This window comes from Natrix helvetica, assembly GCF_964273705.1.
Source record: "Natrix helvetica genome assembly, chromosome: 4".
NCBI classification, from domain to species: Eukaryota; Metazoa; Chordata; class Lepidosauria; order Squamata; family Natricidae; genus Natrix; species Natrix helvetica.
This window is the reverse complement of record NC_138550.1, coordinates 132,927,568-133,068,116: the sequence shown is the minus strand read 5'-3', so window position 1 is coordinate 133,068,116 and position 140,549 is coordinate 132,927,568. Positions and strand designations below refer to the sequence as shown.

Here is a 140,549-nt window from a genome sequence, read left to right as displayed (position 1 = left end):
ATTGAAATAGACACCTGTATATCAATTCTGTGAAGTTGTATTACACTACAGCATGGAATTTCAATATAAGCTTTATCCAGAGAAGAAAAAATATTGTATATTAGGTATAAGTAGCATTATCTTGACAACAATATCAACATGATTTGCCATTGGCTTTTTTTTTACTTTTCATCTTATGTCAAGGATTTCCTGAAGATCTCTGTTCCAGTAAGGTGCTTTTACAAGATTCACCATGTTTGCTAATGCTGCTACCTGTTGTGCTGAAGAAGCTAGTCTTCTTACTTATTATAAGACTTAAGTTGGTTATGAGGCTGCTTTAACAGTGGAAGATGTTAGATACAGAGTCTATTGACTCATAATTATGTATCTTTCTCCCTCCCCAATTGTGTTGACATACCTTCTTCTATTATAATGCAAAGTGTTTGTTCATGCTAGAGAGGCTCCAATGCAATGCTCATAAAAGAGACTTTTGTCAGTCAATTCAGTTACAACAAATCTAGAATCATCCTCTTGGGTACTCCATAGTGTGCTTTCTCTGATTGTGTGATGTGCTGGGGGTTTGTATGGGATTGAGGGGAGCTACTCATTTAGCTATCTATTTATTGTGAAATGGTACTCCTTCATCCACCATTGAACCTTGGCAACATGCCTGAAAATGTACGTTGCTGCTGCTAAGTCCTGCGTGAGGGGACCCATTGCATTTGTTTTCACTGTACCAAGGGCTCTGTGAAGACAGAAATGAAGTGGAACACAGCACATGCTAAGTTTTCAAAACTTTCAGGGAAGCCAATTTCATCAGTGCTTGATAAATCTAAATCCTTTTTGCTGCCACTACTATATTCTACAATGACATTTGTTTGGCTTTGTCTTCCACATGCTTAAAGCTGTTATTACATTGCAGCAATAATCACTGCTACATCACCCAGCTAGGCAACCAGCAGGAGCACAGATTCTGTGGTTTTGTTTCAGCTGATTATAATTGCAATTAGAAATAAATGCTGCTCAATAAATGTAGTTAATGGGTGGATAAATAAGAATGTTAATCCATATGCTCTCTGTCTTAAGATAGTGTGAAAAATATGTAAGTTCAATTACTGAAAATCCAATGAATTGCAGTTGTACAATCTTGTGTCTTCAAAGATAAGTAGCTGTTTGGAATTCTAATTCCAATTAATTATTTTCTGCACAATTATTCATCTTTGGAAGGAGAGAGAAGCAAAATCCCCAAAACTTTCTATTGATATTCAGAGGAAATGAAAAAGATTAGCCAGCTAAGAACTTTTCACAAATGTTGTGTTATGCCATTCATAAAGAAGTGTATTTAATTTAGCTTTTTCTAAGCTAGTATCCTCCAGATGTATTGGCTATGAGCATTTATAATCTTCAAACAGAGTAGATGCTGATCAGATTGTGAGTGTTGAAGTCCAACATATATATTAGATGGACAACTGTCTTGATTTACAAATCAGAAATCTCTGGCTTCAATATGAGAGAATCTATGATGATCTATGAATTTGTGGGAGGTTCATAGGCCTTCCTAATGCCACACTTTTACATTAGTATGTAAAAATGTAATTTAAAAATCGTGACTAATATTAAAACAATCCAGTGCTCCTCAATACAGAGGTTACGTGAAGTGACTTATGTGCCTGCTTATTCTACTGCCCAGATATTAAGTATTTTCACACATCTGGATTCAACAACTGACAGAGAAACCCTTTATGGAATGGTTATCTATCTATTATTTTCATATTATACATTTATCATGTATAAAAAAACATATCTTTATTTCTATTTATTTCTTGCTAACATGCAATGGTGCATGGTACACCTAAGCCTCATATTACAACAGGTTGGGAATTAGGTTGGCTGAGAGATCATCTCAAAGGTGCCTGAGTGGGTCCTTGCCCCATTCTAACCCGTGTTGCTTAGGAAGGAGTTCTTAATATTTCATACTTTTTGCGAGATGCTGCGAGGCTCTTCTTTTGTCGACCTGGGCAGGGGGCTTAACTGTGAAGGCCAGACTAATAAGCCTCTCAGTTGGAAAAGCAATGGGGAAACCAGTGGGGTTTCACGACGTCAGGGAAATTGCGTGGATCTGCAACCTGGTAAGTCATTCGAAGGCCATCCGACTCGCCTGTCGCGAAGTGGCGGCTGGATCTCGGAGGACGGAGCGCGAACGAAGACGGGGACGCACCCGTTGCGGCTTTGCGAGAGGCAGTCCCGCTCTCGCGCGCACCAGGCTCGATTCCCCGCAGGCGAGAGAGAGCCTGCCAGAAAGGGCAGAGGGCGACGCGAAACCCGGGGGGGGGGGGAGGCGTCAGCAAAAGCCGAGCGCTGGTGGGCGCGCTCCCCAAACCTTATAAAAGCCCGGGGCTTCCCCACGCCCGTCCTGGATTAGATCTGCAACGGAAGAGCGGCGGCGCCCTGTCTCCCTCATCGGAGCCCCCAGGAGATCAAGTAAGTTCTTTCTGAGGCAACTTTTTAATACTCTCGCAGGGCTCCCACGCGCTCTTTGGGTAGATAACACGAATTTGGTCGCCCCCTAATTCAATAAAACACTTCCTTGCGCCGCATTTGTGCGATCTTGCCGACAAGCTTACGATAGGTCGTGCCTTTGAGGAGTTAAAAGATCCTCAAAGCAGTTTGAATTGTTCATTTTCCTGAACTTTTATTTCCGAGTAACTAGCGTTTATTCGCTCGTATCCTGCTAGTCCTCTTTGAATTGTTTCTATTTCAATATCTGTAGAAGAAAAGACTGCGCAAGCAAGGCAATCTTAGAGAACAGGTTTTAAGCGTTGCGATACTCCCCGGTGCAAACGACAATCCAAACTATTTTAAAGGATTTATTTAGCCTCTGTAATCCGAAACGAGGAGCGCTAATATGAGTTTCGGTTTACTCTGATGATTTACTACAAGTACAGTAGGTTTAAATGCGTCCGATGACCGTTATTGTATGGTTATAAGTGTGCCTGTAAATACGTATAATCTTAATTTTAAAAAAAATACATCCAGAAATTCTAAGTGAAATAGGACTGCGAATAAAGTAGTGTGAACTTAGATACTGTATCAAATCGGTGGAATTCCCCACTCTGGTCTGACGTTTTGAATTAAGATGCCAATGTTATAGGGGCTATTTAGTCTGATTGTTCATGTGTTAAACATGTACAGTATGTGGATATAAGCCCCAGAAATATTTTCCATCTATGTGCAATTCAGATAAATATGTAGAATAGTGTTCTACATCAAAAGCTTTCTTTCCTAGTATATGAATGAATACTAAATAAATAAATCCATAAACTGTATAAATGGATTCTAAATATCCAACAAATTCATTGACCTGCACAAATGCAGCTTTAATTGACAAACTCCATTAATTGTATTACTTATATTCAATCTTTTGCACTACAACAGCTCAATTATAACATGATTTTAATTTGTAGTTTTAATAAGCTAAATGTTAAATACAAAAACTTTAAATCCAAACTATTGAGTAATTATGCTAATAAATATTTTAAAACAAAAAAGAATTGGATACATTTGAAAAACCTATTAGGCCTTTACAAAAGGCATAACTGTAGGGCAACCATTTATGTTAACTCAAGAAAAATCTACCAGTGTTATGTTTAATATAATTTATTATTCAACAATCCATTTTAAATTTAGAAACTTGAAACTGAAATTGAGGCAGTTCTCAAGCCGACCAGGAAAAACCTCTTAGAGCGCAGTTATTTCCAATCCTCTTTTTACTCCTTTGTGTGTCATCTCCTCCATTGCTTGATTTCAGAAAACTAGTCTCAGTTGAATGGAAAAGTCTGTAACTGAGAAAAATCATTTTATTAAAGTTAAATAAAGTAGTTGGGCAGCACACAAATTTAATTTGTTTTTAACAATTGCTTGCTAGTTTTGCTAATAAAAACCACTGTTGAAAACTGTAGAGATAGATTATAATTTATAAGGCACAGTCAGGTGAATACAGTCCTCAATAAATAAAAGATTTACTGAATGCAAACACAAGTTAGATTCAATGTACTTTATGGTTTGCAGGCTGCGAAAGCACTCTTTTTTAAAAGAATTCCAAATGATATTCCATTCTATTTAATCTTTATCTTTTAAAGTCAACATGTATCAGTACCAAAGAGGAAAGCAGTTCAATAGATAAATTCACAATTGAGGCTTATATTCTTGCATATTTATTTGTTTATTTTAGTGTGGTAGAAGCATTTAAGCTTAAATAATCATTCAAATAAATGGATGGGGTTGGATCTCTTTAGTATTTACGTGTAGAACTATCAGAAAATCCCAGTTTGTAGTTTGGAGACTATTGAGAAGTAAAAAGAAATGCATAAAATATCTAAAAATCCAGGAAGAAAAATCACTTCCACATTACTATAAAGAAATGTACTTTCTATATTTATAAAGTAATTGGGAGCTGTGCTCAGTGTGACTTCTTACTTTTATCTGAACGCTTTATTAACATTTCAACACTAATCGTTTCTGCTAGATACTAAGTCAAATTCACTGGGATTCACTTCTGAAAGATAATAAATGTTGGTGCCAAATATATTTCAAGTTAAGATGCTTAAAATATGTCCTAATACAGTGTTTAAATGTGCTCATTATTTTCTGAGAATGCATTAGAATTGTGAATCCGTTGTTAGAACTATGTGCTGATGATTTTTCAGCTGAATTCTCCTATCTTAAAAATAAAACTGCAAGGTTAGTAGTTGTTGGCAAAGGTACTACATTAAGAGAATATATTGCAGTGTACTGAAAATTGTAACAGAAAGTTCTTAAAAATCAGATAGCAATACAGTTCTAAAAAAGAAAATGTGGTTGTGACAATTCAGGGTATAAGCTGGGAATTTGCATCATGTCGGTTGCAGGTTTGGTCTTATCAATGGACTATAAAAATGCACCCGAGAACATCAAGGTCAATGTTCCAAGCTCAAATGCCTCTCTGCCACCCTCCACATCTGGTGCTAACTCCTTAGGACAACAGACTGGGGCAATTTTGGGGAGACCTGCAGCAGCCAATGCTGCCCGAGAGCGTAGCCGAGTGCAGACCCTACGACATGCTTTCTTGGAGCTACAGAGAACTCTGCCCTCTGTGCCACCTGACACTAAGCTCTCCAAGTTGGATGTATTGCTTCTAGCCACCACCTACATTGCCCATCTCACCCGCAGCCTGCAGGATGAAGAAGAATTGCCTGGCAAGGGCTTGGGAACCCTGAGAGGGGATGGCTACCTACACCCTGTTAAGGTAAGCAAGGCAAAACAATTAATTTTTTTTGCTAGAAGGTCCAATCATAGCATTGTTTGAAAACCTTTCCATTGTGCAGAAATCTTCAGGCAAAACGGCATACTAATATACAAGTACACTAGACTCTACAAGAAAGCTTTAGCATTACAGAATCAGCAGAATCAATTAGAACCAAGTGAACCACAATTCATTGATGTGATTCCATGTGACACTTCAGATAGATACAGCATTAAACCTCTGTGTACCATAATCATTATGCCCAACACCAGGGACTAGGTTTTAATGGATGCCCATTTATTACAAAGCAATTTATGCCTTATGACAGTGGCTTGTAAACTGTTTGATCCAGATATCCCTTTTCCTGGTCTCAAATAATGTCATTATTTCCACCAAAAATAGATTCTGCTGTTTTACACAAGCACTTTAACAGTGGCAATTCCAAACTGAATACTCAATTCACAAACATGTTTTTGCAAATTGCCCCATTTTCCCCAAGATATGCCCAAATATATCCCATTGGAGAGTAATTATCCCAATGTAAAATCCACTGCCTTATGAACCATCTTAGTTCATATTGCAAGTTCCAACTATACAAAATGACTTACCCTTGCTACTAGCTCTTTAATAAGTAATTTATTTAATAAATTACACTTAGCTTAATTCAAGAAATTACTACTTAAAGACCTAGTAATCAAGACTTACCTTACACCAAACTAAATGGACCTTGATGTAAGTAGTCCTTTCATTATTTGTTTCCAAAACTAACATTATCTAATAGTGATCGTGAATGAGCCTGTATACACTTTTAAAAATAGTTTTATTGAAATGTAGATCAATGCTGGGCTTGATATATAATTAGTTATGCATTTGTCCTCTAGCAAAAAATAATTATATTTTGAATTATTTTTAAAAAATCATTCTGGCTATAACATAGGAAGGAGTACATACAGCACAAATGATAATGTAGAGCAGAAAGTAAAGCATATTCTTAAAATAATTGAAACAGCATTGACATCTCAGGAACATCTTCAATTCAAGGTCAAGAAACCATGTGATGCCCATGACCAACAGACATGCCATAAACATGGTCCAATTGATTCTGCATTACAGTATATTTATCTAGTGAAGGTTTCTGAATTGTTTGTAGGTTCCCCCGCACATGCTTGCTAGTCATTTAGGAGGCAGCGCTCATCTCCGTTTCAAAGCCGAAGAGCCAGCGCTGTCCAAAGACGTCTCTGTGGTCATGTGGCCAGCATTACTAAACAGCAAAGGCACACAGAGCACTGTTACCTTCCCACCAAAGTGGTCCCTATTTTTCTACTTGCATTTTTTACGTGCTTTCGAACTGCTAGGTTGGCAGAAGCTGGGACAAGTAACAGGAGCTCACTCCATTGCGCAGCGCTAGGGATTCGAACCACTGAACTGCTGACCTTCTGATCGACAAGCTCAGCATCTTAGCCACTGAGCCACCGCATCCCTGTGTAGGATTACACAAGTCCCATTAAACTTTGCATTTTTTTCTCAATATAAAATCTATGTATTTACTAATCTCATATTGGATGTGGTGTACTTTTATGAAAACATTTATATTTTTAAGAAAATATATCTGGTGTGAAAACACATATGGATGAAAACATCCCTGATATTTTTTTCTTCAAGCAGAGTATATCAGCAATAATATCTAATGTATAAGTATAAGTATAATCTTCATTGTCATTGTACTTAAATACAACGAAATTGGTTTTAACCTCACTGGTGCAAAATTATAACAGAAATGAAAAAAGAAAGAAAAAGAAAAAAACTAGCGTGTGCATGGAGTGATTGTGGTTGTATTTAAAAGTCTCACAGGCCAAGGATAAAAACTATCTTTAAACCTGTTTGTTTGGCTGGCTATACTTTGATGTCTTCTGCCTGATGGTAGACATGCAAAGAGACACTGACCAGGGTGCGAATCATCTCTGAGTATCTTCCTTACTCTGCTAAAGCAGTGAGAGCTGGTGATACCATCCAGTGGTGTCAGAGGGCAACCAATGGTTTCTTGTGCCAAATTGATCACTCTCTGTACTGCCTTCCTACCTGCAGCTGTTAAACCAGCATACCATACTGTAATACAATATGTGAGGACACTTTCTATGGTGGACCGATAGAAAGAGGTCATCAGTCGTTGTTCCACCTGATTTTTTCACGACTCTAAGGAAATGAAGTCTCTGTTGGGCCTTTCCAATCACTGTTACATTGTCTGTGCATGTTTTAATGTATGAGAGTACAGTGTCAGTGAATTCTTGCAGCTCCAAATATTCAAATATACTCCACTCGGTAGTCTCAAAGCAGTCCTGCAATTGGCAGAGTGCTCCCTCTGGCCAGATTTTGACAGTTTTCAAGACTAGTCGTATCCTTTTCCTAAGGGGGATATACTTTGGGCACAATAGCAGAGAGATGTGGTCAGACATACCCAGATGGGAGAGGGGGATTGCTCTATATGCCTGTCTTAAGTTTGAGTACATATGGTCTAGAATATTCTGGTGGTACACTGCACATACTGCACAAACTTAGGGAGAACAGACTTTAGACTGGCTTGATTAAAATCCCCAGCCACGATAAAAGCGCCCTCAGGGTAAGTTTGCTGCTGCCTCTCGATGGCGTCATGTAATTTAGAGAGCGCTGCGCTTACATTTGTATCAGGTGGAATATAGACAGCAGTGATAACTATAACAGAAATCTCTCTAGGTAAATAAAATGGCTGACAAATGACTGTTAAGAATTCCACATCTGCAGAACAGTGAGTATAAGCAACTCTACTGTTAGTACACCAGTTATTATGTGTGTAAATACAAAGTCCTCCACCTTTTGCTTTTACCAGAGTTGCTGTTTCTGTCAAAGCGGTGTGTGGTGCGGTTAGTTAGCTCCACTGACGCATCTGGTACAAGTGGATGAAGCCAGGTCTTTGTGATGATCATCACACAGCAGTCACGAATGAGCTTATTCACTGCCATCCATAGCTCTAGTTCATCAGTTTTGTGGACAAAGGATCTAAAATTGGTTAGAAAAATGCTTGGTAATGCTGGTCTGTGAGGCTGCTTCCGTAACCGAACTAGCAAACCAGCTCTGCATCCCCGCTTCTGCTTTCGCTCTCTTCACTGCCTCCTAAGCCCAACAACGATCCATGGAGAGCCTGGCAGTCTTACTATGTCACTCGGTATATTATGAGACTGCTGGAAGTAGCTGGTAATATCTAGTCGACTAGAAGATCCAATCTTTCATAACTCCCTGCAGGTATAGACTAGTTTTTGCCTAACTCTACTGTGGTACCAGGAGCTCAAAGCCGCAGCGTCTAAGCATGCCGCCATATAGGACAGTAGTTTATGATGATTTAAACCTAATGTAATAAATGTGCTGGCCTATATTTTTTACCTTCTGCCACCAGTTTGCAAATCCTTTTTAGAGGTAAGCTGTCAGTACTTGTAGACATACGGCACAACAAAATTAAATAGGCATCAGAGCTCAATCTAAAGGTATCTAATGAGGTAGCAAGATCTTCTTCCTTATCCATACCAATCTATATAGTTCTCCCTCTCATGATGTCAGTCTTGCAAGGTGATCCAGACAGAAGAAACACACCCAGATGAAGTAGCTGAATTATTATTGTAAAGTTTCATTAACAGATCTCGTAAGTCTGAAAGTATATTTTCCCCCATTGTTTTTACAGCCCCAAAAACCTAGGGACTATCCCTTTTGAGTTTGTCACACCCACATTTTTGCTGCAAGCTCATCTACTAATTATCCAGCTGTTCCCCTGGCTATGTTTTTTTTCTGTCTCCCATGGGCATACCCTTATACCATTACACATGCTTTCTATTTGCATTGGTTCAATGCAAACAGCAGATTATAAAGGATGGGATAATTTATAGTCCGATAACTGATAAACATATTCTTAAATGAACTGGCTTAATTCATGAAATTGCTAATAAAACTGCTGGTTTCCTGCATTTGTGCAAGCAATACTAATCTATCTTGCATCTTCATCTTCTAGAAATGGCCAATGAGATCACGCCTATACATTGGAGCATCAGGACAATTTTTGAATGCCTCAGCGCAAGCAGGAAATGTAAATCAAGGAGAAACCTCAACAAATTCTCAAATTTAATCCTTTTTTTCTTAAATGCTATTGTATTTATTATTCCAGATATATTTAAATAAGGTCTTCCAATATCTATGATATTTCTTCCAATTGACCCGCATCCTTAGATGGTAGACTTGAAATTCAGCATGTTAGTTCAGATTGCTTTCTTCATAGCCAGGGACAACGTGTTCATCTCGGTTGTGCATTATAATTTATTTGTTTCTTACATAGCTATTATTTCTCAAGAGGCAAAGTATATTTTTCATTGTGTGAATGGTGCTACTATTGAAATCCATAAGATACCAGCTCATGTGTCATCTTGTTTATGAGAACATATCTTTTCTTTGTGAAGAAATGGCTGAATGTAATATAGTGGATCATTTACAGGCATTTTGCTTCCTTTGTTGATAATTAATGAAATGTGGATTGTTTTATCCAAATATTGAAGAAATTAAATAAAATAACCAAATACTGTGGTAGATTTTTAAGCTAATGTTTAAAAGCTGAGCCGCACAGTCACCTTGAACTGTGGGATGGGCGGAAATAAATTTGATAAATAAATAAAATAAATAACGCATCCAAGCTTTGGGGACTTTTAACTGAGAAGAGCTCTGCACAACTATTTCAAGTATTCCAATGATCCATGTTATATACTCAGATATATATCTATTCATAATTTGCCATATGTGTCACAGAATTGTGATAGATGACATAAGGCAATAATCTTCTCACACAGGTTGTCCTCAACATTTGTCATGCTCAAAGGTAAGCAAGTTAGAAATCAAAACTGCAATTGTGTTCAATAGCTATTGAGATGTCAGTTCAAGCCCTCAATATTAAGGTAGCTGGTGTTTTGAAGAATTAATCCAAGAAATAACATTGCAAAACTGGATGTATGAACTTTAGACATTAAATTCTGTTGATGTTATAGTGTACCTCAATCAAAAAAATGTTGCTTTGAAGAATAAGTTACAGCTTTCATACATTCTTAAAAATATGTTCAAAATTCTTTTTACAACGTATTGTTACAAACTGTACATCTATTAATTTTTCATAATATTTGATCATTTTATCTATACTGTGTATGTATAATCACTTTTCAATTTACAATTCCTACATCTAATGAAACTAATCCTGAGAAATGTATGCCCCATCTTTCTATCAGTTTGTAGAGTGCCTGAAGATTCTTTGCTCTTGCTATTGCAGCTCTCCCACTGGAAATATTACTTACATGCTGTTTTGTTAACTAGCTAAAGCAGAAACAAAAGTTATCCCAAAACACAAGTGTGGCATAAAAATAATGTACGCAGATTTGTAGATTAAATATGGCTATTAAACCTGTAGTATAATTTGCTATTGGTTGTGTTTATCTGTACCTTGAAAGTACCAATTATTTTGGGAAAGAGCTTACTTCTGCTTCAACATATACATACTCTTTAACAAATGATGCTCACTGCAGAATGTGAAGCTTGCATATTTGGTTAATTTGATTTAATATTGCATGTAAGCAACAATGATTACAAGTACAGACACTTCTTATTGTATAAATAAATTATTTGCAAAATTATGACTGAAATAATGTTCATTGTTATGTACTTTTTAAAACTACCTTGAATTATTATTTTTAATGCAAATATTTCCAGGGAAGCCAAGAAAATCAGATTAAAAGGTTTTTAAGAAATTGTACATCTTTTAGTAAAGTTGGGATTTTGAGTACATTATCATTATGGATCCATTATGGCAATCTATTTTTTATCTTTAGTATTAAAAACTCACATCTTCATTGTTGAGGAAAAGCTTTATCTGAAATGCTATTATTTGGATGCAATGATGACAATTATGTAGCATCATGTTGTCGATTTTTGTTTTGGCATTTCTTTAAAAATATTCTTAGCTCATGTATGTGTTTGTAGGTGCTGTTCACCATTCCTAATATTAGCACTTCCTGAGAGTTGCTTCCCTCTTTTTCTTATCATACACAGACACACTCTCACATGCTATTAGTTCACACGGAATAATTGCACATTGTCTTAGGTTATTAGAGTAAATATTTTTTTACAGGGAATTCTTCATAATTTTTTTAGCAATATTTGATATATATGTTAAGCCGTACTGAATTACGTTGACTTTTTCAATATATTATACATATATGTATATGCACACAAAAATAAAAGAAATATAGCAAGGTGGAAAAAGGGCTGTGTATTACATACAATCACAGGTTATAATAATAATAATAATAATATATTTATTTCTTAGCCGCACCCTCTCCCGAAGGACTAGGGGCGGCGTACAATGAAACATATGAAATAAATATGTGGACAAAACAAACATATAACAGAGACATATACCGAGACACACACAAGGAGGAGGTCGGCTGATAAATAAAAACAATTAAAATACAGTATTTAAAAACCCCTAGATAATTAAATATAATTAAAATACCCAGTTAAAAACCCATCAGGAGCGATATGGTTAGATCAAAGTTGAGCCAGGCCAGCTGCTTGGAATAGGTGGGTCTTAAGCTTAATACGAAAGGAGCGGAGGTCAGAGGTATTCCTAATATCCGGAGGGAGGTCATTCCACAGGGCTGGGCCCGCCACAGAGAAGGCTCTACTCCTAGGCGCCGCCCCGCGACACTGTCTAGTGGACGGCACCTGGAGGAGGCCCTCTCTGTGCGAGCGAATTGGTCGCAGGGATGTATGGGGCAGAATACGATCCCGCAAGTAACTAGGTCCTGAGCCATGGAGCGCTTTAAAGATAGTTATCAAAACCTTGAAACGCACCCGATAGACCACAGGAAGCCAGTGCAGCTCGCGCAGGAACGGTGTCACATGGGAGTACCTAGTACTCCCCATAATTACCCGCGCGGCTGCGTTCTGGACCAACTGTAGCCTCCGGGTGCATAAAATATCATCTCTAAGTCAAATGTTATACTAAAACTCAACATTGGAGAATCTCATTTTTTAAAAGTAAGAATTTATTTGATGTTTCAAAGTAATAAAGCATGGAATAGTTGTATAACTATTAAATCCTATTACAGTTTTTCAAATCTACAATAAAATAGTATTATCTGTTACTGAAAATCAGTTAAATTTTGAGAATAATTTTAACTGCTGCTCAGAATAATTTTTTACCTCCCCCACTTCTCTAATCCAGCATTTTTCCTTAGATTCAGTGGGATCCAGAAATATTACCTTTGGAATTGTTTTCCTCCAAATAGAGGACCATGTTTTTTCACTGGCATCTTCCAGGTTCCTTTCACTAATTTTTGTTTTCTTGGTTGTGGCAATACATAATTGACATAGCCGGTCTTCATGGCACTTGTTCTCTTAAAATCTCAGATGTATTCATTGGCTAATAAATGTTGAGGATCTTTCATTCAGTGTGATAGAATCACTGTCTAACAAAATTTTATATCACATATGATTTTTTTCTTCAGGAATACTCTAGTCAACTATGTATTCAGTGTTTTTTTTTAACCAGGTGACTTTAAGCAAAAGAAAGAAAACTGGTTAAAAACAGTAGTGCTGTAGTTTTATTTGAATTTCTAGCATTGTGACAGCATAATACAAAAGAGAATAAACATTACCTTACTGCTGTTCTATAATTCAAGAAACAATCCTAATTTTCAGAGGGACCTATTGTCTAACTAGCCAGATGCTCGCAATTTTGCCTTGAATGTGTTTAAAGGTTGACCACTGAATTCTAAAACAGCTTTATTTTCTGTTCCTAATATAGCTGTCCCAACTAAACTCTACTAAACAGAAGATTCCTGTAATACAGCTAAAAAGAATTATTTTTACAGTCCTTGTGAAAAGTTCTCTTTTAGCAATAATTTATTCTTTAGTTGTTCCAACAATTAACTTTGATTCCGCCAAAATATGTATAAACAGTTCATAATTAAGTTACATTGTGATTTGTTGGCATGTATGCAGATAAAAAAATACTTCATATTTTTACAATACTTTTTTATCTGAAAAATAGTAATCTTAATATCATTTTCTTTCCATTTTATTTCCCCCACCCCCTTTTATCTAGGTTATTATTTTTAAATAATTCAGGTGGCAAACATAACTAATGCTACTTCCTTCTTCTATTTCCCCCATAATTATATCCCAATGAGGTGAGTTGGACTCAAAGTGAATGACCAGCCCAAAGTCATCCCACTGGCTTTCATGCCTAAGGCAGAACCAGAGCTCATACTCTTCTGATTTCTAATCTTAACTACTATACTAAATTGGCACTCTGTGCTAAATGCTATGCATTCTAAGACGACACAAATATTTTCCCCAAAATATGCAGTGTGATATAATGGTTTGAGACTGCTATGTTATTTCTTCAAATTTAAATGTAATCTAAAATATGTTGTACACATATAAACAAAGTCCATTCCAGAAGAGCAATAATCTGAACAATTTAACACTTATGAAAAACGAATGGCGGATAGGAAACAATATCAGGCATTAGTGTTTTAAGGTTATGCAGTACTTAACAATGAATGGAAACAATTGATAGAGGACACATGGATCCTGGAAGTAATCCTATAGCAGGAACACTAACATAAACATCCTGATGAATAAGAAAGGGAAGATCTATACTGGTGTACCTTTACCATTAACATACAAAAGAAAATGAATAGGAGGAGCACAGTGTTGAAAGAAAATTCTATCTGGTTCAGGTCCAAGCTGGGAGAAAGATGCTAGAAATAAAATGGAGGCTGGAGGCTGATTGGAAAGAAAGCTCCATTTATTGATGAACAGAACCACCAGGGTTTATGGTTCTGGTGCAACTGACCAATTGTTTTGATGAGTACATGGATTTTTATAAGTTTCAGAGATACTGCTAGGGGGGGTTGTGCAATGTCTGAAATACCCTCATGAGATTGTGCAATGTAGGAAACTCTGTCTTCTGCTAAATGGTAGTGGGTTAATCATATTATGTCCTGAAGGATCATATCCTGTTCTTAACCCCATCACCCTGAAGCTGAAGGTCTTTTGTTTTGAAGAAAAGCTGGTCCAGTCTTAATGGACACAAAATATCTGCTGGGGGGGGGTGCTATTAAGAAAGATTTGAGTCTGCTTTCTGTTTTTAAGATCATGTTTCCCCATTTATCCCTTTGGGGAAATATAATATTCTGCTTTTTTAATATTTCCCAAAATATTTCATTTTTCTAGGACGGGGGAGATGCCTTCCTACAATTATACAGGCAAATGTGATACCCACATTTGTCTCCCACAGTAGTAGGATTCAAAATTTTTAATACCGGTTCTGTGGGCTTGGCTTGGTGGACGTGGCATGGCTTGGTAGGTATGGCTTGGTGGGCGTAGCAGGGGAAGGATACTGTAAAATCTCCATTCCTTCTCCACTCCAGCTGGGACTCGGGAGGCAGAGAATAGATGGGGGCGGGGCCAGTCAGATGTGGTATTTAACTGTTCTCCGAACTACTCAAAATTTCCACCATCGGATCTCCAGAACTGGTCAGAACCTGCTGAATACCACCTCTAGCCTCCCACCTCACAAAGATCTCAACTTTACAACTCCTCAGCTTCTCTTCCTAGCTGCTGAAGCACTTTTCAAATTCACAACAGAAATGGAAATATTCTTATTTCCCTCTTCAGGGTAATTTTAAATCATATCCTGCTTCTGAATGTCCTTGAGACCACAATGATATCAAATAAACCTGTGAAATTATAGGGCCTTTCCACATAGCATAAACATGTCCTGGCAGTATCTTTATTTTCACTATTCCCAGTCCATGAGTGAAAAGGCGTAAGCATCTATCAATCAAATCTTATTGTAGTGAAAGACCAGCATAAGGAGGGCAAGATAGTGTTAAAATAGTATTTCTCTTTATTCACTCACCATCTAAGTAACTACAAGATATTAACCTTTGTCACCCATTATCCTTGAGAGAGAAAAAGCAGCCAATAATAATTGAAAGTAGAGGCAGTGGCAGGCTAGATATTGGCAATTGGGACAGAAAATTTCATGTTGACACAAGTGTCCTTGACTTACAACCATTTGTTTAGTGACCATTCAAAGTTCCAATGGCACTGAAAAAAGTGTCTTCTAACCATTTTTCACACTTAAAACAATTGAACAATTCTCATGATAACCTGATCAAGATTTGGGCACTTGACAACTGGCCTATATTTATGATGGCTGCAGTGTCCCAAGGTCATGTGACAAGCAGAATCAATGGAGAAGCCAGATTCACTTAACAACTGTGTTACTAAACAACTGTAGTGATTCACTGAACAGCTGTGGCAAGAAAGGTGGTAAATGGAGCAAAACTCACTTAACAATTGTCTTGCTTAGCAACAAAAATAGCAATAGCAACAGCACTTAGATTTATATACCGTTTCACAGTGCTTTACAGCCCTCTCTAAGCGGTTTACAGAGTCAGCTTATTGCCCCCAACCAAATGTTGGGCTCAAGTTGTGATGGTCAAGAACTACCTCTAGTCGTCCGTCCCCCCCATTTCATTAAAGAGTGGACAGCAGTGGCAAAAAGCTAACTAGATCAACTGGCCCAATTCATCCATTGCTAGCATGGGTCAAGTCAGTAATATTACATGAGCCTGACTCTAAATGTTTGCCCTTGAGAAAGGTATTTGCCAAGGCCCTGTTTGCCCTTGAGAAAGTATTTGCCAAGGTCCTGTTGCTGTTTTTTTTCCTGTTGTAGGAACGTAGCACCCACACCTCTCCTAGAAGAATGAAATATCCTAGGAAATATTGAAAAGGCAGAATATATTTCCCTGGATAAGAAATGGAGAAACATGTTTTTAGGCAGGAAACAGACTCGCTCTTAATCACCTTTCTCAATGGGCCCTAATAGGGCCCTGAGCTAGTTTACTCTGCATAACAATGATAGGATTCGCTTTCTACAGAAACCCACCACATGGCATCTGGGAACCCAACTTAGACTAAAAACACAGCCTAGAGCAGGGGTGTCCAAACTTGGGAACTTTAAGACTTGTGGACTTCAACTCCCAGAATTCCCCAGCCAGGCTGGCTGGGGAATTCTGGGAGTTGAAGTCCACAAGTCTTAAAGTTCCCAAGTTTGGACACCCCTGGCCTAGAGAGTTGCCCCTGCATGGCCCCATGGGAGTTTGACAACCAATCAGAATACATTTCTTACACAGGAACAGGAAACAGAGGTGGGGCTGAACAGAGAGTATAAAGGCAGGAACGTTCAGCCTCTCGCTTTCTCTTCTTCTTCACCCAACAACTGGAAGCGTGTGATTGATTACCTTTTCCCCCAGGATCTCAAGCCATGTGGTCCTGTCCACCATTAAACCATCTTTCCAAGCAGCCTCCATGTTTCCAGTGTCTTTTCCCCCACTTGGGGCTAAACCCAGGACATTTCTTCCAACGCTGTTGTTTTTAAATATTTTTTCCTCGGTTTTGTAAACTGGAGTAGGCGGCTATAAAGATTAATCCAGTAAAGTAATAAGGCGCGGTTCCGAGATGTCTGTCTGCCTTCCTAGCATCGGCTACCAGCTCCTGGAGTTCCAGCTTGCTACCTTTACGAGCCCAAACTCGGCCAGGTATGGAACTACATTTTCCACAATGCATCGCGAGCCTGTATATTTTTTTAGCGCAGATCCTACCGCGAGAGGTAGTTCATGCCGTTTTCACGAAGGGAAACTGAGAAACGAGTGGTTGGCTTGTTCGTTAAAAGTAGTTTAAAAGAAATATCCGAAAGTATCCCATTTCATTTGGGTTTGTAAACGGATCCTGACCGGCATTAAACTAAGGTGCTACATGGACCTACCAAGTAGATAAAGGGGGGGGGGAGGGAAGTCGGCCCACCCAGGCCCGAGTGCAACCCCCGAGTCACGTGGGCCTCAAAAGGACCGTTGTGGCTCGTCGCGAGACTTGGCGTGTTGCTTCGCCTCGTGGCGAAGGAGCCGCGCGCGCGCGCGCTTCGTTTAGAGTCGGCTGCGGTTGAGCGCGCTCGGAGATGACCGGGTGGGCCTCGCATTGCCTCCGGTTTGGCAGGTTCGACCCCGGAATCGCTGGGCTCCTCCGTTCTTCTGACCCGAGACATGTAATGAAGTGAAGATAGGGTACGACGACCTTCTAGCGGACGGCACCGAGGGCTTCAGGTAGATATTGGGCAGAAGCTCGATCGCTTCGGATTTTCCTCAAACGGTTGCTACGCCAGGAAAGAGATTCTTTGGAACCTCTCGGTCCGATGTGGGTGGTCGAACGGGGGGAAAAAAAGACGATAGCGCCCTCAAGAAACCACAGCACTCCTCCTTGTTCTTAAAAATAGACCGAGTTTTGCGCCATTTTGTTCATTTCGGCGGGGAGGCTAGTCAGACACCAACTCCCGCTTTTTATGTGTTGGCATGGCACTGAATTAGTTTGTTCGCCAAGAATTATTGATCATTTTAATAATTTGCCCCTAAAATCACTAGGCTCCCCCGGGGAGACGCCTAATATGAATAGAGGAGTTTAAACTTTAATCGTTTTTGCATTATGTACTTCTATCATTACTGGCCTGCAGAATCTCAGAACTTCTTTTATGGAGTTTACAATATCAGCTCCTTACTGGACTAGTAACTAATTTGCTGAATTGTACATTCTGTCCAATAACATGGAACCGGGAAGATTGGATTTGCTGAGCTGAATCTGCTTTGTTGTGATGTGCTACTGGGATTGAATGGAAAAATGATTGGGGGTGAAGCAACTGTTCCTTAAATAAAAATTTACCCTTCGAGGTTGGTGCAGTGACTATTGGGTTAGTAGCTATTAAATCTAACACTTTATGGGACTACAGATCAGTTTCTCATGTCAAACAGTGATAATAAATTCAAGGAGAATAGATGTGATAATTTAATTATAACTTCAAAAGAATCTAAAAAAATCTAATCTTAAATGATTATTCAAAAACACTTAAAAGTCAAATTTATTTAATCAAACAAAATTTGAAACAGACTGACTTTGGCAGTACTGGAATCTGCAAAATACTACTGCATTATGCTGGATTACATTTTTACATTTGCCACACTGAAGAAATTAATAGTGCATTTTCTAGTATAGTGCTACTGTAAATTGCAAACTAGTGCAATTATTTTATGCTGATGAAGAATGTTGAAGAACTTCCAGAATTTATTGACTATATTATACTACAGAGGCTGGAATGAGAGACTTTTGGGAGAAAGAAGGGGAAAAATAAGAACTGCAGTACTGAATATGAAAGGAAAACTTAGAATTAAACTTACATGAAAGAATGACAATATCAAACATGGCGGCAACATTGAAAATTTCAAGCTTTTTTTGTCTAGAACCAGTATATCTTGTTTAACAAACAGATACTACTTCTAAATTTAGTGAAGTTGTTAGTATTCAATATATTTACATGGTTCTACTCAGCTAATTAAATAGAAAGAAGAAGTGTTGTGTGTGCTCACTACCTTGAATTATTTGCAAAATATAAAGACAGGAAAGTTCTTAAATACTACCCTGGTTTGCTTCAAAGCCTCCAAATGTCACAAGATGGAGCTGTTGTGCAAAAGTGGTACAGGTTATCTAGCAATAATATATGATGCCATAATGTATTGTACTTAAGGTAAATGATGTTCTTAGGTTAGTGTACATAGGAAAATGGGTGTGTAGAAGTAGAATGCTTATTTGAAAAAGAATAAATTCACATTCAGATTTTTATCTGCAGTGGCATAACATACTACATAATTATACATAAGTAATCTTGATATTACAGAAGCAGTAAAATAGTTTGATGGAGCAACATCTCTAGTGCTATAAGTCAGATAAAGAGTTCTGAACTACCTCACATTTTAGCAGAGAAACGTATTGATAGTAATTTTCTATCATGTAATTAAGAAGATATTTCCCTGTAATTGATTTTGATTGTGAAGTACAAGTTGAGCTTGTCATAAATCTATATATAATACAAATGGTAACCAAATTCTTGGCTGTGCTATTATGTCAAATGAGAAACTACTGAAAAATACAGAATTAAAAGTAAACCTGAAAACTCACACTATGAGTGTGAAGCAATAAAAAAACTTTCTTCTTGTGGTAAATTATGGAACATAGTAACTTGAAAGCAATTTGTTAGACAAAAGGATATTTTGAAATATATCTCTGCAAAAAGATATTTATATTTTTTTAAAAAAAATACTATTTTAGGCATATTTCTTACAGTCCTTATAATTACTTCTAGTGCATAACTTGGTTTCTCCAAACTAAAATTAATAAAAACTAGAAAGAATTTATAGATTCTTCAGAAGAATTGATTTGGAATTCACAGGAATATTTTCATCGTTAAAACTGCGATATCTTTCAGGTTTATTGTATAAGACTGCTTTCCAAGCTTTCTGCATGTTGCATTTCTGTGTGATGAATCATTTCCATTGAAAGATTTACATAAGTAATGCAAGAAAGAGTCTTGTGATGACAATACAAACAGCTGCACCACTATTGATAATTAAGAAGCAGAAAGTACATTTTAATTATTATTGAAATGAACATTCACTAGGAAACAAGCTTGGTGGTAGCTTTAAAGTTGACTGATTTCAAGATAGCCTGTGGCTATTGTTTTCCATCTGCTTAATGCAGGGAAATACTATAAAATAGAGCTTCCCTTTTAGAAGCTTAAAATAGCTGTAACACTTCTTGTTTTGTTGCTATCCTCTTTTAAAATCATATTCATTAGTTCTTCCTTGGAATTTATTTTGTTTCTTGACCAAGACCTGCTATCATGCTATGAAGTTGATTATGTGCTATCAAGTCATTTTCAACTACTACTGACCACATAGATTTTCTCTATGACAATCTGTCTCTAACTTGTTCTTTCAAATCTGCCAATGGTGCATTCATTCCCATTGTAATACTTATGCATCTTGCTGCTGGTTGTCCTCTTCTCTTCTGCTAGGTCTTCTCATAATATTTCTGCAGAAAGATAATTTGAGCTTGGTCATTTGTGTCGAGTGAGAACTGTGGGTTGATTTGCTCAATGATAGATCAGATTATTTTCTTGGGTGTCCACGGTATCTGTCTGTCTATCATACTATATAGATAGGGATCATTCATAGTTCCATTGTAACTTGTTACAATGGCACTCACATCCTTATGTCTATGACCTTTGCAGGTGTGTAAAACAAAGTAGTAAGTAGAAAGATCATAAGCAGTCACTGTTTTGTTTAGTGACAGCTTTGCTTAATGACCAAGTTAGTCTTAATTGTGATCACTAAATGAGGACTAACCTTACTTGAACTTTAATGTGTTGTGTTTATGTTGAGCTTTCTAAAAAAAATTAATTTGGACAATAGTGCTTTTTGCTGATTTGCAGGCAGAAAAATGGCAGGAGTTTATCTTTATAAATGTAACAAAACATTTCCAATATTTCATTTCCCCAAAACAAAAAATAAAGTGTGCATGAGATATTGTGTATGTATTGTAAAGTACAGCAGAGTTTCATAAAATTCATAATATATGATCAACATATTAAAATAATGCCTACAGATTAAAAAGTCCTTTTCAAAAAAGTGCCCATTATAATACATGGGACCCAGGGTTTTTTGGTTGGACATAAAATACATTAAAAGTTTTACAACCCTTGGAGCAGACAATAAATTTCATTTTTGAAGCATGTGTATGTGTGATAAGTATTTTCATGCATCTGTCTTTTAGTTGTATATAAAATTTCTAATTCCTGGTTCCATTTGTGTATATTTTCTAGAATTTGGTGGCTTTTAATTAAGGTTTTCAAGAAACTAGGGGAAATATACTTCTAGTATTGATTATTTTGAGTTATTTCCACCTTGCCAAGCTGTCTGAATAATGATGAATTGTGCAAGTAGTGATCATTACTGCAGTTGATGTCTTCATAAATCAGTAACATCAGCTAAGATGTCCCTGTTCTAATGATTAATTGCTTCTTTGTCAGTGCAGGGATTAGCTAGAGAGTCATCTTTGAGCCATGACTTCTGCCCTCTTCACTCTGTAACAGTAAATTTAAGCCTAGGAATACCATTTTATTGAGACTTTGATGGGTTTTTGTGGGGGGAGTGTTCCTAGCTCTCAGCCTGAACCAAGTCTATAGGGAATACGTTTTACTAGTTAAGATAGCTGGTTGCAAAGCGTGGAAATTGTAATCTTTAATCTTAATTTCATTCTTATTAAACAAGAGTAACTATAAGAAGATTCATTCATTAGAATAGTGCATGAATAAAATAGTTTAACTCTTCCTTCGTAGTTTCCCCATAGGTTTTGGAACAGCAACAGCCCAAATCAGTCCATTGTAGAATAAAGGCCTTTTCAGAATTTTATAACTACTTCAACATACTGCAAGTTATTTTCAATTATTATTTTTGCAACTGAGATATTTCATTTGCCAGCACTTCTTTGGGCATTTTGGGTGTTTTAAAGTCATGGGGCATTCAGGTGTTGTTGCCCAGTTGTAGTAAGTTCCTTGTACAGTGTAGCCAGCTCATTACTATTTCAGAGACACTAGCTGTAGCTGCTTCATCAAATCATATATTCCTGTCCATTGGCCAATCCCTTTTTATCATACTGATATCTTAAACATATTTTACACATTTACCATTCTAGGTTTCTCTTTGTAACTATCAACCTTTGTACTTTTTGTATTTATGAATAAAATATAATTCTGTTGTATCAAAGCATATGTGCATAGGAAGTACAATGATCTATTTTATTTCAGTGGTAATAGTAGTTGATACCATGGGTACAGATTAACTCCCTTATGAAATGGCAACAGGAATAGTAAATTTAGAGAGTAATGTTAATGTATTTTGTTGAGGAAAAAAAGATTAAAAGTACATTCAATGAGATGATCCAGTGTTTTAGCTATGCTTTGTTTTTGTTTTTTAAGGATAGTGTAGAATGAGATCTCCTACATACTTGCATATCAAGCAATTATAAGGAATAAAATACTTTTATTCATAAATATATTTCATTCATAAATGCAAAATTTTAAAATTCCTAAGTGCTTCCATTTTGTTTAAAAATAGTATTACACTTAAATATTGCCAACTGTTTGATTTCTTTCTTTCTTTCTTTTTTTTTTTGGAGCAATCAGTAAACTTCACAGGATCCATATTAAATGGTAAGTATTCTTATTATATAAAGAAAATAAGAATTGCGATTTGGATTAATAAATGCATTTGGAAAGTTGAATACATATTTCTAGAAGATTAAAGTTACATGAATGCTTGTTTGTTTTATTTTTTCTCTTTTGAAATGAATAAAAATATTTGCAAATAGGTACTAAAATGGAAAATATTTTAATACATGTTTTATTAATGGGATAAATATTTTATCACTGGCACAATGATGATTTTCTTTAGCCGTTTACCCATCTGAATGTGTGATGTGTATTTGCAATTCTGAGGTGCCAGTAAAGCTTTAATTATACCATGTAAAGTATTTGCTTAGAACATTTAAATACTGTATATTAAAATGTCTTTCCGAAATGATTTAATTGGCATATTTCCCCAAGTAGTCCTGAACTGCTGTTCAGAATTTGAGAATTCTATATTTAAAAACAATTTATCAATTTGAAATGATTGAAAATTTCACATGAATTTAAGAATTTGGGTGGGTATTTTTTGTAAAAAAAATGCAAATCTGATTAAAAGTTAAATTGAATGAACTATTTAGATGAATGGAGTTATTCTTGAATGTTAAATGATGGTCGTCAAAATGATCAAAATTATGTATTCAAAATATTTTTATTATAAAATTGAACTTAAATATGTTTTTTGATTTTAGTGTAATGAAAATATCCGTGTCATTTATTATTTTACTGAAAATTCTAAAGATTTGCTAATTGGAAAATAGTTTTATCTAATTTGAAAACAAAAATGACAACTTTGAATGAAACATTTTTACTTAATGTATTACCTTAATATAACATTTGCTGCTGTTTAATATGCTGCTATTCAATGTGATATACTAATCTCCCTATTTCTTTGCAGGATATGACAAGACAAATGGAAGAGTGATCGTTTTCCAATATGAAATAAATTTTAAACAAATACTTTGGTTTGATGTTGATGTAATTCTAAATTAAATATATATATAGGATAATTAACACTTCAGCATTTTCCTAAGAACATTTTTCATCATATTTTTTTCTCAGATTTCTGGAAAATAACTTTTTTCAGTTAGCTTGTTTTCTTGTTTCTGCATGAAGATTGGGCGAGGAAAGCAGATGCCATGATAGATAACATGTTTATATAGACTGTTTTCCTACATCTTTGTAAAATCCAATCTCACAACCATGGTTGACTTTTGTATATGTATATCTGTTTTTAATGTTATTATAAGCCTTAGTGAGCACTGAATCAAATTGAAGTCTTTACTAATGAACTGTCATTTATTTATACTATGTGGGAGATTACCAGCCTGTATATTTTTGAATTCCATTAAATTTCATTTCTTGTTTTATATTTTAGAATGTGATTCTGATTTTGGGGGGGCGAGAGTAAAATCCTATATGAAGAATTTGAATACAATTTCAGTTACAGAAAATTTAATGAGATAATTAAAACAAATGTATCTATTTTCCTATGCTTGTTATAACATTCAAAATAAGAAAAATCTAATAAGATATAAGGAAAACGCTACTACTGTACGGCAAGAATATAATGTTAGCTTTAGCTGAAATGCAAGACTTTTTTTTTTTTTTAAAAAAAGATTAGATTTGAAACATATCAGGGGTGTCAAACTCAAGGCCCGAGAGCCAGATCCACCCTGCAGGGTGCTTAGATCTGGCCTGCGGGGCCATCCTGAAAAAAGTGAGGGACTGGCCTGCAGTGCCTCTGCCGGTGAAAACGGTGCTCGGGAGGGCCGCATGTTGGCAGAAGGTTGCAGGAGGAGAGCCTGTTTTCTCTGGCAAAGTGCTTGGGCCACCACAGACGATCCTGACACGAGTGACATTCAACTGGCCATGCCCGCCTCTTAAGGTCAAACACAATCCTGATGCGGCCCTCAATGAAATCAAGTTTGACACCCTTGCATTACAGCATTAATTGAGTCATTACAGCATTGATGTCTTCTATAGCATAGCTTGTAAGGGCAACGGTAGGCTAGATTAATGAATTAATTTTTCTGAGAATTTGATCCAATATTGTGTATGGTTAAATCTCACTGCTGAGAACATGTGTCACAGGCCCATATGTAGCAATGAACTGTTTCAATTGTTGGTAGCACTCCATCAAATAAATATCCCTTTGATTCAGGGAGTTCTCAGAATTGAGTTCAAATGGAAAAAGTGCATTAGGAGCCACGCAAAATACAGAAGCACCTGTGTAAAGAAAATGAATTAATCTTTAAATTAATTAAAATTTTAAAATCACAAGTTTGTCTAAGAATTTGTTTTTGAGCATAAATTTGCAAAAGCAAATTATAAATTTGTTATTTGAAAAGTTGCTAGGTATCTATGAAATATAATAGCAAAATAAACCTTTTGGAAAAATGCCTTTTTCACTTATCTTTAAAATTACTTACACCCTAACATCAATCTCTCTATGTAATAAACAAACTGCTAATAAGGTCCAAGCTATCTGATTTGCAACTGTTGCTTGGAAGAGAGGAAACCAGGGAGAGAACAGTGGTGACATTCCCTCTTTGGTTTTGGATTATCCCTCAGGGAATGTTTCATCAGAAAAAAGGTTCCAAATCATGCCTTAAAGAAACCTTATTTAAAAAGCTGTAATATGGATTACATAGTACTTGGAAATGGAAATTTATTATAACCACTGCATAAATGTTATCTTAATGCTTGATGGTTCAAATTTTTGCATTTGCTCCATTTCCTATGTCATTAATTTTGAAAGTGATTACTTATATAAGCTATATTTAAGAATAATATAAACTTATTTACTTTCTTCCTCAAGAATAGGAGCTCAATAGCTATTCAGGTGCTGATGTATTACAGGTTTCATAAAGTTGAACCAGAAAGATTGTTAATAGTTCAGCAATAGCAGAACAGACTTAATTTTCCAAACCAACCCCCCCCCCAAAGAACTCCACACATAACAAGCTGTGTTGAATCAATTCTGAAAATTGAAACATGCTACAGAAAGGCAAATAGTAAAATATTTCCTACCATTACTTTTCAATAACATTATTTCATCTATTGATAAGAGGAAAGAGAACAGAAATCTCATGAGAAGCATTGCATGCTATTCAGCCTTGTGTGTTCAACTATGTGTGTGAAGTCTCCTGTTAAGGATGTAATGTGATCTTACTTGGACTTATGAGCAATTGCTTGGCTTAATTTTTTTACCATATTTTAAAGTAAGAGATGATTCAAATAATAACACTGCAATTAAAACATCTTGTTCGAGTACTTTTGTCCTTAGACTCAGCTTAGCATGCGCTTTAGACAGTGAAATCCTACAAACAAAAATAAATCTTTTAAATCCATTGTACATTTCAGATTACTAATTTTCTCATTGAAAATCTTGCTTTTATGATTCCAATATAATATACATGTATAGCCTCTATTTCATTCAACCATACCCACACATACATACAACCAATTGCTGAACAAATAAACTGATAAAAGGATTAATATGTCTGTCTTACGGCCTTTTATGGTAACCTTGATCCTATTAGAAAACTGAATAGGAAAAATCCAGGGGTCTACACTGATCACTAGCAGAACTTTTTGCGGTGAAAATGAGTCATTTGCTTGGACTTAACCTGGAATCTGAACAGCTACTAGGGATAAACAGCTAACAGTGCTATTGAGAAGACATTGAATATGTGGATCAAAGTGGAAAACGTCCTTTGACTAGTGCATGGGACAACACACTTTTACAAACTAGACACACCTTTGATGTACCGTATTTTTCGGAGTATAAGACGCACCTTTTTTCCTCAAAGGCTGAAAATCTGGATGTGTCTTATACACTGAATATAGCATTTTTTGCCTCCTGAAGCACCACCCCCTTCACAAAAATGGCCGTGCATACCCTTATGGAGGCTTTCAGAGAGCTGGGGTCTGGGGAGGGCAGAAATGAGCCAAAAACGGACCCGTTTCACCAAAAACATTTTGGCCCCCCACACCTCCAAGGAGCACTCTGCCCCCCCTCCAAGGTTATTCATGCCTTTTTTTTTATAACAAATAGGCCCGTTTTTGCAAAAAACGGGCCGCTTTTGGGAGGTTTGCAGAGTGGAAAATCTTTTTCCTTTCGGAAAGTTCTTTAACTGATAGATGAGAATTACATTGATCAAGTGCTGTGCCAGCAGAAACAAAGTCTTAGGTGCTGCAGATTGTCAGTGATTTCCTTCTCCAGCACATGGAAAAATACACCTGGAAACATCTACCTACCTACCTACTCTCCCCCTACCTACCTACTGTATTTCTCTATATTTCTCTCTCTCTCTAACCCTACCTACCAACCTATCTACTCTCTCTCTCCCTACCTATCTCTATTTCTCTATCTCTCTCTAACCCTACCTACCAACCTATCTACACTCTTTCTTTCTCCCTACCTATCTCTATTTCTCTATCATTTTATCTACCTACTAACTACTCTCTCTCTTCCTACCTACCTACTGTATTTCTCTCTTTCTCTCCCTCTCTATCCTTCTATACCTACCTTTTTTTTAAAAAAATTGCTTCTTCAAAACCTTGGTGCGTCTTATACTCCGAAAAGTACAGTATGTTCTAAGCAACAATGCTTTGATGTTTGGACTAATATCTGGATAGAGAAAGCATAAAGATTTCTATGCAGTCTGAATCACATTTATGGATACATGTTTGAATGAGATCAAGAATTGCTAATTAGTGCATCTCTCCATTTCATCTATTAGTCCAACTTAAAGCCCAAATGGGCAGTATTTAATTAGCGGGTGTCAATTTACAACTTACAAGATTTTTAGTGAAATTGCTGAGAGATTAGGTCCATTCATGAGCTGTGTTCTGACTCTTCGACTTGCTAGATAGTAGCCATGAATTAACCTTTCTGATTCTGGACATAATTCTACATGCAAATTCTTTGAAACAGCAAAAAACTGAAATGACAGTATAAATTATGTTTATAAAAAAAACACCAATATAGTTAATGTATATTAATAATTAAAAATTAATATTTTAATAAAATGTTTTAATTAAAAGATTGTTTCTTTTTTGTTACAATTTCTAATAACTACTTACTTCCTCATAATCTTGGGTTTGGAACTGTTGGGTGATAGAATAAATCTCTTCTGAATTAATAGATTTTTTAAAAATGAAATTTGTAACAGGAAATGGAGACTGACAACATGATGCTTCATTGCAGTATATCAAAAGTCCAAATGCATCTATAAGAGTAGCTGAAATCGAGCTTAAGTCCTAATTTTAAAAATAATTTAGAATAAAATGTTAACATTTTAAAAATATTTAAAAGTAAAGATTCTAAAAATGCAAGATTCAATGTTTTTCAGAAAGGAACATTCAGAATACAATACAATACAATAGCAGAGTTGGAAGGGACCTTGGAGGTCTTCTAGTCCAACTCCCTGCCTAGGCAGGAAACCCTATACCGTTTCAGACAAATGGCTATCCAACATCTTCTTAAAGGCTTCCGGTGTTGGGGCATTCACAACTTCTGGAGGCAAGCTGTTCCACTGATTAATTGTTCTAACTGTCAGGAAATTTCTCCTCAGTTCTAAGTTGCTTCTCTCCTTGATTAGTTTCCACCCATTGCTTTTTGTTCTAACCTCAGGTGCCTTGGAAAATAGTTTGACTCCCTCTTCTTGATGCTCATATTTTCTATGGCAGTAATTTCTTGAATATTATTTATGCTGTTATACTATGATTTTTATTCAATTTGTTGATGGTATTTGGGTGATATCAGGTTATAGAATAATGAAAATATGTTTCTTGACCGGGAAAATTAACACCTTTTAAAAAAATGCATGCTAACTTGGCATTTTATCTATAGTGCCTTTCTAAAAGGTATTACTTCCTTATCAATATTGTACAATTACTGTTTTAAATATAGACTCACCAACTGGCCAATTACAGTATTATCCAGTTGTATATGCTTTTTTGAAGATGAATCCACATCAATAAATGACCAGAAACTTGTTTGAATTGGAAAAATAACTTGCTGATCAGTGGTTTCTCCATATTTCTTTCCTGGAATGAATTTAGTAATTGTCCTGCTCTCTAGTACTAATCAAAACAGCCACAAGAAAAATACTACTTAAAATTTGATGATTTATATAACTTACTTTATCGTATGATATTAATTGCATATTTCCCAATTTTAGAAATGTTATTTCTATAATGCTCCTCTCTCAAAAGTATCACCCAAAAGGTTTACATGGATTGGATCCAGTCTGTCTCTTGATGAATAGAAAAATTCATTCTATTTATTAAACAAACCAGCATTGAATGGAGGGCTTCTGTTAAAGAAAGTGGGTATTTCCCATTCTGTTTCAGATAATTCAACATATATTATGGGGATTATTTTGGTAGTGAAAATAGCAATCTCTACAAATGAAAATCATTTTAGCCCAGGACTGCTGGAACTGCCCAGAATCTAGAGAAAACATGATTAGTTTAGGCTCCCTTTTGAACTATTGTAGTTTTATATGTAGTTTTATGAATCAGGCAATGGACATTTCTCTCTTACACCAATGTATTTCATCTTGCAATAATCTCAAGTTAGAATATAGCACAGTACAAAAATAACAATATGCAATTCCTGCAAGAAATCTCAAGGTCAATTGTTGATTTTAAAATAAAAATAATGTGAAAGAACTCTGCCTCATACACTGGAGATCTTGTCAGCCAGACATGCAGAAGCAATTTTAAGTGCTATCGTAATCCAACAGGAAAACCGATACGGTCTCAAGTCTGAAATCTCACAAAAACCACCAAATTGTGAGATGTTTTGCATGTTTTATATGGGGCATTGCCAGTATTGCTTCCAGGATACACATAGATCCTAGTACCATGATGGTGAACTTATAGCACGTGTGCCACAGATGACATGCAGAGCCGCCGGCGCCCCAGCCCAGTTATACTGCGCATGTGCCTCCCGACGGCCAGGTGGTCTTTCAGTCTCTGTCTATTTGTGGGGGGCGGAGTGCATGCAGGGGATGTGCATATGCAGGGTACTTACATTGGATTTTGGGGGCCCTCATGCCTCATTTTGGCTTCCAGGTTGGTGCAGGAGGCCTTGCAGGTCCAAAATGTGGGGGCGGGGTGCATGCACAGGGGTGGGGCGCACGCAGGGGGGCAGGGTGCACTGGGGGTCACACGCATTGCATTGTGGGTGCACGCACGCTTTCGGCACGCAACAACAAAAAGGTTAGCCATCACTGTCCTAGTATTTAAAGAAGTCAGATTGAAAAATTGGTATAAATCAGATTGCCCTATTTTTAGGAGTGCTGCAAGGAGGCATTCTTAGCTCTATGAAGACTTATGTGTATTCTTGCAACTGTCATCCAGAATTTAGTGGAATGAACGTACAGCATTATATTCCTAAGAAATTTTACATACAGCTTTGTAATAGAAAAATATTGATTGCACGGTACTAAAATTGACCGGTATAGAAATATGTAGTGATTAAAAGAATTTCTCTGAGATTTCAAAGCTGTAAAGCAATCTAGCAGAAATATTTAAAGTTACCTTTGGTCTTACAAATACTTGCTAATTGCTGTACCTGCTTGTAATTGTTCAAGTTTCTCTTTCTTATATGAAGTCAGCTCTCCAATGAAGCATATTCCATTTTTAGCCATTAAAGCACTACCAGCCTGAATAATAGCACTTCCGGTCCCATGTTTATCTTTTGATACAGTTGGAAAAACTTCACCAGATGGAAAATGTCGAATGCCTCGAGGCACAAGACATATACTATAATTCATAATTCTAGATGATTAAGGAAAATAGATAATTCACTAATGAATTTGCAGTATTTTAGATAAATAAATGTAAAGATATAATTCAACATGGCATTGAATTTCAGTTGAATCTATATATGCAGAAAAGGAGGTTATATGTATATTTCAGATTACATCAGTTATTGATACAATAAAACAGGTTGCTAAATTAAATGTGTGTGTGAGAGAGAGAGAGAGAGTGAGCTTTCCTACTGGGGAAAGCTAATAATAACATCTCCATAAGAAAAAGAATAATTACCTCTCCAGTATAAGAGAATCATTTGTTATTACCAGAAGATCTAAGTAGTCTGCTGTTCTGTCATCTCCATCAATAGTCTGTACTAAGCTCAACATTATGGACAATTTCAGAATATTGTAAATGCCAGATGGTAGAACCTTTGAAGCAAAGCTATCAGCCAGAAGTGCTGTAAATTTCCAGCATGAATTTGAAGTCAAAGAAAGCAGGTACTTAAATTTTTCACTGATACAAGAAGGCCCTGATACAAAACAAAAGCAAGATAGATACTTCTACAAGTCTACAAGGATGAAATTCGGTGGTTGGTAAAGATAAGATAAGTGAAACTGCTGCTACCAGAACACAACTCTGGATTCAATTCATTGTATGTACATCAGGAAACAATATAAACAAATAGCACTAAACGAATACCAGGTTCCAAAATTTAGTTCAAAAGGGAGATAAATTCTTGAATTCTAGAAAGAAAAGAAATGAAAAGAATTCTAGCAGCCATGCTTTGCATGCTTGCTTCACATTGTTATTCTTTCTCGGGAACTTTTGGCTCCTGAGCTCACCAGGGATTACTCTCCCTGCCTCTCTTATAAAGAATGAATGTGCTGAAAATTAAAAGACATTTTTTTCACAGCAAATATATTAAATAAAGCAGTGATTCTCAAATATTTTAGCTTTAGTACCAGTCTTAAAAATGTTTATAAACCCCAAATAGGTGGGTTATATGTATGAGTATTTACTGTATTAGAAATTAAAACAGACATTTTAAAATATTTATATATTTGTCTCCCTGAAAGGGATCCAGGGACCTTCAGACGTCCCTAGATCACATTCTGAGAACTGCTGAAGAAGAAAATTGGGATGAAAAGAAAGAGATGCATTTCAGTTGCCTATTATTGGAACAAATATATTTTATTGTCTATTTTCATTAGCCTCTTGTCCTACCTGTAGAATTAGAAGGATATACACTGTTAGCTTCAAGACAAATTGTGGCTTGTAAGCAGCTTTGCATACAGATAGGAATTCCTATAACTTTATATTGATTTCCCATTTTCATTTCATTAGATAATTCATCTGGGAAAAATACAAATAAGCAGGTGAGGATTTTCTATTGGGCAGAATAATTATATGACTCATATTCATATCCCTTCAACAACGTAAAGCTATCTTAAGAATCACTTTTTAAAATATTTTTATATTATTTCCAAAGTTAAAATATAAATTCAACAGGAAAAAAGAAAAACAACTACCAAAGCAACAATTGAGACAAAAAAGGGTTCAAAAAAGCAACATACACATATATTGTTCCCCCTTAGTTGAATTCTGATAGATATATTTCAAGAATAATAATACAAATATTACAAATCCATAGTGTCTTAATGAGGGTGGCAATGATGAATTCAGGCCAGGAATCTAGTGAGTTCTTTTTGACCATTTCTTGAACACTCACCCTTCCATCTGGTCATTAGGTACTGACCTATATAGCATTTTGGCTTGAGTAATGCGACACTAGACATGTGACTTTCATCATTTTTTAAATTTGTTTTGAATGGGAATATTGATACCTTGGAATACTAACAATTATTGTAATACTGGTAACATCTACGTTTTTTTTTTTTAAAAATGACTGTCAATCTCCTGGCTTCTCACCAAGCATAGATTTCTACATTCAGTTTGGCTTGTGCTGCAGAATTCCTATAACTTGTATATAATAGTCCTATCAACTGGATTTTAATGTTTGCCCTAGGACAACTGATCTCCATAGCTGATTTCTTCCATTGTTCTATAATACTAATGCAACCCTCATACCTTTCCAACTGACAAATTCAGTTTGTGTGTGATTTAAACCCAACACTGTTGGCCTGCCAGCAGATAGTCCCATTCCCCCACCCTCCAGAAAAATCTGCCGTACAGGTGTGTTCTGCAGAAGCTAATTATACATTTGCTCTTGCACCCCAAGATACTGCCTATATGTTGCTAGTCTCCTAGCCCTGCTCTGTTACATGTTACAAAAAGTAATTGGTGACCAGGATCGGAAAGAAAGCACAAGAGTACATCAGTTACTGTCCTGAGATTTTTCTGCAGGAACTCTGCAACCAGAACACATACATTGCTAAAGCACAATAAAATTCAGTTGAAGGGCAGTACAATTAACGTTAACTTTTCTGCCAATTCAACAGCAGAAACAATACACAATAACAGCCATGAGAAAGTACTCTAGGTCAGGGTAATTGAGATTCATACCTCAATATTTACCACTCAAACTTGGGGGCTTATACAAGCTAGGGTGGAGAGGATACTGCTGCAGGAATTAAAGTAGCTGTCTTTATTTAATTGAAATCTTGGGTTTTATTTTTATTACTTCTTCATTAATGTCTTGTACAAAAATTAAATTTAAAATAATCACATCATAACATTTATATTTTATTTCCAAGACAAATACACTAAGTAGAATGTCTTTCCCCCTTCTAATCAAATCCTTGTTGAATATTTTCAAAAGTAAAACATGTAATTATGCCTCACTTCTCATTCATACATCAATTTTAAAGTATGTAATTATAATTGATGGAAGAAGTATCTTTCCCAGTAATTTAACAAATAACATTGTTGAAAATATTGAAACCAAATGCTGAAAAGAAGTTCCTGGATTTAAATTCAGATTTCTGACCTGTGAATTGTACCCTATCATGAAAATGTGAAGAATTCTGGAAAACAGTAAGGATAGTCTAAAAGACTTTTCTGAAAGGGAATGATGCCGAGATGCTGTAGTCTTTCCATCATAACAGCAGAATTTCATAGGGATGTGTCAGTTCGTCCAAGGAAGGAGTTGACTGGGTGGGAAGTGTAGGAGCTGGGAAATTCTTAGGAACATAAGTATAGCACAGATGGATAGAAAAAAAGAGGATAATCTTTGGGTGTTTATATGCTTGTAAAATATTTGGAAATATAATGTTCCCGTTATGTATATCTGTATCTACTGGCTATTTTGGGAAGGCTTTGCTGTGAAAAACAGTACAAACGCTTAAAGCCAACAGTCTTACCTCTTAGAAACACTGTAAATGATTGAAATCTGAAATGTGTTTTACTTCCAGAAAATCCCTGAAACACACTAACTGCTTTAGCGTCAATCATTTCAACCATTTGTTTATCTTAAAAAGAAATATGTATATATATAAAACATGCAAATACACAATTTTTGTTTCAGATAAATCTATTTGTTGAATTGGTCCCCAAAAATCGATTTATTTATTTTTAAATCCACTTGTATCTATTTTACTGATGTACACACACTTTGCCATTCATGTACTTTTCTAAACCTAGTTCACATCTGTGTGTTCTCCTATTTCCAGTGACGTGCAGTCAGGTGAGGCAAGTGAGGCACAGCCTCACCGCTCTCATCATGAAAAGAAAAAAAAATGTAAATGGAAAAAGCTGAGCTAGTTGCTGCCTCACCATGGATGACTCTGCTTAACTGTTAAAAAAAGCCTCTAAAAAGCGCCCTCTATTATGAGGCAGGAGAACTGCGTGCCTCACCTAGTCTGACTTTTTAGGCGTTTTATGATCGCTATGTGTGGAACATGTTTCTTGTGCTGAGCGATCATAAAACGCCTAAAATTCAGACTAGGTGAGGCACGCAATTCTCCTGCCTCATAGTAGAGGGCGCTCATTTGGGCGGGGTTTTTTCAGAGGACTGGCGGCAAGAGCAGAGTTGAAGTCCTCTCTGAAGCAGCTGGAAAAGGTACGTGTGGGTTGGACGGAGGGGGAGAAATTCAAACTTCATCCTCCTGGTGCTGTGCGGGGCTTTGGGCAAAGGCTGGAGGGAAGGACCCTGGCTCGCTTGTGCTCTCCCTCCCCAAGTGTAGTTTGATTGCAGGCAGAGCCATGTTGTGGGGCTGGGGGAAGGTATGTGTGCTACAGCATGGCTCTTTGCCTGACTTCCTGCCTCCTCCTGTGGTCTCCTCGCTGGTGCTCTCCCTCCCCAAGTGTAGTTTGATTGCAGGCAGAGCCACGTTGCGGGGCTGGGGGAAGGTGTGTGTGCTACAGCATGGCTCTTTGCCTGGCTTCCTGCCTCCTCCTGTGGTCTCGCTGGTGCTCTCCCTCCCCAAGTGTAGTGATTTCCTCCCCAGACCCCCATTCATTTCTCCCTCACACACACACAGCTGGATAAAACTATATAGAATCCAGCCCAGCTTCACTGATTACAAGTTGGAAAAGGCAACGTGGCTCCGCCTGCAATCAAACTACACTTGGGGAGGGAGAGCACAAGCAAACACTGAGGAGCCCACAGGAGGAGGCAGGAAGCCAGGCAAAGAGCCATGCTGTAGCACACACACTTTCCCCCAGCCTCTGTCTTTTGGAAAGCTCGGATTGGCTCCCCTCCGGCTTCTCTGCCTCTCCTCTCACCCCAGCCTGCCAACAGGAGGTGAGTGGTGGGCTTTATTACATTCCAGGCATTTCCCACCCAGACAGCAGGCTGCATTTGCAGTGGTAGAGGTGTTTGGGGAAGGCAGCAGGGGAATGGGGGGGATGGCAGAGGAGCTGCTTTCAAGCCACTGGAAAAGATATCCAATCCAACTTTTGTGTGTGTGCGTGTTTGTTTGAGAGTGAGTGAGAGAGGGAAAGGGGTAGGATAGTCCAATCCAACTTCTGTGTGTGTGTGTGTGTGTGTGTGTTTGAGAGAGGGGGAGGAAGGGAGAGAGGGAGGAAGGAAGGGAAGGGAGAAGAAAAAGAAAAAGAAAGAAGGAGCAAGAGAAAAACAAATGCTGTTACTTTAAATCGGAACTGAGCATGCCTGGCTGTGGAATTCTGGGAGTTGAAGTCCACAAGTCTAAAAATATTTGAAACCCACCACTGTGTCAGTGCCTCACCAGACATAAACCTCACCGCACGTCACTGCCTATTTCTCTATGTTGTCCAGTAGCCACCCCCCTTATATACCGGTGGTATGGATCCCTTTAAATTGTATCACGTTGAATTAATAACAGAACTATTTAGTTTTTACCACCAAGTACTCGATATTTCTTGTCTTCTTTCAGAGGTGACATACATAAGTTGCATACAAAATCATTTCTTAGTGTTGCAGATTCTGTGGCTCCAGCAGTATGTACTCTTATATACTGAAACCCTAGAATCATACAAAAGAGTGAATTCAATTTTCTAAAAATTCAGAAGCAGATAATATTTTTCTTTGTTTTTTTATCAGAAAACTGCTCAAAATCTATGCACTTTAAAAGGATATTTCCATATCATACTGAAAACATGACATTCCTTTTACATCCATTATAATCCTAGCCAGATAGTTCCCTATTGTAGTATCTTTATATGGTTGCCTCAGTTGGCCACAATCTGTATTTTATGTCCACCAAAGTTAATTCGTAGAAACAGGAAGCACTTTATCATTTTAAACTTTATATGTGGAATTCACTGCTGATAATTATAAATACACCTAACCCAGTATAATGAATTTTATTGTGAGTCATATACTAAATGATATGCTCAATAAATTGGTAGAGGAATCAATCTGTGACATTCTGGACATTGCTGAACTATAACGACCAGCATCCCTAGGAAACATGGCCAAAGTGAAGTATCCTGGGAAGTGTAGTTCAACACCACCTGAATGCTATTGCCTACTTTGCCTGAAGTTTTACTGAGACATGGTGGAGCAGTGGTTAGAGTGCAGTACTGCAGGCTACTTCTGCTGCCTGCCAGCTGCCTGCAATTTGGCAGTTCAAATCTCACCAGGTTCAAGGTTGACTCAGCCTTCCATCCTTCCAAGGTGGGTAAAATGAGTACCCAAATTGTTGGGGGCAATATGCTGACTGTAAACCATTTAGAGAGGGCTGTAAAGCTCTGTAAAGTGGTATATAAGCCTAAATGCTATTGCTATATGGGTAAATGCATATACAAGAAATGCAAATTGAGATACCCAATTACTTTCATTGCCAACACTCTATCCCATTCCTTGTCACTCCCTTCCCAGTCATTCAGAAATTATTTATAAAGGTGTATATACCTGTTTTATATAAACATAAAGGTGATTGATCCCCATGAGAAATTACGACAGCGTAAATTGGACAACAGGCACTCCTCCAACTTTAATCCAATCAAAATTAGAAAGCATTTTTTTCAACTTTCAAAACTTGTTTCAAAGGAGAGTTGTAACTACACAATTATTCATTGAACTCTACACTGTAGGTCAATGCAGTAGAAAGACAAGCATGTTTTGATGTCATACTTAAACATTTTTCCAAAATTGCATTTAGCTTTTTAAAACATCTTGGTTCTGATTGTTTGATATAAGAAATCATTCTGAGCGTTAAAATTTGTAACAGTTCAACTTATTTGGAATCTGTTCTATATAAGGGGAATCGTGTTTGGATGAATATTGAAGAAAAAGAACGTTGGTCTTACCTGAACGTTTTTTTCGGGAGAGTGGAGGGAGGGGTCACTGAAGGGTTATTACAGCCTGATTGGTCCATTTGACTGAGAGAAAACTTCTTAGCCTTCGGCTTCTCCCGTTGGCTCCCAGTTTCCGCGATGTCAAGGTCAGCGTCTGCATGATGTAAGAAGACAAGGGAAAGCCGCCCCGGGCCACCCGATCCTACCCCTCCCAGACCCTGTCTTATCTAACTAGGGAGGGAGAGTGACCCCTCCCTCCACTCTCCCGAAAAAAACGTTCAGGTAAGACCAACGTTCTTTTTCCAGTAGAGTGGAGGGAGGGGTCACTGAAGGGACATACCCACGCTACGTCCCAGGGAGGGGAGACTGGGTCCCAGGGGGAGGATCGGCCACCACCCGCTGGAGAACCCTCCGCCCAAAGGATGCCTCGGCCGAGGCATAAGTGTCCAGGCGGTAGTGTCTTATAAAAGGAATAGGGGAGGCCCAGGTGGCCGCGCGACAGATGTCCTCAAAGGGCGCCCTAGTGGCCCAGGCCGCTGAGGAGGCCGCACTACGAGTGGAGTGAGCCGTAATCCCCGAGGGGGGGGATTTTCCAGAGGCTCCGTAGGCCTCCACGATGGCCAACCTAATCCACCTCCCAATGGTTGAAGACGAGACCTTTTTACCTAGGGAACTCGGATGAAACGAGACAAACAGCGCCTCGGTCCTACGAATGCCCTCCGTCCGTTTCAGATAAATACGGAGGGCCCTGCGTACATCCAACTGATGCCACGCCTGTTCTCTCTCCCTTGTAGGATTGGGGCAAAAATTAGGTAGTACAATTTCCTGTGCCCTATGAAAAGGAGTGTTAACCTTCGGGATGAACGAAGGATCCAAACGCAAGACCACCCTGTCCTGGTGAATCATGCAAAGGTCGTTTCGAACAGAAAGGGCCCCCAACTCAGAAATACGCCTGGCCGATGTAATGGCCACCAAAAAAACTACTTTCAGTGAGAGGAGACGCATGTGGACCGACCTGAGAGGCTCAAAGGGAGATCCTGTCAGCGCCTTCAGGACGATGGTAAGGTCCCATGTAGGGAACCTATGGACAGGAGGCGGGCGGATGTTGGCCGCCCCTTTAAGGAACCTCTTCACCAATGGAGAGCGAGAGAGGGTAGAGGAGCCCTCTCCTCCCAAAATAGTGGATAGGGCCGCTACCTGCCGCCTGAGTGTATTATGGGACAACTCGTCCTCTAGACCTTTTTGGAGAAACTCCAGAACGTCAGGAACCGTGGCCCTAGCTGGATCGACCCCCCTGGGGCTACACCACTTCGCGAAGGCCGACCAGGTGGCGTTATAGATTCTAACTGTGGACGGCCTCCTAGCTGCCTCTAAGGTGGCTATGACCCCTGACGACAACTTCCTCCCTTTCAACAATCCCCTTTCAAGAGCCACGCGGTCAGATGTAGCCACTGCGGCTCTGGGTGAACTAAGACCCCCTGACGTAAGACTACCTCTTCTGGTGGGATCCTCCAGGGTTCTACGACCGAGAGCTGGACCAGGTCCGCAAACCATGGTCTCCTCGGCCAATATGGAGCTAACAGGATGACGGAAGCCCTCTCTGTGACTACCTTCCGAATGGTTCTGGGAATGAGGGGAAGGGGAGGGAAGGCGTAAAGGAGACCCGGAGGCCACCGGGTTCTGAGAGCATCCGCCCCTTCTGCTGCTGGAGTCTTGAATCTGGTGAAAAATCTCGGCAGTTGTGCGTTGCCGGGGGAGGCAAACAGGTCTACAAGGGGGTTGCCGAATCTGAGGCAAATCTTCCGGAACAACTCTGGGTCCAGCTGCCACTCGCCGTTGTCCAGAGTCGCCCGGCTCAACCAGTCTGCCTGGTGGTTGGACTCCCCCGAAATATGTTCCGCCATAATAGAGGCCAAGTGTCTCTCCGCCCATAGGCATAATGTCTGCGCCTCCCGCCACAGGGCTCGTGAGTGAGTCCCCCCTTGACGGTTGACATGAGCCTTCGTCGCTACATTGTCCGTAAGCAGGAGGACGTGTCGCCCCTGCAGTTGGCGGTGGAAAGTCCGGAGGGCCAGTCTCGCGGCCTTGAGTTCGAGCCAATTTATATTGTGTCTGAGGTCCGAGGCAGTCCAACGTCCCTGGGCCATGTCGGACCCCATCACGGCCCCCCAGCCGTAAAGGCTCGCGTCCGTCGTGACTTGTACTCTCTCCGGCTCCCAAATAGAGGCCCCCTGTCGCAATGCTGGGGACAACCACCACTTGAGCGAGCGTCTCACTTCCGGAGTTAACCGAAGCGGTCGTAGAGAGTTGCTCAACATTCTCCTTTGGGCTGGTATTAAGGCCCACTGAAGGGGACGCAGATGCAGACGGGCCCAGGGGACTATCCCTATGCAGGATACCATCTTCCCCAGGAGGCGTGATAAGGTCAGGGTGGAAACGGACCTTTTTGTCCTGATCGACGTGATCAACTGAGTCAGACTGGCCAAGCGGTCTGGGGACAGGCGAACCCACCCTGACTCGGAATCTATCACTGTCCCTAGATGCAGGATCTGTCTGGATGGGGATAGGTGACTCTTGGGGAAATTCACGGAGAAACCTAGTGTCTGGAGCCATTGGATGGTCAGCTGGAGGTCTGCCCTGGCTCTGGGGAGGGACCCTGCCTGCACCAGGACGTCGTCCAGGTAACACTGGAGTCTGACTGGGATGGATCTCAGGTATGCGGCCAGGGCCGCCAGGACCTTGGTGAACGTCCGAGGGGCCGAGGCCAGGCCGAATGGTAGGGCCCGGTACTGATAGTGTCTGCGTTTGTGGGAAAACCTCAGGAATTGACGGTGAGACTGGAGGATGGGGATGTGTAGATAGGCCTCCGTCAGATCTACCGAGGCCATGAAATCCCCCTTTCGAATGCCCTGCAAGATTGACTTTAGGGAGGCCATCTTGAAGCGCCTGTAAACTAGATACTGATTCAGGCGCTTCAGGTCTAAAATCGCCCTCCAACCCCCCGAGGTCTTCGGGACTACAAAGAGATTTGAATAGTAGCCCCGTCCCCTCTCCGGCTCCGGAACGACCTCCACCGCTCTGATTTCCAGAAGGTGTGAGACGGCGAGGTCCATAAGATGACGACGTTCCGGATCCCGGGACGGGGAGAACGTTCTGAAGCGTCTCGGAGGGTAGGAGAGGAACTCCAGTCTTAGGCCGTGGCGAATGGTCGCTCGGACCCACCCGTCTGATGTGATCTGGTCCCACTTGTCCGCGTACTGCGCCAGGCGGCCGCCTATGGGATGACTCGGATTTGAGTCATTTCCCTCTGCAGAAGGGACGGCCGCCCCCCCCCGCGAAAGGGCCGCTTGGACTGGGACTGGTATCTGGAGCGATCCTGAAAACTTTGCCTGTTGTATGGCCTATCCTGTCTGTACTGCTGAAAACGGGGCTCCTGCTCCCTGTCATAAGATCTGAAGGAAGGCCTGCGATACGGGTGACTGCGTGTTTCGGCCTTCTTGGTGGAGGTGGGCATCACCTTTTTCTTGTCTTTATTCTCCACCAAGATTGGGTCTAGGGCAGACCCAAACAGATTGGGACCCGCGAATGGGGCAGCTATTAAATCCCATTTGGCTTTATTATCGATCTGCCAATTTCTAAGCCAAAGGAGTCGGCGAGCGGCCACGGAAGTAGCTAAGGCGCTGGAGCCGAACCGCATCGCATCCAGGGTTGCGTCGGCCGAATACTGGCAGGCCGCCATAATTTTAGTTAAATCCTGGTGGATGCGATCATCCTGGATCGGGATACGATCCTGGAGCTGGCGGAGCCACATAACGGTCGTGCGATTAAAATACGAGGCGGCGGCCGCCGCCCGCATTGCCCATGCGGAAGCCTTATAATTTTTCCGCAGGGTGAGCTCCGCCCTTTTATCCTCCGGCTTAAGCTTATCTGCGGCATCCCCCGAGACCACTGGGGAGGACGAGACCAGGGCAGCTATCGGTTGATCTATGGCCGGAAGTTGGATGGCCTGAAGGAAGGCCTTCTCCATGTTATAAGCCCGCCTGTCATTGCTGCCAGGGGGGGAAAAATTTGAAGGCCTAGCCCACTGACTGGTGGCTACCTCCAGGAACAGCGGAGGAGCAGGGATCTCTTCTTTATTGGTGGCCGTGTTAGAGAACATCACCATATCCGGATCCCTGGGCGGGGGCACTGTGGGGTCCCCTGTGCCCACCTTAGTGGTCCTCCTGGCCTTCTTCAGTAGGGGCTTAAACATGGCCTGGATGAATAAGTTGGAGGAGGTGGGCTGATCAGTGGCTGCATCCTCTTCCTCAGAGAAACCCCAGTCGTCCTGACGACGGGCCTCTTCTCTGGAGGAGACCTCGCTCATGAGGGAAGGAGAAGAGGTTCTGGACCTGGTCCTACTGAAAGGAGTAATCTTACAATGCCGGGAAGGCCTGTCCCTTTGAGCTATTCCCTTGGAAATGGCTGCAGAGATTAATCTTTTAAGATTCTCAGGGAGGTGTTCTAGATCCTCCTCGTCCCAGTCAGAATCATAGTCCTGGGAACTATGATCCCTGTGAGGCCTCCTACCCCGTGAGGGACCTGCAGAGGGGCCTTCCAATGGGTCATCTCTATCCAAGCCCCCTGTCCCAGGGGAAGTTGGGGGAGGGGGTGAAGCCCCCCGTCCTTCACTCCTAACTGATCTGGCTGAAGAGGAAGATGGAGAAGAAGGGCTGAATCCCCTGTTGACAGAGGGGGAATGACAAGGGGCCTCCGACCTGGGGGATCTAGATCTAGGTCTGGGATCCCTGGCCCTCCTCTTCTCTGCCCTCTCAATGGCCTTTTCAATGGCTCTGGAACGCCTAAGCTCGTCCCTTTGCCTAGCCCTGGATGGTCTATCCTCGGCGGTAGGCCTAGAAGATCGAGGCCTAGCTGGGGCTGTGGGGCCTGACTCCCCTTCTGGGGCCTGGGCGGTTGCGGTTTGAGCGGCTTCAGAACGCGCTGCCATCGCCCCACTCACGTGCACGGATGAAGACTGTTAAGAAGACAAAGTCCTTGTAGTCTCTGAGCCCGGCGCTGGGTTGGAGCAGCTCAGCTTGGGCCTGTGATGCCCCTTCGTTAAGGCCTATTTGTGTCAGGGCCTGCCATGTGTCCAAAATGGCCGCCGGCTTGAATTGCGGCCGTTTGTCTTCAGGCGGCCGCTAAAATGGCGCGCGCGCCGCCGCTTGCCTCCCCGGCCGTTCAGACGGCCAAACGACCCCACAATCGTAGCGCAGCTCTAAATTTCTTGCCGCCGGTCTTCACGCCCGGCAAAGGCCGCTGGCGCTCCGGTCTGTGCTCGCGCCGCCGCCGAGAGCACCGCCGACTCGGGAGAGGTGACGCGGCCGAGTTAGGGGCTTGCCGGTCTTCACGCGCGGCAAAAAGGGCCGCCGGCGCTGCGGCTTGAAGCAATGGGTCGTCGGGGGAGGAGTTGGGAGCTGTAAACCCCCCGGCACGCCCGAGACTCCAGGAATCAGCCGGGGGAAGAAAAAGCCCAGAACGGAAATTAGGTATGCGAGGAGAAAGTTTTACTCGGCTCTCCCTGCTGATCTGGGACAGAGGAAAATGTCCCACTGGGCACAGCTCCTTCTACTCTATGCTTTTTTTAAATTTGAAATATCCAATTGTCTAAAGAACTGTCCAATATAGTACTCACAATCACTGGGAACCAAAACTATAGTCTGAAGGACCTTCTTGACTGAGAGGAAACTGGGAGCCAACGGGAGAAGCCGAAGGCTAAGAAGTTTTCTCTCAGTCAAATGGACCAATCAGGCTGTAATAACCCTTCAGTGACCCCTCCCTCCACTCTACTGGAAAATAATTATTTTCTGCTTCCTCTTTCTTTCTATTATATGCTGTAGGAAAATAATCTTGACTAACATCTGAATCCACGTGGGAATTGAAATATAATATCCAAAACAAAGTTATAGACTTTAAAGTTGGGCTTCAAAATGAAAGAATTTGAGTTCAAGCTTACTAGCATACCTTCAGAAAACTGACATGTCTCTTCAGAACAAACAAATTTTGCTCCCTGTGTATACTTCGTTATGATACTCATTGCAATCACTATTCCCTCTGCCACATAAAACCTCTGAGTAGTATAATCAAATGGAAATTTGCAAAGACTGAGAACGTAACACGGCAAGGAAGGTAAATGTGTTAATTTCAGGACTATATTCATCTAAAAGAGAATTAAAAATGATTGGGCTAATTATAAATAGGACAGACATTTAAATATTGTCATTATTAAAAATTATATAATAATATTATAAAATGTATAATATGGAGTATATGTATTAAATGAGTATAAAGTCTGCTTCCTCCAAAATTAATCAGAAACATAGACACAGAAAGATTACACCCACAAAACACAAGAGACATTTAACAGGACATTTGCAAATAGGAAAAACGGTGTGTTTTAAAATATTAATTGATCAAACCACTCTACTTCCAAAGGTTAACTGAATATACAGTTTACCCACAAGTTTAAAAATCAAACTATCCTGTATATTTTTAAATGCCAACTTTTTTTAATGCAAGCACAATTTTTTTCAATAATACAAGATGAATCCCATGTCATCTACCACAGTATATCATCTAGTTAACTATTTTAGTTGACTTGGGTACATTATATAAATAAAAGTTCTTTAAAATGTAGGTTATTTGTATAAACTTTAAAACTTTCTACAGATCAATTTAGTTCCACATCTTTTTTTGGTAATTTTATTTCTGAGATATAAACAAATACACCTGCAGGCAAAATATCCACTTACTTACAGTGTTTCAGTAGTGATCATAGACTGGGAACATGTCTGTGACTGATGATGATGACACATAGAAAGCTACTTTTGCTATTAATGTTAAAAGTTATTACACAACAAGAACTATCTGTGTGAATGAAAGTTTGTAGGCATATGGATATATTCTCTATTTTTTTCTATTTATCTAATGTTACCATAAATAAATTTACACTAAATGCATTTTGCCTTAAGAATTATATTTCAGAAAAAACATTACACCAGAGAGAAAAAATAAATAGGAGGGTAGAAAGCTAAGTAATTAAAACAACAACAAATCTTTGTCACATGCTAGTATAATGTAATTAAAATACAAATTATTGCCACTATTTTAGAAAAAATAGGATTGAAATAATGGTGAAAACTCACCTGAGCTTCCGTCTCTATTTGTTGAATTAATGACAATGTTTTAGCTGCAGTAAAACATACCTGTAATTCAAAACTCAGTTCAATTTATGAGGAAATTATAGTTCAGAATACTCATAGAATATTTGATCAAAATGTAAAAGATTCCTTACTGACTTAAAAATCTGGGTACCCTTCACAGGTTGATGCAAAATATAATTTCCAAGAGTAGCATCCAACTCAGTAATATCAGATGGGTTTACCAATATAAGAAACCGGAAAACAGCACAAGCTTGGCTAGATTCTACAAGGCCAGATATGAATAAATGTTAACATTTTCTATTTATTGTTTTTAGATAAATAATTCTGATTGCTTAATAATAATTTTAGGTAAATACCATTACAATATAATTTGCAGTCATTAAAAAATTTCTGAAGACCACCACTCTTGTCAAGGTAAATTAAAGCAGCTTCTTTCATTTTCAGTAGATCCAACTTCATTTACACCAATCTTGTTTTTCTACCCAATCCTTAGATTGCAAGTGTATGTTGCTCTGAAGAATAAAAAATATATAATTGTGGGATAGTTAAAGGAGCAATAAAAAGGAAATTAGCAAACTGTATTAGAATAATAAAACACTACCTCTTGCTATACTAAAGAAAATTGGAGTACTGAAAAGCTAAATGTCATATATAATATTTCCAATACAGCTAAATAATAATGGTGATGAAACCATCTTCATTACTTATGAAGTTTCTAATTTCAAATGGAGTATGTATGGAATTCAATTTTCTCATCAAAACTGATTCTAAAGCACTTTTCCTCTTTCAAATATGAAGCATTGCACTATACTAATACATACTGTATCTAATGATCTGTCTTGAAAATGTCCTTTAGCTTAGATGATGGTTTTGAGTTCCGATACTTGGTTGACATTTTCTTAAATAATAAACCAATAATGGGTCCAAATCACTTGGTCAACTCTTCCCCTTTTACCCAGAAATATCATTTACAGATGCTTGAACAAACATATTATTTCCACATTAAGCTTCAGAACAGGAGAATAACTTCACCAACTACATGTCTGTCATCCTTAGTACATACATTTTCTATCCCAAATGCCAATTTCAATTAGTTATTCAGATGCTAGAATTAATAAGGGCTCAGCAATTTTTAGCAATTTTAATTATCACAATGTAGATGCTTTCCCAGCGCTGTAATCTTTCTTCAACCTTTCTTCCCCCTTTTTCACCTATTGCTTCTTGTCCTACCCTCAAGTACTTTGGAGAATAGCATGACTCTGTCTCCCCCCCCCCCCCCGCCGCCATTCCCTTCATCTCTCTTGGACCATGGATTATGGGTCACTGTTGTTCAAACTGTAACTCTTTAATTAATAAACTTTCCGTATCTTCTCTTAAAAGTTTATGTCCGTTTCTCCTCCTTGGGCCTTCTTTCCGCTTCCCTCTTCTCCTTCATGTATCTCTGCCACTGGCAAGGCTGCTTCATTCATCTTTCATTCGGTAAGAGGAGATCTTCCTCTCTCCCTCAAAAGCACCAAAGCCCAACACCAGATTTCTAATTTGCTGTGCTGATAATCCCATTGCCAGTCTCACAGTGCTGTACAGCAACCTTCTGCTCGACAAGATTTTCAGCTTTTGACAAATTCAGCCATAAGATTTACCTCAGATCACTTAATTCAGGGTTTCTCAACCTTAGATGTGTGGACTTCAGTTTACCGGCTGGGGAATTCTGGGAGTTGAAGTCCACGCAGCTTAAAGTGGCTGAGGCTAAGAAACACTGAGTTTATTCATGAGACATTCATGGACGTTAATTAGCTACTGTTGCATTAATGCCACATTATAAGCAAACCTAGAGAAAAAAGCAAATACTCCTAATGGCACATAGCCCACTCATAGTAAAATGTTTAACAATTATCAGTTTGTTATGGTAGTTCAACTGGCCTTTTATCTATTCACAGCTATTGTTTCTGAAGCATTATCATGTGTTCAATATATCTTTAATACAAGATTTTAGAAAAGTAGTGAATTACAAAGTAGGGGGGGGAGGGCTAGGCATCGTTAGCATACAGGCAGTCTCTAATCCCAAAGCCCCTAATTAATTCACTCAATAGATTAGTATAGAAATTAAACAAGATTGGCAAAATTGATACGTTTGGGACACCATAGCTTGGTAAAAGTTTGCTGAAGTCACATTCTCACGCCAATTCCAGAATATGGAATAGGATCACTGAAGAATACTGCATCATACTCCAACTCTAGTACAGACGTCCTTTCAGCAGAATACTATTATTGATGGTGGGAGCATACTGATGGCACCCAACTCACAACTTTACTAAATGGCTACATAGATTGTAGTGATTCAGGAAGATCAACAAAGTTATACTCACATGGTACAAGTTGGATGATCAAGGCAATTACCAAACCAGCCCAGTAATACATTTGGAATTGATCCACATAATCTATATTCTCCAAAATTTCATGAACCTGACTAGCTACTTCATTGGATATGTGGTTTGTGTGAGAAAACTGGATCTTGTATGAGAAACATAACTGATTAAAATGAGCTTACTGGACTCTTTTTAAGTTAGGACTAAAATTAAGAATGCTATGGTGAAGATAAAATTAGGCTTTGGGTTGGATATTTTGATTATGTTTATCCCATACATCACAGGTAGTCTTCAACTTATAACAGTTAATTAAGTGACCATTCAAAGTTACAACACTGAAAAAAGTGACTTATGACTGTTTTTCACACTTACAACTGTTGTGGTATGCCCATGGTTACATGTTTAAAATTCAGACACTTGGCAAATTGACTCATATTTATGACGGTCACAGTGTCTCAGGGTCATGTGATCACCTTTTGTGACCTTCTGATAAGCAAAGTCAAGGGGGAAGCCAGATTCACTTAACAACTGTGTTAATAACTTAATGACTGCAGTGACACACTTACCTGTGGCAAGAAAGGTCATAAAATGGGGCAAAACTCACTTAACACGTTTCTCACTTAACAGCAGAAATTTTGAGCTGAATTGTGGTCGTACATCAAGGACTTCCTGTATTTTGTTTGCTACATTCAGATTATTAATCGGTGTAACAATAGAGAGTATATACATCTTGTTAAACATCTTCACAGGTTACCTTTTTTTTAGCATTATTCAAATCAGATTTCCTGAAATAACACATCCTTCTTTTTATTATCTTAAATATATATTTAATTTGTATTTTTAAGATATGATTACTTGCATTTTCTTAGTCAATATTAATTCCATTTATTAGTGAGAAAAATAAACAGTAACAATATTACAATTTATATTGACTGTCTCAAATACCTTCGTCTTTTTACTTTGAATGGGACAACTAAACCAAAGAAAAACTTATTTATATTTTAAAGTGAAAATAATTTGTAAAGCAAAGATTTGATTTATATTCAACCAGAGGCTATTAAAGCCAAGAAAAAAGTATTCACTATTCAAATTTCACAAAGACACGGTTTTGAAGCTAATTCCCTCACCCTCAAATCAATAATTACACTGGGATAAATGTGCATGCATGTCCAAAAAGGAACAAGTTATACGTTAGTACATTATTTGGGAGGAAATTATACAAGTGTTTGACAAATAAAAAGAAACTGAAATTAAAATACAGATAAGAAGGAAATAGTATTTTAATATAATCAAATTGTAATGTATTAGCTTTCAACATGGAAGGAGATTCACTTCTGAAAATGGCTGTACAGTGATGCTTACATTTTTATTTCTTGGGGAGAAAGACCCTTAGCTTCTTCTACAAGAAGAAGAGAAATGGTCATTGAGAGATGTGTTGTCAACAAATATTAAATGATAATTTGCTCCACCATTATTAAACTTAGAAAATACATTCCTGTGATTGGTAACTGGAATGAATCAAATACTTAAGTGAAGTGATAAATGACTTCATTTATATGCCCATCATGATTTACAGTGGCACAAGTTTACATTAAACCAAGTGATATTGTATACATTATATCTTCTAGTTAGTAAACTAGTATAATTATTGCCAGTTAAGTAAACAAATGGTAGTTAAGCTTATTTTTTAAACATAAGTTTACCAAAATAATTGCATAGCTGTATTTCAAGCATAGAAATTCAATATATTACAAAGCCCATTAAATGGGTGTGCTGATCATAAAGATAGTTGATATAGATAGGTTAATGTAAACTGAATGAAAAACAGCTATTATCTGTTTAAAAAGTTTCAAGGTTAGGAACTTTAACTTAAATGCATTTTTAAAAATATTTTTGTGCAGCATGTTTAACAGTTTAAAAATGGAATTCAAAATGCCCATTATCCTCATAATACAGCAGAAAAAGTTTGTTCTTCAGCAGATCAAATTAGGCACTTGTAGCATATATTTCAGAAACTGTTTATAATCATATAATTTCATGACTCCTCTAGAGATAGTTTCCAATGTTCCAATCTTCAGCTTAATGAAATGAGTCTTCAGAAGGTGGTGCATAAGAAAATCCAATGAATGCATCATCTGCTTCCAGTACACTAGCATTTACAACATTATAATCAGAAGAAATGCAAATGGAGCAGGGTACCATCTCTTCCGTAAATGTTGCATCAAAATTCCTGATGTCATCTGGACCAAACTAGAAAATAAAGCTTATGTAAAATATTGCAAGGAAGAGGCCTATATTTCCATATATTATCAATTTAAAGTGATTTAAAAAAAATTTTCATCGAAATAGTTTAGCATATACAGACACTATAGTCCAGCAATGGCGAACCTTTTTTGGCTCGCATGCCATAAGCGGGGGGAGCGCAGGGGGGTCATGCATGTGTGCCGCACCCATAATAAAATGTGCGACACCACCAGCACGCATGCGCGCATGGCAGGAGAACCCCCCCCATTTTTTGCATGCTTTTTTTGCCCTCCCCAGGCTCCAGAGGCTTTATAGGAGCCTGGGAAGGACGAAAACAGTCTCTCCCCCACCCGGAGGCCCTCTGGAGGCTTCAGGAGCTTCCCTGAAGCCTCCGAAGCACAAAAACCGGCCCTATGGGCAAACCGGAAGTTCCGGGATTTATTTAATTGGGTTTTAAGGGTTTTATAGGCTTTTAACGTATTATATTTATTATTCGATTACAGTCTCCTTCACCAGTATTAATTTAATTGTTTATGTATGTATTTTATAATGTATTTTAGTGACTGTACACCGCCCCGAGTCCTCTCCGGGAGAGGGGGCGGTCTATAAGTGTGAATAAAAAAAAAAAAAAAAAAAACTTCCGGTTTTGCTCGTAGGGCCGGTTTAAGCCCTCTGGAGCCTTCAGAGGCCTTCCCCGAAGGCTTCCCCGAAGGCTCCAGAGGACTAAAAACAACCCTACGAGCAAACCAGAAGTGACTTCTGGTTTGCCGGTTGGGTCGTTTTTCGTCCTCCAGAGTTTTCAGGAAAGCCTCTGGAAGGTCTTGAAGGCTCTGAAGGGCTTAAACTGGCCCTACGAGCAAACCGGAAGTCCATTCCTGAACTTCCAGTTTGCCCGTAGGGCCAGTTTTGTACCCTCCGGAGGCTTCAGGAATGCTCCTGAAGCCTCCATAGGGCCTCCGGGGGGGGGGGCTGTTTTCCCCCTTCCCAGGCCTCTGGAGCCTGGGGAGGGTGAAAAATGGCTTTAAAAAAGGCTGAATTCAGCTGGCCAGCGTGCCCCCTGTGGCATGCGTGCCATAGGCTCGCCATCCCAGCTATAGTCTATCTTGTTAAGCAGTGAATCCTCCACTTGTACAATGGGATTTCCAGTTATTTCCTCTGAAGGCAGTGGAGAAAGGAAACAAGAATTCATTCATTCTGATTCTATTAATAAATGGTTGTATCTGGATACAGTCCAATATGCACAACATACTACTGTAGATAGACACTTGTTTGTTTCTAGAGATTATGCAACAATCAAGGAATAATTCCTTGAGATTATGCAAAATAATATCAGTTTTTACTCATCCCCTCCTTTCCTGATTTTTTTCCTTCATCCTAGCTATGATGACTTAATGAATAAGGAGTAGGAATTGGACCTACCACATTAGGATTAAATGGTGGTGGAATCTTTTTTTGTAAGAGGTCATTCCAATTGACAGATTCAAAGAACGGATGCCTTTGAATTTCAACCTGAAATACAAAATGGAGGTTAATATAAGATATATAATTTGTCTTAAATGTGTCAGAAAACTGGTGTCAGCCACAAAAAGTTAACAAATATTCCTGTTCTGATTAAAGTCAGGTTCCAAAAGATTATGGATCTTGTGCTGAATTTCCTATGTATGATATTAAACATTTGGGTGACGGTGTATTAACACATAACAGTGTTAATTTTTGAAGTTATAGGGACAGAATCATGTATCCTTAAAATAAACTGTGCTTCTAATACTCTGTAAATGTAAATTGTCCTGAGGTGCTATTCATTACCAACAATGCCAGAGTACAAAAAGCAAGGCTATGATGGACATAATTGTCTTACAATAACTTGCTTTAATACTTTCTCATGTAACTTTCTGTTCACTGTATAATTTCAATTTTAGAAATAGTTTATTCTTATAACAGATAAATTTAGAAAAGAAGAAAAATAAGCAATTTGCAAGCAGAATCAGAAGAAAAATTAAATGGCCCAGATATTTTTTAGAGTCGCTGACTGTTTAAACAAAGATATACTGAAGTGTTTTAAAAATGAAACATAAAAGCTAAATGTCAGGTTTCTGATAAACCAAACTTCAAGGGAAGAGAGTGTAGTGATGAGTTATTATGAGACCCTTAAAGTAATCAGAAGTACTCCTCCACTGGTAAATAGAGGTGAATGCTTATATGTGCATGAATATCAGGACAGAAGAACAAAGCTAGAGATGCTGCTAACCCCACTGCTGCCCACCAGAGAATGTCCAAAGCTCTTGGATCTCATGTCTGATGGTCTGGTGGGGAGGTTGCCTAGGCTTTTGTTGTCAGGTAACTTCAGTTTGCATATCATAGGTGTTGTTTGTATGGTTATCAGGAGCCCATGGCTTCCATTGCACTATGAGTATGGGGAGGTGATAGTTACTTCTTGAGAAAGGGAGAGATACTGCTTGCCTTGAAGAAGGCAGGAGTCTGAGTTTGTGAATTTTAAGTGGGCAGTATTCTGAAGAATGTCAGTGCTTCCATCAGTTCCATGCCCTTCCTGGTTGGTCATGGTTCCCAGGAGGTTAAACAATGGTTAATTTATCTTTAAGTGAGAGGATCATACTGTGTGCACAAAGGAAGTACTGAGTATATACAGCATATGAAATTCAGTACTATAAAAGCTCTGTATCTATAGGAAACACAATTATAATGAAGATGGGCAACATTCTATAAATTGTTTAATTGTTAAAAACCCACATAAACATTTTTATTTGGCAACACCTCATGTTGTTTAACTCTTGATTCAAAGAAAATTAATTATGCTTAAATCCCATCCAAAGCAATGAAAATTGGGTTAATCTTCAGAGTCACCTTGTAGTGATATTGATGGCAAATACATTTAATAAATAAATATATTCTGTATGCTGGAATGAAATGCAGTACCCAAATTTGATTATTTAAAATTTTCAGATCACCTATAATATTTATAAAAAGGAACAAATATTTGCATTTCACATAGTAACAAATCAATTTTTAAAATGTTTTTTATTTACTACTTGATTTAAAATCAGGTATTTTACATACAAAGTCTTCTTTAGATCCTAGTCTGTTCTGTCTTTCCTTCTCCAAGAGTTCTTCCAGAATAGACCAAGCTGTAAGACTGACACCTGGCCTTAAATGGAGAGGTTTATGAAGAATGTTTTCATACATCTCAGCAACATCACGACAGTAAAAGGGCGGCTAGAGAGATTGCAGGGAAAGATAACAGAACAAAGCTAAGTATACTTGTCCAAGAAATGTAAGGAGAGATATTGCAACGATCACCCATGCTTCAGAATATTCACCCTAAAAGTTCAAAAAGAACCATTGGGAAGAGCAACATACTGCTAAATAAGTGCATATCATAAAGACATGAAAGATGATTTGTTTTAGGACTTGAACCATCATTTTACAATTTGTTTGGTACTCATGCAACAGAACAGTTTCTAAACTGCCACAAGAGCCTCTTAGTACCTAGGATTAAATAAACAAGGGGTCATTTAAATTAAATACTTAATTTTTCTATCTGATTTAGAAGCTATTATGGTTTCAAATTACCAGACCTTGAAGATAATGTAATCTAAAAATTTATGAAAATAAATATTGTTGATGGGTATTAAGGTGTAAAAATAGGTCCACTGTATAAGATTTACCACAATGAAGCATATTCTCGGGTAATTGTGTTTTAAAGAAAGCAACCCCACTCAGAGTGATCTGAAATAGAAAAACCACCAAGGACTGGTAAGAAATATTGATTCTCTGGACCACAGGAAGAAAATAACTTCGTTCTAATTGGCAATAGCAATTATTTTTCTGGCACATTATCTCAGATCAAAATCCTGTTGCATTTTTTGTCCAATATATTTAAACAAAAATGGATTGTGATATGATGAATAATATTCTCACTCAAAATTATTGTATATGCTTTATTGATATAAGAAAAATATTTTATAACAGAGACAGGAAGCAAAGTCTGGTGATAGGAAAAAACTTTGGAATTTTTTTCCTAAAAACCAAAAAATGTACATTTTAATATCATTACTGCAGAAACCAAAAAGGATCTCTGCTATTCTATTATCAATGAGGAATGAAAGGATAAGTGAAAAGATGTTAGAAATGTCCTAGATACTGTCAGCTTTTTCTAAATGATTCCATTCACTTTAGGAGCAAATACTATCATTGCTATTTCAGTTGTTTATTCTTTTATGCTTGGTGACATAATCTGTTCCACTACAGCCAGGAAATTGAGAACATCAGAAGCAAATGACTAAAGCACAAGACTTGGCTGGGAATAAAGTAGCCTATTCACATATATGCATTGTGGATGTTACTGTGTTTTTAATATTTTTATTTCAAAAATTAAAAGTTAATTAAAGTTAAGTTCATTTTGAACTTAATTCTACAAGATCAGAATAAGTGATTCAGGTAGGCAGTTTGAAAAAATGAATTACCTACCAGACCATACAGCATTTCATACAAAACAGCTCCAAGACACCACCAGTCTACAGTGTTATCATAGGGTTGCTTTCGGATTACCTCTGGAGCCAGGTACTGTAAGGGAAAAATAGCTCCAACCAATCACTAAGAGGCACAAATTCTTTTGGTATGAATGATGCTAAGCATAGTCTATGGCCTTCCACTCTCAACTATTTAACAGAGATCAACATCAATTTCATATATGTATGAATGTATGTAATCACAAAACACAACAGATGTCTTGAAGCTTATTTTGCTTTTATGATTTTATGGTTTGAAGTTTTATTACTGCTGTTAGTCTCTCAGAGTTGTGTTTTCAGATGGGCAGTCATACAAATATTTTAAATAAATAAATACATGTAAAACCAAAATTTCTAACGCTTGCAATGAGTCGGCTACCCACTGTAGCCCAAAGCTTGGGGGAAATGATCCACTCATATGGCATGATGGAGTGCCATACAAATCTAAGGAGAAATTATGTTGGGAACTTTCTTATGATATTGATAATTAGATAATACTGCTGCAATTCATTCGGTGCAACTATTAGCTAATTTGGTTACTATCTTCCATATCTTTCTTAGGCAGCTAATCTAGCATCCCCTTGGTCATCAAGACTTCGCAAATAGTTGTTACATCTATTTTATTAATATGTTATATATGTCTAAGATACTATTTGTTAGTTCTACCAATGAAAGTTCCAAATGGACTGTATTTTGAGAAAGAGAGGAGAGAGAGAGTGCACAAGTAAATTAACTCACCTCTGGAGTTCCACAAAATGTTGCAGTTGTATCTGAAGTAGCAATTCCTTCTTTACAGAGTCCAAAATCTGTTAAGACAACATGCCCCTGCATTGAAAATTGAAAATCTACTGTCAAACAATGAAAATTTTTAGTGATTGTATTATTTAAAATTTCTTGGATAATAGAAAGAAATATTTACAGCCTACCAATGAATCTAGAAGAATATTTTCTGGCTTCAGATCCCTGGGCATAAATGAGAAAGAAGGACATTCATTGTAAGTAAAATCTCTAGCAAGAATCATGCCCTTGTGTAACTATTAATAAGAAATAAACCAACAAATTATAACATGAAAAACTAAATATATATTAATAGAAAATGACTGCATTTATTTCATTTTCCCTTTTAGTCAGAGTCATTACCTGTATACAATTTTTAAGGAGTGCAAGTAGCCCAGTGCACTGGCTATTTCAGCAGCATAAAATTTGGCTCTGTGTTCAGGAAAGGTGCGCTCTTTTTGTAAGTGAAAGAAGAGCTGTAAATATGAATGGAGCAAGTTAAGAGAAAACAGCATTATTCTTAGTAATGAGATTAACATATTCTGCAGTTGTCTATCAGCAGCTATCAAAACAGTGAAAAAGCATTGTGCATAATTATTCACATCCTTCCTTTAATCATTTCCTTACTTTTTCACATATGTAGCCTTGGCAAGCTACAGCTGCAATTGCTAAATAAACTACTACACTGGTTTAGTTTACACATAACCACAACCAGCAATCATGATTTTGAAGATTTTGGCTTCACATTATTTGTGAATGCTACCCATGTTTCACTAACTTTTGGTTAATATAAATCATGAATATAGTAATTTTTACACTAAATATTCCATATACACATAAATAATGCAATAAAGCAGCATAGCAGCAAATGAATGGGAATCAATTTATGTTGAGCCACTACAATTAGTTACTGCAATTTCTCTTAAACTGCAGGCCAAAACTGATGACATTTGACTACTATATATAGACTGAAAAGTATTCCTACCTCTCCTCCATTAACAAAATCCAGAACAAAGTACAGCTTCTCTGTGGTTTGGAATGAATAATGCAGTCCAACTAAGAATGGATGTTTCACATTTTTCAAGAGCACACTGCGTTCAGCCATGATATGTTTTTGCTATGAGGAAATGAAGGGTCAATAAGTAAGTAGGAATAATTTTGTAATTGGAAGGAAAAACAAAATCTCTTCCCTTTTACCTCTTTCCTGTTTAGGACAATTTTCTTCTGCAACACTTTAACAGCATAGAACTTTCCATCCCATTTTCGTTTTGCAAGAAGAACCTAAAGAAGAATTTTCATAGAAAGTCTGTTCCGCCCTGTTGAAGAATTCAAGTAAATTTTCCCCCAATTCTTACAAGTAGCAGCTTTATAGAAATAATGCAGTGATGTTGGATTCTAATTTTTAAAAATCACCCTTGAGATTCCAGGAATTGAAACCGGGGTCTTTGATAGTGAAGGCATGCAGTTATAAGTTTTCTTTTCATATCATCAACAAAAAAATATATCCCACCAATAGAATAAAAAAAATGGAGTGGTATGAGCAAAGAGTGTATAACAATAAAAGGAACCTACCTTACCAAAGCTGCCCTTTCCAATAACTTTCAGGAAGTCAAAGTCTGTTGGTTTAGCACTGGAGTGGTTTCAGGATAAACAGGTAATCAAAATGATAAAAGGTAGCTATTTAGTAGCTGAATGGCAGTCATACCACATTTTCTTCCTATCTTCCCAGATTTCTTCCCTTCCTCCTAATAACTATTCTTTCAGTGTTCGCTGTGCTCTCCATCATAGTTCAAATTTAACAATCACATATCTGCGGTATTTCAGTCTTCTAGAGCACAAATTATTCTACATAGTATTTCCTATGTTATGCATGTGCATTCTCATTATCTTCCACACAACTGTTTCTTTTATTGACTTTCTACAAATTCATCCTTTTCCCTTTTTTTATTTGTACTTAATAACTTGCAAGACAATATTCTCTTAGTTCTAAATTACAACTATTTCTTCCTAAACCTGCTCCTAATTGATATTACATGAAGGGTGCTCTTTACTCCCAGACCCCCTTTAACAAAGTAACGGCTAATTTATATTTAACTAAAACCTACTGAGGATTTCCAGATGGCCCCAAGTTGATGTTCTGTGACGTAGAATTTAGCTGTTTAAAAATAAAAATATAAATTAAACTCAAATCAAGTTTATAGATAATTCATTAGTTAGAAAAAAGTATAATCATAATATTTCAGATTGCATTGTAGTATACTCAAATTAAGTATTTTTGGGAAAGAAGTCTTTCTTGTAACCTTGTGTTTAAAAGGACAAAGGTTAATTACTGTAATCCCTATCACTACAGAGACATTCCTGACACCCGTGAGTATAAATTGCTTTTTTAAAAAAAGTGTTTCTCAGGCAGTTTTCTATGTTTAGGAGCAAAGTCTACGTTCCCCACATATTTCTGTGTGCTGCCCAAAAGAAAATCCACCTTGTTTTCATAAACAGTTTTGAGATTGAAAAAGGAAACTTAGTGATTAAAAACTAAACTTTGAAAAAATATTTAAAAGGGACTGCACTGAACTCTGTGTATCCTTTTAGACATGTTCTTACTATATCTACAGTTTTGTTGGGATCAAACTTTCCAGACCTTTAAAAAGATTTTAAAGGTACAACTGATAGGTTAATGTTTCTAGATATTTAAGAAATTTATTTTACAGATTAATTTTTGCCATTTTGCTATCAAATTTTATCAGTAGACTTCTCCAGGACTTTTGAGGTGGGAAAAAAATGGCAAGGATGAATATGACCCATAGACTGTCAACCCTACCATAGAACGATAGAACAAATGCTTGGGTCAGAAGCTGACTGTCTATACACTTTTCACCCTACTCCCTAATCCATTCCCGGAACACCATAAATCCTGCTGAACTAAAATACCAGTGGAAACAGTTCTATACAGAGAGAAGATGTGCATTATTAAAATTTGGCCTGAGTGGATCTGGTCCAGAAGGAAAATAGAAACTCTTCTGCTTTGTGAACAGATGTGGTAGAGACCAAGTGACCTAGGGGTAAACTTGAAAAATATAGCTGCTACCCAACATGCCTACGTTACTATGAACAACTTCAATTTGTAAAATGACAATTGCATTTGGTGAATATGAAGAGTATTTTTCTATGTTTTGTGCAATTATAACATTCTACAGTTGGAATAAATGAATTTATTTGATTAATGGGTATAAGTCAATATGGTTGTGTTATATTTATTATTAAATAAACTATTGTTCACCTCAAATGAATAACAAATAAATGTTGAGAACAAACTGCTTATGAAGTATATTTACTAATGTAAAACTACAGCAACTAATTTACAGAGCACATATTATAAGTAGAATCAGTATTGTCTACAAGTAAAAACTCCATTTATGACATGACAAAATCACATTACCAAAGAAAATTAACATTCCTCTACCAACCCATCAGATTACAGTTATCTGATTGTTAGCAGGGTAACCACAGAACATGTCTGACATGTTAAATCTTCTAATAGGACAACAGTATAAATCTGTGAATGACATATAAACATGAAAAAGATCAAATGTGGCAAGACACCTTAATTATGTTCAAAATCTGATGTGGATTAAAGCTGAGGTGGATTTGGGCTCGTTTCCTAGAGACATGTTGTATCTTACAGGTTGAATGCAAAGTTTTATTGATTATTAGACTGCAGAAGTCTCTGACCATGGCTAAGTCAACACTCAACGCAGCTTGCTTGAGCACTGCAGCATGAAGTAGGTGGTAGTGTTGACACGAACTTTATGTCAACACATTGATGGTAGTGATTAGTATTAGTTAATGCTGCTCTAATTGCCAGAAATACTATAGGAATAGTGGCTGTTCTTACATAGTTTCTTTTATTACAAAGTATTGTAGATGTTCATGTAATTTCACTGATGAAAGTGCAAATATTCCAAAACCTATGCTTACTGACATAAAGATTGGCATCTTCGCTGGAATAGAGGAAGAGTGATTAGGTATATATTAAAATAGTTTAGGAATACAGATTAAAGGTCTCCAAACCTTAAATAATATGAAATAATAACATTGTGAGGCTACTATATTTGAGAAAAGAAGTAGGCAATGCTTTATATTCTAGTGAAGTATACATCAAGAAAGACATTGGAAAAGGCCAATAGGGTTGAGGAAATAAAATAACTTCTGTAATTTAAACACAAGAGTGCAAAAAACTAGTTACCTTTTGACTGTTTCTTTCATCCTCATCTTCAGATGGATCATATTGGTGCTTTGGATTGTCCATCTGAAGAAATGATCTTACATCTGGACTAGGAAAGATAATTTAACTGATTATATAATGCTTCCCCCCGATATCAGAACCACTACCAACCTCCGCTCCTTCCGACAGAAACTCAAGACCCACCTGTTCCAATCAGCTGGCCTAGCCGATTTATAGACCCATTTTTAACCTCCTGGCAAACATTCTATTCTGGGGTAGTTTTTTAGGGGTAGTTTTAATGTATATTTACTTTTAATTTTAATTATTACTGTACAGTTTATATGTTACCTCCTCCATCTATATTTATCTATATTTATGTATTTATATTGTTGTTTTAATATGACTGTACACTGCCCCGAGTCCCTTCTGGGAGAGGGCGCGGTATATAAATTAAATAAAAGTAAAAGTAAAGTAAAGCTTCATTATATATTTTCATTGTGAATAACATATACAACAAAACAAAAAAGAAATTATGATCATGACTTAGCTGAAAACTGAAATCAAACAGGAAATTAGGTAAATTACATCAGAGCTAATTAAGTTGAAGCTTCCATTTCCATTGATACAATATATATTAATTAGATCACTTGTGAACACCACCAGGAAGAAGCAATTTCCAAAATACTTTTGATAGTTGCCATTTTTAACTTTTAATTTGTTAAATTTTGTATTAATAACATTAGAAATCACTACCACAATTATATATCACTGAATGAAGCCTCAGAAATTTGATCTGTTAAAAATAGTTTCAAAGGAATTAACAATCCAAACATTTTCCAAAAAAAAGTCACAATTTAATAAGTCATAGCAAACCAACAATGAAACTGCCAACCTCTTTACCACTGGTTATGTATTCCAGAGAAGACACAACCATGGGACAAGTAGAACCTGAATCTGAACTACTCTTCCTTACCTTGTGGACAGGAATCACCCACCGCAGGAGTCCCCAACCCTCGGGACTGTAGTGTGTAGCTCAACTTTCTATCTAATTATAACTGCCAAACTTATTAGGCCTCATTGAGTCACCTAGTCCGCTAGTCCTCAACTTATGACCCCAATTGAGTCCACAATTTTGGGTGTTGTTGTGAAAGTTGTAAAGCAGGTCATTCAATGACCAGACCCAATTTTATGACTTTTCTTGTGGCAATCATTAAGTGAATGAGGTGTTGTAAAGTGAACATGACAGTAGTTAAGTGAAAGCCTCAGTCATTAAATAAACCCATTATTTGCAATGGGACGATTTTTGAAAATCAAAGTAAATGCCAAATTCCAGCAAAAACATTGTAAATCATGGACATGTGATTGTGGGATGCTGCAAAAGGCTATAATGTGGGCCAGCTGTCAAACACCCAAAATGCAACAGTGTGACATGGGAGCTCCGGACATCGCAATTTTGAATCTGGGTCATAAATAGCTTTTGAGGCAGGGGGACCATTTTAATTTTGAATGATTGCTAATCAACTGGTCATTGCAAATGATTGCTAAGTGACTGGTTATAAGTTATGGAAGAATTATTCAGAAGAAATTATTTTAATCAGTCATACATTCCTTTAATCAGAAAAAACTCAAACTTTACCTCTGTGTGAATCAAAGCATAGGATCAGGCTACCAATTATGAAAGGCTTAAGTAATGATTTTAGCAACAATTCTGCAGTGGTATAAAAACATATCAAACACCACATCTGAGAACTCTAACCTTGACCTGCCAAAAGCATGCCTTGGTGATCACTTTCCATGTCATTTTGTGCAGCATCTGGTAATCAAAAGTTATAGACATTCTCTTACTACAATACAAGTAGTCCATGACTTACGATCACAATTGGGACCAGAATTTTATTGTTAAGCAAATCAGTTGTTAAGTGAGTTGGGCCCAATTTTACAACCTTTTTGGTCATGTTTGTTACACAAATCATTACAGTTAAGTGAATCATATGGTTATTAAGCAAATCCAGGTTCCTCCAATGACTTTGCTTGTTGAAAGCTGGCTTGGAATGTCATGAATGGCGATCACATGAGGCCAGGATGCTGCAACCATTGTAAATACATGCCAGTTGCCTAGCACCTAAATGTTGATCATGTGACCATGAGGACACTAAGATGGTTTTAAGTGTGAGTACAGGTTGTCATTTTTTTCACTGCTATTGTAACTTTGAATGATTGCTAAATGAATGGTTGTAAGTTGAAAACTACCTGTATATCACTTAGAAGGTACATATGGATTGTAGTTGCAAGTATATCGTTTACCATATAATTTTATTCTCTTGAGGGTAAAACAAAGTTTCACTTACTGACTGCAAAGCTCAGACTGTCGGACTAAATTCTGAATGAATTCATTCAATCCTGCTCTTCTTTGTTTAATAAAATCTGAAAAACCAATTAGAAAAGATCAGATATTAGAATGCCTGTTTCAAAATTTAAATATACTCATTTCTTAGATTGCCTCATTAAAAAATAATAAAAAACTTGTTGCTCTTGTATTTGTAATCAGGGCTGCTCTCCAGCATCCCATAAATACTAGTGGACAGGTAAAACAGATTAGATAATAAATAGACCTTTTATTTTTAAAGTCTTATTTTCTACCAGAATAACAGAAGAATCCAACCCCTTATTCAAGCAGGAAACTTTATATCATTTCAGACAAATGGTTGTCCAATCTCTTCTTAAAAACATCCTGTGTTGGAGTACCCATAACTTCTGGAGGCAAGTCATTCCACTGATTAATTGTTCTAATTGTCAGGAGATTTCTCCTTAGTTCTAAATTCCAAATCTTTTAAACTATAGATTTAATGCTGCAGTAACTTTAAGGAGGAGGATATGGTGAAATGGATACTATTGAATAGATACTTGAATTTTTTAAAAAAATCTATCATTCCTATACAACTCTTGTTATTTGAGAATATGATGAATACACACATATTTTGATTAATATTAGCAGAGTGATACATTGTCCTGTATAGAAAATCAGAGATGGAAAAGCAACTGAAGTAAGCATGGCTAGTAGGAAAACTTAAGATGGCAAGGCATCTCAAATCAGAAACAGAAATTAGTTATTCTGTTAAGCTCAGTACTAAGTTACTCTTGGAGAAACTGACAATAATAGAAACAATAAAATATAAAAGCTGCTTTGAAACTCAGATATTTTACCCAGGCTACGTAGAATGCAGTGAAAGAAGTTCTATATAATCAGAGATAAACTGGAATTCTTTTCTATGAAAAAATATACAAATACTTTAAACTTCCTTATGTAATATTTCCTAGTTTTAGCTAACATTTTCTTATAACTGAGCTAATGTTTAATATGATTGGTAAATACTGGTAAGTCTATTACATCATTTGGATGGTACAAAACAAGTATTCACATTCAGTCTGTTTATATTTGCATGTTATGATGACAAATGGGTAAAAAAGAAAGATTTTAATTACAGAGGACAAACACTCCAAAACTAGCATGTGCAACATATAATTCATAAGAATTTAAAATATATAATATATATGTACAATACAATACAATAGTAGAGTTGGAAGGGACCTTGGAGGTCTTCTAGTCCAACCCCCTGCCTAGGCAGGAAACCCTATACCGTTTCAGGCAAATGGCTATCCAACATCTTCTTAAAGACTTCCAGTGTTGGGGCATTCACAACTTCTGGAGGCAAGCTGTTCCACTGATTAATTGTTCTAACTGTCAGGAAGTTTCTCCTCAGTTCTAAGTTGCTTCTCTCCTTGATTAGTTTCCACCCATTGCTTCTTGTTCTACCCTCAGGTGCCTTGGAAAATAGTTTGACTCCCTCTTCTTTGTGGCAACCCCTGAGATATTGGAAGACTGCTATCATGTCTCCCCTAGTCCTTCTTTTTCTTAAGCTAAACATACCCAGTTCCTGCAACCGTTCCTCATATGTTTTAGTCTCCATCATTGGCCATCGGGGGCATTCAACTTGCCCCCGTGGAGCGGGCGCGCAATTTGGGCGTCCTCCTGGATGCCCGGCTGTCCATGGATGACCATGTGACAGCCGTGGCAAGGGGGGCGTTCCACCAGGTTCGCCTGGTGCGCCAATTGCGCCCCCTACTGGACCGGGACGCCTTACGCACAGTCACTCATGCGCTGGTGACGTCTCGCTTGGACTACTGTAACGCTCTCTACATGGGGCTTCCCTTGAAATGCACCCGGAGGCTACAGTTGGTCCAGAACGCAGCCGCGCGGGTAATTATGGGGAGTACTAGGTACTCCCATGTGACACCATTCCTGCGCGAGCTGCACTGGCTTCCTGTGGTCTATCGGGTGCGTTTCAAGGTTTTGATAACAATCTTTAAAGCGCTCCATGGCTTAGGACCTAGTTACTTGCGGGATCGTATTCTGCCCCATACATCCCTGCGACCAATCCACTCGCACAGAGAGGGCCTCCTCCAGGTGCCGTCCACCAGACAGTGTCGAGGGGCGGCGCCTAGGAGTAGAGCCTTCTCTGTGGCGGGCCCAGCCCTGTGGAATGACCTCCCCCCGGATATTAGGAATACCTCTGACCTCCGCTCCTTTCGTGTAAAGCTCAAGACCCACCTTTTTCAAGTTGCTGGCCTGGCTCAACTTTGATCCAACTATATCGCTCCTGATGGGTTTTTTATTTGGGGTATTTTAATTGCATTCAATTTATTTAGGGGTTTTTAAACATTGTGTTTTTACTTGTTTTTATCTATCAGTTCACCTCCTCCTTGTATATGTCGTATATATGTCTTGGTATATGTTTTGTTATATGTATGTCGATATATTTATTTCCTATGTTTTGTTGTACGCCGCCCCGAGTCCTTCGGGAGAGGGTGCGGCTAAGAAATAAATATTTATTTATTTATTATTATTATTATTATTCCAGTCCCCTAATCATCTTTGTTGCTCTTCTCTGCACTCTTACTAGAGTCTCCACATCTTTTTTACATCGTGGCAACCAGAACTGAATGCAGTATTCCAAGTGTGGCCTCACCAAGGCATTATAAAGCGGCATCAACACTCCACGTGATCTTGATTCTATCCCTCTGTTTATGCAGCCTAGGACTGCATTGGCTTTTTTGGCAGCTGCTGCACACTGCTGGCTCATATTTAAATGGTTGTCCACTAGGACTCCAAGATCCCTTTCACAGTTACTACTACTGAGCAAGGTACCACCTATACTGTAAGTTAATTAATGTACTAGCACTGACAGGTGTAGACTTTTTCCAATGACTGCTAATAGAATGGCATGTAATGCAATGCAATGCAATACAGTAAATACAATACAATACAGGTATTAGCACACCTTCTGGTCTCAATTGTGGTTGTAAACGGAGGATTACCATACAGATAGTCTTCACCTTACAACCACAATTGAGACCACAAGTCTGTTGTTAAGCAAGGGGACTGTTAAGTGAGTCACACCCAATTTTATGAACTTTTTTGCCATGGTTGTTAAGTGAATTATTGTAATTAAGTGAATCATGTGTTCATTAAGTAAATCTGGCTCCCCCATTGATTTTGTTTATTGGGAGCCAACTGGGAAGGTTACAAATGATGATCCCATGATCCCAGGATGCTGCAACAATCCTAAATGCATGCCGGTTGCCAAGTAGTAACAGTACAGTACAGTACAATACAATACAATACAATACAATACAGCACAATGCAATATCAGTTTGGACTACGGATTAAGGCAGGGGTGTCCAAACTTGGGAACTTTAAGACTTGTGGACTTCAACTCTCAGAATTCCCCAGCCAGCATGTCCACAAGTCTTAAAGTTCCCAAGTTTGGACACCCCTGGATTAAGGCATCAGACTAAAAAGTGGGAGAATATGACCTGCTTTAGCAGACTATCTATATTCAGATTCATTCATTTAAAGACCGAATTATTCCCAAGTTTGATTACACTAATAAAACCAATCACAATTTATCATTCACAGGGTACAACTCAGTCTGTCTGTTAATTCCTTAGCCATAAATCCAGCTGGGTGACTTTGGGCCAATCACTCTCTCTCAGCCCAACTCACCTCACAGGGGTGTTTTTGTTGTGGGGAAAATAGAAGCAGGAAGGTGTCTTTGCCATCTTGAGTTATTTATAAAAATTATAAAAGTGTGATATTGATAAATTTTAAAAATGCAATATGTCTGTCAGCAACAAGGTATGTTGTATATTAAAAAAACCCAATATTATCAAATTCTGCACATCAGATTCAAACAAATAAAAAATCCATCAAAAATAAATCAAAAACTCTTATTTATATGACAGTGAAAAATGTTCAAATACAAATGTTCTGGATGATGACAGAACTACTTTAATGGAGAATTTATATCCATATTTATCAGAATTACACAACTTTGCAATTGATTAAAATATATCCTAATTGACCATAAACAGAATTTAATGTACTAAGCATCATCCATTGTTTTCAGAAGTCTGATGCTTACTGCACTTGTGTTTGCAGAGTCCCATGCCTTGATTTGAACCTGTTTTCACAATCCCTTTTGTCTGATCATACTGGCTACAACAAAATGGAGTTGGAATTGTAAACATTTGGACAGAATTAGATTGCCTACTGTTGATTCAGATGATAAATCACATTATTGTACATTTATATCCACATACTCTTTTATGTGAATGTTTACATACTGTTATATATGGGGGGGGGCGACTTCAAAAATACTTAATTCAAGTTGAACTTATTGATGCAGAAATAGTTTAAAGATAAAAATGAGATCTAAATGAGATCTGCTTACCAGGATCAAAATTATCTCCAAATATTCTCTTAGCAGGAATTCTCAAATTCATTGTAGGAAATTGTTTCCTTAGCTGAAATACATAAGTCATGTGATATAATTTAACATCAGAAACCAGTTCAATTCTCAATCATAATGTACCAACAATATAGCAGAAGGAATTGGTTCAGAGGAATTTCCCAAACTAATTTGAGCACAACTTCCCTACTTACTGTATTATACAGCTTGTCAAACTCAGCATATCGCCTGAAGACAAACCATTCATTAGTGCCAACTGAGACCAAGACTTTGTAGACCTGTTGATACAAACAATTTTTAATGAAAAGTTTTATTAAAATGTATGGGATTATTACATATCTATCCCATTTGCTTAATTACTTTTTAATATTTCATCAAAAGACAATGTTATAATATGGGTCTGCTGAACACATTCATTTTTTTCTTTTAAATGGATTTATAGACATGCTTGATGAAAGAAACTGAGGTCTGTGCAGGAACCCATCAATTTATAAAATCTAGGAAAAACAGTTCCTATAAATTAGTCAACTGAGAGCAAATTTCATACAGGTTTGGAATTAAGTGAGCAGGGTTTTTCCCCCCAAACAACTGCATTAAGAAACATTACTAACAATCTAGATTAAGCAATGATTAATAAAATGTGGAATCCTTGGTGCTCTGTGTGTTTGATTGTTCACAGATGTTTCATTAATTAACAAGGTATCAGCAATGCTTGTAAGTGCAGGATTTGCTCACTGTTTATATATAGTAGCTTGCTCTGTCAGTGCTTGCTCTGTCAGTGGTAAAGATATTTTATTTATCTTTAACCCACCTTTATTATTTTTATAAATAATTCAAGGTTGCAAACATATATAATATTCCTTCTTCCTATTTTTCCCACAACAACAACAACCCTATGAGGTGGGTTGAGCTGCAAGAGAGTGACTGACCCAAAGTCAGCCAGTTGGCTTTCTTGACTAAGGGAGGACTAAAAGTCACAATCTCCTAGTTTCTAGCCTGGTGCTTTCACCACTAGATCAAATGATACAACTGGCACTCAGACAAATCAGCCATCAACAGGCACATAGAGATAAAACAACACTTACACATAATTCAAAAGACACAAAAAATATTAAAAAGGAAACAAAAAGACCAGCAATCAATTCCCAGATAAACAGAGATTAACACCTGAATAAACAAACAAACAAGCAAACAGTAAACAAAGAGAAAATTATACCTCCACCAATACTAGCAGGGCAAACTACTATATATATCAAAAGGGAGCAAACCGCATATTCACTAGTATTGATGTTACCTAATAGGGTAATAAAACAATTGCAAACCAACAAGCAGGCTCAGAGAGCAACAAGGACTCCACAGATCAACCCTAAGCTACAGATATTCTTTTCTACTGGAGTTAATAAACTGGAAGATATCAGAATGCTTCCTTTAATAACCACAGTACAGTTTCATATTTAAAGACAGTAGGAATCATGTCCTTTTCTTATTCAGGCTTTTACTACTTTCTCATATGCAGAATCTTCTCCTTTTCTCTTACTCGTTTTTTGCAGGAGTAGCATTTAAGCAAAATTTGAATTGTGCTAGTGTTAATAGCAATAGCACTTAGACTTATAAACCATTTTACAATACTTTACAGCCTTCTCTAAGTGGTTTACAGAGTCAGCATATTGCCCCCAACAATTTGGGTCCTCATTTTACCCACCTCGGAAGGATAGAAGACTGAGTCAACCTTGAGCCTGGCGAGATTTGAACTGCCAAATTGCAGGCAGCTGGTAGTCAGCAGAAGTAGCCTGTGGTACTGCACTCTAACCACTGTGCCACCGTGGCTCAATAATAATAGGCCTATAAGATCTTAAAGGATATTTAAGGTTTGATCTGAATCTAATTCTATCTATAGAACTGTGCTTGTGTTTATAGCAAACTGCATTACTGACATCATACCCTTTAAGAGCTGGGCCCAATATCTAATCACCTTCATGCATGCTAATAGTTTCTCCTGTTGCTGTACAAGTTTTTGTGGGTTTTTTCCCCCAGAGCAGGGAATATTGATGAATGTAATATTCCTTTGCTATAAGTTACACTATTTATGATGGGATCTGAATTTTGCTCCAGGTTCTTCTCAAGAAAATGATTTAGCCTAGCCTACTTTGTTGATAGTATCCTTTATTCATCTCCTTCCAATTGTAAATATTTGCAGGGAGGCAAAAAAAGACATGTAGCTTAATTAAAGAAAGATAAATAGGGCAAGGGGAAAAATACAATCTCTTCCAAGCAAAATCACAACAACTGCTTATCCCAATTACCTTAAAATTGTAATACTAAGAAAATTATCTGATTTACCCTAAAATCAGATATTTTGGCTATCTTAATATTTTTTTATTTCAGACAGATAAGAGCTGCAGTAAACAGAAAAGCAATATGCTATTGCCATCATGCTCCTTCACCAAGCTATTCAGTTAAATACAGTGATAACAAGTGAGCATTATGTTGTCATGTTTACAACCTAAAATATTTACAAATTCTCTCAACAGACATTATCAAACTAATTTGTTCTATAAATGAAATTAAAAGAAAAGCCAATGCCAAAATTACACACACAAAAACAGAAACCAGACAAGTTATTGAAATGGGGTAGGGAAGGAAGAACAGGAAACAATGAAAGGAACAGAAGCATAAAATACCAAGATTAACAAAGAAGGGAAAGAGTCTAATGTAATGTATTTGTATTTAAAGGAATTTTTAAAAGAATCTGTATTTATTTCTGATTTTTAAATAAAGTCAATGCAGTAAATTTGATATGAAGGATAGAATATCAAAATGTTTAAAGCCAATATAAATATATGACAATATTTTTATGCTGAATTTGTTTATGTACACTACATCATGCCGTATACATAATCACGAAGTCCTTATATGGCTCTGGATTATTCTAAATATTAATTGATTTTACTGGACTCTAGTTTATAGATATGGGAAGGCATAAAAGTGAATCTGAAGTTCTCAAGTTCATAAACTTTTCTGTTTGGCATGTCCACGTGGAAACAAATCTAAATGACCTGGTTTAAAAAAAAATTACAATTTTTATTGAAAGTTTTAATTACAATAGTAAAAGCAACTACAAACTAACCTCAGAGAGAGAAGAAATAAAAAGAATAAAAAGTGCAAAGGAAGAAAAAAAAGATAAAGAAATAGGAAACAAATATATAGAAAAGTTATTTTTGATCTGCATGACAGTTATAAACTAACTTAATAGCTCTTTACTCCCTATAAAGTTGCAAACGAATATATCTACTCATAATCCCCTATCTAGATACAGATCCATAAAATATCAACTTTTCAGTCGTAGTTTAAGCAAAAAGTCTTTAAAGGGTTAACAGAATTTTATAGATACGTCTTATTTTAACATTGGTCAAACAAACCAACTTTATATTCCTTCCTTTTATGTCTGGCAATCTTAATCTTTAATTCATTCAAATGTTGTCCTCGGATTTGATCTCACTTCAAAAATTTATTTTCCCATTTCAAAGGCCTTTTCAAGGCTTTAGCAATCCTCATGTGTAAATCCAATAATAAATTATTACAGATAGTCCTTGACTTACAACCATTGGTTTAATGACCAAAATTACAACAGCAAAAAAGTGATTTACAACCAGTCACATTTAACAGCACATAACATTGTCACAGCATCCCCATGGACAAGGAATCAAATTCAGATTCTTGGCAACCACCATGTATTACAATGGTTTCAGTATCCTGGGATTATGTGACTACCATTTGCAATTTTTTCAGCCCGCTTCCAACAAGAAAAGTCAATGGGGGAAACCGGATTTGATTAACAAGCACATTTCATTTAACAACTGCAGTGGTTAACTTAACAACTGCAGCAAAAAAGATTGTAAAATTGGGCAAAACTCATTTAACTGCCTTTCTTAGGAATACAATTCTGGTTTCAACTGTGGTCATAAGTCAAAGACTACCTGTATCAACATGATTCTCTTGATTTATCATTTTTATTTTTACTTTAATTTTCAAAAGTTTAGCCAACGTCTTTTATATATCCAGAAGAAAGTCTTTATCCAAGTCATTCTCTTGGCTCGTCATTTATGTTTTCACTTTAGCTTCCTTCTCTGTATTATAAACCACACATTTTTATTATCCAGTATTTCTGGTTTTAATATTTCTGCATCTGGTCAAATTTGTTTCACATCTCTTATTAATATCTTTTGGACATAGTCTAACTATAGAAATAGATTTTGTATTGAGAACTGAATGTAAAGATAAAATCATAATAGACAAATAACTTGAAAAAAATGGGAACTTTAATGCTATATATGCTGACAGCAGCAGGAATGCTGTACTCAATAGAAAGATACTTTAATTTCCACATGGATGACTGGCTGCAAAAGCAGAGATGGCTAAATTGACTGCTTTAATTAAAGAAAAGAGTACAAATAACTTTGTTTTTATTTGGAAACCACTTCTGGAATTGGTGCTTGAGATGGAAAAAAAATGAAACTTAGATTTTGGGTTTTACTAACTAGATGTATTGTTACAGAAATGGTTAGTGTATATTACTATGTAAAAGTAAAAAGTTGAGTTGTATGTCATTATCTTATTCTACCTTGCTAAAAAAAAAGTTGGAAGTCAACCCTTTCCTTTTTTGTCTCTCCTTTTACCCTACACTTTCCCTCTTTCCTTTTTCATCCCTTACTTTCCCATTTTATTATTTTCATTTTTTCTTTGTATTATTTTGATAAACTAAGAAAAATTTGAAGTGTCATACTGTAATTATTTCTAAATCATCACCATTATCATTAGGGGAGGTAGCTGGCACAATTCACAGTACTCCCTTTCCTATTCTGTACAGTTGTGGTTGGTCACAAGATAATTAAATGTTGGACAGCGCCTTGGAGTCAGGAGGTGGGTTTCTTGCTAGTGAGAATGTAGCTGGATCCCCAAGCTACATGGAGCTTCAGAAATGCAGGCTAAAACCAAACCTTGCAATATATGCTGCATCACAGTTGACTCAGAAGTGAATAGTCTCAGCTGCCTAATGGAGAACAGCATAGGAATATATAGCTGGTTTGGAATTGAACCCTGGGACAAATGGTTAAATTAAGAATCTGTGCTCTCATTTGTGTAGCACTGAAGTCTTCTCAAACTGAGCAAGGAAGAGAATATGAAATTGACTTTACAATGAAGCACTTTCTGTTTCTACACTTACAGTAAATCTTTTTTTCTTCACTCTGTGTTCATCAGAGCTGGGGATGCTAACACTTGGGCAGCTTTCCTTCAGATCCATTTTATGTTGCTTTCGAGCAAAAGCTCAAGACCATCACACCAGGACGTAGAAAGTATCATCAGCATTGACTTAAAACACATAGTCGTTCTTGTGTAAACTTAGGTTCCATCATGAAAACCTTAAATAAAATGAAATGTTAGAAAGGAGCAACAAGAACTGATGTGGTTCATAAAATTTGACTCCCCCTTTTAAAAATTCACTCCCAGCCCACATTTCTACAAAGTGAATATGGAACAAGAGTATGCGGTTTTTTTTTTTAAAAAAGGGCTTGGAGATTATGCATGCAGACACAAGAAGCATATTTTTAATATTTGAATATACATTCTATAGAAGACATGTAGAACTCTGAAATATTTCTGTCACTACATGTATGTAAACTGCAATATGAAATAATTATGCATTTTATTTGCTCTACTAGCTCCTGACAAATCTCACAAACCCTATTGAAAGAATAACATATGGTCACATGTTGTCACATCATAGCAAGTAACAGAATAATGAAGGTGGATTTTTATGATTGAGGTTCAAGCAATAAATAAATATAATCTCACTAACATAATTCCAAAATGATAAATGTAGAATTATATTTATGTTATTTCTTCTCTTATCCGTTCTTTCCCACATAGCCCAATATCTTTAATTTAGGAAAAGGTTACTAAGACTATTTGCATATTTCCAATGTAAATAGGACAAGATGTGATAAGTACCACCTTGCAGTGATATCACTGCATAAACTTTTATATAATTATGCTGGGACATAGAGTGGGCTTTGCATAATGATGTCACTGTGCATCCTCAGATGCTGTGAAAACACATCTTGTTCCTTATTCTGCTGGCAAAAAAAATTGCCAACCAACCAAGCTGAGTTGTTTTCTACCATGAATGAAAGGAGATTGGCTGCAGCCTGCTACTACTATAAGCCTATACTTTTTTGCGGTATTCTTAAGATAGTAATTCAAAATAATAGTTGGATTTGTGTGTAACACTATACCATTAACATGGTTTATAAACCACCATGACTGGGCTTGGCCAACACAATGGCCCCAAACAAACCACACTATGGTTTACTATAACATGTGAACGAGAACATTCTTTTCAGAATAGTTAATTTCTGCCTAATATAAAATATGATATGTTGCCTTAAAACAGCCTGGGATTTTCCTTTGAAAAGCTCGATACTAATTAATTCTCTTCTTATCAATAATCCCCAATACATAGACTCTTAATGTATGCACAGATCAAAAGAAAACATGGCAAATGTAAAAAGACTGCTACAGCTTTAAGCTGCTAATTTAAAATATGTAGCTTGCTGAGGGTATACTAATGAACATAAAACGTAAAACTTGGCTGCTGAATTACAATATTTATGCAACCTGGCTTGTGACTGTCTGTGACTCAGAGTTAGATCTGCTCAGAGGCTTTCAAATGCGCCCAGAAGCTTAGATTTTGGAGATTATGTTCAAACAAGTTGGAACAAATAAATAAATAACCTCATTTATAAGATTTATAGGGTCTTTGTTTTATCCCAGGAGTAAATTTATTTTTGACCAACACAAGCTATTGTTCTAAATACAAGTAATAATCCTCCTGCATTTAAAATTTAAGCATCAAATGATAAGTATCAAATAATGGCCAAAGAAATACATTTGATGATTCTGGCAGATTAAAAAGACAAAAAAGAAAAATAAACAGTCTAGGGAAAGAAAATGATATTAAGAAATTCATTTCTTTATGCAGCCAAACTTCCAACTTGCAAAGAGCAAAACCAACCAAATAATTCAAAAAGAAATTACTTCTAATCTATAAAGAATAGGCATACAGTCTGGTATGTAATTATAACATTCTCATACATAAAATACACTGACAGCTACAGCAAAAAAGAAGTTTCAGTTTGCCCAGCCTTGAATGTAAAAAAAATGGAACTTGGCACAAACAACATGGAACAATTCAATTCCAGGATTACATAGGTTGAAATCACATACAATTATATACCTATGCATTTATTTGTATGTATGCTATTAATATATAAAGCAAAAGAGAGAAAAAGTATTTAAACCCATGTGCTATTTTCTTCCCATGTTACAGGACAGACGTGATTTAAACAGGTGCTCCATCACTTAATCCCAATATTTAAATAGATGCCTAGACTGTTTTCTCTTATAAATATTTCAAATATAAGCTATCAAGTTAAATCATGAATCTGTCCTGCAAATAATAATATGCCTTGCCTAGGCACCCTGGTTGGACAGAAATAGACACATGGAAATAAACATACAAGATCCAAATAAAAACATTCAATGCTTTAAAATGATCCACAAAAGACTTTCTCATGTCCCTAGTAAAAAGCTTCTTGAAAGTAGGTGCATCTTTAGGAAGTTTATTCTGCACATGAAAGCAATTAAAATAAAATACTTAAGAGAGGGTCCAGTTCTTGCAATTTGGATCAACAGATGAAGCCAGGCAGAATAATATAGACTGCCAAAAGCGGTCTCTATTGTGTGTAATAATTGCTTTCCCAGCTTCATGTTAATATATTTGTTATGTTAAGGATGAGGCAAATTTTACTTGTGTTTCCCACCTCATTGAACTCTATAGATTTATATCATTCTTTCCAAACAAAACTACTTCAAGATTTCAGAGCCAGTTGGGGAATAGCCTAAATACTTATGAAACATGAAATATAAATAAATAAACTTAAATGATCTCACTGACCATCTTACAATGCTCCAACAATTTCTTTTCAAATAGATTTTACTGCAAATGTAGTGTTATATCAGCACCAGCACCTGCTTTTTGGTTTCCAAGGATAACAATACATTTGGAAACAAGATTAGAAAGAGTTGTTCAGGAGAGGTAGCTGTTGCAACGAGCAGCTTTCTTCCACTCTTAGGAATACAAGCACACCACTGTTTTCACCCACACGTAGAATAATTCTGGGATTCATAGTCATGCTAGCCTAAACTTTGGACTGAAGACAGGCTTTGTTTTCAAATACAGTGGTATTTGGCAATAAATGAAGGCATGGGCATGAAATATCCTAGTCATCTAACATGACACCATCCCCCAAACGATTGAAAATAAGGGCATTTCTTTCTCAATACAAGCTCACCTATAATTGAAATGTAATATAAACTTTGGTTCAAGTTTTTTTTTCTTTGCTGCTTCTGGCAAGAAATGAGGAAGTGTTATGTATACACATGTGTCTTCAAACATACGTACGGTATATGTCTGTAGTGTAAGTGTATGGGAAAGAGAATAGCTGAAATTTGCAGATAAGAATTCAGTTTATAAGTGTGATATGTTGTTTACAGGCAACTAGCTTGAATTAATCACTCTCCCTTTCTCCCAACTTTCCTAGTGGCAGGTGAACTTTCTGAAAAAGTTTTAATATGGCAAGGTGGAGAAAAATGGCTTTGGACCAGATTTTTGTCTGTCCATCTATATTTTTCCTGGTGATTACTTGTTAAATTTAAGGTTATCTTCCTTTTGGGGAAAGAAAGCACCATAACCACCACATGGAATTTAAACCTAAGACTGTTGTATAAAACATTTCAGTCTTGATGCGTCTCAGAATAGAACTATCATTCTAATTATTGACGCTCAGTTTCTTTGTCATTCATTCCTGTGGAGTCCTTTAAGATCTGCTTCAGCTATGGAGATACAAAGCAGCAACATCAAGTCACCTTCAGATACCAAGCATTACAAATTGGTATCTCTGTGGGGATTTGTTTTATCTTGACTTCCTGGTGTGACTCAGCAGTCTAATCCATTCAATGAATTCCAATGATTTGAATCAAACTCCTACTTTATAAATGAATTTGGGTTTCAAAATCAGCAACACCAGTAGCACACATTAAGGTGACTGTAAATTAACTTACTGAATGTTATTACATATTTTTCAACTGCATGAAGAATTCTGAGAACAAGACAAAAGCTTGCCTCCAGAGTTGTTCTCAGTTCCTGACATGTTTGGGACACTGCCTCCAAAACAATTATCTGAACAAAATAATAATAATAATAATAATATTGAATTTATTAGCCGCTCCCTTTCCAGGCAGGACTCGGGGCGGCGTACACTAGAGACATAGAGACATAAAGAAATAAAGGTACAAGAACAGAAAAAACATTGCAACACACGTGAGACAAATTCTTCAGTTGTATGATATGGTCACTAAAAGATTTCTTTGGTTAGTTCTTCATGTACTAAAAATCTTTCTGTTTGCATGTAATAATACTAAGTCACAATTTCCTTTTATAATGCAAGACTGCTTAGTGCTATTTTTCAAGGGTCTTTTGTCTAACTCCTGTCACTTCTTTGTTTTCAATGCTGTTTCACTTCCCAGAAATGTCACAACCACCCTTTAAAAAGAAGCAAAATGTTGCAATTATCTCTGGCCATATCATAAATTGAGCAAGACTGTAGAAAATCTGAACTCTTACTGTATTTATTCCACTCCTATATGTAAGTTCTCTTTTAGAGCTCAAACCTGACAATAAATAAGCTTCACCATATTTAGTAGAATTTCAAAGTCAGCATTCAAAATACTTATAATCCATTTTATGATTAGTCCTAGAATCAAAATAACTTTACTAGTAAATAATTTTAGGTTAGTAATTACTTCACAGATTTTTTAAAGAGAGAATGAACCCACAAGCAATAAAACTGCAAAACATTTAATACTTTAAAAATTCAGTACTAATGGCAATAATCTCCACTTTACAATTTAATTGTAAATACCCATATCCAATCTTTTGTATCTTATTTCATTACATCTTGATAAACTATACAGAAAAGTACAGTGACTGTTTTATGATAAAGTTGAATCCCAGCTCAAATAACCATTAACAATGAATGTTTTTACTAGCAAAACACAATTGATCACATTAAGATATCAGCTTAGATTTCTTTAGGTTCTAGGAGTCATGTAATATTATATAACAGAATAGTAACTTCAATATAACAGGAGAGATTAAGATTTCTCAATTTATTTCAAAGTCTACTTCTATTTTATATGTGGTGAATGTTTCCCAGTCATCTTTTATTTAAAAAAAAGAATGAAATGTAGTTTTTGACTTTCTGAAATATTTGGTTCTAAGAACTGTGTTACTACTGTGTTACTACTGTATTTTCCCCAAAAATACAACATGTCCTGAAACTAAAGCCTTGCACATTTTTCAGGTGGGCAAAAATATAAGCTACCGCCCTGAAAATAAGCCCCCTGGACAACCCCCCCTCCGGTGAGGCAGAGCACCACTCACTGACCTAGCGGTATCTCGAGGGCGCCAAGCCGTGGGAGCTGGGGGGGGCAGAAGAAAGGCATTCACGTTACTTGGCATCTTAGTGATACCACTAGGTTGGGGAGTGGCATTCTGCCTGGCTGGAGGGGGGAGTTGCCGGGCGGTTGTTCCCTTGTGAGCGGGCTCCCGAAGAGCCGGGCACAGCCTCAGGGGCGAAGCAGCCATGACTTGACCATGCTCATGAGCAGCCACCCAGCAAAACCCTTCTCCAGCTGGGCAGAGCACCATTCACTGACCTAGGAAGTATCCCTAAGGCGCCAAGCTATGTGGTGCTATTCTCGCCTCCAGCTTCCGCGGCTTGGCACATTCGGGATACCCCCTAGGTCAGTGCATGGAGCTGTAAATGGCTGGAGAGGGGGGTTGCGCGAGCGCCTGCTCTACCCCCACCTCTAATGCCTCCCAGCCTGACCATGCCCTGGGCCAGCTGTCCTTGCAGCCACCACCAAGCTTTGAGCAAAACTTCTTGTCCGGCTGCCCATAACCATAGAAAACACTCCTAGAGCGGCCGCTGCTGGAAGAATCTGAAGCCGAGTTCCGGAGTTTGGAAGGCACCCGCCGGCACGCGATTTATTGAGTTTTTGACCCCCGGTAGATTTTGTGGCTCCCAGTTTTTTCTTTTCTATGGGAAACGGAGTGTTTAAGGTTGCTAACTCCTGCACGAGTTTTACTAATCTTTAAAAAATCACAGGCAGACATGCCCCTTTCCCATTTTATTTTCTATAACAACAAAACATATTTTGTACTTCCCAGAAAATCACTAGTCAGTTACATGTTGTCCTTTGGAAGGTAATAGGAGGTAAAGACTTTGTTTACTCCTAGGGGAACTGAAAGATTGCCTCATCCTCCAAGAATGGAGCAGAAATAATTCACTACATAATAACCTCTTGAGGTAACTTCATTCTCCTACAGCCCACTCCTGTGCACAGTGAGTTGCATCCTAGATTACTCAGATGTAGCTACTGCTGACTCTGTAGACTTGAACATTTATGGAATATATATAATACATATGACTGAATTGACAAAAGTCATGTACATCATTTGTGCAGAGCGCCAGAATCATGAATTAAGTCACATTTAAGTATTTGGGTAGTAAAGGAAAGAACATGGTAAATTTGTTGGAGGACACTGTAAAAAAACATCTCTAGAATAATACCATATTTATACAATCACATGCCAATATTAGGCATTTAAAAGTGCATTTAAATTTTTAAATTTAAAAATCAATGAAAGACAAATGAAAAGTGTGATTGTATGAACATACTGTTGTACGAGAGGTGCATTTTTACATGGTATTGTTTTAGAGTTCTATTTTAAATAGTCAGTTTGGTATAGCAGTTAAGGCACCATGATAAAAACTGGTAGACTATGAGTTCTAATCCTGCAGTAGGCACGAAGTCAGCCGGATGACTTTGGGCCAGTCATTCTTTCTCAACCTTAAAAAATAAACAATGGCAAACTACTTCTAAAATCTTGCCAAGAAAACTGCAAAGATAAATCCAAGCTGTTACCAGGAGTCAACAATTATTTGAAGGTGCACCCACACAAAATCACCTAAAATTAATCTCCAATTTTATTACTGCATGAAATTGAAGGACATATATTTTTCCCTTTCCTTTAACAATCCTTTTTTTCTAGAAGTTATACTGAGAATATTCTCATTATCATATTAGCATTTTTATGTATTATTTTTAGTTTTACTTGGTGGGAGAATATGATCAACTAAAAATCTACCATGTTTCACTGCATTTCTGTTTTCTACTTAACAAGGCTCACATGTCCTTTGTTACCTATACTTTTTAGCACAGATTGAGGTAATTTTTTAGCACAGATTGAGGTAATTTTTGAATTGCATATTGTTCAGAAAGAGAAAAAAACCCCATAAATGACTATCAATACTATGTGCAACCTAAGAGCATCGCAACATGTCGTAGTTTATTAAAAATATCTATGTGTTTACATATTGTTCATAATTCCATATAGGTTTATTCAAAAGTAAAATCTATAGCTTTCTGTAATGGTTAGTTCCCTCACTAACCATTTAGTGAGATTTAAGACACAGGTATTATATGTAGGCATCCAGCTGCAAGCTTTTCTGTTACCAGTGAAGAGGTTTGCTTCCCTGCCACATCAAAGAAAGTCTCAGTCCTAAATTGGTCCTAAATGAGAAATACTTCAGTTGCTGAAATTCTTTTATTTCCTGTCTCCCATTCTTTCTGCCTCTTTCTCCAGTCTAGTAGGAAATGCATGTTCCGGCACCATTCTATCAAACAATGCCATCTTCTTGGAGCCCTGCCTTCTCTGTGGTTGTGCCTATCCCTTGAAACACCATCCCTCCAGAGATCTGATCTGTTAGCCTTTTGTAAGGCTTTGTAGATTTGGTTTTGTCTTGGGACAGGTTATTAGGCAGACTGCTGGTAACGCAGCTTGCTTTGGAGACTTTTATTTTAACTAGAGCATCATGGGTTACATGTTGTTATAGTTTCATTCTTCCTATGTCACCCAATTCTTTTCATCTCAATTCATCCTGTAAAGGAGGATTTTGTGACAATGTTGCTTGAAAATAATTACTTACAATCTGAAGAAGCTGCTAAAGAGCTGATACCATTATGGGTCTTATTGCAAATTTCTCTTGGACAGTCTTAGAGCTACACTATACAGATGGTCCAATGTCATAATATCTCATTCAGTGACTGTTTGAACTTCTAAGGCCCTGAATTAAGTGTTACTGAAGAAGCCAGATTTATTTAATAACCATGTTACTAACTTAACAATTGCAGTGGTACGTCTAAAAACGGTGGCATGAAAGATCATAAAGTGAGGCAAAATTAACTTAACTGTCTTGATTAGCAACAGAAATTTTGGTTCAATTGTGATAATCAGTCAAGATACCCATAATGTTGCATTTTACTACTATGTCACTTAGCAACAGCAATTCTAGTCACAATTGCTATTGTGATCTGTAAATTCATCGTTTATTGCTATATCATTGACTCCTTTTTTTACACTTGCCTTTTTTATTTGATGAAAAGCTATAAAAAATGTGAAGGCTTGTTCATTACTCATTACAGCTTTGTTTTTTTAACTACATTCCATTATCTTCATTTATTAGTTATAGTGTATTTCCGATTACACTTAACCTTTTTAGACAATGAAATTCTGGAGAAATTGTGGATTGGCTAATTTCCCTTAGTGAAACTCATCTGTTCCTCTCCCTCCCAATTACTGGACATAGTTTTTCTCTTCCCATTCCCTGCAATGGTCCAACCCATTAGACATTTTCCTGAGGTATCACTACAGTAGTTCAATGTGCAACAGAGTGATGGTATCTTGGCAACTTTACACCCTTTCCCCACAATAGCAATTGTTTAGATATTTAGGATAAAAGATACAATGAATTAAAAATGGATCATGGTGGGGCATTGATTGGATACCAGTTTTTGTAGAATTTGATTGGTCAGCTATGGATTTCTCAGCATTTTAAACCTGACAGCAATGATATTGACTGAGTTACTTTCACTGTTTTTGAAGGACTGGAGAGTGATAAAATTAGCATTAAACTGTTCTTAAAAGCTGTAATTATATTTTAATCTACAGCTGCCACATCTTCAACATTAATTCAAAAAGAGCTCAGCAGAAATATAAACATTTTGCTTCTGAATACTTTAGCTCAATATGACAAACACAGTCAGTAAGAAATAGGAGATACTTTATTATGTCTCTAAAAAAAGAAAAACCCAAAATTACTGACATCTAATTTAAGACCTGCATAAAACAGTACTCCAACAGAATGTTTCCTATGGATTCCCAATTACAAAACTCTTTTAAAAATATGTTTTAAGAAACTTCTCTCTGTATCTGCTACTTTACTACCTGCATAATTATCACTGGAAATATTTCAGAAAATCTATTATAAAAAAATAAAACAAAATCACCAGTAGCTTCTGCACTATTGATTTTAATGCATCACATTATGTAAATAGACCATCTCAAAAATCAAAATATGCCCATGAATAATTTTAAACACACAAGAAGTTCAAAACTTATAATCAGTAATATAATCTTGTATTTATACTTCAGAGGAAAGTTGGCTTCTTTTAGAATTCTCTTTCTTAATCCCATATATTAATTTGTTTCTAAGAACTGTCAAAAAAGAACCTATATAAAAAGGGTAGATCTCCCTCAAGCATAATTTTATCTGGCAATTAATCAAAAAGCATAAATGTGGAAATAGATTTACAAAATAATTTTCAATACACTTTTCTGTACTGCACTGTACAGTCAAAGTATGTACTGTATATTGTTTTTCTTACCTAAACCAAATTTCTTTATGCTTTATTACAATAGTGTAATATTGACAAAGACAAATATGTTTCCTTCGGCTACAAATATCCCAGTTAAAGTCTGTCAGACTTGTTATGACAGATCTTCTCTTTTTTTTCTTACCTTGGCAACTTTTCAAAATCCATTTTGTAATATCCTTTTTTTTTTAGAAATAGTTCTTTATACAGAGCCCCAGCTGAAAGAAAAGAAGGGATAAGAAAAATAAACACTAGGGAAATGTAGGGTCGAATATATACTTAAGTGGGTTTTTAGGTTCAGTAAAGAATCAAACACCTCGCATCACTAACTGCTGAGACTTGTTTAGCAGTAAAAAAAAAAAAGAATCACTCGGCATTTACACAGAGTTCTGCTTCAACCAACGGGATTACCTTACCGGCGTGCGGGAAATGTTGAACAACTCAAAGCGAAAATTAAAACAACTCGGTCCTGAGTGAACGGGATTCTTTTTACTTGCTTCCTCAAAAGCAAGCAAACGGGGGTGGGGGGGTTGCGAGACCTGCATGTAACTCAGTTGCGACCTAACTTCTTTCCTCTTTCCCAGCCCAAAGGCGGGCTTGGCTTACCGCAAGAGACTTGTAGCTTTTTCAAGCTGACATCGCTCTCGCTTCCTTCTTCCGATTTTTTTTAATTTTATTTTACTGCGCGCGACTGGCCGCTTGGAGCTGTTTCTCTACTGACGCGGTTAAGGGCGCGCCTCAAATACAAACCACCCGATGCGAGTCCGGCTGCTTCTCGGCTTCCCGACCTCAGGCACGGACGTTCCTTCCCCCACACGCGGTCGTCAGATAACCGCCGTAACCCGGGGCGCCGTCCCTTAGCTAGTTTGCAGGAGAGACGCGCCCAATCGCTCCCTAGCCCCGTGCCTGCGCAGGGTGGAGCCTTGCTTTCTCCACCCTTTGGAGTAGTGGGGGGGCGGGAGGGGGTTGGTTCTGACCAGCCGCCGCTCTCCGGCCCGAAGCTTTCGCGGTTTCTGGTCAGCGCGGGACAAAAAAAAAAAAAAACCAGCAAAATCCTGCCCTGCTTACGAAACTCTCTCTCCTTGCACCGGACCGGGAGGCTGCTGCTGCTGCTGCTGCTGCTGCTGCTGTGGCGGCTCCTTCTCCGGCTGCTGTGGGAACAACAGCCAGAGACGCCATGAGGTTTCTTTCTCCCAGCTTTACAAGAGCTGCGCCAGGGTCACTCGAGGACGCGTTCCAACGTTGGATTCATGTGACTTTGACACGAACTCGGCAGGACCTCTCGCCCCCTGGCGGATACCTGCCATTTTAAGCAAAAGCAGAAACTGCTGCGAAGTAGTTCAGGTTCAGTGTCTGGGAAATTGGTATCATCTTTTTGTAAAAAAAAAAAATCTGTGTGTTTTTAGTAGGGTAGGCACCGTCAAGGACCGTCCCGTGGGCAAAATGCAGTAAGTCCCTCATCCCTCGTAGAATAGCTTCATACAGTATCAGCAATGACTGTCAAAATCGCAAGAGCCCCGGAAGACATTTTTAAAAATGACAAGAAGAGAATTCACTATCTTACATTTTTTATCATTTATAAATATCTAATCCGTTTACATATATTTTAAGGCAGTTTGCATTAAATAGCACCAGAAAAACACTTGACAATTTAAATTATCCAGATGGATCATTTAAAAACAAAATTGCAAGCAACAAATAAAGGCACTTATTCATTTGTTTTATTACCATTGAACTGAGATCAACTCCTGTTGGCAAATGGTCACCATTTTGATCCGTCTTTAATAATAGCTAGTACCTCTTCCAAGGACAACACATAAATCTCTGATCCATATGATCCAATTTAACTATTGTCTTTCCCTTGTGTTTTCCTCAACCTTGCCAGCATTTTTTTTTGTAGTCCATCATCTGCTGGCATCGTATATCCAAAATACAGTATGTGGGTTTTGCTTGCGGACCATTCCTGGAACATTTCGTCTAGGACTTCACTAATAGTACTCTTATTAATTATGTTGGAATCATATGGCAAAGGCTTTCATTTGCTCTTTCTTAAGGTCTAAGGCCTAGACACAGCAAGCTGTCTCTTGGGTGAAAGGTCCCCATAAATATTATATTTCTGCCAAGTTCTGCATCCCGCCTACTTTAATCAGTAGCGCTGACCAAAGAACATCTGTACTATGAGATGGACTCTCTCTCCCTAAATCAAACTGGATAATATATAAACCTAGTTTGGGTGCTTTGGCATCTGAAGTAGAATATCCCAAAGTTCTTCCCCATTTACTGTTCTTGCAAGATACAGTAGTAATTAAGATATAATGGTTTAATGCCATGCAAAATGAGTTGCCTTAAGTAGCTGTGCCACTGCTCAAAGGTATAACTGGTTTCTTAGTTGTAGGAACAGAACAGAGGAAAGCTTTTGAAGATGGTCTCAATTAGTAAGATGAAAAACAGGAAAGAGAGCTTAAGACAACACCTCTTCACTCTGTGCTAGCTTTCCCCAACTTTCTTTCTGATCCTCTCAATATGGTCTCTTTTAAACAGGTAAAAAGTTTGAGGTAATGTTGGATTCTTGATGCTCTCTGATTTCTTGCAGATATTTTGTTACCAAGCTAGTAGATAACATCATAGTGAGAGGAAGAGTTGAGTTTACTTGCTGCTTATATGCTGACTGATTGAGGTATATTAGATGGTAACAGAAAAGTAGGGTATATATTTTTATATATAGACTCATCACCAAGTAGTTTGGATCTAGAAACCTCGGGGAATGTTCTGTATATGTAAAGTATAACTGGATGTTGCTCCATTGAGCCATGATAATTCTTCATTTCATTAGTACTCACACATCCTTTTTTATCTCAAAGGACAAAACAATTCCCTTAAGCATCACAACTCATTTATGTGAAATCATTAAGCTATAGTTTAATAAACTATTATTAAGCAAAAAAATGGATTAGTATATCTGAATCTTAATTACTGTATCTCTGAGCCATTTGTTTAATTTTGAAGTGCCAATCTGGCAGTCAATATAGGGTAAAAGCTAAGTATAAATATATTTTATAAATTAGAATATAGCATCCTTATCACTTTGGATCAGTTCAGATCATTTATTGTATTCCAAGATCAAAAAGCAAATTATAAGCGAAATAATTTTATTATCCCAACTTATAAACAAGTTGTATCAGATAGTTAATAAACTGAAAACAGTTATACAATTTTATAATAATAATAGCAGGCACATTGGAAATAATAAAAAATTGATAAATTTCCAGGTTTCATCATTTATTTGCTAGTAACGCAGGCTATAAAGCAGAAATTGGCAACTATAAAAATACTATCATGATTAAAATTGTGAAAAGAATTTATATATATATAAATTCAACAGTGCACAACACATTGTTTCAACAGCTTCCAAATGACAAGGGCAAAAACTGTCTGCAAAGGGAATAAGTGGATATGTTTCTTCTTTTAGGATTAAAAACAGAACACTAAACCTTGCTAAAATGAAAATCCTATGGTATTTTTCAATGTCAAAAATATATAATTATTTAGCTGGGGCAAAAGCTTTGCTTACATTTCTCTTTTCAAAGCAGCAATCAGCTTTACCATAATTCTGCCTCAAGAGCAGGGCAACATTGGAAGCAAAATCAGGGTTCCCAAAGATACTCGTTGAAAATTTGGGCTGAATACCTCTAGGAGGAAGAAGACTTTGTAGGTGCAATCCTGTGTCATATTATAGCATAGCAACTGCCTTGCTCTGGAAGACAAGGCTGTATCAAGGCTTGTAAAGCATTTCTTTGATTGGTCTGTCTGAACAGTGCCGAAAAATGGGGTTCTCCATTTTGGAAGGCAGAAGTTGCTTCAGCAAAAGTTCTTTTAGTATTCTTCCCAACTTAATATTTATATAATTTTTTCATTATCTTTTGTTTTTCAGATAACCTGAGATTATATAATATTTTCCAAGATTTAAAATATTCTCGTTTCAAACATCTCTATTGGTATATGCTCTCCTGAGATATATTTTTATAGAGAAACGATATTCCCAACATATGGAATAGCTGTGCAGTGTCTTCTTTAACAAGTTATCTGTTATTTTCTGTATCTTAGCTAATCCTAACAATTAAACAAGGATTTTATCATTCTAATAGATTTTAGTCTTTCCTGACTGTGGGTTCCACTGATGCAGTGTCACCAGATACCAGGGTTAGAGTGAACATAACAGTGATTTTTCTATCCAAATTGAGTGGCAACGGTAATATTGCACCTGTCATAGCACAGTTATAACTTATAAAATGATTGAGTGGTGGCTTATTTTATGTCTTCAATATACTGTCTTTTCTCTTGCTGGACCCTTGACACAACAGTGAGAAACTACTATCCGGAGGCCTGTCTTAATGCACTTTTGAGAATACATTGGGGATGGGAGAAGATTCAGCCACTCTTCATAATTTCCTAATGGAATTCTTGGCTATTTTGTGTCCTGGTATCAGAATCTGCCAGCTATTTCTCTTGATTATATTGCATAAAACAGAAAAGCAGCAGAGTGGGAGTTGGGAGGACAAAGAAAAGAAGTAATCTAGATGAAAACAAACAAGATCATTCAGAGGTAATAGAATCCTTATTTCCTGAGATCACTGAATATATTCACAAAAGAACCCAAAACAGAGATTTGTATTATTACTTTGAAGATTAGTATTTCAGACGGCTGATTAGTACATTTAATTTATCTCTAAGAAAGAATTTGGAATATAATAATGTACCTTACCTGCACATACCATATTCATGTTTGTCATATTTCTATTATATTGCTTGCATTGATACATGTTGTAGCTTATTGTTCTTAATACAGTACCACTATGCTCAGTTGTTGTACATTAATTGTGTTTAAAGTAGCCTTGATAAGGTTAATAACATTATTTTTCTGCGTGTGAATAAGGAATAGAATGAAGGCCATCAAGTACAAAGTGTGAATACTATGGCAAGTGGATTATAACTGTTTTATAGTCCCTTATGTCTAATCCTTCTGTTATCTAGAGCTATATCTTTGCTTTCTTATAAAGAAACATCTGTATATTATTTCCAGGCAAATGGGACTAGATACTGCCAAAGCAAATGGCCACATTGCCACGATACTGTGAATTGGCTTCATTTATAAAAAACTCAAGATACCTCAGGATAGATCAATTGATTTCTGTAAGCAAATAAAACAAACAGTTTTGCAGTCATTTTACATTCATTCACTTCTTACAAAAGGAATAAGCCAAAGGAGACCCAGGGATAACACCACAAGTAACACTATCTGTACTAAGCTGAGCCTTCTCCAGTGCGATGCTTCCAAATCTGTTAAACTTTCATAATTCCCACCCAACTAGTGGTGGACACAGATGGGAAGGGAAGTCTTTAATAAAATTATATTAACATATAACATATATTAACATATATTATAAGAAGGATGAAGCAAAAGACTTTGAAGAACCAACACAAAAGTAAAAGTACTTTTGCAAAAGTAAAAGAAATAAGTAAAAGAAACTAAAAAAAACAGGTTAAAAAGGATAGCATGCAAACAGTAACTCTACCTTGCTGAGTGTTGCACAGGGATGAGGTGGAGACATAGTGAAACTGGAAAAAGGCTTAAATGGGAGTTTTTGATTCTTGAACTGGAGCTATACATCTAACTAAAAACCATAATGTTGCTGCAAGACATTATGATTTGTCAAATATATGGAGAAACATAATTGAAAAAGCCCAAAAAATAAAATAAACTCCATCTGAAATATTTTTGAAAACCATTTTATGACATCCCTTTTTAAATTAAATTAAATTAAGTATTTTGAAAAAAATACTTTCCAATTCCTTCATAAAGCATGATATTGGCTTTTTTCTTTGTAGTTAATATTTTATAAAAATATATCCCATCAAATTATTTCTGGTTCCACTGATGTTTGTCTGGCTAAGAAAGTTGCCCATTCCTAACCTAATTTGTTCATCATAACAATTCCCATAACACTGACAATGGCAGCATTTGAAAGAAAAACTATTTTGGCTTAGTAATGTCCACAAAAATGTCAATGTGAGATTAAGAAAAGGATGGCTTGCTGTTTCGCATTAAATTCCAATAAATAACATCTAAATCTATAGTTTCAAGGCTTGCTGAGAATTTTGAACTGAACAGAGATGAATAAGTATGTGTATCATCGAGCTGGTGTCAACTCTCAGCAACTTCATAGTCAAAATCACTTGTTTTCAGCCTGGTCCTTCAAATCTTCCACTGTGCATCAATTACTATTATAATCCTTAATCTTTGGATTAAAAAGCTGTGATTTTCTTAAGAGGTTTCTTTAACACCAAAGTTCAAAAGCATCAATATTTTTTCTATCTCGTTTCAAAAACCACATTTCACTTCCATAATGGGACAGAGAAAGCCATTGCTTGTATGATTCTGTTCTTTGTAAATATGGACACATTATGACATGTGAATAAGAAATCAGTTTGGTTTAGTAGTTAAGGAATAGGTTAGAATAGGTGTCCCTGACCCCCAGTCTACGGACGAGCACTGATCCATGGCATGCCAGAAAATGGGCCACACAAACAAGGGAAGCCCCATCCGTGGGACGTAGGCAGAACACGAAATCACGCCACCTCTGGTCCATGGAAAAATATCTCTCCACACAACTGGTCCCTGGTACCCGAAAGGTTGGGGGCCACTCAGCTAGAAACTGGGAAACTCTCCTGCCTTCCCCATGAAAGCCAGCTGGGTGACCTTGGACTAGTCACTTTATCTCAGCTCAACTCAGGGTTGTTTTGGAGAAAATAGGAGGAAAATGTATTGAAAATGTTCGCTGCTTTGAGTTATTTGTAAAAATAATAAAGGTGGGCACTAATAAATATCTTTTCTAGGGCCTTCGTTGCTATCCTACATTGCTTATCAATCTAATAAACAGCTCTGTGGCATTTCTCTATGGCACGATTAATACATTATTGCATATACTTTGATTGACTACCATCTACTTCATCAACTGTTTCCTGAGTACCTGTATATAGTATATATTTCTGATGGGAACCGCAATAAATACTGGAACGAAAACACACAAAAGGTAGTACAAAAATTATTAATAGTGACTGCTGAATTCGGTACACCGTTCTTGAGTGATATAACGCAATCATCCTTACATTGGCAAGAATGTTAACCAGGTTTAGATACCCTTCACATCGATTGAGGAATGTGAGAAAAATGATGTTTTTCGCACTGGCTAGGCAACTTTTTCACATCAAATTACGATTCATGAAAAAGTCACGAGACAACAGCAAGGCATTCTAGGAAACATTCATTTCGGTTTCCATTCTCATAGAAGCTCCAATGTTTCCTTTGAAACGGAAATACTACATTTCCCAGTCGTCTTTGTTGAAAAACATTCTCTCCCTCCCTCCCCTCTCGAGTTTTTCCTGTACGATGTTGCATGCCGGTAATAGTAGTTTCCGACTACCCCCATTCGATACCACGCCGCTTGGTTTCCTTGGAAAAGAAAACTACAATTCCAATCTGCCTTAGCCGGTTGCGCTTGCGCCGTCTGCATGGAAGGAGGGAGGGGAAAGGCCGTTACGTCGCGGGCAACGGCCACGGTAGTGAAGAGGCAGTAAGCGGTAGTACCGGAGGTTTACGTGTTCGCTGCTGGATTTGTCCCGAGTAATAAGAAGAGGGCGAGTTTTGTCAGGTTCTGTGTGTGCTGGTGGAAAAAACGGGGATGAAGCTGTGAGGGGGCGCGTACCGAAAGAAGTGGAAAAAAGAGACCAGCCGCAGGCAGGCAAAGGAGGAGGCGCGAAGCGATGTCTCAGCCGCCTCAGCAGGAGCAGCAGCCAGTGGCAACACTGGTCCCGAAGAAGAAGGACCGGCGTATCTTTTCGGGCACTTGTCCTGACCCCAAGTGTCAGGCGCGCCTGTTTTTTCCGGCGCACGGGCCTCTAAGCAGCGGGAGCATCGAGTGCACGGACTGTGGGCAGCGTCATGAACAGCGGCAGCTGCTGGGAGTGGAGGAGGTGACGGATCCCGACTTGGTGCTGCACAATTTGCTGCGGAACGCACTGCTAGGAGTGAGTGGGGCGGGGCCCCCTAGAAAGAACACCGAGCTGGTGAAAGTTATGGGCCTGTCAAACTACCACTGCAAGCTGCTCTCGCCCATTCTGGCCCGCTATGGCATGGATAAACAGACGGGCAAAGCTAAACTCCTAACTGAGATGAACCAAGGAGATGTTTTTGACTGTGCTCTGCTTGGGGACCGTGCCTTTCTTATTGAGCCTGAGCATGTCGACACTGTAGGATACGGCAAAGATCGCTCTGGTAGCCTCCTGTACCTGCAGGACACCTTGGAGGATATTAAGAAGGCTAATAATAGCCAGGAGTGCCTCATCCCAGTCCATGTGGATGGTGATGGCCATTGTTTAGTCCATGCAATTTCCCGAGCACTGGTGGGTAGGGAACTCTTCTGGCATGCTTTGCGGGAGAACCTCAAGAAGCACTTTATGGAGAATCTCAGCCGCTATAAAGCCCTTTTTCATGATTTTATTGATGCGGCAGAATGGGAAGACATAATCAATGAATGTGACCCCTTATTTATTCCTCCTGAGGGTGTACCGATGGGTCTTCGAAACATCCACATTTTTGGACTAGCCAATGTTTTACATCGGCCCATCATCCTCTTGGATTCCTTGAGTGGAATGCGTAGTTCAGGGGACTATTCTGCCACATTCCTTCCTGGATTGATACCAGAAGAAAAATGCATGGGGAAAGATGGCATGCTGAACAAACCAATTTGTATTGCCTGGAGTAGTTCTGGGCGTAATCATTATATTCCTCTGGTTGGAATAAAAGGTGCTGCTTTGCCTAAATTGCCTATGAAATTACTTCCTAAAGCTTGGGGAGTGCCTCAAGACCTTATTAGAAAGTATATCAAATTGGAAGATGATGGTAGCTGTGTGATTGGAGGAGACAGAAGTTTGCATGATAAATACTTGATGAGGCTAGTTGCAGCCATGGAGGAAGTTTTTATGGATAAGCATGGCATTCATCCCAGTTTAGTAGCTGATGTACATCAGTACTTCTATCGGCGGACTGGTGTAATAGGAGTTCAGCCTGAAGATGTTACAGCAGCTGCTAAAAAGGCAGTTATGGACAACCGACTTCACAAGTGTCTCATTTGTTGTGCTCTTTCAGAACTTCATGTTCCTCCAGAATGGCTAGCTCCAGGAGGGAAGCTGTATAATCTTGCAAAGAGTACCCATGGTCAGTTAAGACCTGATAAAAATTACAGTTTCCCTCTGAACAGTTTGGTATGTTCCTATAATCCTGTAAAGGATGTACTAGTACCAGACTACAGTTTGAGTAGTCTGACTGCCTGTAACTGGTGTCATGGCACATTGGTGCGTCGTGTGAGAAGTGATGGCTCTGTTGTATATTTGGATGGGGACAGAACTAATACTAGATCAACAGGTGGCAAATGTGGCTGTGGATTCAAACATTATTGGGAAGGCAAAGAATATGACAATCTCCCTGAAGCTTTCCCTATTACTTTAGAGTGGGGTGGGAGAGTGGTAAGAGAGACAGTGTATTGGTTCCAATATGAAAGTGATCTATCTCTGAACAGCAATGTATTTGATGTTGCAATGAAGCTCGTTACTAAGCACTTTCCTGGAGAATTTGGTAGTGAGATTCTTGTCCAGAAAGTTGTCAATACAATTCTGCATCAAACAGCCAAAAAGAACCCTGATGATTACACTCCTGTAAACATCGATAGTGCTCATGCCCGAAGAGCCGATGATATACAACAAGGACAAGATTTGGCATCTCAGCTTCCAACCAAAATTATTCTTACTGGACAGAAAACAAAAACATTGCACAAAGAAGAACTGAATATGAGTAAAACTGAAAGAACTATTCAACAAAACATTGCAGAACAAGCACCTATAATGCAAAAACGAAAAACTGAAAAATGGAAGCAAGTACAAAAAGGGCCAACTAGAACTGTGTCTCCTGGTACTATTCCTGATGGGTCATCCTCTGCACCTGCTACTCCCACCAAGACTCCTTATTCTCCAATATCTACGAAAGAAAAGAAAATTCGCATAACAACAAATGATGGGCGACAGACCATGCTCACTTTGAAATCCACTACAACATTTCTAGAATTGCAGGAAAGCATAGCTAGAGAATTTAATATTCCTCCACATTTGCAATGTATTCGCTTTGGCTTTCCTCCCAAGGAGCTGCTGCCACCTAAGGAAGGGCAAGAAAATGAACCTGTTCCTTTGCTACATGGAGATAGAATAACCATAGAGATTCTTAAAGGGAAGGAAGATAGTAACCAGGCTAGTTCAGTACATTCAGCTCATGTTGTGAAGCATGATGATATTGCTGTTACTAGCAGAATTTCTTCCAAGGAACTTCAAGAGCAAATAGACAAGGAAATGTACTCTTTGTGTCTTCTTGCAACATTTATGGGTAAGGCAATACTAATCTTTATAAGTATAGAGTATAAGTATAAAAATATTTGTACAGCTAGAAATGTACAGTGTCCAAATAAATTCTTTAATAATAAAAACACTTCTGTCTTTTACCATACCACTTTTTGTAGGTTAGGAGCATTTTAATACTAAGTAATGTGGCAATTCTGTATTGATTGAACTCATTGAAATAATTCTGTTTAGCAGAAGGACTATACCTTAATGAAACTGTGAAAAACTATGGTAGTTGCAAATTTAGACAAAACTCCTATTTTATTTCACTTTTTCTTGAATGCTATTTATGAAGCACTGATACAATGCTCACAAATGTGAGGTGTTGAAATATTTTCTGACATTCAGCACAAATTTTATCTGTTCGTTTGAAGTATGATATTAATGTACATTATACATTGTTGTACATTGTACAACATGGGCATGTTTGTTGTTTATACTTTTTTTCATAGAGAATTCAACTCCATGGGAAATTAGTGTTCTTAAAATATGCATTTAAATCTGAAAATAGCTCTAAATTTATATTCACAAATTTGATGTATTAATATAAGTTATTTGTTGTATTAAGCACTATCTGCTATTTGGCCAAATCTACTAGGAATTATGTTTTAGAAACTTTTCACTTAAATTAATTGGTGATGTTAACATTAATTTAAGTTTTGCAGCTCTTATAATTGGTTGCAGGCTGCATGACATATAGAAAACTGGTTGATATATGTGTCTTAAGCATTATATTACTGCAATTAAAAAAAACAACCCTTTGGATAATGTTTTTAGAAAACCCTCCCAGAATGTTCTTCCTTTTATTACCCCCCTTGTGATACTGTTTATGTTCGTCAATTTGGAATTAATTTTCCAATCCAGGAAATATAAATAAAACAGTGCAATTATTTTTTTAAGTGAAGCTTCATTGTGTAATGAATTGAAGGCTTAACAAACATGTCTTGTATGAGAGAAGAACAATTTTATTCTTTCAAATAAAATTATATTTTCAATGACCTGGATGTCTGAGAATCTCCATAGATATATTTTCAATAAAAATTCAGTCCTTTTCCTGGAATCAACTTTTCCTCTTGAATGCAAGTTGAAAAGATGTAAGGAAGAGAAAGTACCATAGTTTGCTTGCTTGCTTGCTCGCTCACTCCTTTCATTCATTCATTTTCTATTGCCGTCCATCTCAGCCAATGACTGTGGGTGGCTTACAACTCAAAGAATATATTACAGTTAAAAATACTAAAACCTTTTTAAAACAATAAAAATAATAACATTCATATTAAATATACATAGGACAAAGATGGCCAGTTAATACAGCCTGGAAATGGGGCTCTTAACATATTCAGCACCCCAGGCAGGAGAACATAGCCAGGTTTGAATGATCTTACAAAAGTCTGATAGGGTGGAGCCATTTAAACTCTGAAGGAAGGATATTTCTTCCTTACATCTTTTCAACTTGCATTTAAGAAGAAAAGTTGATTCCAGGAAAAGGATTGAATTTTTGTTGAAAATATGTCTATAGAGATTCTCAAACATCCAGGTCATCGAAAATATGATTTTATTTGGAACAAAAAAATTGTTCTTCATAGAGCAGGGGCACCGCAGAAAAAAATTGTCTGTAATCCTTGCCAACTGACACTGTTTGACTGATGGGATCTGTAGCATACACATTCTGCTCCATCTAATTGGATGGTAGAGACCCTTGGAAAAAGTTGATCCCTAAGGTATCCTACCTTATTCTAAATATCTAATGTTTCTTCCTTATCCTAATGTATCTACTGTATTTTTTGGACTATAAGACGCACCGGTGTATAAGACACATCAGTATTTCGAAGAGATAAGTAAGAAAAATTTTTTTTTGCCTTCCCTCAGCCCCCATCAGCACTCTGCAGGCTTCAGTAGGAGTGGTGGAAGGCAAAAATGTTTTTGAAAAAAAAAAGGGCGGAAAACAGGCCATGTTTTGCAAAAATGGGATGCGAGGGTGGGGCTTCGGGAGGCAAAAAAATGGCTGTATTTGGTATATAAGACGCACCAACATTTCCACACTCTTTTAGGGGGGAAAAGGTGCGTCTTATACTCAAAAAATACAGTAAGTAGATAAGAGAGAAACAAAAGAAGTCTGAAAACTGGGTTAATATAAATTGCAATGCTTTGATATATGGTAGAAAAAATGGAGAGGAGGAAGAGGAATAAGTGTGCATCTATTATAGGTGTGGCTGTATGCATATGACATGTATGAAAAGTGAATGTACTATGATAGTTTTTTCCAACATGGTTTACTACTGTCAGAATTTGAAACCTTTATGTGGGTCCAACGCATCTGGAGACATCAGACTGGTATATGTTATACTGAATGATATATTTTGGAGTGGCCTGACTCAAACATTACAAATCATAGCATGAGTAAATACCTTGTACACAACTCAATTTTGCATGTCTATTCTTTATAAACATGACATTATTCTTCTTATTCATTATTCAAACTAACAATATTGACCAATTATATCTTAATTTCAGATTATTAAAATTGGATTATTACAAGCCATGTTATCAAACCATTAATTTAATTTAATTTATGAAAGTTTGGATAGAACAGAAATTGTTCAAAAGCAGAAACTATATGTCTCCTTGTAGGCATCAACCAAGAAAAAGGCAAGAGAGAGTCTTAGGATTGAAATAAATACCATGTTTCCCCCCAAATAAGACAGGGTCTTATTTTCTTTTCACCCCCAAAATATTGATTGGGACTTATTATCGGGGGGGGGGGGTTCTTATTGTTTTGGGGTTGCCGGGTGGCTGCTCTCTTGCGAGCAGGCACCCGAAGAGCCAGGCACAGCCTCAGGGGCAAACGGCTGTGTTGCGCTGTCACAGCAGCGCAATGCACCAGCCATGAGGTGACTACACTCATGAGCAGCACCCAGCAACCCCCCTTTCCAGCTGGGTAGAGCACCACTCACCTTCCCAGTGATATCCCAAAGGCGCTAAGCCACATGGTGCTCTGCCTTCCCCCCAGCTCCCGTGGCTTGGTGCATTTGGGATACCTTAGGTCAGTGGAAAGGGAGGTTGTGCAAGTGCCTGTTCCGCCCCCCGCTTGTGTGCCTCCCAGCCTCACCATGCCCTGGCCCAGCTTTTCCTGCAGGCCCAGGGCACCGCCACAGCCTGGTGCTCCAAGCATAACCTATTCTCCAACTTCTAAACTCCGGAGATCCGCAGCCGAGTCTTCTGGTAGCGGCTGCTCCGGGAGTATGCTCTATGGTTGTGGGCTGGCTTCTGGCAGAGCGTACTCCCAGAATGTACAACCATAGAGCGTATTCCCAGAGTGGCAACCTCCGGAAAACTCGGCATTCTACCTCCATGCTTTGGAAGCCGCAGAAAAGGCCATGTGGCAGCGGCAGCACCAACGGAGATGCCCTAGCTCTGCAGGGAGAGTTAGGCAAAGGCATTGTGAACCTGGAAAAGCCGCTTGCACAACCCCCCTCTCCAGCCATGTAGAGCCTCATTCACTGACCTAGGGGCATTCGAAAGGCGCCAAGCCATGTGAGCCGGAGGGTGGTGAACAGCCACTCACGCAGCTTGGCAATACCCCTAGGTCAGTGAATGGCGCTGTGCCCGGCTGGAAAGGGGGTTTGCAGGGCGGCTGCTCGGTTGCTGCAACAGTGCAACACAGCCATTCGACCCTGAGGCTGTGCCCGGTTTTTCGGGAGGTCGCTCGCAAGAGAGCAACCGCCCGGCAACCCCCCTCTCCAGCTGGGCACAGCACTGCTCACCGATCTATCGGTATCCCAAAGGCGCCAAGCAACGTGAGCCTTTGCCGCCCCCCCCCCCCCCCCCGTCCTGCGGCTTGGTGCCTTCGGGATACTGCTAGGTCAGTGAGTGGGGCTCTGCCTGGCCCGGTGGGGGGGTTGCCCAGGGGGCTTATTTTCGGAGGAGGGCTTACATTTTTTGCCCACCCGAAAAATGTGGCATGGCCTTATTATCAGGACATGTCGTGTTTTGGGGGAAACACGGTACAAGCATGCTGACACTCTTTTCTCATTACTTTTGAACTGTGTGAATTGTGTTAACTAATTGCATACAAGATGCTGTCAAGTTACTTAAATGTGAGTTTTAAAACTTGGTGGAAGACTTGACAATGATTTTTTTAAAGTGGAATATCATTGTGCCACAGAAATGGCAAGTGATGCCCTTGATCTGGTTTTCACTACAGATTGGATTGGGAATAGCCTAGCAATGGGATTACTGTGACCTTTTTATCAGGGGTTATTTCCTGGATTAATCATAAGTATCTCCTCTTACAAATCTGAAAGTGTTCCATATGTATCTGAAAAAGAATATAAGAGGTCATCTTATATTGAGGCTGAATGTAATATGGAGACAGGAAAATAACTTCGGTTTAATATTTTTGGAGGAATAACAGGATTGTTTCAAATTCAAAATCATATTCCTTTCAAGTAAATATGGTATTAACATGGTTCATCTCCAGGTGTTTATACATTCTTGACAGATTCCTGACATTGTAGAAGGAGAGTCTATAGTTAGTCCTTCGAGCTGTGGAAGCTTATGCCTTTTAACAAAACTTGTTAATTAAATTGCCTGTGACATTTTTCAACTAGTGAAGCTTTGTTTCCTGGGAATAGTCTATATTTACTGTGACATATTAAGTAATCTTGAAGGCAGTTTCAAGCATAGAATCTAACTTAGAGAAAGATGGAATTTTTGGCTACAGCCATAGACCTTCAGATGGTGTAGAATGGAAAAAAATGTGAAAACAAAGATATGTTTTGGTTTTAAAACACTGTTAGAAGATACTATTCTTACTTATCTGTGATATGACAAATGATTATTCCAGTGCAATCAATTTTTCTTGAATTTTTTTCCAGAAAATTGTTCTTATTGTTTAGCCTTGTATATGTTGAGTTTTAAAATGTAAATAGTGAAAGTAGGAGAAATGGGGTAGGATAGAATTAAAATGGCCCTTTATTGTGATGGAGTATGAGTATATTATAAAACCCACCGCCCCGAGTCCCTTTTTGGGAGAGGGGGCGGTCTAAAAATCTAAGAAATAAAAATAAAAAATAAATAAATTAAAAGTGGTGTCTCTTTAAATTGATCTGGACTGATGATTTTAAGGACATGGTCATTCAGTTTTCTTGGAAGCAATATAGAAATGATTTGCATTCTTGATTTCCCTATCTATCTTGTAACTCTAGTAGACAAAGTGAACCATGTTCTGCTGATCTTCTAACTTTGAGACAGCCACATAGAGTAAGCACTTCAAGGGCTTTCTCACTTAATCTGTTAATGTACAAAAGATACTTCTACTGGAATTGCTGGTCTTCTTACAAATGCCTCCTGGGCTGAAATAGCTGTGCTGAACATTAGTAGGATATAGCAGCCATGAGCCTTCAAGAAGTGGCACTATGGTTGCAGTCCATAGTGTGCGTGTAGATTGTTGGGATTTGCAAAGTTCACTGATAGAGAATGGAGTGTTCTGCAGAACAACAGAATGTTCTGTCCTCTCTCTGAACCATGCTGAAGTTTAGCTGGACTGTACTTCTGGATGATGTTTGATGGTTTTTGGAACTCCCAAGAAGCCTGGGCAGTTTGCAACAGTTAAATAAAGAAATTGCAATAAAATCAAAAGGTGACAGGTGAGACAGACCAGATGGGATGAAGTAAAGGGTCTTATTTTCCCTTGCCAAATGCCTCAGTGAAGAACTAAGTTTCACACTTGTTCTGAATAACAACAGATCTCAGAGGAAACATCAAGAAGGCGAGTGGAATTCTTCTTTACATATCTGTATCACGCATTAACTTGAAATATTTATATCTTCCTTTTGCAAGGTTTTCAAAGGCAACTTGTGGTTAAAATACTGTGTAAGACGCGATTTCCAATATTACTTTTTTAAAAATAAAGAATTAGAGAGCACATCATCCTGATTTTTAGAAAACATGTGTAATTGAAAAAGCTGTCCATATTCTGTTTCTTAAATTATTTTTTGCTTTATTCACAGGGGAAGATGTTTGGTCTTATGCAAAGGGGCTTCCTCATCTGTTCCAGCAGGGTGGTGTATTCTACAATATAATGAAGAAAACAATGGGTATACTTTCTAATTTTATGTTAATGTATCTTTTCTACCATGCTGTGCTTTGTATATTTAACACTTTGGTGTTAATTACTTTAGACTGATATGTCTAATTATCTGTATGCTGAAGTTCTTGATCTAGAACCAAAATCTGAAACATGAATTCAAGTCAACTGAAAAGGATATTGTGATAGAATTAAAATGGAAAACAAATGTACTGTAAAACTTAAGGATCTGAAGACTGGATGTGCTGATATTATTTGGTAATGGGATTCCTCTATCTGTAACTTCTGCTATTGCTAAGGTGAGGGAGACATTATATGTCTCTATAATGGCATATAATGTGCATAAGCTGCAAGATAATATTGTCTGCTTTCCTTAGCCATATTGGTTCCTATCCTATAAATATTTGTCCACAAACATTATAAGGGAAGAACAGGAACTGAATTTGGCGCTAAAGCTGGAATTTCCCGATTCTTTCCTCCCTCACAACTTTCTGACTATCTTTTCTCTGCTCAGAAAAAATTAAGAATCCATTTTAGATGTTTTATTTTGATAATCTTCACCTTAATTTAATGGACAGAATTTATTAATTAAAATTTATCCATTTTCAATTTTGCATATTGTTATTGTCTTGTAGAGGTTGTCTATCACACATTCTTCATAGCTTCTTACTGAAGTTTAGATTATCATTTTGTTCTTTCTGAAAAAATATATACCACTAGAAAAAAGATAAAAAATACCCATGCATTAAACTAAAGTATGTATTTTTATATGCTCTTTGTTATGGCTATATAAAATTTCTAGGTTTAAAGTCAATGAATGTTAAAGAGCAAAATCCACATGCACATTTCACTAGAGCATTGAATCTTATTTAGCCAGTCTTCTATTCTTTTTCATTTTGTATTTCTTGAATGTATTTGGAGTATATAAATAATACTTTACTTTTTTTGTATTTCGTGATTTTATAAGCTTTATTAAAAGTCATAATCATGCATTTTTACTATTTTTGCAGGTCTGGCTGATGGTGAACACTGTACTTTTCCACACTTGCCTGGCAAGACCTTTGTATACAATGCAACAGAAGATAGATTGGAACTTTGTGTGGATGCTGCTGGTCATTTCCCTGTAGGTTCTGATGTGGAAGACTTGGTTAAAGAGGCCCTAAATCAAGTACGAGCAGAGGCTTCTTCGAGAAGTAGGGAAGCAAGTCCTTCACATGGACTTCTAAAATTAGGTAGTGGTGGTGTAGTTAAAAAGAAATCAGAGCAACTCCACAATGTAACTGCATTTCAAGGAAAAGGCCATTCTCTAGGCAGTGGAACCAGTAGCCAGCAGCTTCATCCAAAAGTTAGGGAAGCTCCACTTGGAAGAAAGCAAAACACAGGTACAGATTTCAATACCAATTCTGCTAAATTGGACCCTTCCATATACACCGGTGATTCTGGAAATAGTGAACTTATACGGATAGCTCCTGGAGTAGGAACAATGAGAGATAGTAGACAACTTGATCCTAATTTAATTGAGGCACAGCGGAAAAAATTGCAGGAAATGGTTTCTTCAATTCAAGCATCAATGGACAGACATCTGCGAGATCAAAATACAGAGCAATTGGCAACAAACGATTTTTCTCAAAGGAAATTAGAGGCAACAAGTTCATCAGTTAAAACAAAGAGCCCTCAAGTGAGTTTAACTGAATCATTTACTTTATCAAGTGGCAGTGGTCGTTTGAATACAGAAATAACTGATAGTAACATGTCAAATGCATTGGCAGCATCATTCTCCACAAGATCAAAAGCCCAAAAAGGAAATTCTGTTGAAGAGCCTGAAGAGATGGATAGCCAAGATGCAGAAATCACTAATACAACTGAGCCAATGGATCATTCATGAAAAGTGTAACAGCTGCTATCAACAATAGATTACTGTACGAATGTAGTTTGTTGGCTGGACCACATTAATTTAGTCATTGAATCTTGTATGTTTCAAAGATTATATGTTACTCACTGCATGATAGCAAGTGTGTGATAGATAGTAACTTTTAATTTGACATTCTGCTGCCAGGTTAGCTCTCAGTTACCTGTATATTAGTTATTAGAACAAGCACTGAGAAAAAAAAATATCTGCTGTAGTTGTGGGTTATCTCTCTCTTTCTCTCTTTTTTGTAATTTTTATTCCATTAAAGTCTTAATCCGCCAGCCCCTATGAAATCATTAAGATATTTTTTCAGTTTGATATGTGAGAATAAAACCTGACAATGTACTTGTTTGTCAGATACTGGTCCATATTTCATTAAACAACATTTGCTTATACTTGACATTTGAAAATCAAATTTATATCTGTTAGATAAGTCAAAATGGTGAAGTACATTTACTGATGGTTCTTTAAAATTGTAAAGGAAGATATGGAAGATAGTATATAAGAAACATAAAATAAAGATGTCTGAACTATAATTCCTTGCTTTATTGGCAAGTGATAGTATGTTTTGTTTTGAGTTGCTAAAGTGCTATAGTATGTTTTTACATGGTCAAAGACAATAAAATGCAAGCATTTTAAGAACAGAATAAAAAGAATTTAATTTGATTCAGGAACATTTTACAAATAGGCATTGATTATCTGTGATCCCTATTAATGCTTCCTATGTTGGTTAATCAAATTTAACAGAACTTTCATCAGGGGTTTCTCAGTGAATTAATAAAAAGCTCCTTTTAAATTCCTTACACTTAGGACATACTTAAAGCTTTTATTGTAATACATCACTTTACTTAAACTGGATCCACTTTAAGCAGCATGTTCAGCAGATGTGATTTTTAAGAAAGAGACACTGTTTGCTTCAATAAAGCAGACATTTATGTTGATACTAATGTTGCACTTTTTGCCTCTTCACATATTTCTATTTATGTGCATTATTACTACTACATCTGATAAAAATAAACTTGAAAGGGTGAAAGACAATATAGAAAAGTATAGGAAATAAATCTTAAATTCATAATTATTATCCAGGGCTTGGGCACATGTGACTTTTTTCTGTCTATAAGTTTATAATATAAAATACTTGTACTCTTAAAGTATGTTTAAACATTTTGCAGTTACAATCACACAAAATTACTAAGGAATGCTATGATTAAATACCCCCAAAAAGGGAAGGCTTATTTTTTATGCGGGAAAGTTACTTAGAGATAATAATTGCCTCAGTTCACTTGAATATCTTATGCATTTACATACCATTTGTCTTTTCTCCTAAGAGAGAATCTTCCAGATTTTATCTTGTATTGCACTATTTGTGTATAAAGCCTTCAAACCACACTTTCATGAATGAGTAATTTTAAATATATAATTTTGCTCTTTAAGAAGTAAAATATGTCAATATACAGTTTTAAAATTGATCCAGCCCATACAGAATAGATGCCTGTATAATCAGAAAACTACTATAAACTGCTAGCAAATACACAACCACGTGGCCATGACACCAAGAAACCAATTGTGCATTCATAGGGTGAGAAGTATTTCTGACAACGGCTAAGTCCATAATGAAGTTCAAAACTAGCATGTAACAGAGTATAAGCTGGCTGATATAAACAAGAAAAGCAGCAGCGCTTTTTCTGAGCAACAGGACATCAACACTGGATATCCTTTCTAAAAAATCTGGCTTCTGTCATATAATGCTTGGAATTATGGTGCTAGAGCTGTTGTGAAGAAAATATTTTTGGCAATGATAGCATTTCCATAGTGCTTATATTTCTAGGACTCTTGAGTAAAAACAATGCAATTTTGTATTGATTTGAATGTAAATTGTTAAAATAGTTTGGCAGTTTAGTAACTTTTTTGGTAATGAAAAAATAGAATAATGATTCTAGGGAATAAACAGAATACAATTAGTATCACTTACTGAAAATTCATGAATGAATAGGATAAGTTGTGAAGCTGGAGAGGCATACAAAACTTTTTAATTTTAATGTGGTTGGTTTAACTAAGAGTTAAGTATTCTTTCCATAGAAACTTTTATTTAGGGATTACTGTTAATTTTTTTTCTAGGCAGAGAATAAATTCTTCATTTTTGTATCTTTTCCTTTGTGTGACAACAAATTTTTGAAATGCCCAATTTTTAAAAAATGAACTATTAAAGACTTAGGAGCTATGTGAATTTTTCTGCTGCATCTGTAAATGCTTGGTAAACATTACATATTAAGGTTTAATATTACAACTGTGCACACAAAGTGTTTGATCCCTATCAAAGTTAATGAGACAGGTGCACAAATATATGCTCAAAACCATTGACTGTAATAGCATCTTGTTGCAGCTAAACTGCTGAATTTCAGTAAGCTTAAGTTCATATAACTTGCTATAGTATTGCCTGTTTCATGATTTAATCAAATACGAAAATAATTAATGGAGAAAAACGTTGGATCTGGCAAAAGAAATAGTAATGATGTCTGAACTGAATTTCCTTAAGAAATAAGTAGCATAACTATATCTGTATCACAGTTTTCTTGAAGGGAATTGTATCCAGTTTGATAATTGGAAGATCATGATTTTTTGAAGTCAGACTGCTGTTCCTTTCAGGTTAAACAAATTTGTTATTAAATAGCAAAGCAATTTTCTCTGTAAATAATAATATAAATATTAGTACAACAGAAGCTTGGCAGTATTCAGTGTACTGGTTTACTAAGAGAATAGCCTCTGTGTTACCAGAGGAAAGAAATGCAAATAAAAAGCATTTTAGAAATTGCTGGCATTAAGGCATTTTGCAGATTTTAATTTAGATGTAAATGTATTTTATGATACATTATACCCCCGTTACATTTCTGTATTTGTTGGAAACTTAAACATAGACCATGTGCAATTAAAAATAACATCCTATGTGCTGGACTATGTCTTCTTTAACTTTTGAAGATTTGTACCTCATTATTTACAAGAGAAAAAAGTAACATTCTGATTTTTAAAAATGCAAAATATTTCTTATGTTCTATTTTTCTTCTGCAACTTTAAACATAAAAATTCTGGTCGGTTGAAAATAACAATATGTTATAGGAAATAGGATTTCCTGAGTTATGCTTTCTATTCACTGTTTTAGTAAAGAACACAGAAGAGCATTGTTATACTTTTATTCTAATAATGCTATATGGAAAATGTAGCTTTTTGAAGATGAAAGTGAATATTTTTTCCCATCAGAAAAGAATTTAATTATGATACAGTAGTCTAGCAAAGCATTTTGATTGTTGTTCCACCGTATCCATATTCAGCTCAGCATACAGCACAATATGTCAATCTATACTGGTTTTTCTTTTAGGCAATTTTGATATGCTGGTTGTTAGAACTTCATCAGTAGCCTGATAGGTGGAGTTGTGTATTCAAAAATATTTCTTCCCATAATTTTGATATCTTACATTTTAAGGTGCTGCATTTAATATTCTTTAAGTCAGAATTCTTGCTTTTGCCCCCATGATTGTAGCAAAAGATTGAACTGTAACTGATATTTTTAGATTTTATTTTATTGAGGATTATTGCCAGCAAAGAGTGCACTTTTGGAAGTAATTGGATTTCTTAAAAAAATGTATATTAAGCATTAGCACTGTATATATTTAGGATATCTTTTAAAATGGCAAGTGCTTTACATATTGAATTAAACTAGAGTAGTAACAATACCATGTTCACAATGCTGGCCATTCAGCACATTTGAATTTTATTTGTGATTGCTGTACTAATTTGTTTTTTTTAATTTGTAATGTAATAATAGTGTATTATAACAGTGTATTATATTACATTTTACTGTACAGTATTTTGAATTTTCTTTGATTGCAATATTAAAAATCTAAGCCAAACAAATTTTTGCTAGTCCTTGTATCAAGTTACTGTTACATAGGTGATTATTATAGGTCAACTTTCTATGCCTTTCATCAAGGCAAATTCCTTTGTATAGAGGAATGGGAGTAATAATGCCAGTGCCATCCCTTTGTTAAATAGAACTGCATCTCTATCAAACTTTACTCCTAAGTAGACTTTTCAGCTGTTTTTATGTTTCAGAATCCCAGTTATCCGGGGACATTTTAATTAAGAATTCTGTTAGTTGGACAATACAATCAGCTGTATTATTTTAAATTCACATACATTATAGATTGGAGAGCACAGAGGTATACATATAGAAGTTAGATGGGTTAGAATAACTTTTCAGAGGACTCTGTTGATGTGTGGTCAAAAATGGGCGAGTACCTCATCCTACATTTGAAGAATATGCAAGGGGAATTATATAGGCTCCTGAGCTAAAGGGCTATTTACCATTGTATAACATCTTATTAGTGGAAATGGGGTGGAAGGTTTTTTTGTTTTTGTTTTATAATATTTTTTATTTTTTTTTAGTATGATGTCCTGAGCCCAAAGAAATAAAAATATACATACAGCTAGTCCTTGACTTGCAACCATTGAGCAACCCTTCAAAGTTACAACAGCACTGAAAAATGTCACTTATGGCTGGTCCTTGCACTTCATGACCATTGCAGTGTCCCAACAGTCATGGGATTAAAACTGGGACAATTGGCATGTATTTAGGATAGTTGCATCCACCCCCTGTGCCCTGTTTTGGGCCTGGACAGCCTCCTGCAACACTGGCAGCCAAAACAGGAGGCGGAGGGCTGTATGCGGCCCCCTTGCATCCTGTTTTGGCTAGTAGAGGCACTGCAGGCTGATCCTTTGCTATTTCCAGGCCAGCCCCGCAGGCCAGATCTAAGCGACCTGCGGGGCGCATCTGACCCACGTGGGCCTTGGGTTTGACACCCGTGGTATAGCAGATGCTTTCTGTGAAGAATAATGTATTTGTCTGGTATTATACTGCAATATTAAAATATTTAATTAGCTTTCAAATCTAATTTTAGGCATAGAAATTCATTAGTGTCTTTAGGGTAGCAAATTAAAAGATATCTTAGCCTATCAAAAAGCAAATGAAGGAACTGCTAATGTTTCTATTTTGGAAGCAAAGGTGAATATCAATATTCCATATAAGCCATATTTAAAATTAATCTTTATATAAATTATGTGTAGCTACTTCACTAAGAATTTTTTCTAACAATTTCTCTGTAGACCCGAAGGCCACTACTTAGTGAGTGTGAAAGAAACATCCTAAGAGTAAAGAAAACATGTAGGTTTACTGTACTTAACATTGTATATATGTTGACTTTGGCATTACTGACCTACTTCCTTAAAATAGAAAAGTACGGTGTGCCAGCAAAGTGGATAACACTGACCTAGTTAGAGATCTCATGTCCATCTCCCCCATTGCCTCAAAATTGATGTAACAATCCTTAATTGCTTGATGGGCACAATTCTTAACCAACGTTTTTCACAATGTACATAAAATTATACATGTACAGGGAGGTAATTTTAAAAACTCAGAAACATAGTTTTTACTTGTACAGCTAGGCATGTTATGTCCTTTCTACCATCCTTCATGAGGAAAGTTACATGGTTCCTTGTCTCTCCTTGTTGAAGATCATTTAACTCCCTCCTTCTTTTTCTTCTTTTAAGATTTGTTTTATTCAGTAAAAAGCTAGGGTCTTCAGCGTTCATAAAATTGTACTCCCCCCCTCCTTTTAGGGCAGGACCCATCCAGGTATCTAAACTTCCTAAAATCGCAGCATTGGAAGGGGGATCCCCTAGGATTTACCGCCATTCTCTCCAGAGATACCTACAAGGGGTTGTCCAGATAAGAGAAGAGAGTGGTCACAGTGCACATTTTTAAAAAAAAGGATTTGGGCCATGTTGTGGCTACCCTGTTTGTGGACCGCATCCTGCAGACCCCCTCCCAAATTCTCCCCCTTTCCACTCTGCCTCCACCCAATCTGCTAGTGACCATAAATTTTTCTTCTTCTTTAGGTAGTATGTAGTGTATGTCATTTAGGAGCAAAACATTAACTATTTTGTTCCTAAATAACAACGAATATCAGACACAGTGTTTTTTATTGGAAAAGACACTTTTTGTTTCTGCTTTTAGAAAGAAAGTAAAAACCCTGGTCTTCTTTAAAATGTACATTATGGGTCTGGGAATTTTGAAACGAACAGCCAAATCGAGTGCTTTATCTGAGGCTGCTTTATTTGGCCCACAGTCTTAAAGGCGGAAAGGGTGAACTATTTCGGCATATACGCCTAGATTTAGGCTCGTACGCTCGCTGGAAAGCAAATCTCGTCGTGTTCAGTGGTTGATCAGCGTTATGTTGGAATTGAAAAGTTGAAAGCTTTACAAGGAAAATACACACTTCTCGTCAGGAAATATATTTCCAGGTGCCACAGAATACGGCTTAAAGATAAAGCTGTATCCGTGGTTTTATCTTAAAACTTTATACTCAACGTCATTACTGCCAACACACATCTGTATGCCAGGCATTAAGAAGCGAATTCCAGGTCCCTTCGATAGCTCAGCTGGTAGAGCGGAGGACTGTAGAGGCGGCGTTTCGCATGGGAATCCTTAGGTCGCTGGTTCGATTCCGGCTCGAAGGAGGCTTACTTTTTCTCTCTCCATTTTGCTGATTTTTAAACTGGTGCTTCAGATCGGTAAGGCTTTTATATCCTCCCTGATTAAAATTAACGTTTATTGAGAAAGCATACTTTAAAATGGAGAGGCTCTCTTTATACACTCAGCTTTAAGAGGCCAATCCGAAAATAAACAAAAAATGTGCCTCACCTTTTTCTTTTAAAACAGTGTGGGGAAAAAAGGAAGAAAAAATAGCACATTCGTTAAGGCAATATGCTGAAAACACGTGGGAAACTCTCATTTTTCTCTCGCCCTCGCTGAGGCAAGGACTCGCCTTCCCAGCAGCCCTTGAGCCTGAGCCCGCCCAGTAGCTCCTCCTCCCTCGCCAACCTCTCCAGTATCCCGCCACCTTTCTCCTCTTACTGGCCGTTCCCCCCTTCCTCCCTCGCCCAAGCTCCCCCGTTTGGTCGCGTGCTTTCTGCAGCAGCCAATGGGGTGTCAGTCCGCGTGCGCAGATTCAAACGGTGGCTCCGGTCAGAGGCTGGGCGCGAGATTCGGCGGCAGGGTCGAAAAAAAGGAAAGGGAAAAAAACAACAACAACAAAAACCCCGCGAGCTCGGCGGCGCCTCTGGGAAGCGTTCGAGGCGGAGGGCCGAGCAGTGGCAGCCGGGCAAGGGCTCCGCTCGCTTGGTCCCCGATCCTTTTCCCCTGCCGTTTTGGGCTGGGTGTGGGGCCATGCCCCCGGTGCGGGGAATGGGGCGGGGCCGGGGCTAAAAAAAGCAGCGCCCCCCCTCCCCGGACTCCCCTGTCGGGCATCGTCCGGCGGCTTCGATTGAGCGAGCGCTCCTGGTCGACGGGGCCATCCCCGTTCCTTTCTGCTTGCTTTATGGTGCACGCGAAGGATGGCGAAGAGGCCGCGCAGGTGAGTGGCCCCGTACACTCTCCCGCTCGCCGCCTTTGGCATCTTCCATGCCCGGCTCTGCGTTTCCCTCTCTTTCTGCCGCGGAAGAGGCCGCGCCACCCTCCTAGGCGATGGCTTCTGAGTCTGACCCAGCCCGCCTCTCCTGTCCGCGGATCATGGAAGGTTTTCTGCTGCTGCTTCCACGTGCCCTGGCAGCTCTGACCCGTTCTGACATGCCTCGGCCCGGGTTTTTCTAGTGATGGTTTCAGGTTTTGTTATGCTGCTTTTACACAGGGTGAAAAGATGGTCCTCCTATTTCATTCGGTTATTTCCTCACGATGCCAAACCACATCTTTGTGTGGAAAAAGTAAAAGTACCGAAAAATATTCCTGCTATCCGTTTTTGCTTTTTGTTTCACTCTTGTTTTATGTATGTACAATAAGTAAAAGTATGTGAGAGGGAAAGTCTGAAAGAGAGTAATGTATCCCCTGTGTCATGGTTCTTGCTGAATTATTTTCTCCTATACATTGTTTAAATATGAGAGCATCTAAGCAAAAATAATATTTAAGGATTGCAAAAGGGAGCAATAAATATTTCAGTCAAAACCTGCACATAAACCAAGCAGTTTTGCCTGAATATTGAAATCTTTTCTTGGTTTTCTACTCCTTTATTAGAAAAATACATAGCTAATAATCGTAATTTGTTTCAAATGGACATATTTGCCGGATAGATTTCTTGTTGTTTAATCGATTTCTTAGAGGATAGCATACAAAAATACATGAAGAAAAATAACATTAAATGCAAATGAAAAAGCAGGAAAATAATAAATACGGAACAATCTAAAACTGTGGTAAAAATGATAAAGCATAGCACTAAAAATATACAGAGGAGTAAAAGATCCAAGGTACAAAAAGTTTCTTAGTAATAAAAAGACAATAAAGCAAGGGAAGGCATTTTACTGAATTATTGAAAGCTGGCTATTAAGCAACAATGTATGATTCTTCAGCAAGCAATGATACTTGGCTTGAAGCCTCTTATAATGAAATAGATAATATATGGATTGCATTGGTTAATTCCAAGATTTTAAATTGAGCCTAAAGTGGAAACCAAAGTATATAATATCGATATTTCATTATTTTGTCCAGTTCCAATCAGTATCTTAGGTGGATTTTTCTGTTTAACTTCAAGGACATTCCTGCCTACATTATGATTTGTCTCTTTTATCTCGATTAAGTTTTTCTTTTGTCAACTATGAATTGTGAGTACAATTTTGTAAATCATATGAAATTGGCAGAACTTATTTCCAAATAAATAGAAGATATAGAACTAATGTGATGGGCTTTTGAAGATTATAATATGGGAAATTGTTCCACTTTAATTACAGTTTATATAACTTTGTTTAGTTATGACAGATGATAATGTCCAAACCACTATTGCACCAATCAGAAGCAGTTAGAGAACTGCCAAATCAAGAATTGAAATGGATTCAATTCAAGAATTGACCTAAGATGATTGAAAGAGTTGGAATTGTAGATCAACCACATTTGGAGAGTCATGACTGCTGTCTCTGGCTGAAAGGGAGAGGATCAACTGAAAAAATAATATAGTAGTCCTGTAGACTGTGATCTTACCAATATATTTTCTTAGATGATTTTAAAATGAAAATATTAATGACTGAGAAACATTTTTATTATGATTTTTCCTGGACACAAATGTTGTAAAAGAGTTGAGCAAAGACTGAAAATGAATTTGTCTGTTCTATTTTATATGATAATATTTAATATCTTGCCTAAGCCATTTGCAAAGAAAACTATGAAAACAATTGTAAATGAAACACCTAATTTGGTAAATATTAGTATAGTTCTCTATGAAGCCAGTAGGTGGCAGACTGTTCTCAAGGTAACAAAGGTGAAAACTTATTTGTTTTCTTTAATAGTTCTGAAAATGAAAGCTGCTGTTTAATTATTGTTTCCTAAGGTGCAATATTTGCATACAATTATTGTAACTTCCTTGTAGAAAAATATTTTTTTCTTTATATATATTATTTTGATCTAGGAAAAATGCCATGTATAAACTAGCCCAAGTATTGGTACAAATATACAAAAGTAGTGCCTTCACTTCCAAAATGTTAATTTAAATAAGGATATTTTAATAAATGAAATAGGAAAATAATTCTTGAAATGAGCACTTTTGGTATTTGTAGTCTCCACATAATCACCACTATTTGCTATACACTTCTGCCAATTATAGGCAAGCTTCTTAAACCATCATGAAAAAACTCCATTATTTGTCTTCTGACAATTCTCTCCACTTCTTCATTTGAGTTAAGAACACAAATTGAAAGATTTTTTTTTCAATTTTGGAAAAAGTTGAATGTTGCATGTCACCAACTCTGGACTATGGTGGATGGATTTAAATGATGAGATGCAGCTTCTAAATTGCCTCTTGGGTGACTTGTGTCTTTTGAGATCTAGGGTGATCAAGTTGCAGCAAGATTTCCTTAAATTTCTAAACTCTAATAATTATTTCAAAAATTTGAATATTGCAGTGTAACACTCTAATTTGATATTGTTCAAATATTGCCTAGTTCAAGGAATTCCAGTGGAATAGTACCTTCTGCAATGTTCAAAACTAATACGTTTTTCTGCCAAAGCACAAATTTTGAACTTTTTTCCACAGTTAAGATTTGTGATAATACCCCATGAACAAATGCTTCTTTTTTGGTTATAAGAATGGGCCTGCCTATGTTTTCTTTACTATCATGATGCTGTGAAGAAATTCTTGTAATGTGACAATAATAATAATTGGAAAATTTCAACTCTTGAAGTTTTCTGCAAGAGCATGTGAGGAACCCTTCTTTCAGAACTCTTCCAATTTTGAAGAGTATCAATAATGTGACCCAAATGTTCTTAACAAATTTTTTCCCTTGAGTGATGTACCAGTTATCCTTATTCAATTCATGAAATTTTCTCATGTGAAATTTGTTGTTTGTTCTGACTCGTTATGCATTTCATTCTTAATTGAACAAATCAGTTCTTGTTGGGGATACTATATTTAAAATTTGATGGCTCAGCAGTGCACATTACTCATATCATAACCATCACCATAAAGGTATATGGAAAGAATGAATTTTAATTGGAGGGACAAGTTTTTGACCTTCATTGGTCAAAACCTTAATTATGGCATTACGTAAATGCACTAATGAATACCTACTTCAGTTTTCTTTTTCACAAATAATAGCAACACAGCTTTTTCTTGTGCATCAGTATTGCCCTCTGTTTACAATTTATAATAATGGAAGCAGAATAACAGAATTGGAAGGGACCATGCAGATCTTCTACTCCAACCCTCCGTTCCAGCAGGAAAACCTATACCATTTCAGATAAATGATTATCTGTTCTTAAAAATCTGTAATGTTGGAGCATTCACAACTTCTGGAGGCAACTTATTCCACTGATTAATTGTTCTCACTGTCAGAAAATTTATTCTTAGTTCAAGAAAGGTTCTCGCCTTGATTAGTTTCCATCAAACACTCATGTATAGTCATGAAGACTAGATGACCTCCAAGATCCCTTCCAGCTCTATTCTGATTGATTGATTGTATATTCAATATTCTCAAAATAAGATTTATGATGCTAGTTCATAAATTGATTTTATCACAAATCTAAATTATGTTTGATTATGCTAGTATGAGAATTGTTTGTGTAATACATATAATATATTGCATACAGATACCTTTGCTTTCAGTTGGTGTCAAGCACACCGGGAAAATTGTTATTGTTGGAAGTAGAGTCATCTTTCAGGGTATGCTTAAATTCTCTATTCTTATTCCTGAAAGCACTAAAATTTGATCTTGACATAAATCAAGTATGTGAAATAGGGGAGGATGTAATTTGGGCATGCCCTCAAAGACAAAACAGTTTAAAAGTAAAAGACAACTAAGAAATATTCCAATTAGGACATTCTTCCCAGGTTGCTTTCTGTTTAAAAAATGTAGAGACATGTTAACATAGTATTCCTATACATCATTTACATTATGCCTACTATGATCCTGTGCATTTTAATAATGTAAATTTATTTAAATAAATATTTAATTAATATTTAAAGGATTTGATTTGGTTGCTTCTTAAAGTTTTACTTAGACTTTAGCTGTTCAGTCAGTAATGGTATATGAACAAATGCCTAAAGTTTGCAGTACCTTTTAGTTTAAAATATTGACTATAAGTCTTTAAAGCATGTGAGACATGGGCATAAATTTACTGTCAATGTTAACTTAATAATAGTTTGCACTTTGCAGTGAGGAAGATGATGATGAACTTCATTATGCAGATCATGACTATGAAGTACCACAACAAAAAGGGGCAAAAAAGATATGTAACAGAGTAAAATGGACCCGTGATGAGGTGAGCTCAACTGTAACATGGCTTATCTTCCATACAGATTTGAGTTTAGCATTGAAAAATTATTCATGGAAAATTTTATCATTTATTACAGGATGAAAAACTTAAAAAACTAGTAGAACAGCATGGTACAAGTGATTGGACATTTATTTCTAGTCATTTACAAGTAAGTGGAAAATGATTTAGGTTTTTCTTATTTAGTATTCAACGTGCAGAAATTTCAGCATCATTGTCTGAATAAACAATAAGAGAAAAAAGAACTCTCTATATCTGTTAGATTTCTAGTTTTATAAAAGAAATGCTATACAAATATTAGAATACTATAACATCTTCAATCAGGATGAAAAGCTACACAGAGAATAATTATTTTTCATTTTTTTGCAGAATCGTTCTGATTTTCAGTGTCAGCATCGATGGCAGAAGGTCCTAAATCCAGAACTTATTAAAGGCCCCTGGACTAAGGAAGAAGATCAGAGGGTATCGGATTTATATTTATATTGCTCCTAAGTACTAATTTTGTTTCAGGAAGGACAGTACTGTTATTCAGGTATCTATTGTCCTCTTTTGCCATATGTAGTTCAATACAAAGTAGGATATAAATAAGAACATTATAAATGTTTGCATCCATATTCTTTGCTGCTTAAAATAGAGATTCATCTCTTTTTTTAAGCTTAGGAGCTGTGCTTGGCCTTTAATTAGAATACATTCCTATTTAATATCTTTACCCAATATGTCTTAACATTCCTATGCTCTGAGGGATACTTGGTGCTCTAAACTAGGTAACATCATCAGTAATGAAACATATACAAGAAAGCAACCAAGCTCAGAGCACCAAGGACCCCTCATTTCAACCCTGAGCTATTATTCTTCTACTCCTATGCTCCATTATATATGGCAGTTATTGCCTATAATTGTTCAAAAATTTAAATATTGTTTAACACCTTCCCTCGCGGAATTGTTAATATTGTTCCTTAGGGAAAGAAATGTTAACATATATACCAAAGCAATTATATATAAATAAAGATTTCCCAAATTAATTGTATTTTCTATAATTTGTTTTTCCATATTTTAACCATTATTCATAAATTTATAATAATAAATATAATATAATTTGAAATAAATATTAATAAAAGACAAAACCAACATTTAAAATTTTCCTTAAGTGGGTTGCAAAGTTACAAGTTAAAAGCAAAACAGTAAAGTTCAATAAATAGTAAGGCTATGGAACATTTTGGATTTAATTCCAAATAGGTTCTTTAGGGGTAGTCACTGTTGTACAGGTAGCATATTGTAGTATATTTTTTACAACTGACCCATGTCTTTTCTCTGGATTGTATGAAGTTGTGGAGAGACGCTGTGGATTCCCAGAAAGGATGCAGTGGCTTTAATAAGGTGTAGTCTAATGCTATATATATGTCATTGCCTATCCTGAAGCATATTTTTGGAAATAAGTCTGAAGTACTGCATAGCACTAGAAATTGCATATATAATATAAGACACAAATGCTACTAAATGTGCATAGTATGGGCAGTTACCAAGACACCTGGGAAAAGAGGAATGTTTTGGCCTGGAGCAGTAATGCCTCTATGGAGAAGATGTTCCTTCCTTACAGCTATCTTCCAAATTTTATGACTTTGTAGGCACCTTGAGGAAATACCTGACATGCCAGAGGTAAAGGGTAGAATCACATATAATACTCTATTTTCTTACATTAAATGTGTCATTTCACCAATTTATATTTGGAAGAGAATGCTATAATTTAGCTTTGTAACATTATTTCAAACTTTGTTTTGTATCCTACCCTTTAGGTATTCTATTTTATACTGCACTCCAACAGCTTAGCTTCTAAATGTGATATTAGGTCTTGTTTATACATAATGCTACATCATAATGTGAGATGTATATGTGTGTGTACTTAGATAAGTCAACCTATTATGGAATAATGTGAGCTGCTATGGCTTTTTAAACAAAGTATGCTATACAAAATTCTGGCTTAGCATTATGTGGGATTTCATCCATTGTATTTTTACACTTCCCCTTAGCACCAGTGTCCTAAATGTAAGCCACTTGAAGTCAGAATGATTTTGTGGCTAAATTATTAAATAAATAGAGTGAGATCCATTGCTTCTTCTACATAGGTGCTATTTTTTCTTAAAACAATGCTGGAGAAAATGTGCAATTCAATTTGTATTCCAGGTGATTGAGCTTGTTCAGAAATATGGTCCCAAACGCTGGTCTTTGATTGCAAAGCACTTAAAAGGAAGGATAGGGAAACAATGTCGAGAGAGATGGCACAATCATCTTAATCCAGAGGTAAAGAAATCTTCATGGACGGAAGAGGAAGACAGAATAATCTATGAAGCTCATAAACGTTTAGGAAACCGATGGGCTGAAATTGCAAAACTACTTCCTGGAAGGTAAGTTTTTTTAAATTGTGTTTGTTTAAAATGATGCTATTATGTGGCCTTTTTTGCACAATATACTAATAAATTTTCCATTAACCCACAGGGCTTCTTACTGTTCATTCTGGTAGAAAACCAGAACAATTAACTGGATTAATCCTTCAATTTGGGAATACAGAGTTTTTGCCATTTTCTTCAGGAAGTCCCATGCTAGGAAAGTGCTGACAGGGCTTTATAATATTACTGCCAAGGCAGCAACAGTGCTTCAAATCTTAATTCATCCCATAATGAAGAACTCTCGCTGACTATCCCTACTGCCCTGCTCTCTCCCAGCAAAGCCCTTTCTTCCTAGTTTTCATCAGCCCACATTTCAGTGATCCTATGCAGTCTTGCCCTATTCTGCAGCATGGACACAGAGGACTTGAAAAGCTCAAAGGACAGATACAGAGGAATGTTGAAAAACTCACCAGATATTTTCAGACCCGTACCCCCCACTCTCCTGTGTGAGACGCAAGATATATTTCCTTTTTTTGCCCCAAAATCAGAGCCTTTGATAAGTGAAACAAACAGTAGTGAAGAAGACATCTTCAACTACTAAAAAAGACCTAAAGGCCATAAGGCAACTTAAAAAGTGAGAAGGTTAGGGTTTGGGCGTAATTCAGGAAACACTCCTGGCTTCTGAAACATACTTGTACGAATCTCGGTTAGAAGATTACTATTGTGATTTATCCTTCCACATTTTTGAGAAGGGATAATATAAAAGTATTATAACATTTTAATACATCTTTTAGAAACATTGAAACTGAAATTTTAGGAAATTCTGGAAAAGTAATTTTGCATTTTAATATTTGTAACTTATTTCTTGCTGCTTAATTTTCAATTTTATGCAATACATAATAAATATAATGTTTACTTTATGGACATAGTGCAACATTAAACATTGAATGTTGTCTCATTCAAAAAGAATTCATTATTTTACACTGACATTAGGGTAACTATGGAGAACTTGACTTCGGATTATGTCCTATTATTTGTTTAGGACTGACAACTCAATAAAAAATCATTGGAACTCTACTATGCGAAGAAAAGTTGAACAAGAAGGATATTTACAAGATGGAATCAAGACAGAGCGCCCTTGTTTATCAAAACTTCCTCACAAAACTTGTGTATCTACTGATCATCTGCATGCCCAAAATCAATTTTATATACCAGTTCAGACACATGTAGGTTCCAATTTTTATAGCTATATTTTTTACTATAGGATAATGTGTGTGAGAGCTTCATGCTGCAAATAATTTAAAATAATTTAGGTGAGATACTTGAAAGAATCTAGAATTTTTAATACTTTCAGCATTGTTTTAGCCTTTTCATATTGATTTATTTTTGATATATTTTTAAACTTAAAATACTTTTTCACTGTAAATATTTGATCCTAAAAATATTTGGTTTCCAATTTTATTCATCTTAATATTCTTATTTTGTCTCAAATTAGTAATCCTTTGAAACACATGTTCAAATTATTTTTTTCTAAAATTAAATGTTTTAAGTTATTCTGTAAAAATAATTGTGCAAAAATAATTGATTATATTTGTGTAAATAACTATTGATTTGTTAGATACCAGGTTACCAATATGTTTCAACAGAAAGCAGCTGTTTAGATGTTGCAGCTCCTTCAAACTTTATTCAGGTAATTGTTGGGTATTCTGCTTGACATCATGATGACAGCACAAAAATATTTCTGTTTAATTGTTATATTAAAAAAATATTTTAATAGAGACCTGATCACCAGGAATACAGTCAACCTCAGTTATTTTGAAAGGATTGACATATTATGGTGTCCAATAATTTAAATACTTTTTCCATCAAGGAAATGGAACTATTATGATTTTAAAAATCATATGTTAATGCAGCTGAATTATTTTTAGATCTTGGATAGCAGATGAAATCCATATGCATAAATCCGGAAGGATTTTTTAAAGTAGTTATCAAATATGTTGGTCTACTGCAGTGTTTTTCAACCTTGGCAACTTGAAGATGTCTGGACTTCAACTCCCAGCATTCGCTGGCTGGGGAATTCTGGGAGTTGAAGTCCAGACATCTTCAAGTTGCCAAGGTTGAAAAACACTGGTCTACTGTATGAAATTTCCATTACTTGCCTAGCCAGAATTTCATCTTATTTTGTTTCTTAATGTATCAGTTTGATTGGATGGAAATTGATTTTCAGTAATATCTTGCTAAAGAACAATGTATTTAAAAATTTGAGGAATATTTTTTTGTCACTGAGCAATTATAAAATAAAATATTACTTATAGTCATCTTATACATGTATATCAGCACCAGTCTACATAATTGATGTGTATTTTAAAATATTGTCAAATTCTGTTTACTTTTTTGATTGTTATTCTGCAAGTTAGTCCTATAGTTTAATATATAAATATGTCTGTGCAAAGCTAAATCAGACTGATAAAAAGTGACAGTAAATTAAAAATATAATAGTTCCAGACTGATAATATTCAGGTCCAGTTTCAAATACTGTGCCAGTTCAGGTTTGATAGTGCTCAGGGCAATTTCATCATTCTGATAATAGGCACCCACCAACAATGGCAAGCAAGCTACTGTGTATAAACAGGAAGCAAACCTCACTCTCTTCTACCCCTGATGATATTACCTAGTCAGGGATGAAATGTCTGCAGCAAACAACCAAGCTCAGAGAGCACCAAGGACTCTACTATAAGTCTGTCAGGATTTCAGTTTTGCTCTCAAATTATTCTGAAGCATATTGTTGGAAATTAGATAGCTAAATTCATTTTAAGAACATGTTACCAGCTGTGTTTCTACCATTATGACTATTTACTTACTGCTGGGTAATTTTAATTATAACAAAATCCTGTTATTTCATTCTAATGCTCCTTATAACTTATCTCCCTACTGATGTGTCCTAAATGTAATTCTATCTCCTTTTGTGTTGTTTTTCCCCTCAATGTCCATTCTGGCAGCCATTTGATGATGATCCTGACAAAGAGAAAAAAATTAAAGAACTTGAATTACTACTTATGTCAGCTGAAAATGAAATCAGGAGAAAGAGAGTGTCCTCAGTAAGTCTTTCTACATCTTTAAAATTAATTAATGAACAAATAAACTGTAATGGTATTTGAAGTATAGTTGAAGAAATCATGTTTCACTTCTCAACAGATAAGAAAGAATTTGGATGGCATAAAATATTGCTTATATTTTTCTTGTGATTTTAGAACAAAGGATTTCTGTGTTTTTTATATCTCCTTTGATGGCTCATAAAAAGGTAAACAAGTGTAGAGAGAGAGAAACATGAAGATTACTCTGCATAATTTGTGGCTAGAAATTATATATTGCATGCTTACTCTATCATTTGGCAAAATTATTAAGCCAGCTTTTATTATCTAGGCTGGGGCTAGCAGCCATCAAAAAAGTCAAGTTTAAGGGCACAGCTGATGGGGTGAAATACTCCATGATGTCATGCGAGTGGATGTTGCCCTGCCTAGGAGACTTCTGTTTGGTGCTTTTGATAATTAATTTTTATTTATTTTTGGTTTAAAGGAATGAGTATATACCCTAACAATAGTGAAATGAAACACCTCTAGTTTTTGACAATTCGCCACTGTAATTTAGCAGTATGATTTCTTAGAGATTGTTGACAGGTTAAAATTAGACACAACTGCCATTCTTGTGAAAATGGTCAGTATGAAATGATTCAAATATGTATGTCTGATTTAGATGTCTTAATAAGTCGGCGGAAGTACTCAGGTTTTGACAAAATAGTGTGACTTTTAAGAATGTGCCACATGGTTATATCAGCAGCATAACCGTTTGTACTGTGGTTTTCTTTCTTTTTTTTCTTTTTTCTTTTGGAAATAAGCCACTTTATTAAATGGAGCTTACTTCTAGGTAAGTGTATTATAGACTAATTAAAATAATATTATATTGATTTTCTGTCCCATTTTTATATCACAACTTCCATAATTGCCAGTGAGCATAATTAATCAGATGTCTTCTATAGTGAGTTTGAATTATCTTTCATGCTTAATTTTCAATAAAACATTTTTTGTGTTCTTAGCAAGCCAGAAACTTTTCTAACTGGTCTGGAAACTTCATCATGGAAGATAACATGGCAAATACTTTAAATAGCCTTGGGGAGCAAACAAATGACTTTTATGACATAGATGATACACAAGCTTCAATAAATCAGCAAACCTCACCTAGCAAATACTTGGCTGTGGAAGCAAATGCAGTGCTGTCATCTCTACAGACCATACCTGAATTTGCAGAGACACTAGAACTCATTGAGTCTGTAAGTCTTAATAATACAACTGATGTAATAAATCAGAAAAATATAAATTTTTAATAGTTTACTAAGATTATTAGTAATAATTTTGTTCACTAAAACTTGGATATTAACTGTTTATTAATTTTTATGAAAGAAATAATGATAGTGAACATCTGAATTGTTGGGATTATCTGAGAAAGTACAGGTCCTCCTTTAATAAATACAACACGACTGGAATCTCGGTCATCAAGTGAAACAGTTATTAAGCAAGATATCGTGACTGCTTCAGTCAGCGACTACAATCTTGGCATTCCCAGTTCCAGTTGTTAAGCAATCTTGTGAGTCTGAAGGAGATGGAGTCTCTGATAAAGAGCATGGGTTGCCACGGTGAGGGGAAGACTGGGAGGTATAGTGCAGGGCACACTTGAGTGTCTCGGCTTAGCTGAAAACGCTCCCTGCCAAAATCCAAGCAGGATTTCCAGCCCCTGAATGGGGAAAGAGTTATGCAGCCTTCACTGGGCCTCTCCCTCACCTTCCTAAGGCATCCTGTTCTCCTTGCCTAATCATGCTGCATCTTTGAGGCTGTAAATGTCAAGAACTCAGGAAATTCAGGCAGTTTAAATGAGTATAAAGATCTATTGCAATCTTAAGCGCTCTATAGGAATCTGAACTACTAATGGTCAAGGGGAATTAGCGGGAGTTAAGAAAAAAGTTCAAGGTGGGTTGGACTTAGATCTGTTGTGGGCATGCAGGGATTTATGACTGATGATGAGTTTGACCCTTCCTACCTGGTCATCTATAGTAAATCTCCATTGCCAAAATCCTGCTTGGAATGGACCTTTTTCAGCCAGCCTCCAGAAATGAGAGGGAGTCCTCTAGTTTCTGGACCCTGGCTGTAAATGCGTCGTATTGCAAATGGTTCATGCCAAAATTCTGCTTGGATTTCAGGATGTACCTTTTCAACCAGAAACCAGAGGGTGTCATTTTGGAAGGCAGCAACATCTTTCCTGCTAGCTTCCCCATTGATCTTCTGAGGAAGCCAGCAGGAAAGATTGCAAATGGTGATCACATGCTCACAGAGTGCTTGGCAATCAGTCATAAGTATGAATGGGTTGCCAAGTTTCCAGATCACAATTATGTGATTGTGTGGGCACTGCAACATCAGGAACTTTGAGCTTGGGTCATAGGTTCCTTCATTCAGAGCCATCGTAATTTTGAATGATCATTAATGAATGATTGTTAAGCAAATACTGTCTGTAATATTACAAAAATGGATTAAAAGTATGTGTTAGAACTAAAATTAAGATCTGTATATTTTTAAAATGATAAATATTTAGCCGAATCATTGATATCCCCAGTTCAATTGGGGATAAATAACTCTTATTTTAAGAGATGTGAATATATTTTTTTCTCTTCTGTTAATGGATATTGGAGGATCCTGTAGCATGGAGTGATGTCACCAGCTTTGACCTTTCTGATACGGCTCCTTCACCTGTCAATCAAGCTCCAGTAAAAGTAATGCGTATTCAGCATAATGATGGGGCAATGGAGTGCCAGTTTAATGTTAGTGTTGTACTTGATGGCAAAAAAATATGTGATGAAGAAGAATCAAAATCTCCAAATGTAGCCAAATTCAGTACTCCTCCTACAATTTTACGCAAAAAAAAGAAAATCAGGACTGGACAATCATCAGCCTATGAACAGAATGATGGACTCTGTAGCAACAATACTATGCTAAAACAAACACCAGTGAAAACACTACCTTTTTCCCCTTCTCAGGTAAATAAATATAGTGATTGCAACTAATTATGTTTTGTAGGTTTATCTATTATTTATCAAAATGCAAAATAAAAGTATGGAGGAAAAAATGAATGGGTTGAGAGGAAGAAATAGACCAAATAATTATGGTTTGGATGGAAGATGATATCCTCAAAAAGCATAGTGTGAAAAATTTAAAGAACAGAATAATGAAGTGTAATAAGCCAGAATGTTTTGCAAGGATAGAAGGTATAGAAAATGGAGGTCATAAACTAGATTTGCTGTATTTCTTTTTATTATCTTATATCTTTGATTTCTTTGACTTACTATTTTGTGCTCCTTTCTGTCCTGTTCATAATGTTGCTTATACTGAAGGGGAATGCCATGATGGATAAGTATATGTATTGGATTATTTTTTACAATTAGCTAGAGCTCTTGGAATAGTTTATAAAATCAGAGGGAAAACATCAAATGCAAAAACATAATATAAAATCTAAAATAAAATAAAGAACTACAGAATGATATCCAAATAACTGAGGACACCAGACATAGAGTTTAAAATGAAGAAAACCACTTAACTAGAGAATGATTTAGTTATTAGTTCATAGGAAGCAGTTAGAGAGAAACACAGCTTTAAAAAATAAAATATTTTAGCTCTTCTGATTACAATGCACTTTAAAAGTATATTGAATATCCGGAAATGCTGTCTGCATTGTTGATGGTGTGTATAATGTGTACTGTAGATTCTTTCACCCTACCTTACACATAACTTTAAACAAGAGTGTTAAAATGTAAAGACAAGAAACTACACAGAATGAAAAAAAATCATATTGATTATGAAGACAATTGACAATTTTGCTACAAACAAATTAAATTGTCCTAATATTGTGAATAATATTTATATCCTTTTATATAAATATTAATGTTTTTATGAGAAAATGTTGTTTGCAGCTATACAAGCAACTCTTTAAAGCAGAGTTCCCCAACCTTTCTGGCTTTAAGGATTGGCCATGGTGTGTGTGTGGGGGGAGAGGATGATTCTGTGTGGGCAGCGGGGCCACTCACGCACATGGAATGTGTGGGTGCTTGCCTACTGCTTGTGCAAGTGGGGATGTGTATGCATATTTGCCCACCGCTTCCATGGTCTGATTCCAAACAGCTCAAGGGCCAGTAGTGGGCCGGGTTTTGGGGACCCCTGCTTTAAAATATATAATGTCATGACAAGTAGATCATATTAATGTGGATTTCTTACAAAGGTCTCATTTGCCTAATTTAGCTATGGAACAACATTTTTATTGTAATATAAAATAGGGAATAATTATCTTGTTATAGAGTTGCTCATAAGTACTGCAGACATGAAACAGCTGGAGTTAAATTGTATAATTTATATTCTTGCTTTATATACAGTTCTTCAATACATGTTCTGGAAATGAGCAGTTTAATCTTGAAAATACTCCATTTACATCAACTCCAATTTGTAGCCAAAAAGTTCTTATTACAACTCCCATACATAATAAAGATGTAACACCCAAAGATCAAAAGGAAAATGCTGGGTAGGTACATAATTTGATGTGGATTAAGAATTAAATATGCTTTTTTAAATGAAGGGAAATAAAAAGGAAAGTAAATCTAAGTGAACTAAAAATGATTGGCAAAATGTAAAAGGTTAAAACAGATTCTGAATAAAGCTTTTTTTTTCAGAACAATTTATTCTGATTATTATATAAAATTGCTTATACATCTTTGGGATTTTATATAGTTTTAGGACACCTACTATTAGAAGATCGCTACTGGGCACAACACCAAGAACTCCAACTCCATTTAAGAATGCTTTAGCTGCTCAAGAAAAGAAATATGGTCCTCTGAAAATTGTAGTATGTACCATTTTGATTCATATCCCTTATGTAATGTGACCAACCTAATTTTAGGATTAAAAGTTGATGGTTGAGCAATGCTACATAATTTACATGTGGAAAAGGTCAAACATGTGTTATAATATTTTGTTTGTATCTATTTCAAGCTGTAACAGACTAGTCAATCCAAGCAAGGACAGTTTGAACAATGTATATTTTGAATACATTTTCTGTCTTTTATGTATTTTACATATATTAATTAGTTACATGTTTTGCTGCCCTTTTTACTTGAAAGCGACTCTGAGCAGCTTACAACATTAAAGGCATTAAAGGTATACTCTAAAACTTTGGTCTTCAAGAAAAATATTGAATGGTGGCTATTATTACTACTGCTATCGGTAGCTCATTTAAAAGCTGCCATGTTTAGTGACCAATGGCACTGAAAAAGTAATTTTAGGACTGGTCCTCACACTTATCACCATCACAAGTGTCTCCATGGTCACATGATTGAGATTCATGTGCTTTACAACTCTTGAACATTTACAACCGTTGCAGCATCCTACAAGCATATGATTGCTATTTACACACTCTACAGCTAAGCTAAAATGAACAATTTCAGTGGAGAAGCTGGCAGTAAAATCTCAAGACGCAGTCACATAGTGTCTTGCTCAACTGTGGGTGATTCCCTTAACAGTTGCAGCAGAAATGGGATCATAAGTCTTTGCAATCATGTAATATTTCATGTAACAATTATGTTGCTTAGCAAATGAGTTCTCAGTTCCAATTGTGTTTAAGTGAGGACTACCTCTGTTGAGATGTTCCCTCATTTTATGTCCCTTAACTACTTAAGTAATTTGGATTAAAAGATAATAAAAGCCCAAAGTCTTCCAGTGTATTCCAAGGTCAAGGGGAAATGAAAACTTTGTTTTTTCTGGTCCCAGTACAATACCTTAACCCCTACAGTGTAATGGTTCTCCACTTATCTAAATCTTTGCCTTGAAATAATACATGAATAGTCTGAAACTAGACCATTTAAAATTTAATTCAGAGTCTATATATTAGTTATGACTCAGAATTCTGTCTACTTAATTAATGAAGAATGGAATGTAATACTTAGAATCATGGAGTTGGAAGAGGCCACTTAGACCATAAAATCTAACTGCTTGCTCTTGAGAATTTAATCAGAATATTAAAAGTTGAATGTGTAAATATAAAATATGAACGTAATATCAATGGATTTCAGTAACTAAAAATGATGAACTTTGTATTTTCTATTATTTTAATCATTTAATTTCAGTCACAGCCTCTTGCCTTTTTGGAAGAAGATATTCGAGAGGTTTTAAAAGAGGAAACTGGAACAGATATATTCTTCAAGGAAGAGGAAGACTCTGCCCATAAAGGATGCAAACTAGAGGTAAGTTATACTGCATGTAGCTCTAGAATTTCAGGAACAATGGGAATAATTTTAATTGCTTCTTTTTCTATAAAATATTGCTCATAGAACACTTCTGTAAAGAAAGTCAGGAAATCATTGGTCCTCGATCCTTGGGAAAAAGAAGAACTTGGTGACCCTTTTCTTGCAGAAGATGATGTTTCAGATATGCAGGTCAGTACCATAATATCAGAAATTCAAATACTTCATATTATATTTTTCCTGTCAACAATTACTGCAAGAAAACATGATTTTAGTATTTAAAAGAACTGATACTAAGAACTATAATGATCAGTAATTGTAAGAATAAGCAGTGGCCTAACTTTTTTTCATTTCAGCAACTGTAATGTTGGTAGTCCTTGCTTAAAAATGGAAATTGGGATTCGCAACTACATTGCTAAGCAATGCGATAATAAAGCATGACTTCATGTGATGGCACTGACTTGCACTGGCAGTCACAGCAGTTCCAGTTGCCATTATTGGATGAATCCTACACAGTCACAGCATTCCGTAGTTATGTGATAGTATTTATAACTTCTTGCAGCCTTTACCATTGAATTTGCTTGTTGGAAGCTGGCAATAAAGTTTGCAAATGACAATCACTTGACTATGAGAACGTTGCAATAGCTGCAACTACTAGGAATAGTTGTAAGACCCTTTGTTCGGTGTCATCACAATTTTGAATAGTTGCTGAATGAGTGGTCGCTGAATAAGTACTACCTGTAGCTAGTTATATTTATATTCTAGTCTGCTTTGCTCTAAGAAAGGGAATACAATGGAATAGGACAAGTGCAGAAGCTCTCAGTTTCTGTTTCACTGAGAATTTTATATGTTTTAAGTTTGAATTCTTGGAGTTAAATGAAAGCCTCTTGATTAATGAAAGTCCTTTTTTAATGTTTTGTACTAGTTTTTAAAGAATGCTTGTAAAGCTTTGCCTCAGAATTTCAATATACAAGCCTGCAGGATGGTATTCTTAAGTACTTTAACTATATAAATGTATAATTCTCCATAGCGCTGCTTGGAGAGTCCAAGGATGGGTTAACACAGCCTGTTTGCCCATGGACTGAGTAGATTTTCCCCCCTCTGGCCACGCCTCCTTTGCCTCTTCTGGCTCAGTTTTAAAAACTCAGTCCGCCCGATAGGACGAGTTTTGGGGAACACTCAGCTTTGAGCAAATAGGCTGGGTTCTCCAATAGTAATTTTAGAGTATTTTATGTGTTGATAGTTAGTTGTTATTAGGATTTTTCCCCAGGTTTTATTATTTTGACTTTTTATTTTCCTTTTCTCTATTTTTACCAAGAAGAGGATTTACTAAAGTAAGGCTGAGGCAGCGATCGGTTCCACAGCTGCTTAGTCGCAGCTGGGGGAACAAGCGAGGCTGCTCGTCCGGCGTCTGCTGGCGAGCGCAGGGAAGGACGGCAATCCCCGTGTTTCCCTGGTCGTTTTGGAGGAGAGGCTTTTAAAAAAGCCCTTGCTTCTCCAAACGGCGTCTTTTGCCGATCGGGAGAGTGGCGGCCATTTTGAAAAGCGCTGCTTTGGCGCGCTTTTCGGCTGCAGCCAATGGGAAGCGCCTGGCCCTTAAGTGAGGCTTTTGGCGCGCAGAAGAGCCGGCGGCCATTTTTTTGAGACTTTTTTACCTTCCGGAAAGCAGCAGCAAGCAGCAGAGCCTCTCCGCCTCAACAGACAGCCGCAGAGGATTGCGAGGGCTTGCCTGGGTCTCCAGCAAGCCTGAAGTTCCCCAGCCAACTAAGGGGAAGCGGCAAGGAGTGTCCTGGTGCCTGATCCAGCCTCCCATCTGAGTCTGCAGACGCTTCTGGAGCCGTCGGGCCAGCGTCCACTGCCCTTCCCTCAGCAGCGACCTCTTCGACTCAAGATCAACCAAGGATGGCTGATGAAGGTTTGGAGCGAAGGGAGGAGCTGGCAGGGCCATCTGTAAAGCGCAGTAGGCCAGATCCCTCAGGCCAGGGGAGAAAGGGAAACAAGGGCGCTGGGGGGAAAGCTTCCCACTCTTCAGCTGGGAGCAAGGCCCCCAAAATTCAAGGGGACAAGGGGCAGGACTCCCTAAAGGACAAGTCTGCTAGGCCCCAGGTTCCCTCTGCACCCTTACCAAGTGAGGCTGGGCCAGTTCCTTCCCCACCCATTCAGAGGGAGATAGAGCAGGGGGAGGAAATGGGGGATAGATCCCCATCCTTCTGTGATAGGGATTCCATGTCAGGATCCCCAGCAGTCTCTCTGGGTTACCCAGGTTCTCCTAGCTCTTCAGTCAGGGAGGATATCCCCTCCTTTCAATGCTGTTTTCATGCAGAGGATCAGAGAGATCCTCCTAGGGGTGCCAGGGGACAGGCCTATGACCAAGCCAGGCCTGTAGAGGACAAGGGCCCAGCTATGTCAGCAGAGATGAGGGATCTCATCATGCAGGCTATTTCCCAGGGTGTGGTAGAAGCCATGAGGCTACAGGAAGGCAGGGGTGGCAAGGCCTCTAGGCCTGTTCGCCCCCTGGGGGAAAAGAGGACCAGAGTACTCGATTCCCCGGGCACTTCTATCACCACAGAGGTGTCTACGTGGGAGGAGGAGACTGCTGAGGAATTTGCTCTCTCGGAGGATGAGGATATGCCTCCAGACAAGCCCTCCTTCACTGGTCTCTTTAAGCCATCCTTATTCAAGTCCATCTTACACAAGGCCAGAGCCTCTACTGAGTTTGGTGCCAAACCTAAGGACAAGGAAGCCCCTTCTACTTCCCAGGACCTCATGGCAGGGCTGTTCAGCGAAACAACCCCTGACCCAGAACTGATACCAGTCCCTGACATGTTCATGGAAGTTATCCAGCGCCAATGGGCATAGCCAGGTACCCTGGCCAACCCCAGTGGCGCAGACAAATCACTGTATCCCTTAGAACCTAGGCTGGAGGATGTATTGAAACCTCCAGAAGTGGATGCCCCTGTGGTCTCTCTGACCTCTAATTCTAATCTCCCGGCCGAGTTATTAGAAGGGTTAAAGGCAGAGGATAAGAGGGCAGAAAAGGCTTGTCTCAAGACGCACCAGGCGGCTGCCTGGGCGATCAAAACCTCCACTTCTGCCTCGTTCTTTACGAGGGCATCCCTATTATGGCTGCGCCAACTCAGATCTCAGCCCCCATCTGAAGCATCTCGTTGGCGACATGATCTTAACAAGATCATTACGGCTGTGGAATATGCCTCTGATGCATCCCTGCATGCAGCGAAATTCGCCTCCAGGGCACTAGCGTCCAACATCACTTCTCGCCGCCTGCTTTGGCTTCGGCACTGGCAGGCGGACATGAAGGCAAAGTGGAAGCTGGCTTCAGCTCCATTCAAGGGAGAGAACCTCTTCGGGGATTCCCTAGAGAAATTCCTAATTGAGACAAAGGATAAGAGGAAGGTCCTTCCTTCCACCTTCAGGAAGCATGACAGGAAAGGTCAGGGCTCGTTCAGGAAGCAGGCCTCTCGGGCACAGGAAGGTGCCCAGGCCTCCTCCTCTTCATATTCCTCCCACAGACAGTTTAACCAGTCCTCTGACAGGTCCCAGGAACGAAACAACTTTTCTTCCAGGGGCAGACAATCCAATCAGGGGTCCTTTTGGAAGCCATTTCGTGGGGGATCCCACAACCGTCAGTTTAGACGTGGGAAGTGATCGTCTGGGGTCTCCTCCCATCGGGGGCCGCCTGCAATTCTATGCAGACCGTTGGGAGGAAACAACCTCGGACAAGTGGGTCTTAAATACCATCAGGAGGGGTCTAACCTTGGAGTTTCTATCCTCTCCTCCGCGGACCTTTGTTCGCTGCCCACTATCCAAGAACCCTGTAAAGAGGGCTCTCATGCAGGCAGAGATAGATCATCTTCTGCAGATCAACGCAATAGAGGCAGTTCCTCCAGAACAGGAAGGGAGGGGGTTCTATTCCATTCTCTTCCTGGTCCCCAAGAATTCAGGGGGGTGGAGGGCCATTTTAGATCTGAAGCGCCTGAACAGACATCTGGCCTACAAGCGCTTCAAAATGCAGTCCCTTCAGTCGATCCTAAGCTGTATGCGACAAGGGGATCTGCTCACCTCCATCGATCTCAAGGAGGCGTATCTGCATGTGCCCATCCATCCCGCACACAGGAAGTTCCTGCGCTTGTGTTACAATGGAAAGCACTTCCAATACAGGGCGCTTCCGTTCGGACTTTCTTCTGCACCCAGAACGTTCACTAAGCTTCTTGCAGCTGTGGCGGCCCACCTGCGCAAGCTTCCAGTCCGCCTGGAGTGCTATCTGGATGACATCATCATCCACTCAAGGACTCATCAGCAAGCGGTGAGAGATGTAAACGTCACAGTTCACACCTTACAGGACCACGGTTTTTCCGTAAACATGGAAAAAAGCAACCTGACTCCTGCCACACGCATACAACACCTGGGCGCCATAATAGACTCAGTATCTTGCCAGGTGTCCCTGTCTCCGGAAAGAATCCACAACCTCAGGAGCAGAATCCGGTTGTGTCGCAGGAACAGGTCCTGGCAGGTAGTGCAGCTTTCCCAACTGTTAGGGATCATGATTTCTTGCCTCAACATAGTTCCCTGGGCACGTCTTCATGCAAGGGAACTGCAATGGTTCTTGCTTCCAATGCAAAGAGCAAAGATCAGCAACTCCACCAGGAAAGTTCGCATCCCACCAAGAGTGACTCGGTCTCTGAGTTGGTGGCAGTCTCGAGCAGTGGAGAAGGGTTGCCTATTCAGAGAACCCGACAGGATCGTGGTAACGACCGACACCAGTCTCTACGGTTGGGGGGCACATTGCCAAGGTCAGCTGGCGCAAGGCAGGTGGTCCAGCGCGGAGGCAGCCCAGAGCATCAATTGGCTAGAACTCAGGGCAGCCCGGCTTGCGCTGAGGAGATTTGCAGAACAGCTGAAGGGGCACCACGTTCTGCTACTGACCGACAATGTGGCCACAAAGGCTCACGTGAACCGACAAGGAGGGACCCACTCCAAAAGACTCATGTCAGAGGCGGAGGCCATAGGACGATGGGCAGAGATCCACTTAGCGTCGCTGAGGGCGGATCACATCTCCGGAACCAGCAACGTAAGTGCGGATTGGTTGAGCCGTCAGACCATCGACAACTCGGAGTGGCAACTTCATCCGGACCTGTTCGCACAGGTGGTAAGGAGGTTTGGTCTCCCACAGGTCGACCTGTTTGCCTCGGCGGCAAACACACAGCTCCAGCGGTTCTTCTCCCGCTACAAGTCAGCACAAGCGGAGGGGACGGATGCCCTGAGGTCCTGCTGGCCTCCAGGTCTTCTTTACGCGTTTCCGCCCCTCCCTCTGATCCCGCAGGTGATCTACAAGCTGCTGAAGGAGGGGGCGGAGCTCATCCTGGTGGCTCCACATTGGCCCAGGAGATCCTGGTTCGCGGACCTGGTCGATCTTTCTGTGGAACAACCGTGGAAAATTCCTCCAGACCAGGTATCCTTGCGTCAGGGGGCCATCAACCATCCAGAGCCCCAATGGTTGCAGTTAGCCGTCTGGCACTTGAGGGGCAGCTCCTGAAGGACCAGAGCCTCTCAGACAACGTCATTAAAACCATCCAAGCTTCCAGACGTCCGGCCACTACTCGCATTTATGACGCGACTTGGGCTGCCTTTTCTTCCTGGTGCAGCAAACGGGACATTGACAGTGTGGAAGCGTCCATCCCTCAGTTATTGGACTTCCTACAAGAGGGCTTGGACAAAGGACTGGCACCAGCCACACTCAGGCGCCAGGTTGCTGCATTATCCACCATCTTAGCCAGACACCAACTTCAATCCCTGAGTCACCATCCTCAGGTCAAGAGCTTCCTGAAGGGGGCCTACAACATTCGTCCCCAGGTGGTGCACAGGTACCCGACCTGGAACCTACCCTTTGTCCTGCAGGCATTGACAGCGGCTCCCTTTGAACCTTTGAGGAAGGTATCTCTTCGACATCTGACTCTTAAGACCGCCTTCCTTATAGCCATTACTTCAGCCAGAAGGGTATCTGAGATTGCGGCCTTCTCGGCCAAGGAAGAGCTGTGCATCATCCACCCAGACAGGGTCATCCTACGGTTAGACCCCGCCTTCATGCCGAAGGTGAATTCTCATTTTCACAGGTCTCAGGAGGTTATCCTCCCGAATTTCTGTCCCAGTCCTCAACACTCCAAGGAGCGCAGGTGGCACAAATTGGACGTGCAAAGGGCAGTCCGCATTTACCTGAAACGAACTAAGGACATCAGGCACTCCGAGGCCTTCTTTGTGTCTTTTCAACCAGGCTCGCTGGGTCGCAAAGTGTCATCTTCAACCATAGGTCGGTGGCTGCGAGCTTGCATTAAGATGACATATGACCTTCAGGGCAAGCCGGTTCCACCTCGTGTAACGGCACATTCCACCAGAAGTGCGGCCACGACCGCGGCCTGGGCGACTCAAGCATCTATTCTGGACATTTGCAGAGCGGCCACGTGGGCGTCTCCCACGGCTTTCATTAGAAACTACAAGATCGATTCCTTTGCCTCTGCCGAAGCCTCCTTTGGCCGTAGAGTATTACAGAAGGTTATTGAGGGTCTGGACAATGTCACTTCTTCCCGCCCTGGGACACAATAGCTTGGGCATGTCCCATCCTTGGACTCTCCAAGGAGCGCTATGGAGAATGACCGTTGTCTTACCTGAACGGTCGTTCTCATGGCGCTGCGGAGAATACAAGACCCACCCAGGGTAATTGTTTAGCTCCGAGATTGTATCTTTACACAGGTGTGAGCTGAGGACGTCTTCGTCGGACAAGACCTCGTTTTTAAAACTGAGCCAGAAGAGGCAAAGGAGGCGTGGCTAGAGGGGGAAAAATCTACTCAGTCCATGGGCAAACAGGCTGTGTTAACCCATCCTTGTACTCTCCGCAGCGCCATGAGAACGACCGTTCAGGTAAGACAACGGTCATTCTCCAGCAAGATACATGTTGTATTAAACTTTTTTTTTTTTGCAATGTAGTCAGAGAATATCTATACTACATCACTTCTAATGATACCGTTATTGGAAATACATGACAATAGAGACAACACAACTCCAGAGAAACAAGATTCCAGTTCAACAAAATTGAATGTAGCATGGAAAAAAAAGTTGAATACATACACTTCAAAGAATATTAAAGCAGAAAAACCTCTTCAGGTCAGTATTTAAGAAGTCTTAATATTTAATTCTATTTATTTTGTCTTTGAAAGGTAATTTTATAGATTATAATATTTCTATTGTTTATTAATGTATAAAAAAACCAAGGGTTCTGGTATTAGACTATCCTATATTTGTAAAATGCTTGCTCCTTAAGATTCAGGACTTAAAATTAGGAGAAATATGCTTTAAGTTAAAAATTGCTGTTGCAGTAAAATGTTCTTAGCACATACTTAGAATACTGTTGCTGAGTGATTGGTTGGTTGCATAATTAATTTAATGCATTCCATAGTTTTGTACACACACAATGCATACTATACCCCCACTGTTTTCCAATTTCTGAGTAAATTAGATAATGAAGATTGAATAAATTGTGGAAGACAGACCTTAATGGTCTCCTGCAATGCCTGAACATACATGTCCAGCTTCGTTGGGAGGGGTTAACTAGTTCTAAGCATGAGTGTTACACCTTCAGTATCCTGGTGTTCAAAGTGCTTTACATGATTTTATACGTGTTTATTTAGGCTAGCCAGGAAACCAGTACTATTTTCCTATATCTAGTTCATAGCATGGGACTTAAGGATAGCAGTCTTTTAAATCATTAAGTGAAACTGAGAAATGTTGAGTTCTTGCTTTTTTATTTTAATGTTTGGTTATTTTAGCCTCTGGCATTTAATTGATTTAATTCTGAATGTAATTATTAACTGGACTATGTATAACAGGTGAATTGTGAATGGGAAGCTGTTGTTTATGGGAAGACAGAAGATCAACTTATTATGACTGAGCAAGCAAGAAGGTACCTGAGCACCTATTCAGCTTCTGGCAGCACTTCAAGGGCTCTCATCTTGTGATTGTCTAAGAACATATCGATCTTCCTTCCCCCTCCCCCTCCTTTTTTTTATCACAGACTTTAAGCTAAAATACGTTTGCAGTACTTTTTTGATGCTGCCTTCTAAGGGGATTGTAATACCCCTTTTTTGAAAAATAACAAAGGATGCAAATATCTCCCCCATCCTTTTTTTAAAAGCAATTTTTAAATGGTCTTTTGAAAGACCTCTAAACTAAATGGTAAAAGAAATGACTGCATATTTTTTCTACCAGCCGGTTTTCTAAATTATTCTTTAGTATATACATCTAATTTTCTTCTAAAGAAACTTTTACTATAGATTAGACTTAGAGATGTTTGGTAATCTATGAAAGAAAAATGTACAGTACTCTTTGAGAATGTTTTTGCTAATGTAGCAATTTTCAATATGAAGAAAGGAGCTAAAGGAAAAATAGTCAGTTGCACTACTTGTACAAGGTATGCTGCACAGAATTAACTACAGTGTTATATGTAGGTATTTATTTGAGAATGGTACTTCTAGTACAAGAAGACAAAGAGATGAATTTAATTTTTAATAGGATAAAGCGTCAGTATTCATTAATCTCAAACTGAGACCTTTGTTGAATGTATTGTACAGCATGTGGGAGCAGAATAGCTTTTGTAAATTGTGAGACAGTTTGTGTATAATTTAGTTTCATTTTAAAGCTTGAGGCTGCAATTTCATCTAGTGCCCACATATTCCCTGCTGTTTTGCAAAGCAACATAAACTTGCTCTTGGCTGCAATAGAGAAAGGAGCAATAGTAATTTACCACCCTCTGTTCAGAAATTGTATAGATGTGCATTTTGCTCTCCTACTTTCTTTAGTGGAGCCTCAGCCCTAAGTAATACATCAGTTCAGTTTTGTCTGGTTCATTTGGAGATGAATTGTATTCCCCTTTTGCATTCCTGTCTTCCATATACCATTACACTTTGCTTTTTACTGCTAGTCTTTACTAGGTTACTTAATACACAAATCTAATGCTGCCTCCTATATCCTTTGGCTTTTAAGGCTTTGGGATTTCATTCATTTTGATGGATCTTTGCAAAATATACCAAAGGCAATAAGAAAAAAAATATGTATGGTTTTGGAAGATCAGGACAAAAGAAATGGATCAACCCTGGCTGAATGCCACTATGAAAGGGGGGAAAAGTTCCCTTTAAGCCATTAAGATAAGAAGTGATGGGATGCTTTCTTTAATGGCTTATTCTCAGTTTATGAAAGAGTATTGCTATTCCATAAATATTGAGGCAAACATTAGCTGCTGGTGGCTTTTGATTCTACAATTATTATTAGGCAGTAGGAAAGAAGAAAAGCCAGCATGAGAACAATTTTGGAAAGTTGGTAGAATGTTCATGGCAGAAGTTAATAATCTAAAAAGTTTGGGAGGAGCTTCAAGTCAGCTGGTCATTCATAGTATGCTATATTTTGCTCCTTGTCCATAAACACATAGCAATTCACATAAAGATAATGGAACAAGTTGTAATACATGAATTAGCTGACAGAACAATGGTATTTTTAAAACATGAGTCCAGAACAGATCTCAAAGAGAACTTGTTCTGTACTTGTTCTGTTCTTTGAGGGTAGTATAGACTTCATTGTGAAAATGAAAAAAGAAAGGAGAGAGGATGAGCACTTTCACTGAACTATTGTAATGGAGGAATATATCTGTGACAGGATGTTTGAATTGATAGGGCTGCTCCAACACCCGAAATGGTATGTGGTCACAAACAATAAGTAAAATTTCAGCCTCTTTGTATATATGTGTATGTACACACAAAGACAGTGTCTTAGAGCTTGTAATAAAATAGCTCTAGTTGACATGAGAGGAAGAAAAAGTTAACTCGGTGCATTGGAATACAGCAATATTACAATCTGTGAAGTACATTAATTGCATTTCATCTATTTAAAGATTGCACTATTCCCTTTTCAATCATGTAGTTTACATAGTCATTTTAAAATCCGCCTGACTTTAATTTCACATACTCCATAAATTGAACATTAAAGGGACAAACTTTTATGAAGAAACAGAATGTGATAAGACACAATTTGGCTTATTGTGGCTTTAATGAAGGCATGAATCCCAATGCATTTTGTTACAAATGTGAGAGGGAAAAAACCTGGTTCACTTAGTTACTTTTCTTGACACAAGCAGCCGTGGGCCCTCTTACATTTGGCTCTGTTTTGATGTGGGGAGAATTTAACTTAACTGACTTATAGGTGAGTAACTGCTACAACTGTCTCTGTGATCATGCTTGATGAATTGCTGCCATAGACCACATGCTGTTGGTCTATTTCTATAGTAGCTTAGCTCACTTCAACATTTCCCCATACCTAGGCATAAACAAAGCTAAAGGGGGAGTGTCCATGACTGCTTGTTCTGACATTTGGAATTGCCTCTAAAATAATTTATAGCTGCTCTTGGGAGCTTAATAACATAGTTACAAAACTGCTTAAAAAGCAAAATAGTCTTTTTTTAATTTAAGAGTTGTTCGTGATTTTAATCTTCATAGGTTATGGGAGTTGCTTCAATTTACTTGTTTTAGACACTTGCACTTATTTTTGTCCTATTTGAAGGAATGTCTTGGTTTTGTTCTTGTAGCTTTTTTTTTAAGTGAATTTCTTATAGAACATAATGGTGTGCTGTCAACCTAAATACTGACAGATAAATAGAATTCTATACTGTAGAGTTGTATACTGTATACTATAGTTTTTAGCTATTTATATATCTGACACTCTTCCTCTCCATTTCTGGGTGTGCTGCTATAGCTAGTAGCAGAATCTGCTTGCTGCTATGAGAGATGGAAAGAGCGAGCATCAAATGCACTGTATGTAAAATGACAAATAGAATGATGGCATGTTCTCAAGTTATATTGATATCAACTGTTGCTGTGCAGAGAGAAACACAATTATTAGAAAGAAACTTGATACCACATACCACCAAGAACTCAAAAAAGGAATGTTCCCCTTATTTTCATATTGTATGTGGTATGTGAAACAATCTATACTTTAAAAAATAGCTGGAGACCCCTATACCATAGTTATTTATTTATTCTAAACCAATATATATAGAATATTCATCTTGCTATCTTTCATAGGCCAGTTTTTAAAAAAATGTTAGCATTTTTCAGAATAATTTGGTAGAAATAGATTTCTTCATCAACATGTGAGAAAGCAGTTTGGAATACTCTTCGGTATTGTTCATTTTGTTCTATCTTTAAGTAAGATTTTTAGAGTACTTCCTCCCTAAAATACAAAGGAGCTCAGTGAATATGATTTGCATAGTGAGACTATTACCCAGATGACTATGTACCAGCATGCCCGACATTTTCTCCTTTTAAAACATATTAGTCTAACTCTAAGTAAGCTGTTTCAGCTTAGGTGAGAATCCATAAAGTAGTTTGCACATGTATGAATTCCTTTACTGTTGGGTACATGTAGTTTCTTAGTTGTACTTAAATGGGTTGTCTCAATTGCAATCAATATACCAAGGTCCAAAGGGTGTGTATGCATTTGTGTTGCCCTAAACATGGTTTTTGGAATTTTTTTCCCTCTCAGACTATAGCTTCCTGAATTCTGGAAGTACTCTGAAGAATTCACTGGTGGGTTTTTTCTTTTTCTTTTTTTTTTTGGAATGGTTGTTCAAAGAAAGGTATAGTGGTGGGATGAGAAAAGGAGTGAAGGTGATACAAATCTTGCAGTACACACACTAACAGTGCCTTGCAGTTTCTTGGATTCTATTCCATGTTATTTTTTATATCTAAACTATATATACTGCTTCGCACAAGGTATGTACATTTACAAGTAGGGTTTCTTTAATGGTACCAAAGTCACCAGTGCCAAGACTTAACATAGGTCTCTGGTTAGTAGCACAAAAATGAATTGGTATTGGTTGACAATTTAATTTAATTGCTCTTTTGTTGCTTTTAGCACAACACTTCCCCCTTTCCCATTTTAAGCCATTGATGTGTTAGACATTTTTGTACTTTTTTCAGTTTTAGACGCATTTGCATTTTTATGTTTAAGAGGAATATATCTGCAAGAGCCAAGCCTGCATGTTAGGGAGTAACAGCATTTATTAATATGTGTGTTTTAAAGTTTTAGCTTTAATTATAAGATTAAAATATTGATGAAGTGCTGTTTGGGGATATTGTTTGGGGATTGTTATTGTTAATTTACTACAGATTTGGTTTCACCAAACAGATTTTGCATAAAATGCAGTCCCACATTCATTAACACCATAAATAAAACATTTATGTACATTCTTAATGGATATTTATTTTATTTAAAGGAAGTGTGTGAATTTGTATGTACTATTTGTTTCCCACATAGTCAATGATTTGCCTTCTCTAAATTATTACCATTACTCATAACTTTTATTGTTTTATCAATGTATAAAATACAAAGAAAAAGAAAAATAGGAAATGAAGGGAAGGGAAGGGAAGGAAAAAGAGAGGGGGAAAGAAAATATGAGGTACAAGGGAAGAAAGAAAAAAGTGGACTTCTGACCTTTTTTTAGTGAAGTACATTACATCCTCAACTTTTTACTTTTACAAATTAGTATATAACTAGCCATTTCTATAACAACAAGTCTATCTAATTGGCAAAACAAAAGTCAAAGTTTCATTTTTTTTCATCACAAGCACAAAATCTAGAAGTGATGTCCAAATAAAAAACATAATTAAATATGTTCTTCTCTTTGTATAAAACAATCAATTTAACAATTTCTGCTTTATCTTTCTTGCTGTGGAAATAATATATATTTCAATTTGCACTTAATAATCTTTATAAACTATCATTTATATTAACAAAATTCACTGTCATCTTTCAGATTCTTTAACCTTAAAGGGAAAAATATTTTTTCATCCATTTTAAAACAAACTTTTCTTTAAAAACATTTCTAAAATCAAAACATTCTACTATATCTTTTTAAAACTTCATCTTAACATATATACTTTAAAGTTCATTTTCAGATTAATAAAATCCCAACTAACTCCAATTAAATTTAGATCACTTCCTTCAAATTACCCTCATAGAATATTTTTTCTTCTATATTTCCTTTTTAAAACTTAGTTTTTTAACATTCTTGGAGCATAGTTGATTTATGAACTGATGGATTTTATTTAAAGATTTTTCAAATATTGGTAGATCTGTAATAATTTGCTCGGCTATCTTCTTAACTCCCTCTTTAACCTTTTAACAGGCTGTGGCTAAGAGCCTCTTTTAGCTTAATAAAAATTAATAGTCCTTAAAAAGATTAAGAAATGAAAGGAACACTTTACTGTCCATTTGAAAAATAAATGCCAAAATGGCTGCTTCTTCAACAATGAACTGATTGCAGCCTCCCACCTCCAGCTTTCCATATGCAGGCTGCTTGGAAGCACAGTTCCTGAAACTATTTGCAGACATTTGCTGTATTGGAGGATCTTGTGGGATAATTCTAGGACTTTTCCTAAGAGTTATATAAACTAAAGGAATGCCATCTGCTATGTATAAGCAATATTATTCAGCAAACATGAAGCATAAATATCTGAAAGTGACAAACTTTTGTAGTAGCTGTGGTAAAGTATTATTTTATATTTTCCAACAAAAATGTCTCCCCTGCCCCATGGAAATCCTTGGTTCTTTTCTACCTCTAGTTTTACTAATGAATCTGTTGCTAATTTGTTCTTGTCACTGATTTAAGCACTATAAATGTTTGTAGAAGTAGGATGGTTATACAAATTCCTTTAAGTTAATAACTGAGAGGTGGCTGTTCCTTTCCTTAATGTATACAGAAAAGTAAATTGCCTTTCCTACATGATTCCATTGCTTTTCCTATGAGGAGCTCAATGTGGGATTCAAGATACAATGGAAAATAATCAGTATGCATTGTCCTTAAGTGGAGAGCGGAATCTAGATTTCCCCAAGCTTAGCCTAACATTCTAATTACAACTCCGCCATACTGGCCTTTAACTATATTTTGCATGCAGGGACATATTTGGCACTTGCAATTAGATAATGTAGAAAACAGACTGATTTCAATATAATTTTTCTGGATGCAACTATTAATATTAAAATAATATATATAGTAAGATGCACTATTTGTATCTTAATGAATTTTGAAAATGTTTGTGGCAAGCTATACTGGTAGGAGAGACTACTTCATTGAATCTTCAGGCCCTTATATATATTGTTAACCATGTCATAGAACTATTTGGAATGATAACTATTATGCAGAAGTTAACACAGATTAACACAAAATTTCCCGTCCCCCAGTGTCTAATCTATGTCTGATTCATAACAGAAAAATCTATCCAGAATTGAGTAGGTTTTACTTATAAATAACACTCAACAGACATTTCTAAGTGAATGCAGTGCATTCAGTTGTGGGAGAGTAGAGCTCCCCAAAGCTTGCCACAACAGAATAGATTGACTCAACGTCTGGGAGGAGTCCTCTTTGGCAAATGGCCAGGCATCATTTGTTCTAGACACCAGATGGCGTGTTATTATAAGTGCAACAAGCGGTCATCTGGCACGCTCTCTGGGATTATTGCTACTGCATAATGGTTGGCCTGGAAAAAAAAACCTTTTGTATTTTTAGGAGGGAAAATCCCTTATGCAGTGATTGAGTTTCACCAGATGCCTACCCCCTCCCTTTCAAAAAAATTATCTAGTAAAGCTGAGTATGTGCATTGTACAAAATTGACCTAAGAAAACAATTGGAAAGATCTTGATAGCTTTGCTTTCAAGAAATATTTAGCTTTGCTAAAAAGAAATATTTCTTTTTAGAAAATATGTTAGTTTATAAATTTTCATACAAATCAAGAAAGAGAGATTTTTACATACTAGGAAGGATTTTATATCAGCCTTCCTGAATCTGACACTGTTAATTGGTTTAACCTGCAATTTCCAATGTGTTGAAGAAAACAGTATAGGTGGTTTTTCACTTAGGTACACTTGAGCCCAAAGTTTTGTTGCTGAGTGAGACAGTTAAGTGAGTTTTGGTCCATTTTATGATCTTTCTTGTCACAATTGTAAAGTAAATCACTGTAGTTGTTAAGATAGTAATATGATTAATAAGTGAATTAGCTTCACTTAAAGGTGATCACTTGACCCTGGGATACTGCAAACGTCATAAATATTATGACCCAGTTGCCAAGTGTCCAAATTTTGATCACATGGCTGATCAACAGTCGTATGAAAAATGTTTATGTCACTTTTTTCCATGCCATTTTAACTTCAGACAGTCACAAGTGAATGGCTGTAAGTCAAGAACTACCTATATTTGTCTATTGTTTGCTTGCATCTTTATTTCATGTATAAGAGCACCCAGTTCACAGCAACTAGGTCACGGGTACAAATTTAAAACAATGTTACATGAATAAACTTAAAAATGCCATATGGGGAGGGGGAAACAAACATATCACAAATATCTAAACCATCTTATTCATTCTGCATGTGGAGAAAAAGCCATGTTTTCAAGGCTTATTGAAAAGATACCAGAGTTGGAGATGTTTGAACCTTGGGGGTGGGAATGGGAGAAGAGGAGAATACTACTCCAGATGGATGGGATGACAAAAGCATAGGGTCTAGTCTAAATATTCAAGGATGTGGTCATGAAAGCTGAAGATCAGAATGATCATCTGCTTGCAATGAAGGCCCAAAATAACAAAGGTGTTATTTGGATATGTGCAGAACAAAAGGGAAGCCAAAGAATTGGTAAGTGTAATGGTTGGTGAAGATGATGAGATGGCAATGAACAAGAGGCTGAACTACTTACAGTAAGTCCTATTTTGCATTTGTCTTGGCCAAAGGGAAAATATATGGTCCAACTTGCTGAAGTCATACTGCAGTGAAGGTGGGATGCAGAAAAGAAATGCAGGTCAAAATAACCTTGCTGTTTTAAAAGAAGGGGTGGAAACTGGGTAAAAATTTCCAGAATTGTTAGGTCTAGTGATGGTTTATTGAGAAGGGCACCACCACTTTATTGAATTCAGATGGAACCACCTCTCAAACATGAATTCATTTCATGGATACCTTGGCAGGCCTTATATAGACAGGAGGGACATGGATATACAGAAGGGCAATTAACAGTCCCAAGTAGCCATTCATTTTCTCAGGAATTACAGTGAAACATTTCCCAGGTAACAGGATAAGATCATGCCTTACTCAACTCAACTAGATTTGCCACATTCAAATGGATTTCAGTGACTTTAGTTGTTAGATGCATGGAGTATTACAGTGGCCCTGAAGATAATCTTGTGAGCTCTTTCCCCACACCAACTAATGGGTCACCTCAAAATGGGTCAGCAAATGCAATAAGTGAAAAAATAGATATGTCAAATCTTCCAATAACATTTAAAGATCTAATGAACAATATCTGCTGAGCTGAACATGGAGGTTCAAACATTCTACTCAGGTAAGTATATTTATACCAAAGAAGAAGAGTTTAGGGTGACATAATGTTTTCCCTAACTAGAGAATCAAAAACATTGTTAAATTGAACAAATCTAAATATATAGATAGTACATGTCTGCACCCTCATAAGTATAATGTTGAACTATTTATAGAATAAAGGACACTGGCTCAATGGCTAAGATGCTGAGCTTGTTGATCAGAAAGGTTGGCAGTTCGAATCACTCCGCGTAACGGAGTGAGCTTCCGTTACTTGTCCTAGCTTCTGCCAACCTAGCAGTTCAGAAGCATAAAAATGCAAGTAGAAAAATAGGAACCATCTTTGGTGGGAAGGTAACAGCGTTCCGTGCTGTTTAGTCATGCCGGCCACATGACCACGGAGATGTCTTCGGACAGTACTGCGTCTTTCGCTTTGAAACAGAGATGAGCACCGCCCCCTAGAGTTAGGAACAACTAGCACATATGTGAGAGGGGAATCTTTACCTTTATTTATAGAACATTCAGACCTTACATTGAAAGTTCACTGCACAACAGCTCAGTGTAAAGAATAGTTTTAAAATCACTTGTCATAACAAGAATGAAAGAAGATAACACCTGGGTGGGGCTTTTAAAGGAAGAACTTGTGACAAGTGATCTTGTCACAAGTTATTTCTCTTTGCTATGAAGCATTCAAATCTGCAGTACTCTTGAGTTTTACTAAGGGTATCCAAATGCTTCCTCCAATTTTTATTTAAATGAAGTAGATTTCACTTTTTAAAAAAGAGGCACATAATGCAAGTATAATAATAGCCCAGCTATTCCATTAAAGAGTCTTGGTACAATATTTTTTCTGTACAACAGGGATTGTGGACAGGTTGCAGAACAATAGGGGGCAAAAACACAAAGAGACTATTGTGAAGATAGAGACTTGGAAATAAGAGACATATATCTCTATCTTAATGTCAGCATGTTAGAGAGACTCCACCTGCCAGAGCTTGAATAAGTGCCTCATTTTGACTTAAAACAGTGATATTTTTACCATAATTGCATCAAGACCCAGCAGGTGGCTGCCCAAAAAAATATCTCCAAAGCCATTCAAAGGTAAATGAATCTGGCACATCTGCCAAGCAACAGAAAAGTTCCTCCTGTTGAATATTTCAAGTTCCATTTTTCTGGTTCCTGTAGTTTTATATTCCATCTTTTATCCTGATCCAAATGGTTCCACAGCTCTTCGGAAAAGTTTTATAGGAAAATAGAGGGAAAGAAGGAACTGAAAATCATTTGTCTTACTTCCTTCTTTCAGCACAAATAGAAAAATGTGAATTCTGTATTCCAAGCTTGAGATCACAGCACTCTATTACAAGCTCCCATAGCACTTTCCATGTCCAATAGTAATGAGTTCATCTATGACTTCAAGAGAGTTGTGAAGGAATGGCTGAAGCAACCCCTAATTAAGTAGTAAAACAGAAGCTTCTTTTTCACAAAAATAAAACAAGAAATTTCAAGCCAATTGTTGCAACATTAATTATCAGCTATCTTTAGAGGTAATAGCCTAGTCCAATGTTTCTCAATCTTGGCAACTTTAATATGTGTGGACTTCAACTTCCAATTCCACAGAACCCAGCCACAACTTTGGCTACCACCTCGACCCTTCAAAGACTCTGTCCAACCTATCCTCTCCTGGCTAGTACTCAAGATTTGGAAGAATCCACACCGAAGACTTTCTAAATTTTCATCACTGAAGCTGTTAATCTGGTGCAATTTCATCCCCCTCTTGGCTGCCTTCATGCAATAGTTCTGAACTTCTGATTAATAATGACTGATTGCAAAGAGTATGAATCCTATCCCCCACCAGTTAGAACTGAAGAAATTTCTTGGGATGAGAAGCGAAATGCCTTCAAGAAAAAACAAGAAAGTCCAAGTGATGTTTGAAAAAAGTGCCTTTCGGGACAAACGTGAACTTCCACATTCTGATCAATAAATTTTGGTAATCTCACCTGGCTCTATGATGATATCCTTATTGATCACATGCAATGAGATTACCAAAATGTTTTCATCAGAATGTCCAAGTCCACAAAACTAATGCTGTGATTTCATAGTCTT

The 140,549-nt window shown here is 37.5% G+C and overlaps 5 protein-coding genes across 11 annotated transcripts; 3 read left to right on the top strand and 2 right to left on the bottom strand.

Moving 5' to 3' along the window:
* The first annotated feature begins 2,347 nt into the window (after positions 1-2,347).
* Positions 2,348-10,940, top strand: TCF24 (transcription factor 24). Its single transcript, XM_081949952.1, has 3 exons — positions 2,348-2,460; positions 4,887-5,263; positions 9,294-10,940. The coding sequence occupies exons 2-3, from the start codon at positions 4,901-4,903 to the stop codon at positions 9,405-9,407; spliced, it is 477 nt and encodes a 158-aa protein (XP_081806078.1). The 5' UTR covers positions 2,348-2,460; positions 4,887-4,900; the 3' UTR covers positions 9,408-10,940.
* A 13,582-nt stretch (positions 10,941-24,522) lies between these two features.
* On the bottom strand, positions 24,523-44,578 carry MCMDC2 (minichromosome maintenance domain containing 2; the record flags this gene model as incomplete). The annotated part of the gene is made up of 14 exons (XM_081951173.1): positions 24,523-24,689; positions 25,674-25,783; positions 27,267-27,409; positions 27,552-27,728; positions 28,387-28,553; positions 30,052-30,257; positions 30,528-30,765; positions 31,461-31,589; positions 33,557-33,664; positions 35,518-35,640; positions 42,921-43,116; positions 44,102-44,161; positions 44,251-44,381; positions 44,476-44,578. The coding sequence occupies 14 exons, from the start codon at positions 44,576-44,578 to the stop codon at positions 24,523-24,525; spliced, it is 2,058 nt and encodes a 685-aa protein (XP_081807299.1).
* Positions 44,579-47,276: 2,698 nt separating this feature from the next.
* On the bottom strand, positions 47,277-80,864 carry LOC309390922 (serine/threonine-protein kinase Sgk3). Of its 4 annotated transcripts, none has more exons than XM_081950818.1 (18): positions 80,712-80,864; positions 80,107-80,179; positions 70,288-70,483; positions 65,258-65,341; positions 65,046-65,118; positions 60,603-60,678; positions 58,276-58,363; positions 56,138-56,187; positions 55,605-55,662; positions 55,230-55,313; positions 55,018-55,149; positions 54,396-54,508; positions 54,182-54,218; positions 53,994-54,080; positions 53,215-53,310; positions 51,805-51,960; positions 50,149-50,238; positions 47,277-48,735 (listed from the first exon to the last, which is right to left on the bottom strand). In XM_081950818.1, exons 3-18 carry the CDS (start codon positions 70,363-70,365, stop codon positions 48,565-48,567), a joined length of 1,473 nt encoding a protein of 490 aa, XP_081806944.1. In that variant the 5' UTR covers positions 70,366-70,483; positions 80,107-80,179; positions 80,712-80,864; the 3' UTR covers positions 47,277-48,564. The 4 variants fall into 4 exon arrangements, with proteins under 4 accessions (XP_081806944.1, XP_081806943.1, XP_081806945.1 ...); XM_081950817.1 differs by lacking the exon at positions 80,712-80,864 and adding an exon at positions 80,568-80,704; XM_081950819.1 differs by lacking the exon at positions 80,712-80,864 and adding an exon at positions 80,378-80,531.
* A 6,650-nt stretch (positions 80,865-87,514) lies between these two features.
* Positions 87,515-99,399, top strand: VCPIP1 (valosin containing protein interacting protein 1). Its single transcript, XM_081950549.1, has 3 exons — positions 87,515-90,450; positions 96,473-96,559; positions 97,560-99,399. Exons 1-3 carry the CDS (start codon positions 87,783-87,785, stop codon positions 98,432-98,434), a joined length of 3,630 nt encoding a protein of 1,209 aa, XP_081806675.1. The 5' UTR covers positions 87,515-87,782; the 3' UTR covers positions 98,435-99,399.
* A 6,133-nt stretch (positions 99,400-105,532) lies between these two features.
* On the top strand, positions 105,533-134,335 carry MYBL1 (MYB proto-oncogene like 1). Of its 4 annotated transcripts, none has more exons than XM_081952571.1 (17): positions 105,533-105,924; positions 110,201-110,306; positions 110,398-110,469; positions 110,688-110,780; positions 111,645-111,695; positions 112,500-112,720; positions 113,745-113,928; positions 114,321-114,392; positions 115,702-115,800; positions 116,796-117,029; positions 118,440-118,784; positions 120,171-120,316; positions 120,523-120,637; positions 121,914-122,030; positions 122,118-122,222; positions 129,030-129,206; positions 129,929-134,335. In XM_081952571.1, the coding sequence occupies exons 1-17, from the start codon at positions 105,905-105,907 to the stop codon at positions 130,055-130,057; spliced, it is 2,286 nt and encodes a 761-aa protein (XP_081808697.1). In that variant the 5' UTR covers positions 105,533-105,904; the 3' UTR covers positions 130,058-134,335. The 4 variants fall into 4 exon arrangements, with proteins under 4 accessions (XP_081808697.1, XP_081808696.1, XP_081808699.1 ...); XM_081952570.1 differs by having other exon boundaries at positions 110,187-110,306; XM_081952573.1 differs by lacking the exon at positions 111,645-111,695.
* Positions 134,336-140,549: the final 6,214 nt, after the last annotated feature.

What these genes read in the sequence shown, in the direction of transcription:
- TCF24 (XM_081949952.1), top strand. Translation starts at nt 4,901, where the DNA reads ATGGACTATAAAAATGCACCCGAGAACATCAAGGTCAATGTTCCAAGC. An exon ending in GCTACCTACACCCTGTTAAG is followed by an intron (nt 5,264 to 9,293) that starts GTAAGCAAGGCA and finishes TTCATCTTCTAG; the next exon opens with AAATGGCCAATGAGATCACG.
- LOC309390922 (XM_081950818.1), bottom strand. Translation starts at nt 70,365, where the DNA reads ATGGATCTGAAGGAAAGCTGCCCAAGTGTTAGCATCCCCAGCTCTGAT. An exon ending in ATTTTGTTAATGGAGGAGAG is followed by an intron (nt 54,509 to 55,017) that starts GTAGGAATACTT and finishes TCATATTTACAG; the next exon opens with CTCTTCTTTCACTTACAAAA. An exon ending in CATTTTGTGGAACTCCAGAG is followed by an intron (nt 53,311 to 53,993) that starts GTGAGTTAATTT and finishes TTTCCCTTACAG; the next exon opens with TACCTGGCTCCAGAGGTAAT.
- VCPIP1 (XM_081950549.1), top strand. Translation starts at nt 87,783, where the DNA reads ATGTCTCAGCCGCCTCAGCAGGAGCAGCAGCCAGTGGCAACACTGGTC. An exon ending in TCTTCTTGCAACATTTATGG is followed by an intron (nt 90,451 to 96,472) that starts GTAAGGCAATAC and finishes CTTTATTCACAG; the next exon opens with GGGAAGATGTTTGGTCTTAT. An exon ending in TATAATGAAGAAAACAATGG is followed by an intron (nt 96,560 to 97,559) that starts GTATACTTTCTA and finishes CTATTTTTGCAG; the next exon opens with GTCTGGCTGATGGTGAACAC.
- MYBL1 (XM_081952570.1), top strand. Translation starts at nt 105,889, where the DNA reads ATGGTGCACGCGAAGGATGGCGAAGAGGCCGCGCAG. An exon ending in ATATACCAGTTCAGACACAT is followed by an intron (nt 113,929 to 114,320) that starts GTAGGTTCCAAT and finishes TTGATTTGTTAG; the next exon opens with ATACCAGGTTACCAATATGT. An exon ending in GGAGAAAGAGAGTGTCCTCA is followed by an intron (nt 115,801 to 116,795) that starts GTAAGTCTTTCT and finishes TTGTGTTCTTAG; the next exon opens with CAAGCCAGAAACTTTTCTAA.